This window comes from Ictidomys tridecemlineatus, chromosome 13 (assembly GCF_052094955.1).
Source record: "Ictidomys tridecemlineatus isolate mIctTri1 chromosome 13, mIctTri1.hap1, whole genome shotgun sequence".
In the NCBI taxonomy this organism is placed as follows: domain Eukaryota; kingdom Metazoa; phylum Chordata; class Mammalia; order Rodentia; family Sciuridae; genus Ictidomys; species Ictidomys tridecemlineatus.
Genome location: NC_135489.1, coordinates 93877647 through 94021825, shown reverse-complemented (window position 1 = coordinate 94021825; position 144179 = coordinate 93877647). Strand labels below are relative to the sequence as shown.

The following is a 144179-nucleotide window of genomic DNA, read 5'->3' as shown; positions in this document are numbered from 1 at the left end:
TATGCTTATTACTATGTTCTAAGATATAGAACACATGATTAAAAACTTTTTTTTGTGAACTACATTCAAACTTGAGATTCTGTCTTAGCTTCCTAAAAAGTAGGGGTTACAGGCATGCACTACCATGCTCAGCTCGGCCATGTCTTTTTAGGTATATCATTCAAAGCACAATCTATGAAAGAATAAATCAATAATAATATAGATTTCATTAAAATTAAAAGATTTATGCTCTGTAAAAGACACTGTCAAGAGAACAAAAAGCCACAGACAGAGAACATTTGCAAAAAAAAAAACTCATAAAGGACTGTTAACTAAAATTTTATAAAGAATTATTAAGGCTCAACAATAAGAAAACTAACAATTTGATTAAAAAATGTGCCTGCTACCAAAGAATATATAAGGTGCCAAATAAGCATATGAAAAGATGCAGTATACTATGTTATCAGAAAATGCAATTAAAACCAGATACCATTTCACACCTATCAGAATGGCCCACATCTATAATATTGACAACTCCAAAACTAATGAAGATGTGGGGCAACAGAAATTCTCATTCATTGCTAGTGGGTGTTGAGAGCCACAGCCGAAGGGGCCCCAGCAAACTTCGAGCTGTCAGCAAACTTCCAGCTGCCGGCTGATGATTGGCTCACAGCGGCCCCAGCAACATCTAGCTGATTGGCTCCTCTGTGGTGATGCTCATTGGAGATGCTCATTGAGCTGTTTCCCCGCCCTTTCAGACTGCCAGCTGATGATTGGCTCACAGCGGCCCCAGCAACATCTAGCTGATTGGCTCCTCTGCAGTGATGCTCATTGGGCTGTTTCCCTGCCCTTTCAGACCACGGAGCTGCTCATTGGGGGACTTCTTTGGCTCCGCCCACACGACCCAGCCAATCGGCCTCAAGAGCAAGAGGATTGTGGGAGTGGGAGAGGCTTGTGTTTTTGTGGGAGAGGCTTGTGGGAAGCCGGTGGTGGCAGTTGGGCTCTGAGGGTTTTTTCCTGAGGAGCTGTTTGGTTTGGCCTGTGTGGTTCTAAAAATAAAGTTCGTTTCTTTTGACAAGTGGCTCCTGAATCGTGCCCAGCCAGACTGCGGCATTTGGCATTTGGTGGCTCCCACGGGGAGCAACTGAGGGTAAGTAAACTGCTCGCCCCTGAGGGCAGGGCGAGAGGATGGGTAGCCATTCTAAGATTCCTCTTTTGTTTTGCTTCACTTTTGTTTTAAGTTGCCTGTCCCTGGAGATGAGTGAGAGGGAAGAAAAACTGCTCACATCTGAGGAAAAACTATTTACGTCTGAGGAACAGATAGGGAGAAAGGACAGATGCACATGTCAGGGGGATAGAAAGGCTGATATAATGATTCTGTGTTGTTCCATTTTTATTTCATTCTGTCTCGGTTTTGTTTGGCATCATCTTGTTGGGTTGTATTATAGTAGAAATATGGGATCAGAAATTAGTAAAAAACAAACTGAAAGAGTGTTAAGTAAATTGTTAGAGGAAGGAGGCATCCCAGTAAAATCAAGAGCAGTCAGGGCATATGTTGATACAATACAAAAATGTAGCCCATGGCTTTTTGAGGAGGAGTTGTTAGATATACCACAGTGGGACCATCATGGTGAAGATTTAAAAAGAATAGAAAAGAACAGCCCAGGGACTCTGCCAGTTGGCACATTGCCATTGTGGATGTTCGTATCTGGTTTGCTTAGTCCAAAGCCTTCAGTTCAGACAAAGATAGAGGAACAAAGCTTAGCGCAGAAAAAGCCATCAGTGGGAAAGTTACAAAAGGAGACTGCTACTAACAACTTTCTATTACCAGAGGGCGTAAGTGTCCAACCAACAGCGCCACCTCTACAGGAGTCTGTTACTAACACCTTTCTATCACCAGAGGACATAAATGTCCAACTAACAAGGCCACCTCCATATGCTAGGAGGCTCCCAACCCCCGCAGTTGATAGTTGGGATCCTGAGACAGGATCTCAAGTATTAACATGCCCTGTATTTGAGGTAGGAGGGCAGCAAATTCACCATGCTTTAAATTTCAAAATAGTGAAGCAGCTAAAAGAGGCTGTAACAACCTATGGTCCTCAAGCACCCTTCACTGTAAGCATGGTCGAATCCATTAACAACTTGTACATGACGCCAGCAGATTGGGCTAATATGTGTAAAGCTGTGCTAAATGGAGGTCAATACCTGTTATGGAAGGTTGCCAATGAGGAATTTTGCAAGGAGATGTCTAGGTGAAATGCAGCAGCTGGTTATCCTCAGAGAAATCTAGATATGTTGTTAGGAAAGGGACCTTATGAGGATCAGCAGCAACAAATTGCATATGATTCTGGCGTATATGCACAAATTGCTGTAAAGGCAGTTAGGGCATGGAAGACTTTACAAGGACATGGAGGTTTACAAGGTCAATTATCTATGGTAATACAAGGAGCTAATGAACCTTATGCTGAATTTGTAGATAGGCTTATTCAAACAGCTACCAGAGTTTTTGGGAATACAGAACAAGCAATAAAACAACTGGCTTATGACCAAGCGAATCGTTGGTGCAGAGATATCATTAGACCATGGAAACATGAAGATTTAAACACATATATTAAATTATGTAGAGACATTAATGAACAAGAGCAAGTCGTGGCAGCTGCAGTAAAACAGGCTTTAGATGCCAGAGACATTAATGAACAAGGGCAAATTGTGGCAGTTGCAGTAAAACAGGCTTTAGATGCCAGGCCAAGAACATGCTACAATTGTGAACAAACAGGACATTTTAAAAGGAATTGCCCCATAGGAGGAGGGTTTGACAAAACTAGGTATCAAAGGAGTAGAATACTGGGGATTTGCCCACGACGCCGTAGAGGGAGACATTGGGCTAATGAATGCCGTTCTCAAACCACCATAGAGGGTGCTCCATTATCAAAAAACGAACAAGGACCAAGTGTTTATCCACGATATTGTGGAGAAAGGCATCGGGCTCCATTGCCAAAAAATGGTCAGGGGGGGCCAAAACCACAAATATACGGAGCACTGGAGGAACCCAGCAACCCCATCAGGGTAGTGCCCAGGACACATGTCCATCAGATCCCTCATCAGACAAACCAGAGGGAGCGCAGGATTGGACATCTGCGCCTCTGCCAGATCAGTACTAACTCCAGAGATGGGAGTTCAAATCATTCCCACAGGGGTGAAAGGACCTCTTCCCAAAGGAATAGTAGGCTTATTATTGGGACGCAGCTCTTCTACTCTAAAAGGACTTAGGGTATTTTCACCAGGAGATAGAATAGCACAGTTAGTAATAATACCAAGCCTACATGATAAATTTTCAGTCGTGCTATAGAAAGAGGTTCCAAGGGATTAGGCTCCACAGGTGTAGATTGGGCTATGCTTTCTTTAAATTTATATTCTCGCCTCATGCTAAAACTAAATATTCAAGGACATGAATTTAATGGGCTACTGGATACAGGTGCAGACCTTAGCATCATCTCTCGTCAAGAATGGCCAAAACATTGGCCATTACAACAAGCCACTCAAACGCTTCGAGGCCTAGGAGTGGCGACTAATCCCCATAGGAGTGCAAATGGTATTAGATTGGAAGGATCCTGAAGGATGTGAAGGAACTATACAGCCATATGCTAGTGGGAATACAAAACAGTACCAGTTTGGAAGACAGACTGATGGTTTCTTAGAAAACTAAACATACTCTTTTTTGATACTGGGAATTGAAACCATGGGCACTTAACCGCTGAGCCACATCCCTAGTTCTTTTTATTTTTTTTATTTTGAGACAGAGACTTGCTAAGTTGCTGAGCTGGCTCAGAGCTTACAATCCTCCTGCCTCAGCCTTCTGAGGGGATTGCAGGCATGCAAAACCACTCCTGGCTGAACATACTCTTACCAAATGATTCAGGAGTCATGCTTCTTGGTATTTACCCAAAGAAGCTAAAAACTTACATCTACATAAAAACTTGCACAAAGTCTTTTATAAATTTAAAAAGAAAAGAATAAAGTCTTTTATTGGGCATGGTGGCCAACATGTAATTCCAGTGGCTGGGGAGGCGAGGCGAGGCTGAGGCAGGAGGATCTTGAGTTCAAAGCCAGCCTCAGCAATTTAGCCCTAAGCCTAAGCAATTCAGCAAGACCCCGTCTCTAAATAAAATATTTTTAAAAAGGCTGAGGATGTGGCTCAGTGGTAAGCATCCCTGGTATCCTCCCCACAAAAAAAAAAAAAAAAAAAAGAAAAGAAAAGAATAAAGTCTTAAAAAAATGAAACTAAAATCCATTCAAAAATTATTTCCAATCTTAGTATTTGAACATCATTGTTTATACTCAGGAGAAAGAAACACAAATAAAGGATACTGAGTATCTCAATGGAATATCATCAAAGTTCTCTGAAAAATCTTCCAAAAATAATATAGGTGCTGGGCGTGGTGGTGTATACCTGTAATCCCAGAGTCTCATGAGGCTGAGGCAGAAGGATCATGAGTTCAAAGCCAGCCTTAGCAAAAGTGAGGGGCTAAGCAACTTAGTGAGATCCTGTCTCTAAATAAAATAAAAAATAGGCTAGGGATGTGGCTCAGTGCCCCTGAGTTCAATCCCCAGTACCCGCCCGCCCCCCAAAAAAACACAACAAAATATGGGTTATAGGGATATAGACATTCTTCTTTTAAAAGAAAAAAATACTGACCAAGATAAGAACCATCCAATAAATTTGCAATGTGCATCATAAAAATACAGCAAATTAGCAAAACTAGCAATATCTATATTAAAAAAAGTCTCCGATCCTGGGTATGCCCATTACCCCTTGGTCCCACATTTCTCCCTTCCATACTCCACTGCATTGGACCAACAACAGTAGGAAGCTAGAGACATTTCTGAGACCTCTCTTACCCAATGGCTTTCTCTTAGTCCTTGTCAGTGGGAAACAGAGCTGAGGGAAGTGCTGCTGCTGAACAGTGCATTAACTCCAGGGCTGCCCTCACCTACCAACTGATTCTTCCCTGCCCCCACCTCCACACTCACCCTCCAACCTTGACCTTCCCTGTAACAATTCTACACGGAAATGACCTGAACATGCACCCTCTCTGTGCAAGTGCTGCAACCTAGGAAGCAGAGACAATCACTTAAGTCTAGCAGAACCACAGCCATGCACGAATGGCGCGCATTCATTGAGCTCCACATTAAACACACTAGATCCACTATGATTTTCAGCACTATGGGACCATCTGGTCCCATCTGGTCAACTCACACTATTTAATTCAACTAAAAAATTTCTATATTCACATGTTAATCTGTATTTTAACAGCTTTTCTGTTTCCTATCCCTCATCCCAAAAGGGAAACAATAAATCTTCAATTGGAGAGAAAAATAAAACAAGTCAACAGTAAATAAGTATATACAACATTTTTTAGATGGCTAACTTTCATCATAAAATAAAGTAAGAGTAAAGAAACATGCAATATTCTACTCAAAACTTTTTTTTTGAGGGGGAGGCAGGGTGTACTAGGCATTGAACTCAGGGGCACAAAACCAAAGAGCCACCTCCCCAGCCCTATTGTATTTTATTTAGAGACAGGGTCTCACTGAGTTGCTTAGTGCCTCACTTTTGCTGAGGCTGGCTTTGAACTCATGATCCTTCTGCCTCAGCCTCTTGAGCTGCTGGGATTACAGGCATCCGCAGTCATGCTCAGCCTCTACTCAAACTTTTAATGATAAATTTAAAAACTCAAAGTATACAGTTAATTTAAATACAAAAGAAAATAACTGGCTGGGTGCAGTGGCCCACATCTGTAACCACACATCTTAATCTTCTACTCAAGAAGATTAAGTTCAAGGCCAGTCTAGGCAATCAAGTGACACAAGCCTCAAAATCTCAAAAAAGGATTGAGAGTATAGCTCAGTGGTAGAGCACTTGCCTAGAATGTACACGGCCAAGTGTTCAAACTCAGTGCAATTGGTGGGGGTGGGGGGGTAAAAAAGAAAGAAAGAAAAAGATAAGAACTCTTATTAAAGAATAAAGTAAACCCAATGACAAAAGGTTCAGCAAATAGATAAGATCAAGGGTTTTATTTTTAATATATCCTTTTAAGAAAATCTCAATGGAGGCATCTTATTTAAAACAAAAAAAAAGGATTACAGAAAACATAAAATATAATTTGCTTATCACTTAACAAAAAAGTAACTTAGAAAGTTTTGAGAATTGAACTGTTTTCCAATGCAAAAAAAACTAAGAAATATCTGCACATATATAAACATATGCATACACATTACATACACATGCCCACAGCTGTGTTTCTCTACTTCCAATAATGTAACAGAAGAAATGTGCAAGTAGACCTATAACATCCCTGGAAAACCAAGAATAGTGAGGTACTTCTGGATGATCCAGAGTAGATAGTGAAAAGCTGACACAAAACCTGTGAGCTGAAGCAAAGTAACATTTGAGGGGGGAGAGAAGACCTTTGAAGAAATAAATTTTCCAGAACCTAGGAAGAATCCTCCATCAGGATAGGGGAAAAAAAAAAAAACAGCCACAAATGAATGTATTATTAAAAGATCACAAAATAAGCTCGCTGGTATCCTGTTCTCAGAGCTGCAGACCTTCGTAATGACCCCATGATAAAAATCACAAGTATAGTTCTTTGAAGTGGGATTTCTAAGCAGGACACATGCAGGATTAAAGCGGGTGGGATTAAAAAGGATAGTGATGCAGATTACTTATGACTAGCCAAATTGGCACAATGCCCTATAAACACACTAAAGAAATCACAGGGTACCCACATTTCATCCAGAGCTCCTATAACCAGTCCCTGCATTAAGCTACCAGAAATGTGTTTAGACACATACGTCTGTAAACTGATGGGTAATGCACTTTTGACTCATTGTTTTTTAAAGTGTGAATGTCAATGTGTGAATTTCAGAAGATTTGACCAACATCCATGATTTGTAGCTTCTCATAGGATTCCAGATCATCTAAAATTACCATGTTGTTAATTGGCTGAGTAAAGAGATTGTGGTTGCTGCTGTTCCAACCACAGCACAGCACACTCTTACCCCACCTCATGCATTTATCACCACTTGCCTGGCCCCAGAAGACATTTTATTTCTCAATCCCTAATCTACATTTTTACTTGTAAATATTACAGATACACAAAATTTAGCAAAAAAAAAAATGTAAAGTAAACCATTCAAAATAACAAAAAGGACACACACACAAAAAGGAAAAAATAATCTACCTCACCTCCACCAGCTAATAATGGAAGGAAACAAACAAGCCTTAAAGTAAGTATAAATATTCCCCAAGTGATTTAAGATACTACATGCATTACAAACAACACACTGCACAATTATAGACCTGCACCAAATGAAGCAACACACAAGAAAGTCTTCAAGAATTGATTACAGAAGAAAATTCAGAAAGAACAACAACATCAGAATGGAGATATCTCAGAGTAGATACAACTGAATACTATCTGTATAAAATGTTAACAATATTTTGTGGTATTTAAAAATAATCAGCCATTTAAAAATGTAAAAATCATTCTTATCACAGAAACAGTACGAAAGCAGAGAGTAAGCCAGATATAGACCAAGGACAGTGTGGAAACCTGTGAGACCTAAGAGGAAAGACAATTCTTGTTAATGTTCATCTTCCCATCAGATGAAATGGATGTAGAAGTCAGAGATACAAAAGTATTGAAAAAAATCTATAACAAAATTGGAATGCACACCAAAACATTTCATATCCCAAATTTTAAGACAATGGTAACCACTGGAGGGTCTCCTTGTCTTGTCATGTCAGTACTTCTTGTAACTATATTGTTGAAATCAGCAGAGGTCTTTTTTTAAGCATTTGCTTGTTTGCTGATATGAAAGTATATAACAGTACAGAAACAAATGCCCAGCAAAGCTCACTGCATCTGTTTGGTTAATGATCATTACAGCATCATAGTTGGCTGTGCATGAGAAGGCAAAGATTTAACAAATATTGTTAACATATTATAGATACTTTACTGGGTGGTACTTATTTTAATAATTATCAAGCACACAAACAGGCATGTTTTGGGCACTTTGTTCACAAAACCACTAGTAAATCACCAGGTGAACCTGGGACATCTTGTGATTCCAGAAAGCAAGATGGTCTCCGTGTGACTATAGTTATTAGAGCATTTACTTTATTTCCTTTCCACATGAAGAGCAAATTATCCAATGAAGTGCCTGTGTATTGTGACAAAAACTCCTAGCATACAGTCCTATCCTTTACCAGCCACCCTAACTCAAAAACAAAAACAAAACAAAGCAAAAGAACAACAAAAACAAAACAATGATTAAGCGAAGAAGACAGGAGGGCTGGCTAACAAAGCAAAAAAGAGGATGACAAGACAGACTATGTGTTCATTGAATGATGGAAGGAATGGCACATTATCTTGAGAGTCAGCAAGGAGAGGGAACAAAAATTGAATGTGGCAGAAAAGTGTTTAAAAAGCATTCTTTGGATTTTCAGGCCATCACATGAAAAGGATGAGGGAGTGGGGAAAATTGAACTCCTGAATCTAGCAGGATTTCAAGGTCAGTTTGCAAAATAGAATCTGTAAATCACAAGAAATAAAATTCTTTACTTATAAGAACTAACATTAAGCATGTCTTTATCAAAATAAGTGCCAAATTTAAATATTTATGAAGACACCAAAATTGATCAGATTACTTTATTTAAAATAAATTGAAGTCAGGGGACTCTGAGAGGATGCATGTTTGTACTAGAGGACAGAATGTCAGGCAGCAACAGAAGATGAGAGAAAAGTCAACTTTTAAGTATAAACCACCATTCAACACAACTCCTACTACTAGAAGTTAAGTCCAGTTTTATAAATTTGCTCCAGAGGTTTAGGGGTAAGTCCTTTCTGACGGTGTTTAATAAACAAACTAAACTGTAAGCTAGGTCATGGCTACATAACAAAGGCAACAAATCTCAAGGAGCAAATGACTTTGGACTAAGAAGTAAACTGCTCTACACTGTTTCAAATAGATATTAATCATTGCCAGAAAGTAGGGTTACTCAGACTGTCAAAAATATTAATACATATGCACTTTTCTGGACTGCCAAATTATGCTCTCAACACTTTTATTTTTTTATCTTGATGGAAACAAGAAAGAATGCTGTCCACTTAGCAAAGGAAAAAAATGAACAAACAAAAAGAGCACATGTGAATCAACATTTTAACAGTTATGCCATGGTGGGTGATGGACTCAAGATGCCAAGGACTAGAAATTGGAAAATAGCAAACTCCTGCATTAAAAAAGAAGATAGGGCTGGGGATATAGCTCATCTGGTGAGTGCTTTCTTCACATGCACAAGGCCATGGATTCCATCCCCAGCAATACACACACTAAAATATACAAAAAAGAAAGAAAGAAAGAAAAAAGATAAATGAACTTTTGTGAAGAAATAAACCTTAATTTTGACTCTTTCTTATTAAAGAACCAAATTACCACTTCTCTGTCCAACCAGAAAGGACAAGCGGAGAGGGCATATTTGTTTTCCACAGGAAGGAGTTGCACCAGCACCCCTAATCCAAAAATGAAACAAGATTAACATACTCTGGTATGAAGGGTGGACAGAGTCAGGAAAGTACAGGGCATTTAGCTTTATTTAGCAATACCAAAAATCCCAGAAAGAGAGAAGGAAGGAGCACATCTACTAACTCAGTTACACTTCTTAAATGGAATTAAAGAATCATGCCAGCAACTGTATTCCTCACGCTAAATGTGCATATTACCCTAATTTCTGCAAGCAGCATTTAATTAACTAATTAATTACAATAAGAAGGAATCTAACAATCTAACTGAGGGTCAGAATGGCCAAAGGACACAATAATTGTTTAAAAGATTTTGGGAATTTCTTTTCTTTTGGTACTGGGGATTGAATGCAGGGAAGCTTTACTTCAAAGCTACATCCCTAGTCCTTTTTATTTTGAGACAGGGTCTCACTAAATTGCCAGACTGCATGGCCTCTAACTTGTTCTGCCTCAGTCTCTGAAGTCACAGGGATTACAGGTGTATGCCACCATGCCTGGCAGGTTTTAGAATTTCTGACAGGGTAAAAAATGAACTAAGGTATTTCTTCATTTTAATTTGAATCCCTACCAACAAAGGATGACTACAGAATTACTTTTATAATGAGAATCCTGCTGAGCTAAAAGAACAGACTACAAAAGAAACATTATTTTGAAACTTTTTGTTTGTGTTTTTGTACTAAGGATTGAACTCAGGGCCTTCCAAATGCTAGGCAAATGCTCTACCACTGAGCTATATCCCCAGTCCTGAAACTCTACTTTGTAAACAAGCTGGAGGTGGGGGAACCAAAGTGCTAGGGTCAAAAATCTCAGTTTCTTAAAACAAGTGGCCCAGTCCACTTCAAATCCACTGGGATGGCTGCTGTTGAAAATAAAGCAAGTCCCATAAAATAACAAGTGTCAGCAATCAGAGAAACCAGGGAAACCGGAACCTTTATACACTGTTGGTAGGAATATCAAATGGTACTACAGTCTCCATGGAAAAGAGTTTGGCAGTTCCTCAAAAAATTAAAAATAAATCACTCTATGATACAGCAATTCCATTTCTGGATATGTGCCAAAAAGAATTAAAAGCAAGGACTTTTTTGTATACTCATGAACTTTCAGTTATGAAGAAATAAATCCTAATTCTGATCCTTCCTTATCAAAGGACCAAACATTACCACTTCTCTGTCCAATCAGAAAAGACAGAAGGTAGTGGGCATACCTGTTTTCCACAGGGAAGAGTTGTACCAGCATCCCCAATCCAAAAACAAAACAGAGTTAGCACAGTCTGGTTAGCACAGCAGCATTATTCCCTACATCCAATAGGTAAAAGCAAGCCAAGTGTTTGCCAACCAATTAAAGGATAAACAAAATGTGTATATAGTTATGATAGAATATTATTTAGCCTTAAAGACAAAGGAAATCCTGAGATATACTACAACTTGGATAACCTTGAGAATATTATACTAAGTGAAAGAAGACAGTCACAGAAAGATAAATATGATTCTAGTTATGTGAGGTAGAGTTGTCAAAATTCATAGAAACGACAAGAGAATGATAATTGCTGAGGGCTGCAGAAAAGGGGAAAGGAAGGCTGATGAACAGGTATGAAGTTTCACTTTTTACAAGTTAGAGTTCTAGATGCTGATGACAGTTGTACAACATTATGAATTCTGTACCACTAACTACACCTTTAAATGGTTAAAACAGTTAATTTATGTTTGGTATACTCTAACACAATTTGCTGATGGGTCTATATTCGTACCAAAAATGTGTCATGAGGACACTCACTTGAGGACACAGGTATGTGCCTGCAACCCATATATTTGTCCAAAGAAAATAGTTATTAATCACCACTAAGTTCTAGGCAGCACTAGGCACTAGGGACACAGTGATGAAAGGTTAGATGGGGATCATTTATCTTATAATTACTAATTACTAATTACTATGAATGAAAAGGTAGTGCAGCAAGAAAAAAATAAAAGAAGATAAATAAAAGAGATACAGGGATTTTTTAAAGTCCAGTGCTCCATCCAAGTTATAATTTTAATTAACCAAACTGTATTTTAAATGTGACAGAAGACTTAAAAACTTAAACCATCTGTAGCAAAGTCTTATGTAAAGCTAAATGGCTGAGAGCCATCCAAAAGTTCTCTATTTTCTAAACTTCACCGGGGAGCAAGGGATTAATTATACCAAAAGGGATTCTCTGTTAAGGCAAAATAATCATTGGGATGAGTTAACCACGAATGATTTTAAAAAACAACTGAAACTTGAGGACAATTAAAAAGGCTTTTTATTAAAATTAAGTGTTAAATAATCACTAAGACCAAAATCTTCCCCACAATCTCTTCTTTGGCACCTCTCTTGCCTCTAATCATGTACATCAATAATAGAATCTCAGAAAAGAAAATTTTGGGAACAATAGCAGAATATACATTGGAATCCAAAACAAAAAGTTGATGTAAGAAAAGACTTGGGAAGCCAAGGGCGGTAGCACATGCCTGTAATCCCAGTGGCTCAGGAGGCTGAGGCATAAGGATTGCAAATTCAAAGTCAGCCTGAGCAACTCAGCAAGTCTCTAAATAAAATATAAAAATGGCCTGGGGATATGGGCTCAATGGTTAATTAAGTGCCTCTGGGTTTAATTCCCAGTATCAAAAAAAAAAAAAGCTTGGGAGAGCCTTGAACAGGCTGTGGAAGGAACTTAAGCCAGTTGCTTATGTATTTTTAGATCATCATTATATTAGTTGTTAGGACTGCTATAACAAAATGCCACAGACTGGGTAGCTAAAACGATACACATTATTTGTCACAGTTCTGGAGGTTGGAAGCCCAACATTAAGGTTTCAGCAGGGCTGGTTTCTCCTGAGGCCTCTCTCCTTGACTTTAGATGGCCATTTTTTCTCCATGTCCTTGGATATTCTTTCCTCAGTCCTCAGGCCTACCTGAGTCCAGATTTCCCCTCCTTATAAGGAGGCTATTCAATTTGAATTAGGGCCTGACCTAACAGCCTCATTTTAACTTAATCACCACCTTACAGGCCCTGACTCCAAATATAGTTGCATTCTGGAGTTCTGGGGTATAGACTTAAACATGCTCTTTTGCAGGAGGCGGGGGCGGGGGGGGGGAGGTGGGGGGAAACACAATTCAGCCCACAGTAGTCACTTTTAATGATTCCTCTTCTTGGAAATGGTAGTGTGTAGCTAAGTGGTACAGCACTTGCCTAGCTGTGCCTCCTGGGTTTGACCCCCAGCGCTGTACTCACATGTACACAAATCCTCTTAAGTCTCTTTCTCAATTTTATTCAAAATTCAAAAGTCCCAAAATAAAATATCTGATTTCTGAAGCTTTGGTTAAAGGACCACTCTAGGGCTTGCTAGCTTTGAAAATGTTACAGCATACATGTGTACAGGTATCAGGGAAGGGGAAAGGTGTAGCCAGGTCATCCAAAGAAATATCTGTTGCACTATTTCTTAAATGACCAGCAGCATTACAAGTATACTCAGATATCTTTATTTCTATAAGTCCAAGGTTTCTCTATCCATTGTTATCCCAGTGTTCCATGCACAGCCACAAGCCTACCCTTATCCTCAAATGAAATCAATATGGAGTTGTGCCAAGTCACTGAATGCAGAGGCAATACTATGACACCATTCCTCTGGATTCAGGATCTCCAGATGACATCCTTCTATTAGTCCTGTTGGTCTTAACTGACATTCTGTTACCTGAAAACTAAATGCTAAGTCTGTTTTTAACCAACATGAAATAGCACAAGGGAGGAAATGGATGAAAATTAAACTTCCTTTTTTTTTAATTTTAATTTATTTATTTTTTAGTTATCGGTGGACACAACATCTTTGTTTTATATGTGGTGCTGAGGATCGAACCTGGGCCGCACGCATGCCAGGGGAGCGCGCTACCGCTTGAGCCACATCCCCAGCCCCAAACTTCCTTTTTTAAATTTAAATGGTGAAAAGGTAATAGTTAATTTTCGATAACTTCAATAGGAAATTATTATACACATGTGAAGTCTTTGATCAGTAATTGACTCTGTCGTACTAGATACACTATAGTTTTTCTTCGTACCAATTCATTCCAGGTTTGTTTCCTTGAACTCCAATTGGCACTTAGATGTGTGTAATTCTTTGCTTATTTGAGAACCAACCCTAAATTTCTCAGGGATCTGAGTTCCTGTCGGGAAATTCAACACTGGGTTGGTAGAAATGGCTACAAATAAGATACCAAAACCAGAAAAACAGACATTCTTGTGATTATTACTTCCATTTTTACAAGGTGCTTGTCAATCTCTTATTTACTATGTCCTCAAGTCACAAAGACAACACAAACTTCAACAAAGCTTTGCAATTATTTCCTATAGGATATCTAAGGACCTTACTAAATATATACAGTTCACTTGTATAATAGCACACCTTGGACACTGGTTCAGTGGGAGTGCAGTGCTACCCATGGATATTAAATGAGATGTTTTGTTGCAGGTGGTTTACAGAACACATGGTAGAAACAACCCAACTGAACAAGCAGTCTTTAATCACTACCAAGAGCTACTTCAAACATAAACCCAGATACCCAAACCTAGGGATGCCTGCCTAAGAACCTCTATAGCCTTCATAAACAAGGACCAGTCAGTAATACTTACAGTCAACATTGGCGTTGTTAACAGGCCCCATGCAAAGAATTCAAGGAAGATGACAATAGCAGCATGGTAAACACTTGGTCGGCCAAAGCCTTGGAGCTGAAAAAGAAAGAAAGTTATTATGAAGCATAGTAAAGAGATAAAAGAAACGATCTTAAAATGGCATTAAAAATACAAATTAAATTAGACCACCTTAATTATTTAACATGAAACTTACTTATAGGGGCCAGGAATATAACTCAATGGTAAAGTATATGCTTATTACCATGTGCAAGGCCCTGGGTTCCATCCCCAACACCCCACTCACACCCACCCTTCTTTCTGTGGTATTCTTTATTCCCTCGACTCCCTTAATCACAGTACTAAATTACTAAAGTACTAAAGTACTAAAATTAGAGACTAGTCCCATCAATGTAAATCACTGGCATTTTGGTAGGAAATTAATTGGGTCTTCAAGACCTTACTGTCCCTTACTAATTCTAATTCTGTACTTTTCAGTAACTTAACCTCTCTGCCTGAAGTTTCCTTAGCTACATAATGAGAAAGATGAATATGTGGGTCAGATGCTCAAAAGTCTCAGTGGAAGCACATAATTGGAAGAGAACCAATAAGAATCAGGTTAAATCTGGAAACACACTCCGTATCTAAGGTCAAAATTCAGCTTTCTGTTTCCATTTTGTTATAAAGGTTCTACCTAATCTGATATTTTCTATAGTTTGTGATTCCTGGAGATGAAATCTAAACTTCCCTTTCAATGTAATGTCCTTGACTCTGTGGCAATGCTTGTTGCAAAACCACTGTTCTGCTAGTATGTGGCAGTAACTGGAAGTGATATTCAGAAGACTTAAAAAAAAAAATCACACCCTATTCCCATTCTTATATTTACAAGTCTTCAAAAGGTAGAAGTATATTTATATGGTCAGACAAATCCAGATTGTAGAAGAGTCTGCAAGACAACTGACCTGGTCTCCTTAAAAATGTCAATGTCACTGAATAAAATAAAATAAAGGCAAGAGACTGATCAAAATTAAAGACACTTGAGTCAACAAAACAAAAATGGGTACTTCTTAACTGGATTCTCATGAAATGGGAGAAATATAACTAAGAACTATATATTAGATAATCATGTGGCATTAATCTTATATTTCTGGGTATTCTTGATGTCTGCAACTTACTGTCAAATGGTTTAGGAAAAACTAGTACATATATCCATTCTAAATCAAAGGTCATAAAATTTTAACTGCTGGATTTAGATGAAGGGAATATAAATGTTCATTTTACTATTTATTTTATGAAGTTCTGACTTTTTTCCCCCAAAACAGCCAGTACAACTGCTATCAATATTCAAACCTGCAAATCCCTTGGCTAATAAGTATTTTTAAAAAGAATTAAATTATATGACATTTGTAAAACAACACATTCACAACAGAAACTTAAGTTTAAACAATAGAAAAAGGCACACTTAAGAGCCTAACAACTAAAAAAAAAAAAAGATTAAAAATGCATTTATTAGCACTAGATTTAAAAAGTACCAGTTTTGCTAGTCCTTTACTAGAATGGAAACTGTCACAACTACTCAGCTTTGCCTGTGACAGGCCTGTTTGAGACCCTCTCTGTCCCTCCTTCCTGTGTATAGCTCCTGAATTCAGAAACACTGGCATCAGGCCTAGCTCCTCTCTTGCTGGCTATCTCTCCCCCAATCCAACCCTTAGGTCTCCTGCCTACATTACAGGGTAGCTTTCTAAATGGGACCCTATTCCTTTTTGCTCCTTCACCTCACACCAGAGGGATGGGTCTCAATGTAAATCAGATCCCAATTCCCCTCTGGTGCCCACCGCATCCAACCATGCCCAGCAGGGTCCCACAACTCCTTCTCTCCTTGTTATGCTCTATCATTTTCTAGAGGAAACAAATGTCATAATTTTAATTTATTGTTTATTTCCCCTGGAATATAAATGCCACATAGGAAAGGTTCAATGATCCATTCCAAATAGTCATTCTCCCATTCCCCTATAAAATATTAGTGGCATGAAAGAAGGATCTCTTCAGAGACTAATGTCTTTTTTCTATTCTCTCATTTTAGCACAAGTCTGAATGTAGGAAAAAATCAGAATGAATGGTCTTGTTCCTTCAACAATGAAGTGGTATGAGTAAAGTGGGGAGAGTGAAAACCACACAATATATAAATTTTAAAAATTTAAGAAATATTAATCCAAAAGCAATGAGTAAACTTTGGATTTTTGACTAAAACTGGAAAAAACAAAAGATAATTTTAAGATAGTCATGGAAATGTGAAAACGAACTAGGCATTAGATGATACTAGAGTTACATTCACTGTACTAATGGTATTAAAGTTAGATTTCAAGTCCTTATTTCTCAGAAATAGATGCTAATGTATTTATTTAAGAAATGAGATGATGTCTCAAATCTAGTTTTAAAACAACAGAAACTTAAAAAATGACAAAATAAATCAGAAGTAGGAGTAGCAGATTAAATGAAGAAAGGGCAAAAAGTGATGATTATTGAAGATGAGGGAGAAGTAAGTGAGAGGAACACTGCAATTTTCGCGTAAAAACTTCCATCAGAAAAATTTTTAAGTTGGGAAGATCAACGACAAAGACAAAAACTTACAGAAGATTATGATTCCCAGAATGGACTTATCTTAGGCTTTGTTGTACGATTTTATTTATAATTTCTTTGGCATTCCTTCAGAACTGGCACTTATCTACCACACACTACTGTTTAGAAACCAATTTTCAGTGACTGTTTTAGGCATTTCATCTACATGAAAAAGGAGCAAGTACATTTGTTCCCAAGAAACTGAAGTGTGTACTCCACAATACTTTAATAAATGTCAACGAATCATTACTACTAGAATGCTGGGGAAATTGTGGTGGCATTGTTACCAAATACATCAATTTAAAAAATCTGGATATAAATTGCATATTGGAAAGCAATTTATTAACATCCAAATGTGAACTGTTTAACTCATTACAAAGAATAACTAAGAACTTCTAAGTTTGATCTTTTGTGTAAATAAATTAAGAAAGTAATGATTTTCCATATGAACTACATAATACATAGAACACCGGATTACAAAAAGATGCACACACATATGTGTGCTTTAACATTCTGGCTAGACAGAAGTAGGCAATTCTTAACTCTGTAATCTAATTCTCAATTAAGTAGTTTGTAACTAAAAATTTCCTAGTCATATGGGTGAAAAATATGATTAGAACTTGTATTAGTCAGCTTTTCATCACTGTGACCAAATGCCTGACAAGAACTTCGAAGAAGTTTACCTTTGCTCATGGTTTCAGAGGATTCAGTCCATGGCCTCTTAACCCTGCCATACCCCTTGTTCCCTCCAAATCTTTGTTGACGCTGCACTCAAGTCATCTTTCTGAAAATACAAATATCATCCTATCACTCCTATGGAAGACTGTAAAGAACTAAGCTAAAAATTCTTCCTGTTCCTATCACACCTTGTCACAATCTAACTCTGGGGCTGATTCTATCATAAAGGGTAGTCTAGGATTGGGGGTGCAGCTCAGTGATAGAGTGTGTTTTACATTTCATTCTCTAGCAATAATCCCTAAGCGTGGTCTCTAACACCAAGAGGGAAAAAAAACAAAGTGTAGTCTATTTCTCTTTTTCCCAGTTCTGGGCTGGTTCAACAATTTGCTCTGAACAAAAGAAGTGAAAACATGGCTCCTGAACTTTTAGGCCTTTCGAGTTCCTCAAGCCTAACGTGTGAGGAAATCTCTTCTAACCAAGGAGGCTGAGAGCACCCCAGGCTTTCCCTGTTCAGACCAGCTAGCTTCACAGGCATCACCAACTGCCAGACCCAGGAACAAGGCCATGGTTCACTTGTCAATCCAGTTAAGCCTTGAGATGACTGCAGAAGCCCTAGAAACCACAGCAAGACCAGTGCCCAATCCCCACCTGCGCCCCACCCAAACTGCTACCCCAACAGACCGTTATCAGCGTGGACAGATTCAAGTCACTAAGTTTTATGTGGCAACTAAGTGCTACAAACCCCCTCTGTCCTCATGATAAAGATTAAGACTTCATGAGGCCCCCTTTATAGCTCTCTAATCTTTTCTTTCACTGCACATGTCAATGATAAATCTGAGATGAAAAGAATATATTCTTCTTCATAAAAACACCATTTTATATTGTTTTATAGAGTGGATTGTTACAGACATTTGTGGTCAGAAAGGGCAACAACTACTGTGAAATCATATTTTGAAGGCCAGACTTTAAAAACAAACAGTTCACAGCAACAGTGATGTGAGGGAATAGAGGAAGGTGGGTCATCTGACTTATTATGTAAGCACACAGAACATGCCACAACATGGATGAACTCTGGGCACATTATGTTAAGTAAAATGAGCCAGTCACAAAAAAGACATTATGTGGTTCCACTTTCATGAGCTATTTAAAGAAGTGAAACTCAAAGAAACAGAAAGTAGAAGAGGAGTGGCCAGGGGCTGAGGGAAAGGGAAAATAAGTTGTCATTGTTTGAGGGAGAAATAAGGAACAGGCATAATGGGTTTAAGAGTTTCAATTTTGCAACATTAAGAAACTCTGGAGATTGGTGGCACACCACTAAGAAAATACTTAACACCACTGAACTGTACACTTAAAAAAAAAGGTACACTTTAAGATAAATTTTGTGTTATGTGAATTTTACCACAATTTTAAACACACATTTATGGGATATCCAGTCATGTAAGGAAAAAGTATAAAATTTTTGAAGTATATTCTAATCCAAACCAGTACTGCCACAAGATTCATAATAATTTCTGTATTACTATGGAAACTACATATGAAAAATATATTTCACTATGAACTGTCAATATTTTCAGCATTCACATATTTGCTAACTTTCACCTATATCCTTTGTATCTATCTGGTTAGTAAAGTGCTCTAGTAAAAGAATTCTTAATCAGAAAGCTTTTTAAAAAATATTAATGTGAATAAAGAACATAGTTTTAAAAAAAACAAATCAATGTGGGCTATGATGTAGTTCAGGGTTAGAGCATATACAAGGCACTAGGTTCAATCCCCAGCACCAAAAACAAAACGAACAACAACAAAAATGACCATACCAGAAGATTCTTCTTTTCTTCCTCCCACCTAATAACAATTTTGGAGTACAAACAGGAAAAACAACTTTATTGGTTACCTCTTAAGTTAATCTAACTTTTCTACAAAGTCTAAAATTTTTCTCACCTCGAAAGGCCTAAATAAATGGCATGTCTAGCTAGGCGTGGTGAGGCACACCTGTTAATCCCAGCGGCTCAGAAGACTGAGGCAGGAGGATCAGAGTTCAAAGCCAGCCTTAGCAACAATGAGGCGCTAAGCAACTCTGTGAGACCCTGTCTCTAAATAAAATACAAAATAGGGCTAGGGATGTGGCTCAATGGTTGGGTGCCCCTGAGATCAATCCTTCGTATCCCCTACCCCAGATAAAAAAAAATAAATGGCATGTCTATCACATTGGAAAGATGAAGAACTTGTTAAATATTCAAAATTGACAACTTCTTAAACTAAACCAATGAAAAACCAACTTAAAGCAAACCAAGAGGCCAATAATAATTTCTGTAAATATTCCTATCTCTATCAATGATCTTTGAGAATAAAACTATTCAGCTGCAAGTAATAAACTCATATTTGTTGAGCTCTACTAAATATCAGCTAAGCAAAATCAATGGTGAGCAACAGAAGCGATTCCTGCTCTCATGTCACAGAATGTAAAATTACAAAAGGAAATATACACTCTAAAGGAAAAGACCTAGGCTAGCAACAGTATTAAAAGGACCCTGAGTAATAGCCAGAAAATTTTTCTGTAACAGCAGCTACACATGTAATGCTAGGCCCTAATAAAGCACATGGTATATGCTATCATTTTATCTGATTACAGCCTTCTGAGTTAGAAACTATTAAATAAATTGCTCAACTCAAACAATAAATGATTGACTGAGCTGGCATTCCATCAAGATAGTCACTCACCTTCAGAGTGTGTGTTACTCTTATATTGTACTGCTTTTCTTTTTTTTTTTTTTTTAGTCTTAAAAGTAACCTTTTCTATTCAGACCATTTATGCTTTTTTTCTATTTTTATTGGTTCTTTTTAGTTATACAATAGAATTTATTTTGACATTATAAAAGCATGAAATATAATTTGTTTCAATTCAGTCCCCACTACTTTCCCTTTCCCTCTTCTCCTCCCTTCCCCTGGTCCCTTCCCTCTACTCTACTGATCTTTCTGCTAAGTTGTTTTTTTTCTTTTTTTTTATTAGTGTCTTGTGGATGTACATGATGGTGATTCACTGGGGTATATTTATACATGCACACAGTAATGTAAGGGCAGATTTATTCTACTATCTTTCCCTATCCCATCTCTCCTCCCTTTTCTTTATTCGCCTTTGTCTACACCATTGGTCTTTCTTCTCTTTTCCCCACCCCCCACTTATTTTGGATCAGCTTCTGCATATCAGAAAAAAACATTCAACTCTACTTCTTTTCATATAGAGGTTGATTCTCCACAAATAGAATCAGCACATATGAGTGGTAGACAGCCTGCACTGCAGGAACCTGAATAAGTGGTGACAGGAGTCAAAGGTAACCAGTCCCTCAGACAAAGCAAAATGCATACCTTAACCCACTCACTAGTTCCTCACACTGAGTTTGGCGACTGCATTTGGCCAATAGGGCAGTTTCCACCAATCTATTCATTTACTTTCTCAAATATACCTGAAAAGCTCAGATGAACTAGGGCACCGGGCTTTTCTCAATCAAGTCAACTGCTGTACACAAGGAAAACATAAAGTTGAAAGTTATTCCCATTCATTCCACACATGATCCCCAACTCAAAGATCAAAGTACACAGTAAACACCAGCAAGCTGCAAGTATGAAAGCAAAAGCAAAATGACAGACTCGCTTCTCTTCACATGTAGTGCCTGGATGCTTCTCCTCCCTGCCATATCCTTTCTACTGGTGGCCAAACTGAAGGGCAGACAACATGACCACTTCATTTAGAATGAATCAGCTGCTTTTTATGAGAGGAGAAATTTTTTTTAAAGGAGGAGGAGTGGCAGCGTGTTATTTGTCCAGATACAAATAATATAGTAAAGTAAAAATGCATTTTTTTTCGGAGAAAATACTAAGATGATCACTATGTAATAATATTGTATTTAAAAATAAAGGAAATACTCTTACTATACTACAATCTTTCAGTTCATACTTCTTTAATAGCTATAATTTTTCTCTAAGGCAGTGATAGGTGTCCTAAGAGTCAGGGTGCAGATACAGCTAAGAGACATACAAACAGCACATACACTCTGAATGCTAAAATTAGAAAGCCCATCACTGCAAAAGATAAAGAATAAATACATGTTGAGTATCTCTTATCTGAAATGCTTGGGACTGAAAGCTGTGTTGGTCAGTGTTTCGTTACTGTGACAAAACACCTCAGATTAAAAAAAAAATTATAAAGAGGCAAGGTTCATTTTGGCTCATTTGGGAGGTTTTAAGTTCATGGTCCATTGGTCTATTGTTTTGGGGCCTGCAGCAATGCAGCATATCATTGTGGCGCCTGTAGCAGAGGAGGCCGCTCGCCTTATAGAAATCAGGTAGCAAAGAGAGAGACAGGAAGGGGCCCACGTCACCATATTCCCTTTAAGGGCACGCCCCAAGCCCTAACTACTAAAGGTTCCACCATTTCCCAATAGTGAGGGGCACTCAAGATCTAAACTACTCAAATATATAAATGCTAATGGGATGACATTATTATACAGCCAATTTACACATAAATATATTTATAACACTCATATCAATAGGCATATATTATGGTTTGTATATGAAGTGTCTACCAAAAGCTTGTGTTAATGCAGGAATGTTCAGAGGTGAAATGACTAGATTGTGAGAGAACTGTAGCCCAATCAGTCCACCCTAGTTTGACTGCACTAATTAGGTAGTAACTATAGACAGAGGGGCTATGGCTGGAGGAAGTGGATCGCTACTCTGAAAGAGTTCATCTTCTCTGTTGCATCTTCCCCTTTCTCCCTCTGCTTCCTGGTCACCATAAGGTAAGTAGTTCTCTGCCAAGCCCTTCCACCATGATGTTCTGCCTCACCTTGGGCCCAAAGCAATGGAGTCAGCCTAACCTGGACTAAACTTCTGAAACTGTGAGCCAAAATATGTAAGTTGTTCTTATAGGGTATTTTGGTCACAGAGAAGAAAATTTGACTAAATAGTATATAATTGCTTCATCATTTTTAACAGTAGCTTAATAATATTCCAACACATGAATGTACCACATTATTTCATAAGGTTACTCTGAAGTTACAAATACTATTTCATGCTTATTATGATCAATATATACACATCTTGCACCTATCCCTGTCAAGTCTTGTTCAAATTTTGTTTTAGGATAAGTTCCTTGAAGTAGAACTGCTAGGTCAAAGGCATGAGCTTTTTTGTACGTATATTAAGTGTCAGCTTCCATATAGGTTTAACCACCCCTGGAATATACTACAAAAGAATGGAGATTTAAGAATTGAAGATTTCTCTAAAACAACATTTAAAAATCCTAACACTAAAAAGTCTCTCCTTTTCATACCAAGTATCATCTTATGACTGTATTTCATGACCCATCAATCATAGTATATACTCATATGTCAGGATTTGGTGAATTAAAAACACAAAGCCACTATTTTTCTTTAGGGAACATCATATTACAGGACCAGATCTTACATGAGGTTTTCACACTTTTACAGTATCACAATATCACATTATCTTACTTGCAGAGGAACAGGTACTTTAGTACTCCATGGATCTGTCCACAAAGAACTACTAATGTGTAAATAATCTTAACTGAACTTTTGCTACTTTCAAAATGTAGAAATTAGATGTATAGTAATCGATGATCATGAAGCAAACTATCCTCAGAATTCTACATTTTTCTTCAGATCTCCTGTTGGACTGACCCAAGTTAGCAAGAGACAATGTAGTAGAGTGGAGCTACTCAAGCATGACTGACGATAAGATGATGCCATCTCTGTCACTGCACACAAAGAACAAGAGACAAAGCTCAGGCAACGCAGGAGTTTTTTTTCCTTCCTCCACCGAGGAACAGGAAAAACCAACTTGACTGTATATTCAACTCTGTAACATGAGGAACTGAGCTGTCAAGTAAAAATTAGATTGGAACATAGATATAAGTCCGAGCACCACCATAGTCAGCCTGGCTATTTTTAGCACATAAGTTATCTCCATGCTCTTGTTTATCTCTAGTCAAATACGTAACGTACTGCACCTACTTTTTACAGCTATCATAAGAATGGATGAATTATGGCTAGTAAAAACCATATCAACCTCCCTCAGAACTTTGTAAATATAATAATATTCACAATTTCTGAAAAAAATTCCAAAAATTATATGAAGGAAGTGAGAACCACTCATTTAAGGGCGATTAAATGATAAAAGTAGGAAAACACTCAGGTTTTTTGGTTCTAAGTTACTCTGCTTCAATAGAAAGGTCTAATACTACATAAATAATATAGGTCCTAGAAGAAGAGACGATTTCAAAAGAGAGCAAAAAGAACCTGGAAAGCACACCAATCAGAGTAAAGAGGGAAAGGTCGAAAGAACTTTCCAGAGGATCCCGTGCCTTTGCCAGGAAGTGCCCCTTCCTTTCTACCTTAATGAATGTCACAGTCATGACATTTTTTTCAATAAAATTATGGGCCCATTTAGAAATAAAGAAAGGGCAGAAAATCACCGAGTATGATATGAAGCAGTGACACTGAGGCTGAAATACTAATTTTTATTTTAAAAAAGTAACTTCTTAAGCTAAAGAAAGACAACTTTTTTTTTTTTAAGCAAGTAAAGCTAGAGAGGTTATTTAGGCATTTTCTCGGTAATAAAAGACTGGTTACATGTACATAAAAATATAAAGATACACATCAAAACATTTCAGTTAAAATACAACTGTTAATTTGAAATTTATATAAGTGGATATTAGAAGAAGTCTGAACATTTGAGTTAATCCTCTATCTTAAGTCAGAAAGAATTACAAAATAAACCTTCAATAAGTTAGAAAAACTAAAGATAACAGGAAATGTAAATAAATAAGAGTAAAGCAAAGGCAGAGCTGGTTTATTTGGAAATACTAATAAAAGTTTTATGTACCATGGAGGATGTTAAAAAACAGAGTTCTCCTTCAAAACAAGACAAAGTAAATGAATCCAGATTACCCTCCTGTGGGAGGGAGGGACAAAAGGAGGAAGAGAGGAAAGGAGGGAGGGAGGGAGGTAGAAAATGAGGAAGGAAAGATTTCTGGGTACCAGATGCCAGGTAACAAAGGGCCCAGATATCTGAAGTGAGAAGACAAGTTGTACTTTATCATTACCCAAGTTTACTGCCTTAACAAGAGTTCCCAGGCTCCAGTACCAGAAGGAAGAGCCCAGGCAAAGCTTAGAGGACTCCCCAAGAGATTCAGCTGAAAGGCCAGGGAGATCAAGGCAGGACAGGGTATTAAAGAGGAAGAAAGGAAGGGAAAGAAAAAGAGAGAGGGAGGGAAGTGAAGGGAGAGACAGAAAGAAAAAAATAGAGAGGGAAGAAAGAAAGAAAAAAGGAGAGGGAAGGAGGAAGAGAAGCCGAGAAATCTGCAGAGGTTTCACCCCAAGGAATTCCGAGTTCTGATAAGCACATGTATGTGAGGAAATTACCAAAGGCCAGGGGAAAAATATCTTATGAGTGTCCAGATATGGTCAAATGCCACAATGAGCCTATATATGTTTCTACCACTCAGACTTCAAGGCGTGGAGGTACACACCTATAATTCCAGTGACTCAGGAAGCTGAGGCAGGAGGGTCATAAATTCAGGGCCAGCCTTGACAATTTAGAGAGATTTGTCTCAAAAAATGAAATGGGCTGAGGATATAGCAGAGTAACCCTTGTAAAGCAGAGCATCCTTGGATTCAATATCCAATACTGAAAAACCAAAACCAACCAACCAAACAAACAAATAAACAAAATCCTCATTATTCACAGAGCATTGGATAATCAGGAAGACCCTGTCTGAGTAATGAGTGGGGGATCATTAAACCCTGCAATGAGTATGCTCTGAATGAGCCCAATAAATTAACAGCAATCTAGACAATGCAAAAAATGTAACACAATCACTAAAGATACAAACATTATAGCCATGCACATATATATTATATACAATGAACTAAAAATACAATATGTATTTTTGTAATTTTGGTTCATAACTCCACTCTCAATTTCCTACAAGATTTAAAAAGTGCACAAAAATAATTGTTAATTGATGTTTGGATCTCCAAATGTATAAAGATATAATTTGTGACAATAATGATGTAAGGGGAAGGAGAGAGAAATATAGTAGATTCTATAGATTAGTATTTCTCTCTTTTTGCTGGCGATCAAACTCAGAGCCTTATGTATGCTAGGCAAGCACTCTACCATTGATTCTGTATACTTTTGAAGTTAAATTGGTATCAATCTAAACTATATTGATCTAAATTTAGGATGTAAAATGCAATCTTCATAGTAATCATAAATAAAACATTTTCAATATACACATAAAAGGAAAAGAAAAGGAAAATAAAATATTTCACTACAAAAAATTATCTTTCTTTACCAGTAATAACTTTAAATGTAGATGTATCAGGCTTTCAAATTAAAAGGCAAAATTTGGCAGAAAGGATTAAAAGCAAGCATGATACAAGTAATACTTTCTTTAAGAGACTTGCTTTAGGTTTAAAGACACAAATAGAAAGGGAAAGTATAGAAAATAATATTCCACATAAACAAACCAAAAGAGAGCAGGGTTATTTGCTAATATCAGGTCACAAAACTGTTAAGCCAAGTGAGGTGGCACTTAACTATAATCCCAGTTACCCTGGAGTCTGAGGCAGGGTAGCAAGTATGAGGTCAGCTTGGGCAATTTAGTGATAGTTTGTCTCAAAATAAAAATAAAAATAAAAAAGGCTAGAGATGTAGTGTAGTGGTGGAGTGCTTACCGGGCATGTGAGAGGCCCTGGGTTTGATTCCCAGGACCATGGGGTGGGGTCGTTAGACAAAGTAGATATTTTGCCTGGCATGGTGGCATGTGCCTGTAGTTCCAGCTACTCAGAAGGATTGAGGTGGGAGAATCACCTGAGCCCAGCCTGGGAAACCTAGTGAGATCCCATCTCTAAATAAATAAGTAAAATAAATGTCTAATTTCATTATTGTACATGTTTTCCCAGCATCATTAATTAAAGAGACTACCCTTTCCCATGTATGGTTTCATTTCTGGGCTCTCTATTCTGTCCCATTTGCTATTTTTGATTATAATAGCTTTGCAAGATAATCTGAAACCAGTGCTTCAGTGAGTAAGATAAATAAGTTATACAGATGTACTATAAAGCACATCTACATGCCTACAGCTAGTAATACAGCATTATATACCATCAGCTTTCCATATCTGTGTGTTCTGCATCTGTGGATTTAAACAACTGTAGATTGAAAATATCTCATGAAAAGAATCCAAGTATTTTTTTCTTGTCACTATTTCCTAATTAGTAAACCATAACTATTTCTATAGCATTTACATTGCATTAGGTATTACAAGGAATCTAGAGATGATTTAAAGTAAATGGAAAGATGTATACAGCAAATACAACATCATTTTACATAAGGGACTTATGTATTTGCGAATGGGGACGAGTCCTGGAATCTATCCCCGATGGGATGACTATACTTAAAATTTGCTGGGAGAGTAGAGCTTATCTTAAATAATTTTGCCACAAAATAATAATAATAATAATAATGATGCAGGAAGAAAGCCTGGGAGGTGAGGGATATGTATGTGGTCCTGATAGTAGTTATGGTTTCACAGGTATATACGTAGCTCATACTCACCAAATTGTATATGTTAAATATAAGATTTTTTACAATGAATCAGACCTGAGTAAAGTGGTTTAATTTCGAAAATGCTATTAAGACGGGCTGAGGTTGTGGCTCAGTGGTAGAGCACTTGCCTAGCATGCATGAGGCACTGAGTTCAATTCTTGGCACCACATATAAATAAATAAAAGATCCATCAACAATTTAAAAAATTTTTTAAATACTATTAAGAAATTTAAAACACCACCAAAAAATGATAAAGAGGTGAGTACATCAAGAAAAAAAATTATAAAATACATCAAATGAAAGACCCTGAAATATATGAAGCAAATACTGAAAGAATTAAATGAAGAAACTTTTCTACATCAACTGGAAACAGCCAGGTGAGGTGCTGCTTGCCTGTAACTAGACACTCATTAAGCTGAGGCAGCAGGATCACAGGTTCAAGGTCAGCCTCAGCAATTTAGTGATACCCTAATCTCCAAAAAGAGAGAGAGGAAAGAGGGAACACCCTGGGATGTAGCTTAGTGTAAAGGGCCCCTAGGTTTAATTCCCAGTACCAGAAAGAAAAGAATATCTAGGGCATGTCTGTAAGGAAACAGAACTTGAATAACAATAAGAGCCACCTATATCCAACAATCATACATACAACATTCTACCCAACAAAGAATACAGAAACTCCTGAAATGCACATCATTCTGTAGGGTAGATCATATATCAGGCCACAAAACAGTCTCAATAAATTTTTAAATACTGAAAATCATGCAAAGCATCTTTTCCAATCGCAAAGGAATGAAGCTACAAGTCAAAGATAGAAGAAAAACTGGAAATTTCACAAATATGTAGAATTTAAACAACATACCAAACAAAAAATAGGTCAAAAAGGAAATCACAAGGGAAATTAGAAAATACTTAAAAGTTGGTTGTGATGGCTCTTGCCTATAATTCCAGCTAGTTGAGAATCTGAGGCAGAAGGATCACTTGAACCCAGGGATTCAAAGTTAGCCTTGGCAACACAAATTACATCTCAAAAAAAAAAAAAAAAAAAAAAAGAAAGAGAAAATACTTAGAGACAAATAATAAAAACAACAAAATATGGGATGCAACAAAAGGTAGAACGAAGAGAGACTATTGTAGCTATGAATGCCTTCTTTTAAAAAGCAGAAAGATTTCAAATCAATAACATAACTTTACAACTTAAAGAAGAGAAAAAGCAAAGCAAACCAAAATGAAATCAGTAGATTGAAGGAATAAGAAAAGTTTAAACCATAGATAAATAAGAGAATAGTAAAACAACATCAATGAACCTAAGAAGTGGTTATTTAAAAATATCAACAAAATTTTAGCTAGCTTAACAACAACAAAAAGATACACATACACACAGAGTCAGACATGAAAGTAGGCCAATTACCACCAACAATCACAGAAATATAAAGGATACCAAAATACTATGAACAACAGTATACTGGATAACAATTATAAACTAGATAACCTAGATGACATGGTCAAATTCTTTGAAACACACAATTTACCAAAACCGAATCATTAAAAAATAGTGCATCTGAATAGACTTATAACAGAAGACTGACTCAGTAATCAAAAACCTCTTAACAAAGTCTAGGACCAGATGGCTTCAATGGTGAATTCTACCAAATGTTAGAAGAATCCTTCTCATAAACTTGAGAAAAATAAAAGAGGAATCACTTCCTAACTCATTCTATGAGGTCAGCATTACTACAATTCTAAAGCCAAACAAACAAACAAACAAACAAAAAAACGAAACAATACTACCAGAAAACTACAAGCTAAGTTCCTTACGAATACTGATGTAAAAATCTTAAACAAAATACAAGCAAACCTAATCCAACAGCACATTACAAGGATTATCCACTATTACCAAGTGAGATATAATCCTGGAATGTAAAGATGTTCAACATATTAAAATCATAATGGAGAAAAGGTATCTGATAAAATTCAACATGCTTTGTGATCAAAACACACAAAAAACTAGAGGTAAAAGTCATCTTTTTTTAACATCATAAAAGGCATATATTTAAAAACCCCACAGTTAACATAGGGATCAAAGACATAAAATATTCCTCCTAATATAATGAACAAGACAAGAATGTCTTGCCTTCACCATTCAATATTGTACTGGAAATTCTAACCAGAGCAATTAGACAAGAAAAAAAAAAAGCCATCAAAATTGGAAAGGAAGAAGTAAAACTATCCTTATCTGCAGATGATGTGACCCTACATGTGGAAAATACCAAAGAATCCAGAGAAGTTATTAGAACAATTGAATTCAACAAAGTTGAAGAATACAAGATCAACATACAAAAATCTTTATACTTCTTTCCCAATACAAATTCACTGATTCAGTTCTACTTTCGAAAGATTTATGTGGACTTCATTGAAGATTTTTTTTCATTAAATGTTTTTCTAATTTCTGAAAAAAATCAATTGTTCCCAAGTCTGTGTGTTACTGGATTAGGCAAGAGTTTCTTAAATATAAGACCAAATACCTGATCTGTAAAAGAACAAGTTGACAAATTTCATCACAATCTAAAACTTCTACTCAAGACACCGCTCAGAGAATGAAAATATGAACCACACACTAGAAATAAGGTATTTGCAAAACATCACAAAGGACCTGCATCCCAAATATATACAGAAGTTAAAAAATTCAATTATAAGAAAATCACCCATTCAGGTCGAAAAACAACAGTAACAACAAGCCTTTTCCAGGAAAAAATACAGGCTTAATGATGGCAAATTAAAGATCTAAACAATTCTAAATGTGAAATTGAAATGTTTCTGCCATAATGCATATTCACTCCACAAACTGCTATACATCAACAGCTTATAAATGTTTTGGGTTTTTTGCTTTGATTTATTTACAGAGTTTGGCTGTGCCAATATTCCAGTACTATTTTGTCATTCTGGCTCCTAACAGTGTTAAAGATCAAAAGTTCATCATTACCATTTTTTCCCCTTAATATGTCCCTAGATCCTTTCACTTCTTTACAACCAAAAAAATGTCACCATTTTAGTCATTTTTAAAAATAAAAGCTGCTCCTCCATTTCACCTGTATTCTTATTCTGAAAAAACATTAACCATCACAGGAACTTCCTGGAACAATCTAAGGAAAATCATCTCACGAGACATTAGATGTCACCAGTCTTGTGAGCTTCCACATCAATGCTCTTATATGATATCCAAATACTGGCTTCTTGGAGTCTATGAACACCCTGAAATATTCCACTAAATTTCGTGGATTTTCTTTGCAACAAATTATAATTCTCATCAGACGCCCAAGAATAAATGAACCTGAAAGAACTTTTCCTTTATCTGGCTGTGAAAACTATGCATATTAGAAAATTTACAGTCAATGATAATACAAATAATTCTGATAAAACATTTCAAGGGCCGGGGTTGTGGCTCAGCGGTAAAGCGCCCGCCTAGAGCATGCAGGGTCCCGGGTTCGATCCTCAGCACCACACATGAATAGATACAATAAAGGTATTGTGTCTAGCTACAACTAAAAAACTAATATTTTTTAAAAATCAAAATGCTTGTTAATAATGAACAACAGGGAAGAATAGAGCAGAGAGAAGACAATAAATAGGAGAACTTATTTGATTTGTAGGCCTCCCTTTTCTAGGAAGAAAGATATCATGGAAGAAATACTTGAGTCCTTTATTATTCAGATCATTATATCTCTTTGCCAATATCTTTTTCAGTATCTACATCTCTTTGAGACATAGAAGAAAAGTAGTTGATTCTCTGTATATAGGCAGTATTCCTCATGATTATTAATACCAACAAACTGAAACCATGGTGTACCAGGAATAAAGCTAAAAGTAAATTACAACATATTAAAATAAAATAAAATCATGGGGCTGAGCTGGCCAGGCATGATGGTGCATGCCTATAATCCCAGTGACTTTCTGAGGCAAGAGGGTGGCAAGTTCAAGGACAGTCTTAGCAACTTGGCAAGACCTTGTCTCAAAATAAAAACTAAAAAGGATTGGTGATGTAGCTCAGTGGTAGAACTACTGGATTTAATTCCCAGTACCGCAAAATCAAAACACAAAACTATGGGGGCTGTAGGACAGTGAACCTGGAAGAGATATTAGAAGGAAACTGCAAGCAGGGAGAGAAAAAAAAAAGGCATAATTTGGGGGTGCTGGCCAGAGACATGAACACCTAGGATTAAAGGGATTCACTGCTTTCCCAACTTCCATACACTCAGAAAAGCACTGGTACCTTTCCATGCTTGTCATTTCAGTAACTACAAGAAAACTCAGTATTCATGGCAGTTTATCAATAACAAATGCACTTGCCCTCAGAGACAGCCTAGGTAGGATTATACCTGTGCCCCAAATTAGCAGATTAGCATCAGGATCCAAAGAAGGAGAAATAAATTGAGCATACATTTCTTTGAGTAAACATACCTCAAAAGTTCCTGCTGTAAGCACATAAAATTAGCAACATTAACTTTTTTAGGTTGGGATCTACTTCTTGGCTAGATTAAAAAATGAGAGAGAACTGAGGTTTTTATCTCAGGGGATCGCTTATAGATCACTTTCTGACTACTCAAAATTTATATATGTAAAAACATTAAGAATAACATCTAATATTAAGGGCTTATTAGGAGATGGGTTTCAGCAATCCTCAAAATACTATGAGGTAAATACTATTATTAGGAGAGGTTATGTAATTTGCCCAAAGTTACACAGGTATTAAAGGTGGAAACTGGAATTCCAAGCATGCTTACTTAATCTCCATGTTAATAATGATTCCACCTGGCAGTTTTTAAGCCTGTAAGCCATTGGGAGTCAATGAAAAAAAATTGCAGCAGTAGTGATCACATTTAAATTACTCAACAGTAATGTAAAGGGCAGACTTAGGATGAGATGAGCAAGGGTCTCAAAAGGGAGGTCAAAGTCTAGGAAAGGGACCATGGGAATGCAGAGGAGAGGGTGAAAACCTAAAAAAGCACCTAGTAAAAGTAGCTGCACTTTTTGCTCACTGTACATATGAAAAGAGATAAAGGAAGGTACTTCTCAGATTACTAACTTGGCCACTAATTAGTAATTACTGTCTAACAATTCAAGGAAGACAGAAGGAGCTGGTAGTTTAGTTTTGTTTAGGGGATTGAAAGACAGTTTGGTTTAATCAAAATTAAAACAAGAGAAACCAATTCTACAGAATTGACCTCCCCCTATAAGACAAGCTTTCCATATTTGCAAGATCCTACCTTGGAAACAAGCAATCTCTAATGCTTTTTCAAAAATAAGGAGTCACAGGGACCTTCAACACTACTAAGTCCTCATTATACAGATTAGGCACTGAATGGCTAGGCTAGTATTGGGTCAATACTCTGCCCAGAGTGACATTACTCTAGTAGAACCAGGACTAGAAACCAGCTCTGCTGGCTCCATCCTCCTTACTGCTCTTTCTACTTCACCACCCTCCCAACTCTACTAATGGGAATTCACATCACCAAACATGCACGTATAATCACTGAGCACTTTTTAACTAAAAGCAAAATTAGACATGTAAGCTTAAAAATCTAAAAGTAATAGCATATATTTTTTCATAAAATTCCCATTTTCCTTTAGAAAAACTTTTCCATGGTGTCAAGAGTCTGTTCATTTTAACATTTTCTAATTTTACGTCCTATATAGTCCCTTCCCCCCGCAAAAAAAAAAAAGAAAGAAAGAAAGAAAGAAAAACCTTTTTAAACTTAGGACTGGGAAGAAATGACAGATCCTCTGTGCTTAGAATTCCACCATAAGAAACTAAGACGCCACTGACAAGGCCAAGTCGGCCGAATCCAGGCCAATGAAGTCAAGGCTGTCCAGTGCGACTGCTGTCAACGCCGTCTAAACTTCAAGCACCACGGAGGAAGAACCTGGCCTGAACCTGCTCCTTGCACAGCCTGGGATTTGCAGCTTCCCTTGGGCTGCCTGCTCCTCCGGCGCCCGAAGAAAGCGGAAGGTGCAGGAGGGCGCTGCCCGGCTCCACCGCCAGCTTCTCCGCAGGCTACTTGGGGGCTTGAGCCAAATGTGCGGTTCTACAAGCTCCCTGCACATTATCTAAGTTGGCTTGGGCAGAACCTGCGCCCCGAAAACTGTACTAACTGACGCAGGGATGGAGGTCTCTGAAATACCCCGATTACTTAGGTTCCCTGTTCCGTGCCCGGCTCTTCTGAGACAAAAACCACTCAACAGTCCAAGTTGTGCCAAGCGAGGAGTCACTAGGCAAGCCCCTATTAAGGGTGACTTTAGCTCAGCCAGAAAGAACCGGGGCTGCGCGGCCGGAGCCCCAGCCGCGCACCCGCCCAGCCTCCCGGGCACCGGCCTCAGACCCGCCCGCGCTCACCCAGCTGCTGCTCGGGGCCTGCGCGCCCGCGCGCTTCTCCAGCATGGCTCCCGCCTCGGGCTGCGAAGCCGCCTTCCACTCTGGCTCCCGCGGCGGCCCGGCGTTCATGCTGCGGCCATGCCCGCGCCGGCTCGGGACGTTCCGGGACGACGGCGACGCCGCGGGGGCGGCGGCGGGGCCCGCGCCTTCATGGGCTCCGCGGCCCGCGGCGGCCTGCGGATCGGGCGGCGGCGCCAGCGGCGACGCCGAGTGCTAGGGGGAGAGCCGAGGCTGGAGCCGAGGAGGCAGGAAGAGGCCCGCAGTTTCAGGACCGGCTAGGCTGCTGGCGACCAAATAGACCCCAACTCCCTAGCTGCCGGCGGCGTCAGTGGCAGGTCCGGCAGTGGGGAGGCCGCGCCCCGCCCCGCGCCCGCTTCCCACAGGCCGGCGCCGGCTACAGGCCCCGCCCAGCGATCCACTCCCGCCTGGAGATCGGCAGGCGCCCAGGTTGCCTCCAGCAACGCCCCGCCCATCCCTGGCCCCGCCTCCCTTTGCGCAGGCCTCCTGGATGACCGCACTGCGCAGCGCGCCGGAAGTGCGTCATCTCCGGGGCCCCGGGTGACTTCATTTTTACTTTGGGAGTGTGTCGGCCTGTTGGTGAGGCGCAGGTTGCCTGTGGTTTGTAGTTACCGTTTCCATGGTATTGGTTTGGCGTCAGCCCACCAAATGAAGGATTCTTGATGCCCTTAGCAGTTACAAAGATGGGCCTGTCCTGAGACCGAGAGGGCCTGGATCCAGAATTCTGAACTGAACAAGTGGAATATGCTCTAGCTAACAGAGCTAATATCTCGCTCCTCTCCGATACCAGAGAAAGTGACAGATTACCTGCACCGTCGGTGCGGGGGAAGGACATAGCTTTAGAAACAAACAGGCTCTGGTGTGCACACAACAGTGTGAATATGTAAAATAAGGACAGTAACCTACTGTGGGTAAGGTGACCATGTTCGAAATGCTATTTGTTAGGACTAGGCCTAAAGCACCGCGTGAGATACGCATTCCATTAAATTCGATCTGTCCGCTGTTGGTTTGCATGTTGCAGTGTTGCTGTTGCAAATAGGTGATGCACAAGAGTCCCAAAGATTCTGTGCCTTCCAAGCCTTGAACTTGCACGAATTTGCTGTACAAAGTTACAGCTTGCTTTGCACTCATTGTGCAGTCATTGCTTGCCTAAACACTTTGACGTCCAAAGTCGACCCTTTCTGTGAAAATACTTTTTCTTGAGTTTCGGAAATTCGCATAAGCAGATTGTGGAGACTTTACTGCTATTTGGTCTTGGCAGACCCATTTATAGGTTGCTGTCGTTTTTTCAAAAATTATATCCTTTTTTGAGCCAAAGACCTTTTGCCTATTTCAACCATGTTTTTTTTTTTTTCAACCATGTTTTGATGATTCTGGTTTTGCCTTCCATACCTATGCAGAAATGTCTGATTGCACTTGTTATAAATGCCAGTATGAACCTGCCATTTCTCTGATTATTCTCCAATTACATGCCAGTTTGTAAAAACTCCAGTTAAAATGCTGTGCTAAAAATACAGCACTGTAAATAATATTTAATAATGCTACTCTGAGATCTGGTCCCTTGATGTGGAGAATCATAAAAGTATTATTTTCATGGTTCTGGGAATGAAACCCAGACCTCAAGCATGCTAGACAAGCACTCTACCACTTAGGTACATCACAGTCCTTTGCATGGTTCTTGCTTTTTTCCTCCCTTTTTATAAAATAAATTAATTTTAAGAGGTTGTTACATTATGTTGAAAGTTTATCATAGGAATTAATTATGCACTCACTGAGACCAAAAACATGGATTTTAAATTAAACATAATTTAATTCAATATTCAGGCTCTAGGAAACTAATGAAAGATATGTATATTACCTTGTTTTATCCCAGAGTGTTTTACATCTGTCCGTGGTTTGAATTAATATTAATGAAAAGATGTGCAAGAGGCTGTCTGGTGGGAACTAACTTTGTGTTAAATAACAATTAAAATATTTTACGAACTGAGTCCGTAGCAGAGCACTTGCCTTGCACATGTGAGGCACTGGATTCCATCCTCAACACCACATAAAAATAAACAAATGAAGACATGCTATCCATCTACAACTACAAATTTTTTTTATTAAAATATTTTACTATTTGTTGCCAGGTTTCCTCAAATTTTTCTATTATTCGCCAAGAAGCAAATGTCATAAGCAGTTTTTTTCAAACTTACTTGAACTCAACACTCTTTTTCTTGAAACATTAATATCTTGAAGAATGTGTAGGACATAGTTTGGAAAGTGATAGATATTTATATTTATTCATGAAACTGTAGCATAAAAGACTACAGTTAATAATATGTTGCTTTTTAAAACTAGAAAAAGTTTAGAGCTGGAGTTGTGGCTCATGGTAGAGTGCTTGTGTAACCTGTGTGAGTCACTAGGTTCAAACCTCTGAACCACATATAAATAAATTAAATAAAGGTATTGTGTCCATCTACAACTAAAAATATTTTTAAAGAAGTTTATTAGCAGTGATTAGCTCTAGAATTAAAAATGTTTTTCATATAGATTTTTGAAATTTGATTTTTTTCAATTAATATGTACTAATTCATTTTTATAATTAGAAAAACAAATTTTTCAATTTATAAAAAAAAGTAAGCAAGGCATATTGGCATGTTCCAATAGTGCCAGCAGCTAGGGAGGCTGAGGCAAGTGGATCATTTGAGCTCAGGAGTTTGAAGACAACTTGGGCAACATAACAAGACTGTATCTCAAAAAAAAAAAAGATTAAAAAAATGTAATGAATTATATTTTGGGAGCTGCCACACAGAAGTGAGCACAGACCCTTAGCCTTGATCAATGGTGGTGTGGAGACTGATTTCTGCTGCAAGTGGAAACAGGTGGATCTCACCTCTGCTCAGCAGGGGAATGATGCTCTGAGGTTATTTCTAATTTGTTTCCTACTGTTACACAGTAAATTAGCACAAAATTAGTGGTTTAAATCAACACAAGTGTTTTACACTGGTGTCTGTGCATCTGGAGTCAGGGACATTTTAGTTACAGCCTTTACTAAAGGTCTCACGAAGCTGAAATCAAGGTATCTGCTGACTTCATACTCATGGAGAGTCTACGAGACACTTCCAGACTTCCTCAACTGATAGGGTTTGGGTCTTAAATGTACCCCAAAAACCCATATATTAAAGGCTTGGTCTCCAGCCTGTGGTCCTATTGAGAGGTAATAGAACCTTAAGGGTTGGGGCCTGTTTAAAAGAAGTTAGGTCATTGAGTAGATGGATGCCCTTGAAGGGAATACTAGAATCCTCGCCCTGCTCTCTCTCACTTTGCTTCCCAGATGGCATGAGGTGCACAGACTGCCTTTACCATGTGTTCCTGACACTGTGAAGTACTGTGCCACTGCAGGCCCAAAGCAAACAGGTCAGGTGACTGTGGACTGCAATTTCTGAGACTTAAGGTTCCTTTTAAGTTGATTCTCAGGCATTTTGTTACAGCACAGAAAACGACTAACAAATAAAGTTCTTGCCAGAATTCATTTCCTTGTGGTCCTATGACTAAGGGTCCCATATTTTTACTTCCTGTCACACGGTTACTGCTTCGTGTTCCTAGAGACCACTCTGAGGTCCTTGCCATGTGTTGCAGTTTGCTCCTTCAATAATCTTTCTGACACTTAATCATCTTTAAAGGCTTACCTCATTAGTCAGTCTCATCCCCAATAATCTCCCTTTTAATCAAATCAAAGTTAGCTGATTAGTAACCTGATCATAGAAGTGGTTGACAGTACCATCATATTCACTGGTACTGTCAAACTTGGGAAAGTAGGGGATTATAGAGGGTACACACACACTTTAGACACACACAAATATATAAATAACCCTAGTGTACACACACATACACATAATGATATTTCAATGTTAGCATAGTCATTGTGGTCCCATAGATTGTTATTATTTAGTGAAATTGTAGTCATCCTAGTTCATGTAAGTATACTCTGTGATGTTTGTACAACAATGAAATTTCCTAATGACTCATTTCTCTGAATGTATCCCCATAATTAACTACATGTGACTGTGTATGTGCTTGCGCACATGTGTTATACAGGAATGTGTAAACTTGAGAAAGTTACTTCTTTAATCCTCACTCTCATATATTCTTAATACCAATATATGACTTATTGGGATTGTTTTAATGAGTAATTATATGAAGACTATTATGTAATTATATACACAGATATTAGATATTTCATCTATTTGTGAAGTTACTAAGTAGTGACTTTATGGATGGCTATATATGCAAGAAATTAAAAGTAAACTACATAGTGTGGTTCTGCAGTTAATTTCTATTTCCTTCTGACAAAATGGGTTTATTGCAATCCCTAAAGGGCACTCACCCTTTACTCAGCTTTTCCAAGTGGAATGGCCCTGTTGGGATTCCCTTTCTACATTAACCTATTCATTGTTATCTGTTGATTATCTTTGTTAGTCATCTACTGCCGTGACCCCTCGCCAGCAAGGAGGACACGACACAGGATTCTTCTTTCAGCAGTTTATTCAGGCCTTGAATTATGTGTCTCTGGAAGCTTCTACTACTACTACTACTACTACTACTACTACTACTACTACTGCTACTACTGCTACTGCTGCTGCTACCACTTCTCCTTCACCTGAGCGCCCCAGCCTTGATAAAGCACATCAAGCCCCAATGCACAACTGCCACGTGGACCTTTCTCATAGGGTGTTTTACAGCTACGTGCCAACTCTCCCAAAACAAGGAGTTGTTTATCACAGGCCACGGTGCTTATCAGCGCCATCTTGTAATGGCGACCGGCTCACCACAGTTCCCCCTTTTTGTTTTACTAAGACAATACAGGCGAGAGTAGAGGTCCTATCCCACTGTGCAGAAGTAGCTGCATAGTATGGCTCAGCCCTAAGGAGGCGCCTTCCCCAGATCTGACTCCATATCAGCCGACGCCTTTTTTCGTGGGGCGGGGCATGGACACGTCAAACCCGCATGCAATAGGACATGCTCTCCTTGAGGTCCCGGTCCACTGCGGGATCACTCAAGTGCAGTGCCTTGCCTCGCATCCTGTATCGTGACGATGGTGAACAAAAGGGGGTAGCTGGGACTACCTCTGTAGGACAACCACAAATAAGTTGGCGACACCCTGAGAGAAAGGCACGGGCTTTAAAGCCATAGCTAAAGACCAGTGTGGAAACCCTTCTGCGTGCAATGGCAACAAGACCTGCAGAGTGCAAGGGCTTTCCAGCACTAGAAGAAAGACAAAAGAAGGACATGTCGAACCCAGTGCAATGTTAGAATAACTTGGGGTGCAACGACCATGTCAAAGATTTACTGTTTAAGATGCGCAAGCCAGACTTGAGGTGAGTTGCCATTTTCTAAAGCTGCAAGAGCTTGTATGAGCATTGCCTTGTCCCGAGCATTGCGGGCCTTGAGACGACAGAGAAGCCACAAACAAAGAATCACACCAAAGCAACACATAGTACCAAAAATGCCTACTCCCACCCACTCTTTAAAAAAGGAAAAAGCAGAAGATATCCAATTAGTGAATTGACCCAAAGTCACGGGATCAACACGGGTGTTATTCAAGACAGCTATCTGAGTCAGTTGAGACTGGATCATGTCTTCCGCCGCCATGGACTAATTCCCGGCCAAATAGTCACCGATGATGCGGGAAGCATTCCTGGAATCATTAAATCTGACAGAGGTTATACATAAATGCGCACGTTGGTCAATGCAACCCAAAAGTACCAGGTCAGACAATTTTTTTAGCTGAACTTGAAGTATATCTATTTTTTGGTTAGCAGCCAAAATCCCTGACAAAAGATGTTGGTTAACTTTATTTTGAGATTCGAGTATGGTGGAAGTTTGTTGAATAACATTATTAATAGTGGCAGCAGTTTGTACTTGACTGGCCATGGCTACTCCAGCTATAACTGCTGCAGCAGCAGCAAGGCCTGCATTAGTTAATGGCCCACCTATCTCTCTACAGACTTTCATCCAAGCCTCTATGCCTTTGTTTTTATAAGGAGTAATAGCTGCCTTACATTCTTAGTACACTGTTCAAAGACCAATTGTTTAATCAAGGGCATGGCTCTATCGGGATCGCCAAAAATTTTTCCTGCACATCTACCATCCTAGCAACAAAATCTGAGAAAGGTTCTGTCGGGCCTTGTATAATCTTAGTCAGATTGCCAGACACTTCTCCTCTATTTGGGAGTGACTTCCATGCACGAATGCAAATATTATTGATCTGTTCATATACCTCAGGAGGATACCCCGTTTGTTGGTTAGCAAACCTGCCCTGCCCCAGAAGCATATCTTTGTCCCAGGCAGGACGGCCTGCTGCATGATTCTGGGCAGCTTGTTCTACAGCTCCCTCTAGCATAAATGCCCTCCAATCTAGGTATTTTCCTGGGGATACACAAGCTCGGACTAAGCCAGCCCAATCTGAGGGGGTCATGCAGAATCTAGTCAATCCTTCCACCTGAGTAAGGTGAAAGCAGCGTCTATGCCATAAGTATGGACGGATTCAGCCAAAGTCTTAATTATTTCAAAATCTAAAGGCTCATGGTACCTTCCCCTATTATTGTCCTGAAAAACTGGGTATGCTAGTCCCATGTCTGTATTAACTGTTCTCCACACTTGGGTATGGAAAGTCCTCCCAGAGCTTTGGATTCCTCCCACGTACAGGGGCAGAGCAATGGGTGGATCTATGGGTGGAACATCAGGTATAGAGCCCTCCTCTAGGTTCTCAACTTCCTCCCCAGAACTGGATTTATTACCCTTCTCACAGCAGGCTTTTACATCTGTTGTTTCCCGTTTTTTCTTTTTTATCTTAGTCTTACGTAATTGTTGTAATAACTTGTCCAATTCCTCAGAACTGTCCGAGCTACTTGTGTCCTTGGGAGTTTTTAACTCAGTCAAGTCCGGATAGAGCCTTCTCCTCTGTTTAACTTCAGACTCCCTTGTCTGTTCACCACTCTTACTCCTAATACTTTCTGCTACCTCGCTATGTGACCCCTCCGATTTTTCTTCATGCAATTGCTCAAGAACGGCCTGACCCTCACTCACAGCTTTCTGGCATTTACCACCCATTATACACCCCCTCACTAATTTCCAAAGCGGAATGGTACCGCCCTTTAAAGTTCCTTGTTTGTAAGCGAAATCCAGATCTTTCCCTAATTTGTCCCAACTGGGAATCCTGAGACTCCCTGAAAAAGCAAACCGAGGAGCTACAGAGTCAGTCTCTTCTAAAAACCTCTGTAATGTGCTCCGCTTCACTTTAAGTCCCTTGGAACGCAGTAACCCATTCAAGGCCAGCAAAATTGGGCTTGAGGAAGTAGCACCCATACTGTTCCAAGCAGTATAAAGAAAGTGAAAATACAAAACCCCGCTCTCCTTATTTACAGAGGAGCGTCTTATTTATTATTTTTCCCCGCTCTCTCTTTATCTACAGAGGAGCGTCTTATTTATTATTTTTTTCCCCGCTCTCTCTTTATCTACAGAGGAGCGTCTTATTTATTATTTTTTTTCCCCGCTCTCTCTTTAATTACCGAGGAGCGCCCCGCTTTCATTTGTGGATTCCCACTTTACCTGGGAACTTACCGGTGCACCACCCTGACTGCTGAAAGTTCTAGATCCTGCGTCCGAGGACGTCTTCCCTGTCCGGGCCACCAACTGCCGCGACCCCTCGCCAGCAAGGAGGACACGACACAGGATTCTTCTTTCAGCAGTTTATTCAGGCCTTTAATTATGTGTCTCTGGAAGCTTCTCCTCCTCCTCCTCCTCCTACTACTACTACTGCTACTGCTGCTGCTACCACTTCTCCTTCACCTGAGTGCCCCAGCCTTGATAAAGCACATCAAGCCCCAATGCACAACTGCCACGTGTCCTTCTCATAGGGTGTTTTACAGCTACGTGCCAACTCTCCCAAAACAAGGAGTTGTTTATCACAGGCCACGGTGCTTATCAGCGCCATCTTGTAATGGCGACCACGGTCCGCTGACACAGCTCACCACAATCTACCTCATCACATCAGGGTATCTGAATTTGTATTTCAATTGAACTCTCATTTTCTCTGTTAGCAATTACACAGAGTTCCTAATTGATCTACAAAGACTTCAACTGTATTTCTGTAGTTCTATAGTCATCTTTATTGATGTTCCAGATTTTTTTTTCTTTTTTTTAAAAAAAAATATTTATTTGTTAGTTTTCGGCGGACACAACATCTTTGTTTGTATGTAGTGCTAGGATTGAACCCTGGCCGCACGCATGCCAAGTGAGCGCGCTACCGCTTGAGCCACATCCCCAGCCCCCTAGATTTTCTTTTTCTTTTTCTTTTTTTTTTTTTTGTGCAGGGATTGAAACCAGGGGCTCTCAACCACCAAGCTACATCCCCAGCCCTTTTGTATTTTAATTGTGAGACAGAAGCTTGCGAAGTTGCTTAGGGCCTCACTGAATCAAGTCAGGTTGGGTGGGCAAACATTTTATAAGAAAGGGTAGAATTTGGATGACCCAGGCAAGCAAAGGATTTATTCTACAATGTTGTGAACCCTGTGAAAAGTTAGGAATTTAAAGACTTTTCCTTGCCCTCCTCCATGTTTCACTTGCTGGAAATATATGTAGCTGCTACCTGCTGTCCCTGGCACCCTCACAATAGGAGTGATGCAATCTCTGTGCCCAGAGCAGGGATCGTTGCTTGTGTAGGTCAGCCACTCCTTCTCCTTCTCACCCCATAATCAGTTATCAAATAATATTTAAACCCTTGCTCACCTGCTACCTCTCTTTGTTCACTCCCTCATGCAAGCTATTGACATGCCCCATTTATTCCAGATCATTCTGTGCCTGCTCATCACAATGCCACTGACTTTATTCATGTCTTTATCTTTGGGTTCTCTTCTACCTGGGCATGCATTCTGCACACAAAACTGCTCTTCCTAAACCACAAATCCATCTTATTCTGTCACTCCAGGGATTGAACCCAGAGGCACTTATTCACTGAGCCACATCCCCAGCCCTTTTTAATTTTTTAAATTTAGAAACAGGATCTTACTAAGTTGTTTAGGGCTTTACTAAGTTGCTGAGGCTGATTTTGAACTTGTGAACCTCCTGCCTCAGCCTCCCAAGCTGCTAGGATTACAAAAGTGTGCACCACTACACCTGACTTGCTAAGAATTCTGTTAAGGCTTGTTAGTTTCATGCAGGAGGCTCCAGCTCATTAGTATGACCTGCCTGGCTCAGGATCTGGCCTCTGCCCCCTTCTCAGTCTCTTCTCCTGGCACCATCTACACCATGCCACAATGCTCCTTCCCCTTTGAGACTTGCTGTGACTAGAAGCCTCCTTCCTTTTCCCCTCCAGAATTGGTCCAACTGCTATTAATACATCAAGACTCAGCTGGGGATGTAGCTCGGTGGTAGGGTTCTTGCCAAACACGCATGAGGTTCTGGGTTCAATCCCCAGCACTGTAAAACAAACAAAAAGCACTTAGGTGTCTTTACCAGATCTCAAGTCTCTTCTGCATCACCTCCCTTTCTTTGCACCTTCTGTCCACTTTGTGTATATCTGTCATCACCTAATTGTCTAAATGTTAAAAACATAACTGTTATGCAAAGACCTATTGAATACATATTTTTATCTCATTAACAAAGGAATCAAAAAATGGCTTCAAAGAGTATTTGAAAAGCTTAAGTTTGTTATAATGAATGCAAACAAAATGAAATGGTGAAATAAGATCACTAAATTAACTACTTAATTTTGTGGTGCTGAGAATTGACTACAACCCAACCAAAGATGGCTAAATTTAGAAAAATGATTGCTAGGTTAGATGCAACTCTAGTTAATGTCTTATAGGCATTTAAAATATAGCATTAGGTGTCATATTATTTTTCTATCACAGAAAAGAAAATTAGCCATCTATAAATTAATGACAAAGAAATTTAAACATTCACTTCAAAGCATGTGTATGGTTGAATATTTTAGGGGGAGGTGACTTTTTTTTAAGGATCATTGTATTAGCTTTCTGTCATTCTGCCAGACTACTTGAGATAACTAACTTGTAAGGAGAAAAGTTTTATTTTGGCTTGCAGTTTTAAAGTTTCCATCCAAAATCAGGTGGACAACTGTTTTGTGCCTCTAATGGAGATGAGGGATGGCAATGGGGAATGTGTGACAGAGCAGATCTGCTTACATGAGAAGCCAGGGAGCAAAAGAGGAAGATGAAGGGGCAGGGATCTAAGAGTCCCCTTAGAGGGCATGCCCCCAATGATGTAAGGAGCCCCCACCAGGCCCCACTTACTAATAATGCCTTTAAGACATGGTTCTTTGGGTTAGGCTCAAGATCCTGGCATGGTGGCACATAAAACATGGCATGTTTTGCAGTCAACAGCAAAAAACTAAAAACCACTGCACAGAAAGAAAGTTCTGGACATCTGAACTGTAGCTGAAGCCACAGCCACATTCTGTTTGCTTGTGACTTTGCCGGAAACCATGGTGCCTCCTTTATTCAGAGTTATCCCTCCTTTCTCCCTAGTCAGCTGATCTTTTTCCACTGGTTTGATTTTAACACTCCAAATTTTGGCTCAAAACTCAGCATTCTGTCTGTTCCCATTCCTCACTGCTACTAGTACATGAGTGGGAAGGTCCTAGGATTGATCATCCTGGGTCCCCCACAGAGAGTGGGAAGTGTAGGTCAGTGCAGCCTGGGTCGCATTAGTATAACTTTTAGGTTACCTGGTCTTTTACCTTGTGTACATTTCTTTTTTTGTTGTAGTTATTACAATTATTTTTGTACCAGCAGCCTCTCCTTCTGTGTATAGACATTCATTTTTTAGAATAATAGTTTTTATTGTGAAAATCTATGAAAATGGTTGAACTTAAACAAATCCACTGACCCACTAGCCTACAAGCATCTTAAAGACAATTGTGTGCCTCATTGCAATTGTACACCCAGTGTCAACTCAGAGAGGGAGTATACTTTAACAAGAGCTAACTGCATGCCAGCCATTGCATTGTCAGGAGAAATTGTAGGCATTGACTACATTTTAAATACAGAGAAACAGAAAATAGCTGTGGCTCCAAGACCACACAGCCAGTAAGTGTTGCCAGTACTCAGGCCCATGCAGAATGATCCAGTTACTGACCATGTGTCAATACTGTCTCACAAGCTGGATATGTCAAATTTAATGAGTAATGGACAAAATAGCTTTGTGTTACTGACTTAGACAAAATAGACTTCCAGGGCACTGGGGCCCAGATTACCTAAAATGGGAGAGGGGCATCTTTCCCATCCTAGGAGTGAGAACAACAGTGATAGCTATGAGGCCAAGAGGCAGCACAGCCTTGCACCCTGGGATCAAGAGTGTGGGAGCATCACAGTGAAAGGCACCACCACCAGAAATACCCAAGAGTACTGGTGGATTTACCTTGAGGTCACTGGACATGTCATTGAGACTTGGGCCTGAGAACAGGGTGATATTTTGGGAGGGATTGAGCACTGGCATGAGCAGAGGGGGGGGGTGCACACTGCTCAGAGCTGAGAGTTTGTGGCCTCCTTTTCACGTGGCAGCATTGTCACAGGTGAGGGAATCTTGGGATACTCTGAGTTGGTTGGTTTGTTTTGTGAGGAGGTACCAGGGATTGAACCCGGGGGCACTTTACCTCTGAGCCACATCCCCAGCCCTTTTTTATTTGCAGACAGGATCTCACTGAGTTGCTGAGGCTGGCTTTGAACTTGCCATCCTCCTGTCTTAGCTTCCCAAACTTCTGGGATTACAGGTATGTGCCACCATGCCCGCTGGGATACTCTGGTTTTACTAAAGTTCTTAAGAAAATTTCAGCCAGATGTGGTGTAATCCCAGCAACTGGGAAGGTAGTAGGATTGCAAAATTGAGGCCAGCCTCAGCAACTTAGCAAGACTCTATTTTAAAATAAAAAAGTTAGGGGCTGCAGTTGTGGCTCAATGGTAGATCACTTGCCTAGCATGTATAAGGTACTGGGTTCAATCCTTAGCACCACATAAAAATAAATAAAGATATTGGAAAGAGAGAGGCAGGGTGGGGCAGTGCTCTTGCCTCTCCTCTGCCTTTAAAAAATTAATTAATTAATTAAACAACTCCAGATGTAGCTCAGTGGTAAAGTTTCTCCAGGTTCAATCAACAGTAATACATACACACACACATAAAAGATTTTCAAAGTATTCCATATTTCTCTTAGTACAACTATTTTATTTTTAAAAGCTATACTTATTTTAAATCTTTGTGCTAATATATAGTGCTAAATTAAACCTTATTTCCTCACAGGATACATTGTTTGTAAAGCCATTGCCCTTATATTTGACCCATTGGTATGAAATCAGATTTCAAAACCATTGTAAAGCTCCAGTTCCATTGTTGCCTAATTTCCACACACGGAGCCACTAAAAGCAGTTCCATTTTCATTGAGTTACTTCATCTTTATAGACTCATTTATTAAATAACGTGGTTGGATGAGCTGTTTTCTATTATCCTTTCATAATCTCAAAGATAATGACTGGGATCATGACCCTTCAAATGCTTAACGTGGTTACCTTTGATTTTTGCTTTAAGGATACTTATCAGGGTCTGACTTATTTTATGTTATTGGGTCATTGGGCAAAGGGCAAATCCAAGCTTAGCTTTGTTTCCATAGAAATGCAACATCTCTGCCATGACCTGAGTTAAGACCAATGACCAGTGTGTACCCTGTGTGGAAAGCTGGGGTTTCTTATAATCCAACTTGGGACCCATTGATCATATTGAAACCCATAAACTCAAATAAAAATACAATGTTACAGGGGCTGGGGATGTGGCTCAAGTGGTAGCGCACTTGCCTAGCATGCGGGGGCACTGGGTTCAATTCTCAGCACCACATTAAAAAAATAAAATAAAATACAATGTTACCAAATCAGATAGAGGTTCAGTCCCTCAGTTGATTAATTGGTCATTCAACCAGACAGATGTATTGAAATATTCTAGACGATATCAGATGACCAGAGAATTTATCAGGGATTTTATTGATTTTACAAAAGATAATATGGTTTCATTGACATAGCCTATAAGAAATGTAACAGCCCAAAGATTGTCTCCCACCTCCTCCCACCCTAAGAATTCTCAGTAGTGGATATTCAGAATAAACTTTTCTAAACATGTAGAGGATAACATTCTTTATACAAATACTTTCATAAGTATACTATAGGGCTGGGGATGTGGCTCAAGTGGTAGCACGCTCGCCTGGCATGCGTGCGGCCCGGGGTTCGATCCTCAGCACCACATACAAACAAAGATGTTGTGTCCGCCGAAAACTAAAAAAAAAAATAAATAAATATTAAAATTCTCTCTCTCTCTGTCTCTCTCTTTTAAAAAATAAGTATACTATAAAGTATATTTCAACACCTAGTAATCCACATTAGTGGAGATGCATTTTATAAAATCATGGTGCTATTTGGTGTTGTTATGTGATGGAAAATAAGTTAAACATGCAGACTGTATCTAGTCCAATTTAATTACCTACTCTATGTAAAATCTATTAGTTCAAGGGCTGGCTTTTTTATTGAAATCAGATCAGGTTGATTCAGTAGTACCTCATGGTATTAGTGTAACAGGATGAGGAAGGTGATCCTCAAACCCACCTCTTGCCTCATAACCTCTAATGCCCTGACCTGTTTTCACATGGGACTAAGTTTTATCAGGATGTGTGGGAAGTTCAATATCAAAAATAGGGCAGTCCTGGACATACCAGATGGGTAGTCCCCTCCATTCCTCTTGTTCTTTTTAAATGCATGGAATATTCTCATATTCTTTACATTGGAGCTTTTCTACTTGCTTAGGGCTCTTCCAGGCAATCATAGAAGCCCAAGAAGGAGGGGATTGAGGAATCTGTTATGTCTCTAGGGAATCTACCTCTTGTATTAGAAGTGTCCTCAACTGCATCTCTAGATGGCTAAACTGCTGCTGACAGTGGGGCAGGGCTGGCCTGTCACCTTTGCTTTGGTACTCTGTCCTTTTCCTGTTGATGTGCTCAGCTACTTCCCTCACAGGCTCACCTGTTGTGTCCCTAAGACTCATGCCCATGAATGGTCCTCTACAGGGATTTGCACTTGGCCTGATATTAACTGACAGAATGCCAGCTACAGCAGCTCAAGGTGGGACCTCTGCCAGGTGTGTTGAGGTTTTCAAAGTTCATTCTCAGAGATCAAGAAACACTCAAAGAGCTGGGCACGGTGGCACACGCCTGTAATCCCAGTGGCTCAGGAGGCTAAGTCAAGAGGATCATGAGTTCATAGCCAGCCTCAGCAACTTATCAAAGCCCTAAGCAACTCATCAAGACCCTGTCTCTTAAGAAAATATTAAATATATGTATATATATGGATAAGGATGTGGCTTCCTTTGGTTCAGTTCCTGGTTCCAAAAAAGACAGGAGACCTAGTAATCATTGTTAGTGCTGTGAAAAACCTAGGGACAAAGCACTTTAATAGTAGAGAACTGATGTGTATCAGCACTGTGTGGACTGTCTCATAAACTTTAATTCCTGTATTCCTATAGCAGCCTTGTGTGGTAGATGCCAAGTCAGGAGCATTTTACAGATAGAGAAGCTGAGGCTCAGCTGGGTCACATGACCTGCCCCTATTTCACAGGCAGAAAGAGCAGAGCCTATATTTAAACCTCAGACCAGTCTTGTGTATCTCCAGAACATGCTCTCTTTTCCTCTGAAAATAAATGTAACTTCATTGGGATTTTTTTAACCTAGCACAAAATATAATAAGTAAAATCACCATCACCTGTAATCTATCACCTTGATAACCACAACTGATGCTCTTGGATCATCCTTTGACTTATATCTTAATAAATACACATGTACGTTCATAACTCAGTGTTATATATACACATGCTTTCTTGCCATTTTTCTTTTTATTTTACATTCTTATTTTTCTCATCTTTCCTGCCTTCTCTGTCCTCAGTAAAACCAATGTGAACAATTTGGTTTATTACTTTTTTTTCTCTCCTGGTACTTACTACCTGCAGTGAGCTGGGCATTGTTCTAACCACAAGCTGGATAGAATCCTGCCTACAAGAAGCTTATATTCAGCTGAGAAAAAAATAGGAATATTCTACTGTCATTTATAACTAAAAAGAGCAAATCAAATATTTTTAAAAATAAAGCACAAAAAATGGGAATAAACATTCAAATGAAAAATAAGATCATTGCCAGGTACCATGGTTCATGCTTGTAATCCTTGTGGCTCAGGAGGCTGAGAATGGAGGATCATGAGTTCAAATCCAGCCTCAGCAAAAAGCAAGGCCCTAAACAACTCAGTGAGACCCTGTCTCTAAATACAATATAAAATAGTGCTGAGGATGTGGCTCAGTGGTTGAGTGCCGCTGAATTCAATCCCCAGTACCCCCCACCACCAAAAAAAAAGATCACTCCAGGTACTAGTAAATGTCGTGTAAAAGGTGAGGTAGGGAATTTTGGGGGAGGCTTCACCTGATATTCAAGCTGTCCTTACTAAAAAGCAGACATTTTAGTTAAGGTCTGAATAATGGGGAGGAAGCAGTTGTGGGGAGATAGGAAGGGAGTTTGAGTGTCTAAAACAGAAGGAGCAGCCTGTGCAAGACCCTGAGAGGGAAGAAGTTGGGGTGGCTGAGAGACAAAGCCCACAATGGCCAGCATTATGACTAAGCAGCTCAGGGAAAGACAGGTCCATTAGGAGGGGTTCTGGGAGGCAGCCAGCTTCTCTGTAGGTGGTACAGGCCTTCAAAGGCTCAAGCAGAAACACACTGACTTGAGCTTTGCAGTGATCTCTCCAATTCTAGTGCAGAGAATAGGATGTAGGACTATTTACAGATGGAGTAAATAGTAAATATTTACAGTACAGTGGAGACACAAGGAAACCAGTTGGGAGATTCAGCCAGAGTCCTGTGGGGGTGGCAGTAGCTTGGGGAATGAGCAACTGAATACTGAGAGTATTTTGAAGGAAGACTGGATGTGATGTAAGATCAACTCAGAGCGGGGAGTGAGCCAAGTTCATGGATTGCACCACACAAGGATGCCAGAATGCAGTTCTTCTGATGGTGACAGGTGAGCAGAGGACATGGTCAGAGCAGGACAGGCTCCACCAGGGAGCAAGTGCTAGGTCATCCGAAAGCTGACACAGCCTCATTACACCACAAGAGCAAACTTTGGACCCCAGTCTGTTCTTGTGAGGACTGAAAAAGGAAGACAATTATCCAATGACACGTGTGAGGCACACTTAATTCAAGACCATGGCAATTAGTATGTAGGGCCCACTGTTCAAGTTTCTACTGTGTGGGTAAGAGATTGGGCTTATCTCTGAACACAGAGTAGCTGGTAGGGCATCAGAGGACAGAAAAAGACTTGCGAGGAGCCCTAAGGGGCATGGGGGATTCTGACTAACCTCTCCTAATAGGATTCTTGCTGAAGGCAGGCCACTGTAATAGGTATCACCTGGCGATTGTGGGGGATGAAGAACCTGATCAGATGTGAAGGTGGGATTTCTTGCTAAAATACTTAGCAGTGTTCTTTGCTAAAACTGGATTTTACAAGGAAGTGCACAGCTGGGCCTAGGAGGAAGTTCAGGATCAGGTGGAAGTTTGGTCAAGCAGAGAATCTCTGCCAAGCATCCATGTATCTCAATCTGCAAAGATCATGGCTTGCTCATCTTTCTCCTATGGGTAGGCTTTAACTTATTTCCAATTTTCTGTCTCTTTGCCTTTTAAGGTGTGTGTGTGTGTGTGTGTGTGTGTGTGTGTGTGTGTGTGTGTTTGGGTTTTTTTTTCCCCATGATTAATAAGGTTGCCCATGATCTCAGGTACTCTGATTTTTAGAGTGTCTGTTGTGGTTGATCGTGTCCAAGGGCACAGTCTATGTTACCAATAGTCTCTGTACAATATTTAATATTGAAAATGGAACAGAGGATTTTTAGAATGGGAGATTACACAGAAGCCTACATCACTGGATTGGAGAAGTCGATGGATGGTGGGTGAGAGTTTGGCTTGAGCTTCTCAACATGGTTTCTCAACATGCTCCTATTCATGTGCAAAGTAGGACTAATTCTATGGGGTCCTCCTAGTACCTGGTGTCTATGTGAATATGAGAACAGGTATCATTCCACCCTGATTTTGGCTTTAAGATGTGAAGCTAGTGAGCTGTATTTGGAAGTTAAATCCCATGGCTGGATCTCTTTCAGTATTAAAAGGCAAACTGTTGGGCCAGGAGCTATATAGTTCATGCTTTTATTCCAGTTTACTCTAGAAGCTGAGGTGGGAGGATCACAAGATACAGGCCAGCCTGAACATTCTAGAGAAACTCCATTTCAAAAAAGAAAAACAGGCAAACAAAAGATAAACTTATATCTTGTAGAGTGTCTAAAGAAATACTAGAAACGGACATATGAACTAAAAACTCCTTAAGTCACATTTTTCTTTTTTTTTTTTAGGGGGAAGAGAACACAAGAGATTGAACCGAGGTATTTACCATTGTGTTACACACCTCCAGCCCTTTTGATTTTTTAAAGACAGGGTCTTACGAAGTTGATTAGAACCTTGCTAAATAGCTGAGGCTGGCCTCACACTTGGAATCCTCCTGCTCCCCCCCCTCCCCAGTTGCTGGTATTACAGATACGTACCTCGTGCCTGGCTCTTAGGTCATATTTTGCTGAGTCCGGTTTTATTATGTGTGTTACAAATAGAATGAAGAAATGCAAAGCAAGCCAAAACAAAAGTGAAGTGGATTGTAATGAAGGGATTGTGAACAGTTCCCCCCTTGAATGGAGATGGAGTTGAATCCTCATTCAGTAGATCAGCATTTTTCCCCCAGTGCTTCCTGGTAGACTCATGTGAGGTTTTAATTAGTCTGCAGTTTGGATCAAGTCCTCTATCTTACCTCTGACTTATTCAGTGACTTGGGATCATTTTTCTCATCATGTGCCAGATGGTATTCTCGGCACTAGGAGGGGTGCTATGAAAAAGCCAAGCTCCCACGGCATAGAGCAGTCTCCCAACTATGCTTTGAAGATATCCATGGTCCTAGAAACTAGAGGGTTTCATGTTCCTGAGGTTCCCACATTTGCTTCTAACCAGAAAAAATGACAGTGTCCTTCATTTCCCACCCTTCCGAAGGAACTCCTATTGTGGCTCATACCACAACCCTTGCAACTACTGGGACTTCACCCTTCTCTCACAGTGTGACCATAAGCAAGAATTTTGATCTGGGTTTAGAGACACTTGCCTTTACCGTATGGGAATCCCTCTCTTCTGATGCTATAGAAGGGTGGCTGTTTGGATGGAGAATCAAAATATTTCTCAGGGTTGGCAGGTGCTGCTGCTGCGGGAGTCTACATTCTGTTCTGGGCATCAGCCTTTCCAGAATTTCACTCCACAGGCAGACATATGCTGTGTGCCTGTATTTCCAGGTATGAATCAGATATCCCCCAATTCTCTAGCTTTTAATTTTCACATAACAAGGATCTAGTCTCATCTGAATGGCTACTGGAAGTCTAACCTCTTATCAGGTCTTTAAATGTATGCTTGCTCAACAGGTTGTTCCTGGAGGTTGCCTAACTACACTCCTTTGTGCTCATTTCTCCATCTGTGCTCTTGCTGTGTTTTCTGAAGGTCACCTCTGGCCACCTGATCTTCCAAGGTGATCTGTTTGCAATACTCAGGTCCTCATCTTATTTCCCAAGCCATCTTAGTTCTGAAAATAGAGTATTGACTGCAACAATTAAGAAAATATTATTACATAGGTACTTATGATAAGAACAAAAGGAGATCTTTAGATGAGGATGACCCTTGCTCACCCTGTAGAATCCTCGCCTGCATTTTTTAAAAGAAAAATTGTGAAATTCATATAACATAAATTTAACCATTTTAAAACACACATTTCATGGTGTTTAGTAAATTCACAAGGTTGTGACAACCATTACCTCTATCTGGTTCCAAAACATTCTCATCACCCTGAAGGAGTCTGACATTGTACTGTTAAGCAGTCAGCCCCTGATCCCTCCTCCCGTAGTACCTGGCAACCACCAATCTGTACTCCATTTCCATGAATGTTTCATATAAATGGAACCAGACAATATGTGATCTTTTATGTCTGGCTTCTTTCACTTGGCATAATGTTTTCTGGATCTATCCATACTACAGCATCCATCAACACTTCATTTATTTTTTAAAATTGTGGTAAAATCCAAAACAGAATAAACTATTGCTAAGGGTTTCCATGGCATTAAATATATTCACATTTTTGTACAACCATCACCATCATCCATGTCCAGAACTTTTTAATCTCCCCAAGCTGGAACACTGAATCCATGAAAGACTGTCTTCCTACTCCACATGCCCCTCTTCCCCTGGCAACTATCATTTTTCATGTTTCTATAAATTTGACTATTTAGATACCTCAAATAAGTGAAAAAAAATACAATATTTGTCCTTTTGTGTCCTCAAGGTTCATCCTTGTGTCAATTTTTTCCTTGTATATTTGTTTTCCATGCATCATTTGATGGATATTTGGGTTATTTCTACCTTTTATTTCTTATGAATAGAGCTGCTGTGAATATTTATGTACAAGTTTTTGTTTGAGCCATTTTTTTCAATTCTTTGGGGTGTATACTTAGGAGTAAAATTGGTTGGATCATATGATAACTTATTTCATATTTTGAGAAACCACCAAACTTTTCTATTGTGGCTACCTTATTTTTCATTTTCATAAGCAGTATAGGAGGGTCTGTTTTACCTCTTTCTCATTTGTTATTTTTCCATACAAATTATAGTTATCCCTGTGGCTTGAAGCAATACCTAGTTGTGGGTTTCATCTGCATTTCCCTAATGACCAATGATGTTGAGTATCTTTTCATATGCTTCTTGCCTATTTGTGTATCTTCTCTGGAGGAAGGTCTATTCAAATCCTTTATCCATATTTTAATTGGATGTTTTGTGTTTTTGATTGAGTTTTAAGACTTCTTCATGTATTCTGGAGATTGGGTCTGATTTTGGTGCCCAGACTCTCAAAGGAAGGGTCTCCACAAAGCCTTAAGAAAGTAGAAAAACTTTCCCTTCATTTCATTTCTTCCCAAGGACAAGGGAGATTCTTGGTGTTCTAATCTTTTCCTCTTCTTTCTGGTTGCGTAGACTATATAGAGATTGGCTGGGAAAAGCAGTCTAATATCCAACCATGTTAGCTAGATGGTGAGTCTCCAATTTGGAGAAAAAGCCTGTTTGCTAGGAAATAGACAACTCCACATATAGTTTTAGACCAGATCAAACCGTCCCTTCTAACAGCCTTTATCACTTGGGATACTGGTTAGGTGCACAGAACCAGGGTGTGGGTATCTACCCTACCCTCTGCTTTGCCAACCATCTGAGAGGCAGGAAATGCTTCCTTCCTGATGCAGCTATCAGTTCTAGTCAAAATTTCAGAATTTTGAGGTTACATTTGCAAATTACAAAAGGCCATACTCAAATAAGTTTCTCATAGATTTCAGGAAGTTTCTGAGGAAGTAAAATATTCTGAGTGAAAGGCTGTGAGTAGCTTCCAAATAGAACAGTGCTGCTCACAAAGCATTACCACTCACATAACATTGCTTTCATCCTGTATGGAAGCATCTTTTCAACCAAGGTGGGGCAGTCTTTACAAATAATCCTGTTATTTACTTAAAATAAAAGGAATGGCAATGTTAATTTTTTTGGGGGGGTACCGTGGATTGAACTCAGGGGCCCCCAATCACTGAGCCACTTCCCAGCCCTATTTTGTATTTTATTTAGAGGCAGGGTCTCACTGAGTTGCTTAGAGCCTCACTTTTGTTGAGGCTTTGAACTCCCCATTGTCCTGTCTGTCTCCTGATCCACTGGAATTATAGGCAGGTGCCACTGAGCCTGGCTAAAATTTTGAATAATGAATATGATTACTATTTCCTTTAATCTCTCTCTCTCTCTCTCTCTCTCTCTCTCTCTCTCTCTCTCTCTCTCTCTCCACCCAGGAGTACTTAACCACTGAGCCACATTCCCAACCCTTTTTTATATTTTATTTAGAGACAGGGTCTTGCTAAATTGCTGAGTCTCAATCTTCCTACCTCAGCCTCCTAAACCTCTGGGATCACAGGCATGTTCCATGCGCCACCAACTATACCTACTTTTATAGGATGAAAACAATATTTTCTGGACATGTTTCTAAGACTGGTCATTGCTGCAAAGCATAAATGAAATGACCACTTAACTACAATGTATATGAGTTTGACTTAAATGATGACTGTCTAGCATAATTCCAACAATAAATATTTTAAATGCTTTTATTTCTGTGGAGGATAAAGTGTTTTTCCTGAAACCAACAATAAGAAGAAAAGCATTTCCTCTAGTGTGAAGTTATAACATAGGCTATTAATCTTCAATGTGTGGTCCAAGGAACCCCCAATCCTAATTTTTTAGGAGGGGTCCATGAAGTCAAAAGTTTTCTTAATGCAAAGAATGGCTTACCCAATTCACTCTCATTGTCTCATGAGTATGTAGTAGAGCTTTCCCAGGCTATGTGACATAAGTCAAAACCAGTCAAAAGCAGAAATAGATATGAGAACTCAAAGCCCTCTCTTTAGGCAGATGTTGAAGAGCTTTGCAAAATTTTAAAATACTTTGCAAATTTTTAAAATAAAGCTACTCTTCTCCCTATAATTTTTTCTTTTGGATATATAGTTAATTTTCAAAAAAAACTATGTTATTTATGTTAACATGTGATGGACTTATTGTTATATTATTTTGTGTATTTTAATTTTATTTTGTTAACCCACAGTAAAATTAACTTAAAAAAATATGAATTCATGAGGCCATCACAATTTAGATCAGGGCTCACTCACTTTTCTGTAGGATGTCTAATTGTTCCATCAGTATTTTTAGAAAGACTGTTCTTTCTTCCTTGAATTGCTTTTGCACTTTTGTCAAAACAATCAATTGGTCATTACATAATCCCCATCAGGATGCTACTATTTATTTTAAAAAAACAGAAAATAATGCATGTTGATGAGGAGAGAAACTGGAACAGTATATATTGTTGGTGGGAAGGTAAAATAGTATACCTACTGGTGAAAAGAGTGGTTCCAAAAAATGATTAAAAATGGAATAATCCTATTACCCAACAACTCCGCTTCTGGGAAAATAACCAGAATAATTGAAATCAGGGAACTGAACAGACATACCCATCTTCATGACAGCGTTATTCACAGTAGCCAAATCTGGAAGCAATGCAAGAGTCCATCAGTGGATGAATAGATAAAATGTGGTGCATACATACTGTTCTACCCCAAAAAGGAAATTTTGACACATGATACAACAGGGATGAGCCTTGAGGACACACTAAACTAAAGGAAAATAGCCTGTCAGAAACATAAGTACTGGCCTGGTGTGGTGGTGCATGCCTGAAATCCTTGCAACTCGGGAGGCTGAGACAGGAGGATTGCAAGTTCAACACCAGTCTCAGCAACTTAGCGAGGTCCTAAGCAATTTGATGAGAACCTGTCTCAAGATTAAAAAAAAAAATGAAAAGGGGATGTGGCTCAATGGTAGAGCACCTCTTGGTTCAATCCCCAGTACCAGAAAGAAAAAAAGGAAGGAAGGGAGGGAAGGAGGAAAGGAGGGAAAGAAAGAAAAAGAAACAGTGCTGAATGATTCCACTTACATGAGGCACCTAGAGTAGTCATATTCAGAGACAAAAAGTAGAAAGCTGTTGCTAGGGGTTGGGGAGGGGAAATGGGGAGTTTTGATTACTGGATATAGAGTTTATTTTGCAAGATGAAAAGTTCTAAAGGTTATACAACAATGTGAATATATTTAACAGTTCCATATTGTAAACTTAAAAATAGTTTAAAACATTGAGTTTTATGTTATATGTATTTGACCCATAATTTAAAAGAAATAGATTGGTCTGTGATAGACCCTTGTGTTCCATGGATCTATATATAAGTCTATCTCTTTTCTAATACCAATTCACCTTGATGATTGTAGCTTTATAGAAATCTTAAAATTGAACAGTAGGTATTTTTTTTTATTTAAGGCAGGAGTGAGATGAGATGGATAGCTATAAACAAAACCACTGGTATTGTAAATATATTCTTTTAAAAACACAACAGATCGAGTCTTCTAAGTTTTATGTTGAGGCAGATGGGGCTATGTTATAGAACTAGAAGCAGTTTGGGAAAAAATTTAAGCACATATTATTTTCCAGTGTACTCTGATGTGAATACACAAACATTTTTTGTGGGGGTCTGGGGTGTAGCTCAGTGAAAAAGCACATGTTTAAAAGCACAAGGCCCTGGGTTACTTAGATTGGAAGCAAAAGAACCCGAGATATTAAAGTGACACATTGAAGTATGATTTGAAATTTCTGTACCTCATTTGTTTGGTGCGTCAACTTCCCTACACTTTGTCTTTTGATCTTGACCTTGTTGATACTGATGAAGGGCCCCCTTTGACTGAGTAATTCTGATCCTGATGATCACGATAATGATAGGAATGTTGTAAACATTCTAAACAACTCGTTTCTTTCATCTTAAAAGCACTTGCAAGTAGCTCCCTTTTTCCAGAAACGTCTTCCTTTTTTTCTATAGAGTTTCCCTTAAGATTAGAAAACAAAAAACAAACAATTCTGCATGTAGCTTTATAGACACGGATTCATAGTTCTACCTGATGTCTCCTGAACCAGTGTGTGGTTTGGGCATGTCATCTCTCTCCACCTCTTTTTTTATCCTCATGTAAGTAGAGAATGGAAACAGATGTTTATATTCCTGTCCTTTTCAGGTCATTTGAAATTTTATTAGGAAAAATTGTATAATAAAATTGGTACTGAACAGATCCCGGGAAATGTTTGTACTAAGGAATTTCCTCAAATATAGTTGCCTTTCTCTGGGGAAAAAACAAAAAACAAAAAAAACAAAAACCTCATCATTAAAAGTCTCATGCCCCAGTCATTTGACTTCCTCACTGCGTTGTTGAATATTTTGAAGACCAAAAGCTTCCTAAATCCAAAACAGTGAAAGCATTCACTTGGAAATAAAGTGAAAAGTCACATATGCCTTAAAGGGAGAAAACAGGGTTAACGGATTTTGACCTTAAAGGTTTGAAGATCCTAGGGATAAAAGTAATAAACAATAAGGACTTTAAAAATATTGAGGTCCTTGGCACTTAAAATCAAATATGAAAGCAGTTCTGATGGGCTTTCTTAACATTTGCAGGGCCCGTGACAAGAATGTTAAGGAGGCATTTAGGTTACAAGTCAAGTAAATAAATTGTGCCACAGAACATTCTGTGCTATGTATGGGACATGCCTATAATCCTAGGGACTGAGGCTGAGGAAGAAGGAGGCAAATTTGAGACCAACCTCAGCAATTTAGCAAGGCCTGAAGCAACTTAGTGAGAGCTTGTCTAAAAATAAAATTAAAAATCCTTAGTACCAAAAGAAAAAAATAATTCTATGAATCTTGGCCAATGCACCTTTGTAATATAAGCTTTTAAAATGAGTTTAAAGCTCTATTTCTCCAAAGATAAAAATTGGCAAAATGTCGGAGATCATTGAGTGTGATTATAATTATACATGTCTGGGTGTTCTGATGAGGAGCTGGTGATTTAAGGATGTTTAATAAAATAAATGCACACACATTATGTTAATTTTGGGCCTTCATTTCATCGAATCACTAATCAATTATGTTATAATCCAAATTTGCATTTAACTTATGCTCTACTGACGGTACTTATGCTTCTTACATCTAGCCCTACATACCTATAAATTTAAGAATAGTGTACATCATTCAGTATTGTAAAATGTTTCTCAGATGCCTTGTGCAATTGTGGTGAACACCACTGTCATGTGAAATGATTTGGACTCAGAATTGGAACATGAAAAGAAGCAAGAAAATGAATGCTCAAATATGAATATTTTAATTAGGCCAGAGCCTATTGCATTGAGACTATCCAAGTGTAAGGATTTGGTGGGTGGATTAAATTTGTTCTTTCCTTATTTCCTCTCTCAAGTCCTTCCTTTAGCTGGAAGAATGTCTACTGGGACATGGGCCCCGGGCCTTCCTATGCAGATTCCTCATATTTTGAGAAAATAGGTCAAGAGATGTGGTAACTTCCTCCCTTGGTGAAGTGTTCCAGGTGAGAGTGAATGCTCAGGGCCACAGGTCTTCGGTGCCAGCACTGAGCCTGGGACAGAGCACTGCAGGTGCTTGGGCTATGAAATGAGATGCGTGCTCAGGCTCAGGGCAAGGCCTCTCTTGCCTGGCTCCAAAGGAGATAGCAAGGCAGTTCCTAAAGACAAGAAGCACTTGTGTTCTTTATGCCAAGGAAATTGTGTTCAGCCTGGTCCTATCCCTTTTGGTTGATGTTTTAATTCTTACAGACCTTTTAGCGTTCAGGATAATAAATTATAGCTCCAGAGTATTGAATTGGTGCATTTTTCATGGAGGAATCTAAAATGCATACTGTTAAGTGAAAGAATCCAAACAAAAAAGTTTACATGCTGTCTGATTCTGCATACAATATTCTGAATACAAAATACATTGGGGAAAAGGCAAAATCATGAAGACAATAAAAATATGAGTGACTGCCAGAGGATGGGGAAAGAGAGAAATGAGTAGGTGGGGCATAGAGGGCTTTTGGGGCGGTGGTACCATAATGATAATGCATGTCATTGTATACTTGTCAGAATCCATAATCGGAATAACACAAAGAGTGAATCTTAATGTAACTAAGGATTTTAGTTGAATATGATATGTCAATATTGGTTCATTTATTCTACAAATGTGTTCTCTGGCATGGAATTATGATACTTGAGAAGACTATTTTCCACTCCATTTTGCTGTGACCTAAAACTTCTCTTAAAAAAAATAAAGCCTATTAGATTTTTCAAAATTAAAAACAATCAGTGCATTTTAAAAAATGGAATCTACCTAAGAACAGTAGAGGAATTGGTAATAAGAATAAACCTGCAATCCTGTTCATTAAGGAATAGTGACTGTTGCATGTTAGAAGTGTGGCAATGATCAAGGGACAGGGAGGAGCTTCTGAAGCAAGTCAATACAGTAGAATTGTGATTGTTGTGTTTTTTGGCTTTGGGATGATGTTTCCTATCATTCCTATTCCACAGAGTAGGATAAACCACATATTCAGCCACATGTCTTCAAACTTAAATTGTCCCTGGGGAATAAAATTTATATTTATAATGATCAGTATTGGTCTTGATGTATCCAAAATTTCCATCTGTATTTCCTGATAACAAAGGCTTGCTGAGGAGCTAGTAAACTAGACAGAAGGACAACACCACCTAAAATACTGAGCAGTCATCACTAAAAACGGGAACAAGATGTGCCTACAGAGGTGGTGCAATCAGAATCCAACACTCGGTATGAGGTATCCTAGCTTAGAAGTTGAACCTGAATCTAACAAAACTTTTAGACTTAACCACCAACTGCAGGAAGAACTATGGCCAGACAGTATTTTCAACAGGATGGGGATGAAATTGACCCAACATAGAATTTTAGAAGTTCTATGTCCAAATGTCCTGATTTCTTTATGAGAGGACATGAAGACAAAGGGTATGGGGGAGGGGAGTCTGTGCAGATGAAAGCAGAATTAAAAGGCATTATCCACCCCATGCACTTCATAGAACTAGTTAGAATTCTGATGAGAACAAACCAACCAACGACTGTAAACGGACATTTTTGAGACACTGAGAAAACAGAACATGAACAGATGAATCTTGAGGACATTGTGCTGAGCAAAATAAATCAGTCACAAAAAGACAAACAGTGTGATTCCTCTTATGTGAAGTACTTAGATACCTTGACCTCTGACCCTTCCCCTGAAACTAAGCCTAATTCCTCATCACTGACTCTACCTTGACTCTTAGCCCTCTCTCAGACCTTGGCTGAACCCTTAATCCTGACTCTACTAACCCTCACCCCAAAATCAAATCCAATTCTTAACTCCAATCTGATTCCAAACCCAAACACTAATTTAAACTCTAAAAACCTAATGCACTAGCCCTAACTCTAAAATTCTAATCTGTAACCCTAATCCTAATTCAACCCCAACATGCGATGTAAGTACAGTTTTCTTTGGAGGTATATATTTTAAATTATGTAAAGAAATATGTATATAGTGAAAAGTGGGTGTGCTCCTTATCATCTGTGCTGATATGTATTTGAAACACATGCTGTTTAGAAATGAATGGCAAATGACTACTTTGTTCAGAGATAGATGTGTGAAACACCAGTAGTGTAGGATGTGTGTGGTACTGTGTATGATAAATATTTCATTTAGGTATGCATAGCACTTGAACTACATTGTTTAGTAATATATGTGAGGAATAATGTGATTAGTAGTATTAGGTGCATGTGTAACCAAGGATATACGTGGATTAAATTCTGTGATCAGCAGTAGGTCTAACATAATACTTTGCTTAGTGTGATATATGTTGAAACTGTGTTTAACAGCTAGTGCTTATGAGACTGAGTACAGTAATATGTATGTGAAATTGTGTTTGATAGTATCTGGGCCCTGCACTCTTACACTTATGAAATATGTTGAAACACTGAATTTAACATAAGTAGGTGTGTTTAATAATGAGAAGAGTGATATGTGTGTGGAACATCCTATTTGGCATATGTGGTGCAAATAGTACAATGAGAGTGACATATATTCAAATTCTATCAGAGCCTGCCTTACTGAATATAGTGATAGAGATGCAAAACATCGTGCTTAGAGGCGTGTTCTGCATATGCTTGTACGTATTGAAGCTGGTCAACAGAACTATGTGCCTGGGTTAGTAATGGCTACATACATGTGAAACACTATGCTTAGGAGTGCATTGTACCTGTGGGACTGTTTGCTATCTCCAGGACATTGATTAAACATGTGTTGAAACCTGTGTTTAATACAGATAGATGTGTATGTTACTGGGTATATAGACATATAAGTGAAACATTGCATTAGCCCTGTATATTGAAACTAGTTTTGGTTTAAGTGAAGGTGCATGGTGATGCACCCTATTATCTCAGCTACTCATCAGGCTGGGCAATTTTGCAAGACCCTGTCTCACAATAAAATAAAATGAGCTGGGGTACATGGAGCTCAGTGGTAGAATATGCCTAGCATGCACAAGACCTTGGGTTCAATCCCCAGTAGAAAAACTCGAAACAAAACAAACAAAAAACCGAGATGCACTTGTCACTGGGCACAGAATTTTATGGTTTGTTTGATTTTGAAACAAGATCTCTTTATGTGCACAGGCTGGTCTTGAACTCCTGGGCTCAAGTGCCTCCTGAGTAGCTAGAACTAAAGGTGAATACTACTAGGTATAGGTTAATATGTTAGAAATATCTTGTTTTACAGTATGTGCTGCACATACTACTTTTTCTTTTTTTTTTTTTCAGTGCTGGGGATCAAACTCAGGGCCTCTTGAATGTGAGGTACATGTTCTATCACTGAGCTACATCCACAGCCCTATACAGTACTCTTGAGACACTTGTGTGGTACAAGTGCTTTTGAGAACAGGGATATGTGCATGACATACTATTTTGTTCAGTGGCGTCTGCTGAAACTGTGTGTACTGGCTAAATACTTGCATTACTATATGCTGGTAGCATGTTTGGTAGAGTGTGCTACATGCACTTCTTTGTTTAGTTGTGTATGAGTGAAACATGAGCACTGTGGGATGAAGTTACTTATAGCATTTAGTAACACATGTTGAATCTCTAAGGCAATTAGTTACGTGCATCGATGAAGATAAAGATATATGTGTGAATGTTAGCAGTGTACAATGCATGTAGTAATTTATTTGGTAGTATATGTGGAAACAAACCAAAGTTGGTATGTATGCTGCACAGTATGGGGATATAAGTGTAAAAGACTGGGTTAGCTATGTCTGGTAATGTATGTTGAAACCTTGTGTTACACAGTGATAGGTGTAAACCTTGTGTTACACTTTACTAATCAATGCATGGTCCATTTCTTTCTCTCTGCAGTGATAGATATTAAAATTCTGGTAAGCAGTGCTAGAATCAGAAGTGAATCAGTGACAACTTATGAAACACCATGTTCAGTAGTGTGTGGGACTTACACTACTTTCTCCAAAGATATTTTTTAAAAACTGTTTAACACAGCAAGTTGAATGAATGAGTCAGTGTGCTAGTCACTCTAAAAACACTGTGGGGTGCGTGATTGATTACCTTAGTGATACATGCCCAAACTCTATTTAACAGGCTTACATAGTGAATGAATCAGTAAAGTTTAGCAGTGTTTTGTGACTGAAGTAACTTTTCCAAAGATGCTGAAATTCTATGTAGATTGATGTGTAACTGAATTCATATAGTGACATCAGTGCAAAACACTGTGGTTAGTGCTGTGTGGTCTATGATCTGCTTCCTGTAATAACATATATTAATACAGTATTAAACAAATGTAAGGATGTTCATATGAACTAACCCATTTATTTTTTTCAAAAGAAAAAATTGTTTTATTAACTACCACACTGTTATAATACACTTTAAACATACAATAGGGTAGCCTTTAAATCTGAGGTGGTCTTAAAGATAACAAACAGGGGCTGGGATTGTGGCTCGGTGGTAGAGTGCTTGCCTTGCATGGGCAGGACCGGGGTTCAATCCTCAGCACCACATAAAAAATAAAATAAAGATGTTGTGTCCACCAAAAAAACTAAAAAATAAATATTTAAAAAATTCTCTCTCTCTCTCTCTCTCTCTCTCTCTCTCTCTCTCTCTCTCTCTCTCTCTCTCTCTCTCTCTCTCTCTAATAAATAAATAAATAAATAAATAACAAATGAACAGAATTTCAAATTTTCGAAATAGGTGCTGCAGATATAGGTATACACTTAGGAAAATTGTAGAGCTCTTATAAGACCAGTGATGTAACTTTATTTTGTACATTTTTAATTGAAAATATAAGCAATAATTTAAAATAAAATGCAGTATAATAAAAAGCATACATTTCTCAATTAAATGTATTGGATACATAGATAGTTCAAGGAAAGAAGCAAAAAAAAAATAATTGATATTTAAGTGCTGACTACCTAGAAAAAACCTTATAAAAATCATAAAATCTCTAGTTTTCTATGACTATTATCCACATGGTTGGAGTATAATCCCTATGGAAGTGATGTTGCTATGTTTGCTTATGTTGTCTTTTAAGGCCCTGGCAGACAAGATTTTTAGAAACAAGATTGGATAAAAATCACTGCTAAGACACAATATACCATATTATATTCGTTTTTTTTTTGGTCCCCTAATATTCAAGAAAAGGGATAATTCACTGTTAACATTTTCTTACCACTCAAATGCCTCAACCTATACATTTTAAACTTTTTAAAACATTGGTTATATCGCCCAACTTTGTTATAGAAAGAATTTTAACAATACATTATTTTTGGCAAATGAGATCTTAAACATGGCTCTTCAACAGGATTTAAAAGGTGACTATCCCTGGAGTTCCATGTTAAAATGTAGTTTTCAAAATCTTACAAGAGTAATGCTTAAAATATTGTACATAGTTAATCTAATTAAGATAATTAGCTTCAAAATAACAAATTGATAAGCTTAAGTAAAGTCTACACTATGTAACATTTGCTTGAAAACTTGACTTGTCAGTTATGCATAATAAAAATAATAGTCATCAAGAAAATAACATGGGGCTGGGGATGTGGCTCAAGCGGTAGTGCGCTTGCCTGGCATGCGTGCCGCCCGGTTCGATCCTCAGCACCACATACAAACAAAGATGTTGTGTCTGCTGAAAACTAAAAAATAAATATTAAAAAAATTCTAAAAAAAATTTTTTTAAAAAGAAAATTACAAAAATTTTTATCATAACATGATTTCTTTCACCCACAATATTTTTTATCTTACAATAAATAAATACCAATATGTTCTCATTTTTACACTAAATCACACAGGATTGATGCATTTGGATAGACCTCCATTCACGTTGTTAAATTTAATTTTATCTTTATATAATTTGGTAAAATCTCATTTCTTTTAGATTCCAAACGTATCTACAAAACACTATGCAATTGTACCATTTTTGAAATATTATGGAATATCATACAAAATAAGGCATTTCAGTGTCATGTATAACCAAGTTACAAAATCCAAAAATTTTGCACACCAATAAAAAGATATCTAAGAACTTAGGAACAATTTTCTTCTCACTACTGTATAAAAATAACCACAATGAGAAGTTTTTGTGTGATATTTACTCCACTGTCTCATTTCTAGAAACTGTCACAAGCTGTAAAGGTATTTCAGTGTTGGAAAGGATATCCTGATTACTGGTGGCAGAAGTATTAACAGTTCCTGTCCCTGAAACATCATCTTGTTGAATATTTGTAAGGTATGTGTTGTTCTTCCTGAGTTATCACAGTATCATCTTGTCCAGCTTCCACAGATGCTAGCACTGTACTACTAAAATGAATGATTTTTTTGTTTTGATGTGTTCTGTTTGGCAAGGTGATCATTTCTCATAAAGCACTTTGAACATTCTGGACAAATTTCTTCTTACCTGTATGTGTCCTTCTGTGCCTCTCTAATTCATTACATCAAGTAAATCTTTTGCCACAGAACATCCAATTCCAAATAGAAGGGCACTCTCCAGAATGCCAAAGCAGATGCCCTCTCAGATGTGATGTCTTCCCATAGACTTTGCCACATCCTGGTATATGACAAATGTGTCACTTCTATTTCCCAAGATTGGTACCTCTCCCACCTCCACCTTTACAGTTGGGACAGTTGCAAACTACCCTCTGAAGTCTTTTTTCTTCTTGATGTCGTTGGTCCCCTTCTTCATCTACCACCTGTATTCTTAAGTGTGTTAGATCATGGATACTCAGTGTAGAATCACCACGGAGCTGCCATTCTTCAGGATCAGGATGCACAAATCCATTTAATGACAGTTGTATGACACTCTCTTGGGCTCCCTGAATTACTTTCTCCATTGAGTCATGTTGAAGTGTGATAGAGAGATTTAGATGCATGGATGAATCATTATCATGATAACTGTGTGGAAAACTGTGTTTTGCAGTACAGTGCATGTAGCAATTTCTTTTGTATACAAGAAGTCTGTTTATTAAAGCATGTGTGTCAATCATTCAGTCTAATGATATCTGGGAGAAATAGTCTTCAGTGGGTTGTGGTGGAGTATCTGATTTCTCTAGTGACCTATTTTAAAATTCTGTGTTTAACAGTAAGTGCATGAGTGATTCAGTAAGATAATACCTCTGTAAAAGGCCATGTTTATCAGTGTGCAGTACGTGTAGTGCCTACTTTTTTGACATATGATAAAACGTTGTTTTTACAGATCAAAATGTGCAAGTGGGTGAGTATAGTAACAAATGTGTAGAGCACTGTAGTGACAATATGTAGAGCTCATAGTAATTTCCACAGTGATGTGTTGACAGTGTTAAACTCATAGAGGCATGTGAACAATGCAGCATAGTAAAGTGATGAAACTGTCTTTACCAGCCAAAGGTGCATGATCAACACAGTGTAGTGATACTTACATGAAACTGTAACATACTTACAAGCTCCTGGAACATCAACCTCTGATGGCATATATTAAAATTCTGTGTCAGCTAGAATTATCTGCATACATGAATGACTCCATACAGTGATTGCTCTGAACACCTGTGTTTGGCAGCGTGGAGTGCATTATTACATCCTTGTGATATACTGAAGCACCCAACAGAAGGAGGCTTCAATTCTGTAGCTATTCCTCAAAAAGGACAGAGGGAGACGTTGATTACTCTGACCTAATTTCCCCACCGCCCTTCAGTCTCTGGCTAATGCTCCCTAGGACTGATCCCCACCAGAAGCTAGACACCCAGAGATCATGTGGCTATTGTCCACATAAGCCACTCCCTGGACAGAGTATGGGTGGAAAATACCTATAGGAGTTGCCTGGGACAGCAATAGAGTCCAGAATCTTTTTCTTCACTTTCCTCAGAAGACACAAAGGCTGTTTGCCAAGGTTTGCTGGGATGTGAACATAAGCACAAATTCAGAGACTTATAGATATACCAATTACTTTAGAGTAAATGTCACAGCTCTCAGATAAATGGGATTCTGAGCAGTGTACTCCAGACCAAAATCTGGATATGTCTTTTAATTCCTGGCTGAATAAAAATAAATTTCATTTTCTTCAATAATATCTGAGTCCCCTCACTGTTTACCCAATTCATAGAGGAAGAGACTATTGATCATATAGGACAGGTGGGTGCTGTTGAATATTCTCTTTCCTTAGAAATTACAAATCAGAGGGGCTGGGGATGTGGCTCAAGTGGTAACGCGCTCGCCTGGCATACGTGGGGCGCTGGGTTCGATCCTCAGCACCACATAAAATAAAAGATTGTTGTGTCCACCTAAAACTGAAAAAATAAATATTAAAAAATTCTCTCTCTTCTCTTTTTTTTAAAAAAAGAAATTGCAAATCAGAAACAAAATATCACCTTAAAGGAATTCTAGATATTCTTGTCAGTATAGAGTATTTGAACAAGACAATGGTGCAGATTCCAGTCACATCTCTGCACAATTCTCCTTCTCACAGAGTAGGAATATAGTGTACTGGGGCTCCAACCCAGGGCTTTGCGTATGCTGTGCAAGCAGCCTACCACCAAGCTATATCCCCACCCTTGTTATCTGAAAACTTAATGAGGCAGCAACCCCAATAGAGACTGACTTTCCAGATTCGATTTCATCATCAGGTCAGATAAATACTCCCCCTGATACCTGGAATACTGCTTTTTTTTTCTTTTTTTTTCTTTTCTTTTTTTTTTTTTTGTAGTTGTGCATGGACAGAATGCCTTTATTTGTTTATTTTTATATGGTGCTGAGGACCAAACCCAGTGCCTCACACATGGTAGGCAAGTGCTCTATATACTGAGCTATCGTCCCAGCCCTGTTTTTTTTTTTTAATTCATAATTTCTCTTTGTTCCTTTCCACTCAGATCTACCAGAAAAATCATGATACATTGCCCCAAAAACAGGTCAACTCTTTAGCTGTGAGCCCAAATATAGTGTATAATCATACTGGACACAGAATACAGGACATAGGATTTAGGACAACCCTGCTGCCTTTTCACCGTGTTGGTGATCTTGTGTTGACAAAACTCAATGCTGATAGCTACTGAGCTATGTGTATGACAGAATTGGGAAGCAAAAATTCAGACAATACAGAACCTGCCATCTGAGAGAAATCCATTATGGGACAGAGATCTGAGGAATGTGTGGACAAAATGGAAAAAATACTATTTTTTTGTGTGTCCACTACCACCAAGAGAAAGATGGGACTTATTGATTTTGGAGAGAATATATGCCATATTTGGGTATCTTTCTCTGATGCATTTATGTGGTAACCAAATGTTACCTTCAGTAGGACCCAGGGAAAATGTGGCTTTCCAACCAGCCCAGAACACAGTGTAATCAGCCCTCCCCTTATGACTCAACAGATCCAAATGGTATCTGAGGTATTGTGACAGAGGAGAAGCTAAGTGATAATACAGCAAGCTTGACAGGCCTCCAGTTTAGCAGACCTCTTTTTCTACTTTAGCTAAGCTTCTGCTCATTTTAACTCTATAGGACCCTGCATCCCCATTCATATTGGCTTACCACTTCATTGAAGTATTCCTAAAGGCTACCATGTAATCAGAACTACTTTCCAGAAATTATGTGTTTTCTGACTGATCCATTTGTAAGTGTACCCTTCTTCTCAGGTGGGAGTGATATTTGGGGGGGCTTGGCCCAGGAGGCCATGAAAACACAAACAAGATACACCTGAGGCTGCCCTCTCCTTAGTATGTGTAGCAAGAAGAGATTTCTTCCCTTCTGTACTTATGGTTCATGGTGAGTTGCATGTGAACAACTGATAGAAGATGGAGACGCTCAAACCAGGTCTGTACCAAATGCCAACAGCATCTGGGGGTGAACAGCTGCAGTGTGATAGTCCCTCTGAGGAATATATATATATATATATCTTAAAATACTGGAAAAGAGAAATGTTTCCACTGGGAATATTCCAAAGAGTCACCCCACCTTTTTCATTTTGCCTCTCAAAGAATGTAAATGATTTTTAGGCAATAATTAAATAATTCTTCAGCACTCAATATGGCACTAGGTGTACGTGGATGTTTAAACTTAAATAAATAAACAAATGTAATGCTGAAGATTGAACCCAGGGCCTTCTACATGCTTTACCACGGATTGCATCCGTGTCCCAAAATAAAATTTAAAAATAATTCTTTGGTTACATTAGTTAGTCATGCATTTTATACCTATAGTGTTCAACACATTGCTTCTAAATGTAGAATTTCCAACACAATGAAAGGGAGGCAGTGTTTGATGCTGGAGAGACTAATGGATCTTAAACAACAACACATCATCCATGAATACTTGGCCTTACAGATCTGTGCAATTGTTTTTGGGAAACTCAATATAGCACCAGCTGGGCTGCAGATCTCTCTTGCCCAATTTGAAATCCAGTATGGTGTCATCTCAGACATAGTCAAAACAAACAGATCCAGGGGCCAAGAGATAAAGGTGGAATGCCTCACATGATTCCTAAGGATTGTCCCTCAAGATATTTCCTGCCTACTCCACCCTTCTGGATCCTGCATATTTAGAGGGTTGGAGCAGCTAGATGAGGGGGCTTGCAACAGAATGACAAAGTTTGGTCCCATTAGGTTTAAAATTGACATTGGTGGCCACCAGTGGATCTAAATGGGAAATGAGTTTGCAGCATTGCCTAGGGTGATTGATTTGTTTTCCAAAGAGATGGAATGTATCCTATATGATAAGGACCAGATGGTCTTAGGGTCAGACTTGGGGAGTCTGTAATTTAGGTATTCCTTTTTTCATGGTTGTATTCTCAGTGGTAACTTAATGAAAGATTAACATTCATTTAAATGGAAAGGGTGAACAGGAACTCAATTCCCTCGGAAATATAGGGGTTTTTTTCCCCTGAAATTAGCAAAGAATCACACACATCTAAATGCCACCTGGAGGCAAGGAAACATGGAATGAATTGGTAAAAAGAAAAACTACAATGCATCTAGTGCCACAGAGTCAATTACTGATCAAAGACTTCACATGTGAATAATAATTATCTATTGAAGTCATTGAATATTAACAATAATTACCTTTTCATTTTTTTTTATTTTATTTTATTTATTTTATTTATTTTTTTTATTGGTTGTTCACAACATTACAAAGCTCTTGACATATCATATTTCATACATTAGATTGAAGTGGGTTATGAACTCCCAATTTTACCCCAAATGCAGATTGCAGAATCATGTCGGTTATACATCCACAATTTTACATAATGCCCAATTAGTAATTGTTGTATTCTGCTGCCTTTCCTATCCCGTACTCTCCCTCCTCCCCTCCCCTCCCCTCCCTTCTTCTCTCTCTACCCCATCTACTGTAATTCATTACTCTCCTTGTTTATTTTCCCATTCCCCTCACAACCTCTTAAATGTAATTTTGTATAGCAATGAGGGTCTCCCTTCATTTCCATGCAATTTCCCTTTTCTCTCCCTTTCCCTCCCATCTCATGACTCTGTTAAATGTTAGTCTTTTCTTCCTGCTCTTCCTCCTTGCTCTGTTCATAGTTGCTCTCATTATATCAAAGAAGACATTTGGTATTTGTTTTTTAGGGATTGACTAGCTTCACTAAGCATAATCTGCTCTAGTGCCATCCATTTCCCTGCAAATTCTATGATTTCGGTCCTCGTAAGCAAGCAGGGGTGGCCATCCTCATATAGAATAAAATCGACTTCAAGACTAAGTTAATCAAAAGGGATAAAGAAGGACATTATATACTGTTAAAAGGAACCATTCACCAACAAGACATAACAATTATCAATATTTATGCACCTAATAATGGCGCTGCGACATTCATAAAACAAATTCTCCTCAAGTTCAAGAATCAAATAGACCACAACACAATAATTATGGGTGACTTCAACACACCTCTCTCACCATTGGACATATCCTCCAAACAAAAGTTGAATAAGGAAACTATAGAACTCAATACCACAATCAATAACCTAGACTTAACTGACATATATAGAATATATCAACCATCATCAAATGGATATACTTTTTTCTCAGCAGCACATGGATCCTTCTCAAAAATAGACCATATATTATGCCACAGGGCAACCCTCAGTAAATATAAAGGGGTGGAGATAATAATTACCTTTTCAGCATTTAAAAAAGAAATTTAATTTTCATCTTTCTATTTCCTCCCTTCTGCTATTTTATGTTGGTGAAAACAGACTTAGCATTTAGTCTTCAGGCAACAGAATGTCAGTTAAGACCAACAGGACTGATAGAAGGATGTTATCTGGAGATCCTGAATCAACAACAACAGAGGAAATCCAGGGGTGTGGCCTCATAGTTTTGCCACTGCATTCAGTGACTTGGCACAACTTTCACTTGTGGTTGTGCATGGAACACGGGGATAACAGTAGATAGAGAAACTTTGGATTTATGGGAATAAAGGTGTCTGAGTATGCTTGTGATACTACTGGACATTTAAGAAATAGAGTGCAATAAATATTTCTTTGGATGACCTGGCTACACCTTCCCTCTTCTCTGATACCTGTACACATAACATTTTCAAAGCTAGCAAACCCAGGAGTGGTCCATTGACCAAAGCTTTAGAAACCAGATTCATTATTTTGAGAGTTTTGAATTTTGAATAGAACTGAGAAAGAGACTTAAAGAAGAGGATTTGTGTGTGCGTGTGTGCACAAGCGCAGTGCTAGGGGTCAAACCCGGGGCCTTGCACATAAACTAGGCAAGTGCTGTACCACTTAGTTACACACGACCATCTCCAAGAAGAGGAATCATTAAAAGTGACTACTGTGGGCTGAATTGTGTTTCCCCCCGCAAATGAGCATGTCTAAGTCCTACACCCCAGAACTCCAGAATGCAACTGTATTTGGAGACAGGGCCTGCCAAGTGGTGATTAAGTTACAATGAGGCTGGAGGCTGAAGCTGTGGCTCAGCAGTAGAGTGCTCGCCTAGCACGTGCGAGGCACTGGGTTCGATCCTCAGCACCATATAAGATAAATAAACATTAAAAAAATAACGTGTCAACAAAGAAACAATAATAAAAATTAAGTATTTTTAAAAAAAGTTAAAATGAGGCTGTTAGATCAGGCCATAATTCAAATTGAATGGCCTCCTTATAAGGAGGGGAAATCTGGACTGATAGAGGCTTATGGAGGCCTGAGTACAGAGGAAAGATCATCTGTACTCAGGCCTCTTTCCTCAGGAGAAACCAACCCTGCTGAAACCTTAATGTTGGGCTTCCAGCCTCCAGAACGGTGACAAACAATGTGTGTTGTTTTATCCACCCAGTCTGTGGTATTTTGTTATGCGGTCCTAACCACAAATATAGTAATGATCTAAATATACATAAGCAACTAGTTTAAGTTCCTTGAACACTGCCTGTTCAAATCTCTCCCAAGCCTTTTCTTCCATCCACTTTTTGTTTTGGATTCCAGTGTATATTCCACTGTTGTTCTCCAAACTTTCTTTTCTCTCCTAGATTCTGTTATAACCATAATTAATACTGTAACATTTTGACAACTTTGATATGTTAAGAATGACCTCTCAAAAATGCATGAATTTATACTTCGATTTCTTTAACCTTCCCCCAACATAATAATGTTTTAAATATTTTGCTATTAGGAATATATTTGTGAACATTTTTATTTGTATCTTTAATTCTACCCTCGGTAGTCATTCTTAGCAGTAAATTTACTAGACCAAAAGATATGTTACTGTCAAATTCCATTTAAAAAAAAATTAAATAGCAGATTGTTTTCTCTATAGTCTCAACTTGATACTTTGAAAAACCTATGGCCAAGCAAGTATTTCTATGTGAATTAGTCAAGGGACATGTTAGCAAGGACCCTTGTCATTTATGGAGTACTATTTTAATTGTTTTGTTTTTGTCTGGGGCTGGGGAATCAAACTCAGGACCTCACACATGCTAAGCTAGTGCTCTACTACTGAGTTACATTCACGGCTCTACGGTATGTTATCTTAATATATACAACTATGTTATAACTATAGGCATCTCTTCGATTCAATCATATGAGCTCCTGGAATGCAGATATCAAGGCTTTGCATATGCCTCCAGCTCAGTGAAAATCTTGTTAGAGAGGATAACAACTTTGAAGCTAAACCATCCAAATTATAGTGATAAAATGAATGTAATTGCTGCTGTGGGCAGTTAAGTTGCTCTGACACTGTAGGCTTCCAAGTGAGGGTTTTTGGGAAGTCCTTTACCTACCTAATTACCATTTTCAACAACAGTCATGATTTGCTAATAAATAGGACCCAGGTCTATTGTTATCCTTTTTACCAATTCCTTTATTTATTTATTTATTTTGCAAATTGTTCTTTTAAAGAACATCCATTTAATACCATGGAGTTATAATTTATATAGAATTATATAGAAGAATTTAAAAGAATTAAGAATTAAAACACCACCGAAAAGTGATAGGACCAGGCTGAACACAGAATTTCCTGGCATAACGAGCACAAGTGCTTCTTGTCTTTAGGCACTGCCTTGCTATCTCCTTTGGAGCCAGGCGAAAGGGGTCTTGTCCTGAGCCTGACAGCCCATCCCATTTCAGAGCCCACGCACCTGCAGTGCTCTGTCCCAGGCTCAGTGCTGGCACCGAAGACCTGTGGCCCTGAGCATTCACTCTCACCTGGAACACTGTTCACCAAGGGAGGGGATTACCCATCTCTTGACCTATTTTCTCAAAATACAAGGCACCTGCAAGGAAGGCTCTTCCAGCCTGGAGCTAGGAGGAGGAGCTATGTTCCCACCTCCGCAGTGCTGGGAAGGGGCAGCAGGTGTTGTGGAACAAAGCCTCTTCCTCTTTTCCCATGTGACGAAGAAGATGTGCATCCCTCCATCAACCAGGTGGTCCAGATGGTGTGGGCCCTGGGGAAAGAGGAGGAAGGTGAAAGAGAAGGAGAAGGCCGAGGAAGAGGCTGGGAAGGAGGCCTCAGAAGTGAAGGATCTAGCTACCCTGGCTTTAGGGAACTTGCTGGCCAGCATGTGTCTGCCTCCATCTTGACGTACTGACTGCAGAGGGAATGACCAGAGAGCCAGTGTTTTGAGATGATTCTTAGTGGCAATCTCACATTTTGCTTGGAATAAATCAGAAACTTCCACAATCAGGCATATTTTTAATGTTTGTCATTCCCCCAAGATTTGATCAGTCTGAAGTCCCGAGTTTTGTGTTTAGATTCATGCTGTGGTGTGATACTTGGATCCCCAGCTATTGAGTCCCAGGGTGCGGGTGCCATCAGAAGTTAAAGCTGCATACAGAGACCCCATCTCCAGAGGTAGCCTGGGGCCTAGTAGGACAAGCTGGTGCCTGTTGCTTGTGCCTTGCCACCTCTCTTGCTGCTCTGTTTCTCGGGAGTAGAATGAGAACCACAAGGGTCCCAGTGCTCACACAGAGCTGGGCAGATGTTTCTGTGCATCTTCAGAGCCTGGGATAAGAATGAAACAAACAGCCCTGCTCAGCTCTGAAGAGGAGACTTCAATTCATCTGTGGGCTTTTATTCCTAAACAGTGGTAAACACATCTGTCCATACACATTTTCAGATTCATATTTGTATAGCTACTAAGGCAAGTGTCCACAGTCTCTCAGGGACCCCAGCAAAGCAGCATCTGTCCCTGACAGCATGTCAACGTCTTGGGTGGGTCTCCCATTGTGTGTTTACGAGAGCCAGCTCTTCTTGTTTTACCATTGATTGTCACCAAATTCTTTAACCCATTGACTAGTATAGAATTTTTTCACATAAGAGTCGGCCTAACTTGTAAAATCTAATGTAAGTCATGCCGTGAGAGACGCTAATGAAGGCCCTGAAGTTGTCGTGTTTTGTGTTTAGGTAATTTACTGTATTTTTGCTCCCCTTCACTGAAACAGGGGTACCAGAGCAGATTCACTGTGTTTCCAGTGCCAGGCCTGGGCCAGAGTGGGGCTTTGTGGCCTCAGGCCCTGCACACATGCTGCCGTCTTCCAGCACAGTCGGGGCTCGACAGCACCCACCCCACAATGAGGCCGATTCCCTTAGAACAGGCAGGCTGGAGGCGGTGCTCCTTCCTGGTCCCTGAGGAATGAGGATGTGGTCATGTGGCGGACACTGGAGAATGGCATCCTGAGGGTCTTTCAGAATGGTGGCACCCTTACACACTCAGGGCTTGCCCACCTGGCTCTGGGTGGAGCAGGTTGGCCACCATGGGCTCAGCTTGCAGAGCTCTTTCCTGAGAGGTCAGGAGCCTCTTAGTCCCTGGCAGCATGGTTAGGGGGAAGCGCCCAGAGACTGGGCTGGGGCTTGGTGTCCTGAAGGCTCACCTCCACCTTCCCACTTGGCTGTGTGTCCTATTGGTCTTTTATTTATTTATTTTTAACTGATACATAGTAATTGTATATATTCATGGGGTCCAGCGTGATAATTTGTATACAATGTGTAATGATCAAACAAGGGTAATCAGCACTTACATTCCCTTAAACACTTACCATCTCTTTGTGTTAAGAAGCTTTGAACTCCTCTCTTCTAGTTCTTTATAAGGTATATAATAAGTTGTGTTAAACTGTAGTCACCCTACTGTACCACAGAACCCAAGAACTTATTCCTTCTGTTGAACTGTAATTTGGTACTTGATATCCAACGTCCTCTATCCAATCCCTTCTCCCTCCTCTCCCTAGCATCTGGTGACACTGTTCTACTCTTGTTTTAGTCAGCTTTTTCGACATTGTGACTAAAAGACCCACCAGAACAAATGTAGAGGAGGGAAAGTTTATTTGGGGGTTCACGGTTTTAGAGGTCTCAATCCATAGACATCAGACTCATTCCTTGGGGTTCAAGATGAGGCTGAACAGTACGGAGGAAGAGTGTGGCAGAGGGAATCACCTCACATGATGATCAGGAGGCAGACAGACAATCCACTCTCCATATACAAAATATATACCCCATAGCCATGCTCCAATGAACCACTTCCTCCAGCCACACCCCACCTGCCTCCAGTTACCGCTCAGTTAATCCCTTCAGGGATCAATTCATTGATTAGGTTAAGGTTCTCAAAACCCAATCATTTCTTCTTCCTACCTTCTTACATTGTCTCACATGAGAGCTTTTGGGGAACATCTCACATCCAAACCATAACAACTCTCTCCTTCTGTGCAACCCACCCTTGTAAGGCTGACTTAGCTACCAGTAAGAGTGTCCTTTCAGGGGGGACTCCAAACATAGGAATTTGGAAGACACAGGAATAGAGCATATAGAGTGGCCAAATTCGCCATAAAGAGAAGGAGCACACACAAACGATATCATCTCAATTATTTGAAACTGTTTTTTCTTGGCCATTAAAGAAGAAACTTGACAAAACAGAAATAAGATTAGGCATTCTCAAACAAGAACCTTTATAAAGGAGCACTTATGCTACAGATTGAATCTTGAATGTCCTCCAAAGATCTGTGTGTTAAAGGCTTGGTCCCTGGCCTGTGGTACTATTGGGGTGTATGTGTGTGAAACCTTAGGAGGTGGAGCCTAGTAGAAGTTAGGCCACAGGAAGTTAGGCCATTCCAGGGTGACTTTATGGGGATCTTGGAACCCCAGCCCCTTCCTCCCTCTCTCTTTGCTTCCTGACTGCCAAGAGGTAAACAGGCCCCTTTCACCAATTGCTCCCACTATGATGTACTATGTGACCACAGGCCCAAAGCAATAAGGTCAAGTTACCACAGATGGAAACCTCTGAAACTGTGAGCCAAATAAACCTTTCCTACTTTGAAGTTAATTATCTCAGCTATTTAGTATCAGCACAGAAATCTGACTAACGTATGTTGAGTTCGAAAGGTCTTTTTATTTCAATGATTTAAATAACTTGTTTTAGCTGCTTAATTCATATTGATGAATCTTCTTAATTTAGTATCCTGGTTTTCAGTGATCAAAGTGTACTTACTTTTGAGAACAAGCGGGTGATTGCAAAATGTATCCCTGCTGATGAGGGAAGTCTTTCCCGTGGGCGTGAGCACGTTGGGTCCGTCCACTGTGCCCAGCTCTTGTCCTCATTCTCACTGCCTCTGCTAGCTGCTGTTGCCATCCCCACCTTCGGCTGTTGGTGCAGAGCAGCTAGTTGCTGAGGGAGGCTGCTCTGTGTCCCCTCCACTCTGCACTCTGCTCTGGTGGGTCTGTGGCATCACTTCAGAGAGTAGGCTTGCCCCTCCAGAAGGGCAGGGGCTTAGTGGGTGTTTTAGTTAGCTCTGTCTCTGCTGTGACTGAAAGGCCCTACCAGAACAATCATAGAGGAGGAAAAGTGTATTTGAGGGCTCACGGTTTCAGAGGTCTTAGTCCGTAGAAGGCCAGCTCTATTCCTTGGGCCTCGAGGTGAGGCTGGACATTATGGCTGAAGAGTGTGGCTGAGGGAAGCAGCTCACGTGACGATCAGAAGGCAGAGAGAGTTTCCACTTGCCAGATACAAAATATATACCCCAGGCCAAGCTTCCAGTGACCCACCTCCTCCAACCACACCCCACCTGCCTTCAGCCCCCACTCAGTTAATCCCATCAGGTGATTGATTTAATGATTGGATTAAGGCTTTTGTGACCCAGTGATTTTTTTTTCTCTGAATTTCCTTTCATTGTCTCACACATGAGCTTTTGGGGGATACCTCACACCCAAACCATAACATCGAGGGTAGAAAGTTCTAGTGGATATCTCTTTCAGTTTTAGTGTTGTCCACCATGATCTGATCTAGGCTTTCTCTTCCTCATCACTTTGTTTTTACTACACTGAACCTTATCTTAGGTAAAATTAGAATCCAGATGAAGGTGAAGAAATGGTGGATCTTAAAATAAGAGTTTTGTGATAAGATTTTTCTTTTAAAGACAGCTATTTTAATGATCCAGCCTTTATAACTGCCCAAGTCTTGTGTTCCCAGCCTTCATTGGCTTTTTAGTAGCTGGGATGTCAACTGCTGTTGAAAATGAACCTGGATTTCTCAGCATGGGAATTCAGTATTTCCTCCTCTACTCTATCCAGGTGCCCATCTCTTATATAGGGATTCAGGAAATTGGTTTGTGGCTTCCAATAATTTTGGAATCTCACACTCCAGGCATTTTAAAAATGAAAGGCATACAATTAAAAAAATACTTCCAGCAATGTTTCTCAAAATGGGCCCCAGGACCAGTAGGGTGGCACTGCCTGGGACTGTGGCAGGGGAACAAGTTCTTCATCTTCATGCATCCTTTGGGGTCCCTCCAGCCTGGGCTGGCTGTAAATATTTTTTGTAAACCTACTTTTTCCACACTAAAACATCAAATGAACTTTCCTATAATATGTCAAAGTAACATTTCTGAGCCACTTGACATGTAAGAAGTCAACATGGAAACCATGGAGAGTGGGTGGAATGTCTGCTTTCGTGCCAGCAGTGTGGGCTCAGCAAGCTAACCAGCCAGGCTGCTGCTGTGAGGTCAAATTCCAGAGGAGCCTTGGCTTCCTTGGGGGTTCCTCAAGCATTGGACCACTTTCTGTGGACCCAATCCCTGGTTCTAGGCCTTTGCCTTTGAGGACACATGTGCAAGGTGAGAAGACCTGTGTCCCCTGAAACAGCAATCCTGCAAGGTGGAGCATGCTGGTGGGGACAACCATCCAAGGGACATATTAGCCAGCTTGAAGGGCACCCACTGAGCCACAGCAAGAACAGAGAGAGCATCGAACCAGGATGAAAATTGATGGTGAACGATAAATAAAAACCAGCAACCGTAGTAATTCTAAAGAAAAGAAAGCCCTGTTTGTTGGATGGTAACTGCGCTGGTTTCTTACTTTGAAAATAGGTCATTTGAAAGAGTGAATTGGGTGATTTCCCTGCCTTCTCAACATGCTCTTTGTGGGAGAATTCTAGTCGATGATCCTGGGGAAATGCAGGGATTCACCCAAAGCCCTTGGTAATGGCTGGTTCTTTTATTTCCCTAATCCACATAATGTTGTGAAAAGGATTGTATAGGAAATTTAAGAGCAACTGCTATGGCTTTAGGATGGATTTCTAGAAATGGAATTATGGTGTCAAATGCAATAAAGAACTTACAGGTTTTGATTGTTATTTCCAAATTTTAAGGCAAATGATTAAAACAAGATATTCACAGAATAGGCATATGAAAAAATACTCAGCCTAACTAAATGCAAATTAAAACAGTAATTACAGCCCATAATGCACTCATAAAATTTTAAAAAATGTTTTAAGTTCAATGAAACCTAGTATTGATGAGAACATGAATGGCCTAGAATGACCCTACACATCATAGCCAGGGATCAACAACCCCATGGACATAGGGTGGGGTCCTGCTCCATCGGTACAACTAGACTCTGGTACCAAGACTGTGCTAGATGTGAAACCACTCCACAAGCCAACATGAAGAAAGGAAGATTTCCACTGACAAGGGCTCAAGATGTAGTTAAGCTCAAACCCGAGTCACACTTACCTTTGAATACAAAAGTTTTACTGCTTTTGAGGTGCAGTATTCCAAAGTTAAACAATAAATGCACAAAAACCTTTGTACAAGTGGTTATAGCAGCATTGTTCACAAGAGACTAGAAATTCAAGTGACTCAAATGTTCTCCATTCAGAAAGGTATAAAAATATGTGACATATCTATACAATATAATGTCAGTAGGTCATAAAAAGAAATGAGGTACTGCTTCATGTTCTACAAGGATAAGCCTTGAAAATATGCTATGTGAAAGAAATCAGACCAAAGGCCATATATTTTAAAAATTTTGTTCTTTTTAGATATAGATAACAGTAGAATGTATTTTGACATATTATAAATTTGTTGAGTATAACTTCTCATTCTTGTGGTTGCATATGATGTAGAATTTCACTGGTTATGTATTCATATATTAACATAGGAAAGTTATGTGCAATTCACTCTACTATCTTTCCTATTCCCATCCTCCCTCTCTTCCTTTCATTTTTTTGGTCTAATCCAGTGAACTTCTATTTTTCCCTCCCACCCCTTATTGTGTGTTAGCATCCTCATATCAGAGAGAACATGTGGCCTTTCATTTTTGAGGATTGGCTTAGTTTACGTAGCATTATATCTCCAGTTCCACCCATTTACCAGCAAATGTCATAATTTCATTTTTATTATGGTTGAGTATTATTCCATTGTATATATGTACTACATTTTCTTTATCCATGCATCTGTTGAAGGGCACTTAGGTTGGTTCCATAGCTTAGCTACTATGAGTTGAGCTGTTATAAACATTGATGTGGCTCTGTCACTATAGTATGCTGATTTTAAGTCTTCTGGGTATATGCCGAGGAGTGGGATAACTGGGTCAAATGTTAGTTCCATTCCAAGTTTTCTGAGGAATCTCCATATTTCTTTCCATAGTGGTTGTACTAATTTGTAGTCCCACCAGCAATATATGAGTTTACTTTCCCCCCGACATCCTCACCAATGTTTATCGTTACTTGCTTTCTTGATAATTCCCATTCTGACTGGAGTGAGATGAAATTTCAGTAGAATTTTAATTTGCATTTCTCTAAGTGTTAGTGATATTGAACATTTTTGTCATAAATTTGTTTACTGACTGTATTACTTCTTCTGTGAAGTGCCTATTTAGTTCTTTTTTTTTTAAGAGAGTGAGAGAGGAAAGAGAGAGAGAGAGAATTTTTAATATTTATTTTTTAGTTCTCGGCAGACACAACATCTTTGTTGGTATGTGGTGCTGAGGATCGAACCCGGGTCGCACGCATGCCAGGCGAGCACGCTACCGCTTGAGCCACATCCACAGCCCCCTATTTAGTTCTTTAGCCCATTTATTGATTGGGTTATTTGTATTTATTTGTTTATTTATTTATTTTTCTATTGAGGTTTTTGAATCCTTTATAGATCCTAGAGATTAATGCAAAGATTTTGTCCCATTCTTTAGGCAAAGACCACATATTGTATGAACTCACTTATATGAAACATTGGGAATACTGAGATCCATAGAGAGAGAAAGTGCATTAGCATTTGTTAGGGTTGGTGGGACTGGGAAATGACTGTTCATCTAATAGGTATGGGTTTCCATCTGGGGGTGATGAAATATTTTGGAACTAAGCAGGTAATGGTTGCACAACCTTGTAAATGGCACTGAAATGTACACTTTAAAAGATTGATTTTATGATATGTGAATTCTATCTCAATAGTTATTTAAATATATGCATATATGTGCATATATATGTAGTCATTTAGAACTTTGAAACCACAGATGAATTAAACAGCACAAACAATTGATTAGATACATTTGAGGAAAAAAATAATGTACTAGAAGACAGATAAGGGGGAAATTGTCCGAAACACACTATAGAGAAATAAAATATGACATTTCATGAGAAATGATGATCAGAAAGATCAGTTGTGACATGATGGTAAGAATTATAAAATAACAGCATAAGGACATTATGGAAGAGACAATATTTTTAAAACATGCATTTCTGGTGATTTTCAATTTTTATTTTCAGAAAATAACACCATGTCCTATCTTTACTTGTATAATACTCTGATTTACATAATAATTTTTTTTTCTTATTTAGCAAAGTTTTATTCAAAAACTTCTCAGCACCATCTAGTTGTCAGAAAGAACGGATGTCACCTTTTTCTGCCCAGTTAACCCCCAATTCAGAGGCAAAAGTTAAACCCTTTGCCTAGAGCTCCCCCTAATGATGATTCTTGAGATTATGATAAGATTTTGGTTGTTCTTTCGCCCAACTCCTCCCTAAACCTTTACTTAAATGGTCTCAAGCAGAGCTGTCTGTGCACAATAGTTCAGAACAACAGGAAGGAATCAGGTCAGACCCAATCGACCTCCCATTGCTGGGCCACTGGAGGAACATGAAATTACCTTGAAAAAATTGTACTCAGTGACTTCCAGCTACATAGGACAGCAGTTTGTTAGGCAGCTCTGATTTCAGGTAACCCTCCACTACTCTAGGAACACATGGCAACGAAACATTGCATTCACTGAGCAGAGGAAGGCACGTCAACAATGTAAAAGTCACTTTCGTTTGAGAGAGAGAGAGAATTTTTTAATATTTATTTTTCAGTTATCGGTGGACACAACATCTTTATTCTATTTGTCTGTGGTGCTAAGGATAGAACCCAGCGCGCCATACATGCCAGGCAAGCGTGCTACCGCTTGAGCCACATCCCCAGCCCCTGGAAAAGTCACTTTCTGAAAGGTAAGTGGCAAATCAGGAGAACCTGAGGGAGAACTGATCACAATGGAACATCAGATGCATCCGAGAGGCCCTTTCAGTGAGGACAAGAGGATGCTGCCGTAGGAACGACTGGTGTTCTTGCCAGTGGAGGTTTAATGGAGTGAAGGAGGGGGAAGTCAGACTACTGTAGACTGGGGACGAATGGAGGTAGGAAGTAGAAAGGGTCGGTCTTTTTTTTTTTTAAATTTGCTCTTTTTAGTTATACATGACAATAGAATGCATTTTGACATATCATACATACACGGAGCATAACTTTCCATTTTTTGTGGTTGTACATGATATGGAGTTACACTGGTTATGTATTCATATATGAATATAGGAACTTTATTTCCAATTCATTCTATTGTTTTTCCTATTCCCATCTCCTCTCCCTTCCCTTCATTTCTCTTTGTTTAATCCAATGAACTTCTATTCTTCCTTCAGGCCTCCTTATTGTGTATTAGCACCTGCAAATTAGAGATAACATTTGGCCTTTGTTTTTTTTGGACTGGCTTATTTTACTCAGCATGATAGTGTTCAGTTCCATCCATTTGCTGGCAAATGCCATAATTTCATTCTTATTTTTAAAAAAAATATTTATTTTTTTAGTTGTAGTTGGACACAATACCTTTATTCCATTCATTTATTTTTATGTAGTGCTGAGGATCAAACCCAGGGCCCCATGCATGCTAGGCAAGTGCTCTGCCACTGAGCCACAATCCCAGCCCCTAATTTCATTCTACTTTATGGCTGAGTAATATTTCATTGTGTATATACACCACATTTAGAAGGTGTCAATCTTGACAGCTCTTGCAACACAGTTTGGGAACAAAATGAAGGACTGGGGAATATACATAACCATTTGGAACATGATAGACAAGAGCTCTAAGAGTTACCTACTCTCTATATCTATATTCATGTAAAGAGAGATAACTCATTTTTGCATATAACGAAAACACCCAACTGAGAGGCAAATGATGTAAGAAAGGGAAAGAAGACTCACATGTGGATCACTTGCCATGTGTCAGGAGTTGTATGGACACATTTCATTCTGTCTTCAGAAGTCAGTGTCATGTCTTATTTCTCCTTTAGAAATGAGGAAAGCAAGGTTCCAAGAGCTCAGTGTGCAGTTTGGTATTAACCATAACTATCAAAAGAGCCTGCACACTCAGGGACAAACACCAAGGTCAGCTTTTTCCATGATGGTTTTGCCTAAACTGTGAAGGTCACCTTTTTTTTGTGAGCAAATATTATACAAGATGTGTAGTACAAAAATCTCATAAATACGAAGAAAAATAACCTCAGCAGAAGATGGTAATATACTATTAATAGAATAAAAATGAGGCATAACAGAGCCATGTTCTGGGATCTTAGAAATTAGATGGCCTCGGAATAAAATTCACAAATGGATGAGATGCAAATTTGTCATAAAGTGCAAGAGTCACTTCGAGGCCAGAGACATTAAGCAAAGGACACAGGGATCTGTTTTGCAAACAAAACCTGAGATACTCAAGTGGGAAAGTGTTTCAAGGGAAAATATCACATTACCCACCCCAACCCATCCTGGGGCAGAGGATGCCCTGGCTCAGCAAGTGCACTATCTAGTACTGTGGTAGGTGGAGGGGAAGGAAGCAGTGTCCAGCCATTAAGTATGGAATTTCTCTAAAACTCAATTCTTTGGAAATTGAAGGCACCATCAATCCTGAGGAGCTTGATGAATTTATTTTTAATTGAAAACAAATATAAGGTAGAAGAATCTATCAGAGATATCACACTTAATTTTTGTTTTGTGAAACTTTTGTTTGAATTGATCCAAGGTATATAGATGTGTAATGCATGGTGATTTAAAATATATTTCTTTCCATGTGCTGAGATGGTAAAAAGTCTGAAAAACACAGTTAGTTTTATTCCTTCTACTTGGATACGTGTTCATGAAGTCACCTCACCACACATATCTGCCTACTAGAGAGGAAGATACTGGTCACAGTGAGTCTCATTTCTTTTTTTTTTCTCATTTCTTTGTGTGTGTGTGTGTGTGTGTGTGTGTGTGTGTTTGAAGTTCTCTGTGCATCTTGTGCTGCAACTGCACACTGCTCGGTGGCCCCAGCCTTGACTAAAGCTTCCAGCACAAACACATCTGCACATGCTATTCAAACAGAATTTGGGCAGTGATGTCACCAGGATGAGATGTTGACAGTGAGGTGAATGAGAGTGGAGTGTCGGCTGCCGGAGAGCACAGGGAAAAACCAGGGCCAACTATGTCCAACAAAAGGTGCTGGCTTCCATTCTTACCAGTTCTTTCCAGAACTCTTCCATTTCCTTTACCTCATCTCTCTCTGTCATTTTCATCTTGGAAAACAAACAAGCAAACAAAAAACCCGTCTGCTCTCCTGACTTGTCCATTCACATGGAGTTAGGATGGGGCCACTAGGGATTCAGGAACTAGAGGCTGGGATCAGAAACCCCACAGGGTTTTATTGCTCCATTACTGTCTCTTCTTCACTTTTGGGTTCTTGGACTCTCTCCCATCTGCTTCACTTCCACACTCAGTTCTTCTCCTGACTTCTCTTCTTTTTAGGCTGGTGGATGAAGAGCTGATTAACTAAAGGCAAACAGAGCAGAGGTATTACAAATAGTGTAGAAGGAATGGCAATAAGCAGAATACAGAATTTCCTTGTCTACATCGACAAGTTTGGAGCAGGCACTTTACTAGAAAAGTGTGTCCTCAAGTCTAAGGTGCTTTGACTTTTACTTTGTATATACAAATTGTGTAGGCATTAACTATCCTGTGAGTGACAAAATGTTCTCTCCTGTACCAAACTCTTGTTCTGGCTCCTCCAAGCCCTCTTCTGGTCTAGGACTCAATCTTAGTGGTCTTAGTTGATTTTCTGTTGCTGTAATTGAATCCCTAGACTAATTTATAAAGAACAAAGGTTTATTTAGTTTATGGTTCTGGAGGCTGGGAAGTCAAATAGTCCAGATCCTTGGTTTCTTCTCGTGAGCATGCTCTTAGACACAGCCAGACTGAGGATTTTCCAGAATTTCCACATTTCTCTAGATGGCCTCCATTTTAGTAACACATTCTATCTTTAAGTCATCTCCTTGCTCTCTCATTTCGATGTAAGCAATTAACAGTAGCCATACCACAGCCTGATAGCTTTGCTGCATAGACATGTCTTCCCTCAGATATACTAGTTCATCAAGATAAAAACATTCTGAGTCGGGCATGGTCATCTCAGTGGCTCAGGAGGCTGAGGCAGGAGGATTGCAAGTTTGAGGCCAGTCTCAGCACATTAGTGAGTCCCTTAGCAACTCAGAGAGACCCTGACTCTAAATAAAATATAAAAAGGGCCAGGATATGACTCAGTGGTTAAACGCCCCTTGGTTCAATCCCTGATACCAAAAAAAAAAAAAAAAAGTCCATTTACTTCTGGAAAAACTGAGCTTGATCTCATGAGAATATGGATTTCTCCTGTTGTGGAAAGATTCATGCTAAGTGTGTTGAAACCATGGTGCTAAGCGTTCCATTGGATCCACAAAATGTCAACGTTCCCAAGGAAAGGCAGGGTCAGTCAATCAATCACTTCCAAGAACAGTATAGAGGAACAGTGTCTAGTCTGGAACATGGTTGAAATAAATTCTCTTCTCTGAAGCCACTGAGATAAGATTGTTAATATTTAACAGAGCCCAAGAAAGTCAAATTAGATGGGTCTTATTTTCCACAGTTTTCCATACCACATGGGAGGGAGCATGGAAATGTACTAAGTAGAACAGAAGTGGGTGTTCAGAGGGATGAGTCACAGGAAGGTGTATGGCAGATTCCTAGAAATGAGGAAGGAATGCAGAAATAGATGGAGTGATAGAGAGGTCACTCACTGTACAAAAATCAATTGTATTTCTGTACAGAAGAGGTAAAAAATCAAAAAAAGAGACTAAAGAAACAATCCTAGTTACAACAGAATCAAAAGCAAAATACTTAGGAATAATTTTACCAAAAGAAGTGAAAAAATGAATACTAAAAACTGTAACCCACGGCTAGTTTGGGGAAAACCTGTGTGTCATCCCTGAGTCCCCTCTCCTTGGCAATGAGGACATCATCTTCTTTGACGGAAGAAGGGAACTTTATTCTTTCCCCCTCTGAGCATTACAAGTGGGCTGGGTGGGGTGTATACTCCTCCAAACATATATTTTTTTGGGTAGAAAACTGAGGCCTACTAAGAGGAGTGACTGTTCATATAGGCATTGGTTCTTCCTACCCAAACCCTGCCAATCATCTTGTACTTAAAGGACTCCCAGACACCAACAGATTTTTAAGAGATAAATATGGGATTCAATGTCTAAGAGGGAACCTAAAAATTTCAAAATCTGAAGCAAGTAGGATCTGCAAAGGTTGTCAACTGAAATAACAATCAGTGTGAGATTCTCCAAAGAATAGTGATTTTTTTTCCTGGTGTATAATAGAGTATTGCAATGGGAATACCTGTGCAACACTGAACTATGGGTATATTCAGGAGTTTGAGGCAAAAGGAAAGTGATAAAGGCAAAAAGGGATACATTTTACCTAAATTACTTGGGTCAAAATTTGCTGGTTTGGGGACCTGATGCAGGAGTTGGTGTCAGCTGTTGGTGTAGGTATCTCTGCTTGGCAAGTGTGTCAAGAATATCTGGTCTGAGTTGTTGCCATCTTAAACAATGCTAAAGATAAATTTTTGTTACAGAAATCTGTGTAAATGTGCTAGATGTACAAAGCACTGAGATGTGTATAGAACAAGAAGAAATCTCTTTTGTGCCTTTAGAAAGATCTTGAGAAAGTACTCATCGCAGGCAGGCAGGCATGACTCGGACTCACCTTCTTCATAACTTCTAAACCCTTATTTGTGTGGGTCTGAGAAGAATGATTTCATTTTTGTATCATCAGCTTTTATAACATCAAGCTGACTACTCTGAATCTGCAGAAGAGAGCTGGAGGAATTTGAATAGGGCAAAGCACATGTTAAGAAAAGAGAAAACCAGGCATAGGTCTTGAGCAAGAGTGAAGCTTCTCACATCGCTGTCCCCCAACTGCCAAGCTTCTCCACTTCACCTGCCAAGCTTCTCACATCACCCTGATTCCACCTTCAAGCACATAGCAACCTGGTGACCCTGGTGACTCCAGCCAGACACTTCCCTGTCTGAAGAGCAGTTGGTGGTATTGGAAGCTTTGAGAAATCTCTGTACAGAACTTCTTGCCTAATTTGTGGCAGAAACCAAAGAAGAAAAGGCAAAATTCTCCAAAAAGAACAAATGACTACAGATTCTGAGCAGATAATTATCAGATACCAGAGTGTAAAGGGATTGGCACAAGGATTATGCACTGCACACACTCTATGACCCTGATAGTTAACTTCTTCTACCCAAGAATTTCCAATTCAATAATATAATTCATTGAAAACCCACTCATTAGTTTAGAGTGTGAGAACACTTCTTTAATGAGCTCAGACAGAGCTAACGTTAATTTCTTATTAACCATTTTTTTTTTTTTTTAGTTATAGATGGGCACAATACCTTTATTTATCTTTATGTGGTGCTGAGAACTGAACTCAGTGGGTGCCTAACACGTGCCAGGCAAGGGCTCTATCACTGAGCCCCAATCCCAGTCCCCTTGTTAACGAATTTGAAGTAAAATGTAGACATGACTTTTAAAGCTTTCGAATGCACATGTAAAAGTAGACGTCGATTTAATAATCGCAATACGCTTAAACAAAATAAAAAAAGTTAAAGCCAATTTTTAACATCACGACTTCTCTGCCTAAATTCCAATTTCTCCATGGGTTCCACAACGAACCAGCTTCTCAAACCAGGACTCAATCAGGAAGTTCCTGAGGCCAGTGCAGGTACATCCGGGTCTCCGGGTACCCGGACTCGCCACAGAGAAAACTAACATTCCCTCCTTGCGGGTTCCCCAAGGGCAGGCGCAGTGCCTCGTGGGAAATGTAGTCTCCTCACTGACATGGCCCACCTGGTTGTCCGATTCATTCTGAGCATGCGCGGCCACGCCCACTCCCGCCGTGTTTCCGCTGAAGTTCTCGGGCAGAGTTTCTCCCCACGCTCCACAGCACGCCCGGACTTGCGTTCTTTGTTTTTGAAAGTTGGTGTGAGTGGGTGGAGGTCCCCGAGCTTCGAAGTCCCTGAGGAGCAGGAGGGGTGTCATGTTACTAGGGGAGATCAGAAACGTCCGCGGATCTCAGGGTCCGGCCGTGACGGTGCCAGCCCGGGGCTGCGGAAGGGACGACTGGGTTGTGCTTTCAGGACTTACCTCCTCGGGAGACCCGTCGCCGCCTGAAGGCAGGGGATGTGCCTCCAGAAGGCCGGAGGTTCTGAGGGAGGCGGTGGAGCAGAGGCTCTAGAGCCGGAGGTATGCTACCGTGAAGTCCCACGCCGCGCGCCCTTCGGATCCCGCACTAACCCGGGTGGCGAGAAGCTTCCTAACCGTACTAGGAAAGTGACCCCCAAATTCCCAGAGAAGTTGATCAGTGTGACGCGAGCGCGCTCGGAGGCTTGCCCTGCGGCCCTCGGGTCGGTGGGGTTCCTTGGTGACTCTTCGGAAAGTGAGGTTTCTGGTCCTTCTGATACCGCCAGTGACAGTCCTGCTCCCCCCACGTGTTGGAAGTGTAATATTAGAGAAGCACCGAGGCCAGCGTGTACAGCAGGGTTTATTTAAAAGGGGGCAACAGAATTCTCCTGGGAGGGAGAAGGGGCCGTGGCTGGTGTCCTGGGATCCCCAGAAACGAGATGTTATGCCCTTTTTATAAGTCCTAGGCTTCCTTTGTTCTGCCCTCTTCCCCTTATCTCTCCTTCCTGACAAGTGACTAGGCCCAGGAATGCTGGTGTGGGGGGGTGTCAAGGTGGAAAACCGGTGGGCTGAAGGGGGAAGGGCAGAAGGAGCGGCAAGGACACTTTAATTAACCTTATAGCTCCCTGTAGGGAGGGGCAATTCTTGGGACAGGTTATCTTAGCAACAGATTGGGCTGGGACAGGTTCTTGATAAGGGTGAAGGAAGGGCTCTGAAGGAATTAACATTTCTGTCCCTCTGTGGGCAGTCTCCAACTTCCCAGACTTACTCAAATTGGACTCCTTGATCCCACCTGACTCTATCTATCTTTCCTGCCTGCCTGCCTAATTCCAGTTTCACTGCTTGCCTACCACCTCTAGTTACAGAAGTTGATAGAAATTTATAGAAGACCTAGTTTCCAGGGACAGTGAATTAGACTACCAGGGAGATAAGTGAGACTGGCCCAGCGAGAAATGAAAGATGGAGACCAGGTAGAGATACACATGAAAGTTTATTTGTTAGAGAGCTGACACATAAAGCACCTCTCTCCTTAGAGGTAGAGGCAAAACTGGCTTGGGATCCCGGACTTTTTTTTTATAGGGCAGGCTCAGGGATTAGAGATGGTGTCCTAATGCAGGCCATTAAGGGTGAGGTTGGTATGAGGGAGTAGTGAGCCTATCTCAGAAAGGCCCTTGGGTGGGAAAGTGAAATTTTTCTTAAAATGATGACTGTAAAATGATGGCTGTCACTCAAGATGGCCGTGCAGATGCTAAGCAAGGACCTTACAATGATGGTCTCATTTTCCTTGGAACCAAGCACTTCTTAATGCACCTTGAGGAAGTGGCTCCATGAATAGGAATTCCAATTGGGAAACTACACCTATGGCCAAAATCCTCCCACTAGTGCTTCTACGCAAAGGCAGAAGAGCCAGAAAGGTGACTTTGCATAGCCTAAGTAATTATTGGCCCTACTGTGTAGAATGCCCAGGACTTGGTTGATTGTACCTCATCCAGTAGCTATCAAGGACTTGGTGGGATTGAAAGTTTGAACCATCTTTCAGAGCGGAAAGGTAAGCTGAGCTAAGGGAGGATAGGCAAGGGCCTAGGAAATGGTACTTAATGGAAAATGATTAAAGATGTGGCCTGGGCTGGAGGCATATCTGAAAGCATCTGTCTACAGTGCTTTGTACACACTGCAATTCCTTCAGTATTTTTTCCTCATTGTTTGCTATACATTGAGTTATCTCAAACTTAGTCTATCACTGTAAAGAAAAGGAGACACAGAGAGAGATGCAGAGGCAGAAAATGGCTGCTGGTCCAAGGGGCCACATTTATTTATACCAATAGGTTACATTAGATCATTAGTGCAATAACTACATTATTTTTAGTATATCACTAAGGTTGCTTGTTTTGCAATTATATTCTATAGTTCCAATATGCAATGTTAGAGCTTTATGTAACTATCAAGAAAGTCTGTTTGAAGTTACTGTTAGGCAGGAAGATCCAGGAGCTTGGTGAAATATTGTTATCTAGCAAGCAAGTTCCTTTATTCCCAGGGACTATGTGCTTGAGATCAAAGTCGAGGCTGGTAAGACTCTAGTATAGAGCCTCCTTATGGAGGACAGTACCACAGCAGCTAGGGATTGCACAAGTATTAGTTATCTTACTAGTTCCTGGGAAAAACTGCAGAATATTCCAACTGTGGAAAACAAAACATCTGTTTTCCCCTGGGAGTTTGTTCAGGAGAGGAAATTCACTGTCTTGTACATTTCCACCGCCAGAACCCTTACATATCACCAGATTTGGCATGTAGGGATATGCTGATGCCACTTCTATTCTGATTGTTCTTCCTGATAATTCAGGGATGGTTTTCCAAAGTATTTCTTCTTTATAAGAAAGATAAAAAAAAAGTTGAATTCAGTTGCCTGGGGTCACATGATTTCAAATGTTAGCCAGATTGACTTTTTCTCTTACACTACCCATTTTGCCACAATTAAGTCAAAATAAGTGTTTATTTATTTTGAGATTATTTTTGTGACACTGAAGTCAATATAGAACAAACATTGCTTTATAATACTGTGGCTTAAGCATTCTTATCCTTTTCTTTATCTCCAACATTTTCTGCAGATTATGTGACCTCAAAGGGATAATAACACAAATGTCTCCTACTTAATGTCGATAATCTGTTTTTAGAAATCATACATTTTCCACATACATTGTTTAAAATGTTAAAGTTAGACCTATGACACTTCAAACCAGTTTCTTAAAATGTAAATAAAATATATTGTACACTAAAAGTAACAGACTTTAAGGTAAACAGACTATGACAAAAAAAGTTCACTGATGTATAAACAGTTTTATGATTCATATGATATCTGTTTGAGCCAGCAACCTCAGCTAAGTTCATTGAACTTACATTCATTCTGATTTTTAAAACTTCTACATATGTTTTTTTTTTTTTTAATTTTAATATTTATTTTTCAGTTCTCGGTGGACACAACATCTTTGTTTGTATGTGGTGCTGAGGATCGAACCCGGGCTGCCCGCATGCCAGGAGAACGCGCTACCGCTTGAGCCACATCCCCGGTCCTCTACATATGGTTTTGAAAAAATTTTTGATTATATTTGACATGTAATCTCTCCCAGGTAGTTTTGTTAAAAGCATTGAACTATGGTGACTTTGATATGTCAGTTGGCATTCACTGTGTGAGGAACCAATCCAAAACTTATTGGCTTAAGGGGAAAAAAATTATTAGCTTAAAGTTCTGTTGATCTGCCTCTTTTTTTTTTTTTTTGTATCAGGGATTGAACCCAGGAACATTTAAACCACTGAGCAACATTTCCATCCCTTCTTTAGTTTTAATTTTTAGACAGGGTCTCACCAAGTTGTATAGGGCTTTGGTACGTTACTGTGACTGGGCTCAAACTTGAAATCCTCCTTACTCAGCCTCCTGAGTTGCTGGGATTACAGACATGTGTCACCACGCCTGGTACTGATCTGCATTTTGAGGTGTGCTCATGTGGGCAGTTTCTATGCTTATGTTTCTTGGTTCACAAATGAAACTTTAGTCTAATTTTTGCTGAGGTTGGTGCAGGATGGCTTCATTGCCATTTCTGGTGGTTTGTACTGGCCATTGGCTCTTTTCTGGGTTTCTAACAGCGTAACCACAGGCTTTTTAATGTTAATTCTGTAAGAGGGCAAATGCTGGTGGGCAAGTACTTTTCAAACTAATATTTGTATTGCATTTCTAATACCCACTGGCCAAAACAAGTGAAATGGTAAAGCCCACTTTGTTGTCAGAACATACTGTACAAGGGCTTGGGTACAGTTCTGTCACTGGGAAGCATTACTGGAGCAGTGTACCACAAGACATACACGTTGTGCACATTTTTACCTATATGATTGTGGGTGAAATGTTGGGTTGTTCCATGATGTTAGGTATATATCAGTAAAATGTGTTATAGTGGAAACAGTTATATGGAGTCTTGTGTGGAATCCCCACATTAATAGGGGAATAGTTACTACAGCCCAATTGTATTTCTATAGCATTAATTTGATTTAAATTAAGTTATATTTTTAGGCAACATTAATATAAAATTAGTAGGTAATGCATGTTTTAATTAACCCCCAAATAAGTTCTAAGTCTAATCTCTACCTTAATGTAAATGCATCTTCAATAGGGTCTTAGTTGTCCCTTATTGAGTAAACTATTCTCTCACATAGAGGCTTTTTAATTAATTTATTTTTTTGTCTTTTTCAGCAAATATGTAGAGTGTTTTGAGCAGAATAATAATGTACTGAGCTCCACCAGTCCTCTCCTTAGTCCACTCTACTTGCCTGCTGTTCCAGCCATGCTTCCAGAGTTCTCTCTCTGTGTCCAAAAGCAACGAAAACTGAATAAATCTTTAGTAAGTTGTTTATTTATTTTTCACTTTGTTGTCATTGTATTTGGTGAGCTTTGTGAGACCTACAAATTAAAGTGGAAAAAGAGAAATAAGTAAAACTCAGCTTCAGGAAACTGGACATAAAGTTGGCATGTAGATTATAGGTAGGTTATAAGACCTCAGAGTCACCTAAGTTTAATGCATCTGTCTCTGATCTTTCTGACACCATGGCAAAAAGACGGTCACACTTGTTACATGATTGGAATGGAACATAAGAGGAGGGCATGCTAAATCCTCTTGGGGCATGAAAACTTGCTACCACCAAAGTCTGAAACACTGTCTTGTTGGTTATATAGATGATGTAGTGGAAAACTTTTCACTGACAATTTGGAAATAAACACTTTGTGTTCAGCACTAGATAGATTTACCTAATTGCTAAAGTAATGTGGTTCCAGACAGCTTTTGCACAACCATCCTGGATTCGGGGATTAAACTTGGAATGTGTGGAGGACTGAGTCAACCATAGGCCCTTAAATTTTTCCTAAGTTCATGTGTACAGGTTATACATCAGATCATTCAGTTACATTTTTTGGACTTGAACCCATGGAATGTAGTTGTAGTTCATTTCTTTTTTTTTTTTTTTTTTGGAGGCACTAGTCTGAGCAGTTGCTCCTGTTGGGCACCTGCTCCAGTTCTTTGATTAGGCAGTTGACACATACCTTTGTTTTATTTATTTATTTTTATGTTGAGGATTGCGCAAGTGCTAGGCGAGTGCTCTAGTTCTTCTAAAGCTCACCAGTAACCTAAATTATAGTCATATCTAGTACTATTCTCTGGTCTTTACCTTACTTGAATCTTTGGCTGTTTACAGATGATCTTCTGGAAATTCTTCTCTATTAGTTTCTGTCATGGCTTCAGTGATGGTTCTTCTCTTTTACCTGTATTTCTTTTCTTCTTCATCCATGTGTCTCATCCTGTTCACACGGTTTGTCCCTCTCTGCAGTTCTCCTTGATGATTCAGCTCTTTGTGGTTGGGTGCTCCAACCTGTTTTTAGCTTGGTCTTTTGACTATAGATTTAACTTCCTGTACTTATTTTTTCGTAGCCGTCCAAAAGGCAACTCCAAACCAACAAATCCAAATTGAAAGTCTCATCTTCCTCTGTTTCTTTCGTATGGCATTATTGCCATTTAGTCAGTGACCCAAATTACTGAAAAGGGATTTTTTTTTTCCTGAGCTTTTTCCTTTTTTAGGTCTCATCTCATCTAATCTAATCTTACGTAAAGTGAGTATCCCATGACACTCTTGTTTGATTCTTCTTTTCATTTATTTTTGAGTCTGCACATGGTGGCAGCATAGAGGGAAGAACTTCTGGGACTCACAGTCCCCTAAAGGGTGTGTTTGCTAGGTGCTGAGGTTCAATCACAAGTAGACTTTGATTCTGGCTAGCTATGTGACATCCTTAGCAGTACACAGAGAAAAAGCATTCAGGAATTAGTTGGAATGTTTGAACAAGTCAATAAAAATATTTGTGAAGAATGAAACCAAGAAGCACTGACATTTTTAATGTCTTTTACTTGTATGTTTGTCGTTTAAAAATATATGTCATGTTTTTAAACTCTTTGAAAGATTATAACTAATTCTTCTATTTCAGGTAACTAGTTAAAAATGAGCAGGAAAAGATAGATATTTACATGTTTATGGACTAGAATTTTAAGTTGATTAAGAACAAAGAATGACCACCTTTTCAGTGCTGGCTGAAAGCCCAACAAATCAGATCCTGGTTGCCTACCATCTGCCCTTTCACATACTTGCCACCTATAGAGAGTAGCATGAACATGGTGGACCACTTCTCTGCAGCTGCGTGGTGGGATGCAGGAGGCACCCTGTAGGCACTCGTCTGAGCAGTTGTTCATGTTGGGCACCTGCTCCAGTTCTTTGATTAGGTTATGCTGGTCCCTGGGAATGTTGGATTGCTTCTATATCCTGTCTATGTGAGCAATGCAGTGTGTGCAAATATCTCTTTGAGGTCTTGCAGTCAATTTTGGATATATATACATGGAAATTGGACTGTTGGACCATAGTGAAAAACTATTTTTAATTTTTTGAGGAGCCACTATCCTATTTTTCATAGCTGTTGCAACATTTTGCATTCCTACCATCAGTTTATAAGGATTCTAATTTAGCCAATACTTGATATTTTCTATTGGGTGTAAAGTGATAACTCATTGTGTCTTTCATTTGCATTCCTCTAATGATGAATGATATTTCATATGCTTGTTGGCCATTAGTGTGTCATCATTGGAGAAATGGCTGTGGAAGTCCTTTATCTGTGCTTTAAATAAGTTATTTCGTTTTTTTTTTTTTTAAATTGTGGGATGGAAGCAGTTCTTTAGGTATTTTGCATATCAACTTGTTATGAGATATATGATTTAAAACTATTTTCTTTCATTCTGTAGTTGTCTTTTTACTCCAATTATGATAATGCACAAGAATTTTTTTTGATCTACATTCATTTGTGTATTTTTACTTTTGCTACCTGTGCTTTTTAACATTATATCTATGAAGTCATTGCCAAATCCAATTTTATAAAGCCTTTCTGCTACATTTTCACCTAAGAGTTTTATAGTTTTAGTGTTAAATATAGGTTTTTGGACCATTTTGAGTTAATTTTTGTATGTGGTGTAAGGTGAGGTTCCAGCTTGTCTTTTGTATGTGGATATTCAGTTTTCCTAACACTGGTTGCTGGACTTTTCTGCACTGAGTGGGCTTGGCACCCTTGTGGAAGAATATATTCACCATTGGAGAATATATTTTCTAGACTACATCATGTATTTTGGTTTAAAAATATTGTCACCTCAGTGTATTGAGATAGCCAACTAGATTCAGAAGTTAATAATAAAATAAACATATACTGGGAAACTTGCAAATACCTATTTGCTGTCAATTTTTAATTATATAATTTTAAAAATTCAGGTATGACTGATGTACGAAATTGTCTATATTTAAAGTGTACATTTTGATGAGTTTATGAATAAGCATTACTCACTTATTGTAACTTCCCCAAAATGATACATTAAGGGGCTGGGGATGTGACTCAAGCGGTAGCACACTCGCCTGGAATGCGTGCCGCTCTGGGTTCGATCCTCAGCTCCTCATACAAATAAAGATGTTGTGTCTGCCGAAAACTAAAAAATAAATATTAAAAAAATTCTCTCTCTCTCTCTCTCTTTAAAAATAAAAAAAAATAAAAAATGATACATTAATATATCATCTCCAAGTTTCTACTGTATCCCCTCTTTTTATATGTAAAACACCTTTTAAAATGTAATAATGTTTATTACATTTTATATATAATAAACCTATAGGTAGATTCTATATGTAGTATCCCAGAAGGTAACCTTCTTAGCAGATATTTAAGTATATAACATAATATTCTGAATTGCATATACTGTTCTGTAGATTTAAGACTGATTCATATTTTATGACTGAAACTTAATACCCTTTGACCAACACCTCCCCAATTCCTTTGACCCTCAGCACATGGTAACTGCCATTCTACTTTATGCTTCTGTAAGCTTGAGTATTTTAAATTCTTGATATATATAGTATCCTAGTCTATTCATGTTGCTGTAACAAAAACCTGAGACTTGGTGCTTAATAAAGAACAGAAATTGCACAGTTTTAGAGGCTGGAAAGTCTAAGATCAAGGTGCTGGCATCTGGTATCTGGTTAGGGTCTTGCTGCCTCCCCACATAGTGAAGGACATGGAAAGCAGAAGGGAGTGATTGAAGCCCTTTCTATCAAAGGGCCCTAATCCATTCCAGAGGAAGGAACTCTCATCTGATCACCCCACAGAGGCCCCACCTTCTAATACTGTCCACATGGTGATGTGAAATTTGGGGAACACATACATTTGAGTCATTGCTAGTGGCATTATGCAGTACTTTTTTGTGTCTAGACCTATTTTACTTAGCATAATGTTCCCAGGTACATTTGTGTTGTCACAAGTGGAGGGATTTCCTATTTAAGGCTGAATGATACTCTGTTGCCTGTATGGGCCACATTTTCTTTATCCATTCATTATTATTAAGTGCTTTTATATTATAAGTAGGAAGGTATTTTTTAATATTTGTTTTATTATTAAGTAATAATTATCAAACTCAAGCTTTTAAATGACTGGATTTTCTTTCTTTTTAAAATATTTTTTAGCTGCCAATGGATTTTTTTTTTTTAAACTTTATTTATATGTGGTGCTGAGGATCAAACCCAGGGCCTCACACATGCCAGGCAAGTGCTGTACCATTGAGACACAACCCCACTCCTGGATTTTCTTTTTTAAAAGAGAAAACCTCTTTTATTTTGTTAGAGCAGTTGAATTTCACAGTAGAATTTGAGGAAGGTGAATAGATTTCTTCCATAGTTGTGTCCTTACACATGCACAGCATCCCCCTTTGTCAGCATTCCTCAACAGAGTGGGAAATCAGTTACAATTGATGACCCTGCGTTGACACTTAATAGTTGTCCAAAGGCCATGGTTTACGTTATGGTTCATTCTTGGTGTTGTGCACTTTGTGGGTTTGGAAAAATGTTAATGGTATGTTTCTAGCATTATAGTGCCATAGAGGGTATTCTCACTGCATTAAAAATCTACTGTGCTCCCTCTGTTCATCCCTCCTCATCCCAGCCCTGGAAACTACTAATCTTTTTACCTTCTCCACAACTTTACCTTTTCCAGAATGTTACACAGCTGGAAATATAAAGTAAAAAGCCCTTTTAGACTGTTTTTAAAAATTTCATAATGTGCCTTTTGAGATTTCTGTATGCCTTTCAGGACTTCGTAGCTCATTTCTTTCTAGTGCTTAGTAATATTTAATTGACCACATATGCTACAGTTTTATCTATTCACCTCTTGAAGGATAGCTTAATTACTTCCAGATTTTGACTTTGAATAAAACTACTATAAACATTTGTTTACAGGTTTTTATTCTGGGAGTGTTTTTCACCTCTTTTGTGTAAATACCAATGAGCATGATTGCTGGATCATATGGTAAGAGCATGTTTAGTGTCATAGTAAATCATCAAAATGTCTCCCTTGGTGACTGTCCTGTTTTGCATTCCCACAAGCAGTGCGTGAGTTTCTCTTGTTCCATGTCTTCATTAGCATTTGGTATCAGTGTTCCATATTTTGTTCATTCTACTAGTTATGTAGTGATATCTCATTATTATTTTAATTTGTATTTCCCTGATGTCTTATGATATAGAGCATCTCTTCCTGTGTTTATTGATTGACTGTGTCTTCTCTGTTTGGGTATCTGGTAAGCTCTTTGTGTTCTTATGATAGCTATAGAGTTTTGAGTTCTTTTAATGTTTTACATAACAGCCCTTTTATCAGATTTGTCTTCTGCAAATATTTTCTTCCAGTCTATGACTTATTTTCTCATTCTTTTGACAATGTCTTTTGCAGTAAAGAAGAAATGTTAATGAAGTCCAATTTATCTATCATTTCTTCCCTGAATTTTGATTTTGGCTTTGTATGTACAAAGTCATTACTTTCCCCTCGGTCATCTAGGTTGTTTTTATATGTTCTAGAGTTTTATAATTTTTCATCTTACATTGTAGTTTGTGATCCATTTTGATTTAATTTTTATAATGGGAATGTCTAGATTCACTTTTCTTGTGTATAGATTCCTAGTTGTCCCAACTCCATATATTTTAAAGAATAACTTTGATTCATTCCTTTGTCAAAGACCAGTTGATTATAATTATATGGAACTAATTCTAGGCTCTCTGTTCTGTTCCATTAAAATTGAATCTTTTGGTCAAAGTTTGTAAAAACTGACATTGATAATATTGAGATTTTCTGTTCATGGACATAGAGTACTCACTTAGTTGTGCTTTGATTTTGTTCAGAAAGATTTTGTATGTATAGAGATATTGTGTCATTTTGTTAGATTCATATGGATTTCATTTTGGGGTGCCAATATAAGTAGTACTGTGTTTTCATTTAAAAATTCCACTTGTTCATTGCTGATATTTAGGAAATTGAAAAATGTTTATACATTAACCTTATAGGCTGTAATCTTGTTATAATCACTTATTCCAGTTTTTTTTCTTTAACAGTTTTTTTCTACATAGATGACAGTTGTATTATCTGTAGTCAGTTTTATTTATTCTTTTTCTGCATAACCTTTATTTCGTTTTCTTGTATTACTGTATTAGCTAGTACTTCTATAGTTATGAAAGATGTAATAAGAGGATACATCCTTGCTTTCTTTAGTCTTGCAAGAAAGGTTTGAATTTCTCACCTGTTAGATGTAGGTTTTTGTTGGGTATTTGTTATCAAGTTGAGGAGAGTTTTAATCACAAATGGATGGCAAGTTTTTTCAAGTGATTTTTCTGCATCTGTTGTGTAATCATGTGATTTTTTTTTTTCTTCTTCAGACTATTGATGTGATGAGTTGTATCAGTTGATATTCAAATGCTGAGCCAGCCTTGTGTGCCTGGGATAAATTCCACTTGTTTTGATGTATAATTCTTTTTGTAGATTGTTGGATTCAATTTGCTGATATTCTACTGAGAATTTCTTTGTTTTTTTTTTTTTTTTGGATCTGTGTTCATGAGAGGTAATGGTCTGTAGTTTTCTGTATTTGGGTAGTGCTGGTTTCATAAAATGATCCATAATATTCTATCTGCTCCTTTCCTCTGAAATAGATTGTAGGGAATTGATATAATTTCTTCCTTAATATTTTATTGAATTCACCGGTGAATGTATACACAACAGGTACTATATTTGAAGATTAATAATTATTCTGTTCTTTAATAAATATATATTTATTATTGTGTATTACTTGTGTGAGTTTTTGTAAATTATATCTTTGGAAGAATTGGTTTGGCCTATTCTGAAAATAATATTAGGGACTTTCACAGTTGAAAAGGAGGAACACATTCCAGGTGGTGAGGGGCAAACACAGGTATAGAATAGTCACTAGAGTAACCCATATCTTTGCAGAGATTTAAGATGGTAATGAGGCACAGCTACAGTTCACTTCAGCATGTGATGACAATCAGAAACCAGAGCCTTGCCACCTGTGTGGGTGCACATCTTCATTTTTTGTTTGAGATAGCCTGATACTCTCAGTATTATTTCTCCCTTCTTGTTTGGGTGGAAGTCCCTTTATTCCCTGTTAATCTCTTAAGATTATTCACTGTCATGGCTACAGGTACCATTGAAATCTTGGTACTTCAAATTTTAATGTTCGGCTGATGTCTCTTTCCTGTATTCCAGATTCATATCCAGTTGCCTGGTGGACATCCCACATAAGAAATTTCAGTTATTTCATTTGCGATATCTACAAGTCTAGGTTATTTCTGCCCCCTCACATTCTTCCATTTTTCACATTTCACTTTGGAGCAGCAGTATCTAACTAACTGCCATCATACATGTAGCCTGGAAGTAATAGTTTTCTTTGACCCTCTGTTCAGCAAGTTAATACCACATTCTGTTTCTGCTTATACTTTTCATTGTTTCATTTTCTCATTATGTATATTTACTGCTCTCTGTTCTAATATAGGTGGTAAGCTGTCACCCTTTTTCTTCCTTTATCACTCTTTCTTAAGCTCTTTGCCACTCTCCTTCCAGGGTTGACTATTAAATGCATATCTGTTCATGAAACTTACTTTTTCTTATAGGGCTTCCTTATTTACATTGTGTGGTTAGGGAAGTGGCAGTTCACCCTGTCGTGCCCACAAACAATCCTTTAGCATATAGGAAGGACATTTTGGGACATGTATATGTTTTTAATGTATAAACAATTAAAAGATGGTAGGTACATACAGTCTTTTGTTGTTGGAATTGGATCATAAATTCAGACCAACTCAACAATAAGTTCCTTCAGTATTGCATGAATCTCTTATCATGGCCCAAGATCATTCACCGTGGCAGGGCACTGTGTTTAATTTCATTAATGTGTTGTGCATTGTTTGTGGTATTCACATTCATGAAAACACAGTTCACATGGAAAAGCTGAACATCTTTCGTGTTTTAGTGACACCAACCTCATAATACAAAATAGAATGGTGTTTTCTCCTTTTTTCCCCCCAGTCTATATTGCACTTCTGTTTGTATTAATTCATCTTGCACATCATTCCAGGTCTGCATATATTCTTTGTCTTTATATCAAATCATAAGACTTTTAGAGGAACAGAGTTTTATTCATGCTTATCTCCCTCACAACAAGTATGGGTCTAGATATTTAAAATAAATATTTTTGATAATAAATTTTTACTGTGGATACTTTCACTGTGATCTTTCCTTCATCCATCATATATAGTATAAAGCATTCTCTGTTGTGTGGAAGAAACATGAAAGACATACACACCTATATAGAAGGGAGACAGACACAATCTCTGGAGGACTGATGACTTGAGGAGAAATGTGCTGTTGCAGGGGTTGGTGTCATTTGAGGATGTGTCTGTGGACTTCACCTGGGAGGAGTGGCAGAACCTGGATGATGCTCAGAGGACCCTGTATAGGGATGTGATGTTGGAGACCTACTACAGCCTAGTGTCACTGGGTGAGCAAAACTCCCCAATAACTTCCGGGAGCGATATCCTTCCCTGCGTCCATTTGGCAAATATAAGAACCATTTATAAGGTTTAATGCTGTTTAGGTATGGGATTCTAATTCATGTAGAATGTGCCTTTGTTTTTTTGGTATTGGGGGTTGGATCCAGGGATGCTACCTCTGAGTGCTTGTTATTTTTTATTTTGAGATAGAATCTCACTAACTTGCCTCGGTTGGCTTCCAACTTGTGATCCTCCTGCTTACCTTCTGAGCAGTTGGGATTACAGATTGGTACTCTCACACCTAGTAGTGTGTCATGCCTTATTAATGAAAGGCCTTTTTTGTAGAGAGCCATCGTGAACTACTTGAGGGGTCTTTACTTGGTACTGAGCCATGGAGACTTAGGTTTTATTCCTTGGGAACTATCCCGGCTCTCCCATGTGAATCAGATCACCCAAGGCATGAAATCTCTGTCTTTGCTCTACTGAGTAGACAGCTCTTGTAACTTTTGTGTTGGGCATAACCCGCTGGAAACTGGACAGCCCACCTCCTACCTTATTTGGCAAAGAATAGTCCATGGAAAACCTTTGATGTTCCCCCCAAATAAATAAAGCAAGCAAAGGCTTCATTGCTCTCTTTCTAGTGTGGAAGCTTAATCCCTAAGATTGACTATCCCGCCCCTGCTTTTTAAAAATTACTTTCTGTGTCCTGTGTTTTTTTCACTTCCTTCTCTTTCTTAGCTTTTGTTTCGCAGCTATCCCACTCTACCAAGAGGAACCTTTACTTCCATCGCCTATGCAGGATGTGGGCAAGACCTTTCATTGAATAGTTCCTGAAGCCAAGCTCTTTTTTTTGGGAAGGAGCTAATGTGGCAGTTTGGCAAAATCTTACATTATTTCTCATTAACAGGGCACTGCATTATAAAACCTGAGGTGATCTTTAAGTTGGAGCAAGGAGCAGAGCCATGGATGGTAGGGGAACACCCAAACCAGACCCTCTCAGGTCAGTCAGTGCATATTGAGCACAGGGAGATTGGGAACAGTAAAATTCATCAGATGTTGGGAGTGTTGAGCTTATTCTACCTCTTTTTTGCCGCGTCCCTGTAAGGGTTCTGTATTTGGGATTGGATTGTCTGATGATTTTATGGCTGTGGTGTGCTTGGTGGCTGAGAGTTTCTGTACAAAAGAACAGGATGCTTAGTTGCTGGGAAAGTTTCTGTGCAAAGGTATGGAATGCCTAACTGCTGGGAAAGATTTTGTGCAAAGACACAAGATGCCTAGCTGCTGTAGCAATGCCCTGCACGAGGAGGCTCTGTGCTAGAGTCTTATCAGCCTTGACCTTGATCTCAGGCACATACCTCCTGGGAGTGTGTTTCACTGCTGTGCCTGTACCTGTCCACTCAGCAGTAGCTTTAAACAATGGACTTTCTTGAGATCTACAAAAAGCTTCTAATATTGCACATTGCAACTGTAGTTTGTAACTAAGTAATAACCTGCATAATGTTGCTAACTCTGTAACCTGCCTAATGACACAATGAACAATAATGTACTACTGATGCCAGTGACCTAATGTAACCTACTGACATAAATAAAGCTTGGACAAAGGGCCATTCTGCCCCTATACTTTGTTTCTGTCCTCTTTTGGATTCTTTTTTTTTTTTTTTTTAATTTTAAGATGTCAGTGGACCTTTATTTAATTTATTTTATGTGGTGCTGAGAATTGAACCCAGTGCCTCACACATGCTAGGCAAGTTCTCTTCCACTGAGCTACAACCCCAGCCCTTCTTTTGATTTCTTTACAGCTTTTGATTTCTTTATAGGTCCCAGACCTGAGGAGAGCTGGATCAAAGTTTTTTTTATTATATAGTCTACAGGGAGGGCTCTTATACATAAATCCTTGCCTTTTATTTTGCTGAGTATTTTAAACATTTACCTCTGGTCTATTCTCTGCCTTCCTTTTCTTAAATCTTTTTCTTTGTTTCTCACTTTTTCACATTTTCAGTTGCTGTCTTCCACCATTCCAGTGAAGTGGGTTTAGTCCTCCAGGCATTTTAAAAATATACATCCATTTATTCTTAAGCAGATTTTGAGCAGTGGAAATTTTATAATGTACTTATAACAAACGTGATCAATATATTGTCCCTCTTTTATGAAGTTTACACTCTAATGAGAGAGAAATAAGAAAAATGTGAATTAATTGGATGGGAAATATATAGAATATTTAACCATAGTGAGAAAAGAAAATGGAATGTGATAATTCAGAAAGGATGGTCAGAGAAGGCAGTTTTAGGGAATTATTATGTATTTACTTTGGTATGGCTTCAGTTCAAGTTAACTTTTTCACCACTACTCACATATAATACCTTGGTGAATATAAAATCTATATTTGAGGGTGGACCATCCCTATTGGAGGTGCAAATTTGGACATTAGCATCTTTAAACAAAAAGTTAAAGTCATTCTTGTACAGGAAGTCATCAGAGAGTTGATAAGATAGAAAAGAAGTCTAGCAGTGAGCCTATCATCCAGAAATAAAGAATCATGAATCTGAGAAGGACCCAGAATAGGAGCATAGCAAAAGGTGGGCCTGGATTTCAGAATAGAAACAGGAGATGTTGGGTCTCCAGGCCAAGAAAACGAAGGTTTCATTTTGGAGGGCTCAAATTTCTGAGAGTTGAGTTTGAAGTCCCTATTTTCCCTTGTCTTTATGAACATCCTTCTAGAGCAAAGAAGATGAGAAATGTATGTGAAGCTCCATTTTCTAAGAAAATAGGAAGCAGCTGAAACTTTAGTACATAAAATAAAAGCTTTCAGAAGCAGTGAATTGTGCGACAGAGGTACTTGCATTAGGAATCAGAGGGACAAGTCAGGCTGTGGATCTCAGAAGAAATCAGAAAGGCAGTTTCTAGTGGGCACAGCATGGGTTAGGGAGCAAGTTGCTTTAGACCAGCATGTTATGGAAGCCCAGGGTTATAGGTTAAAGTATCTCATATCTGTTATGGCCTGAAAAGCAAAGTAAGCCAGGTTTAATTAGGAATTTGGAGAAAGCTGTCATCATCTAGCACAGGGAAAAGAGTCAAACTTACTACCCCAGATAGTATATTTTTTATTACATTAAATCCGAAGGAAAATCATGTAGTCATGGACTGCCTAACATTTCGGGCTATTATGGACCATGAATCCATCTAAATAATCTTGGTTCCAAAAGATTATGTTACAGCTCAAAAATTCCTATTATTTAATGACATGGTAAGCATTATAATGTCATAGCTCAGTGCATAACCCACATGTATGTGGTGAAGCTGGTATTGTAAAACTTAGTCCTCTAAGTTGTGTATAGGACATAATTCTTGATAATTTTTAGTCTCTTACTACAATGAAATACCTAAGGCAGCTAACTGATAATAGGTAAAGTTCAGTTGGGCCTAATGGTTCTGGAGATTCTGGTCCAAAATAGTGAGACCTCATCACTTTTGGCCATTGGGAAGGGTGGAAATATTGGGAACATGATGGCAAATTACTTACATTATGAGTCAGGAAACAAGGGTGGGAGAGGATTCGTCATGTTCTTACAATCTACTTCGAGGACACACCTCCAGTGACCTTAGGACCTGCCTCTAGGTCAGGCTTCCTGAAGGTCCACAGCAACTTCCAGTAGTGCCAACTTGGAGACAAAGTCATTAACACATGGGCCTGTGGAGGATGTTTAACATTCAAACTGTAGCAGTAATTATAATAAATTACTATGGTACCGTTTTATATATTTACTATACTATAGTTTTTATTATTTTAAGGCATGCTCTTCTACTTATAAAAATGTTTGTTTTTAGACAGTATGCTGTGTTACCCTAGGAGCAGCCTCAGCTTGTGTTTACTGTGTCTCCACACAGGTCCTGTATTATTTAGATTTCTGTAAGCGCACTCTGTGATGTTTACACAATAACAAAATTGTGTAATGACACATTTTTCCTCAAGTGTTCTTGACATTAAGTGATGCATGACTATACTCATATAGTCACTATTCATTATTGATTAATTACAAATGGTAGGCTGCTAAGGCAGGAAGAAAGAACTTTACTTTTACCTGAGCATTCCATAAGAAATGCTTATATTTATGAATTTGTTTTTGTTTTTCATTTTAGGTGTCCAGAAAGTGGATGACCAAATAGACAATGGCCAAGAAAGTCAAGACAGACGTTTGTGGCAAGTTGTAATCACCAACAGCAATTCATCAACTAAGGAGAGAGTTGAAGTAGGAAAACAATTTAAATTGAGCCCAAGACTAATTTTAAATAATGAGAACTATTTAGAAACAAGGCCTGAGGGGTTTAATGTACATCAAAACAGGCTTCTCTCTAGGGAACCTGATTCAAGTAATGTAATCGGGAAGTCTCTCAAATGTCCTCAGCATCTTGGTCAGAATCAGCAGGAGGAATTTGAACGTTGTGGACAAGTTAAAGCCTTGAACACACAGGTGAATGTATTGAAATATGAGAGGGTTCCTATGAGAAATACCTGTGGAGAGAAGGACTGTGGGAAAGGCTGTGATGGTTCATTTTTTATTGGTGGAGAGACAACTCAGGTGAGGAAGAAAACTTTCTACAAAAAGCCTAAAAGTCAGCAAATACACATAGGAGAGAGACCCTCTGAATGTATTAAAGATAAGGAAACCTTCACTAGCTGTTCAGACCCTATAATACATCAAAGGGCATGTAGAGGGAAAAACCTTTATGCATGTAATCACTGTGAGAAATCTTTCAACCGTAAGTCCAACCTTGTCATCCATCAACGAATTCACACAGGGGAAAGGCCCTATCAATGTAATGAATGTGGGAGAACCTTTTCCCGGAATTGTCACCTGAGGGAGCATCATAAAACTCACACAGGAGATAAACCCTACAAATGTAATGAGTGTGGGAAGACTTTCAATCACAAGGTAGGCCTCACTGTACACCAGAGAACTCACACAGGTGAAAAACCCTATGAGTGTAAAGAATGTGGGAAAACCTTTTGCCAGAAGCCACACCTCTGCAAGCATCAGAGAATTCACACTGGAGAGAGACCCTATGAATGTAAAGAATGTAGGAAATCTTTTAGGGTCAAGTCAAAACTCACTGAACACCAGCGAAATCACACAGGTGAAAATCTCTATAAATGTGAAGAGTGTAGAAAAACTTTCAACAATAGATCAGCCTTCATTGTCCATCAGAGAACTCACACAGGAGAAAGACCCTATGAATGTAATGTATGTGGGAAAACCTTTAGCCAGAAAGGAAATCTTGGTGAACATCAGAGAATTCACACAGGGGAGAAGCCCTATGAGTGTAAAGAATGTGGAAAAGTGTTTTCCCACAGGTCCAACTACAGCAAGCACCAGGTAAGTCATGTAAAGGAAACACCCCAAGAACATATGAGTGTGGCAAAATCTCTTGCCAGGTCACAGCACTCTTAATTTTGTATGTTAGAGACTGGCCAAGTGTTCTCCAAAGTCCATTTTCTTTCCTTCTGGAAACAGCCTGCATTTCTCAGTGCCCCGTTATTGTTGGGGTACCATGTAAATAGCTCTTCAGGTAAATAGGGACACAAGTGTTGAATCTTATTTCCAAGCATGGTGCAATATAAAAGCTGTGCTGTCAGTCCTTCCAGATGTCTCATGCTCTGTGGATCTCGTGTGAAGATGGCCACTAAGCTGTCCTTCAGAACTTTAAATGGGAGAAGGTAACTATGATTTAAGACAAAAAGAAATGACTCACAAGATCAGGGATTATCCCACTTCTGTCCTAGAACCCTTGATTTATACTTTATGAGAGTGAAAAGTAAATACTCTTTTGGGCTATCTCATGTGTGATCTGTTTGCATTACAATAGAAACATCTCATTGTAGCTAAAAATAAATATCTTTAATACATCAGCCCTTCAAAAGCTTCCAATATTTTTGTACAGAAGAGAATTTATAATTATGGGAATTATAACTGTGTTCAGAATGCTTGACCTGCCAATCATAGAGACTAATGCTTCTATGTAAGAGTTTTGGTTCTTTTTTTTATGGTTTTATTTATTTTTAAAATAAATTTACATATATAATTCTACTTCAACATTCAGATTTATATGCATATATTGATACACACACACACATTTTAAAGGTAACCCTCTCCATAAGCCTAGTCCATAACTCAGAATTCAACCTAACACTACCCATATCCATGAGCCTTTTATACAGAAATTATAATCATTACATTGAATATTCATGTATTTTTAATACATACATTCCTGTATGTTTATATACATTCATACATATACATATATCCTATCAGTAAACAAAATACTACACATAAATTTTAATACATATTCATTTATATGTTTATAACATACATCTAAGTCAAATTGTGAGCATCCATCTCAACACAAATCCAGATACATATAAATATTTTAATGTATATCCATATTGAATTTATACATATGGATATAAATGTTTAAACCTTAGCTCTAACCTTAACCCTTTTTCAACTACATGGTCTGTCACTACAACTGTGGATCAACAGAAACCTCTACACATATAGACCAGATCACTTTACATGAATGTACCTATATAGTTGGGGATATAAATTTTTAAATTCACAGAAAAATCCAGATATTTTATATATATATATTTTCATTTCCATTGGCAAGCCCCAAATTTAACATAACCAAAATACCACGTAACTTTAAAATAGCCATAGATAAATGTATATATATTTATAAACTTTCATATAATTTTAATTCTATATTGATATATGCATTCCAGTGGTAACACCGTCAACCTAGTCCCTAACTCGGAACTAAATTTATCCTTGCAGATAACCATTAATCTTCTATACAAAAATTTGAATACTCATATATATATTTACATATATGTTCCTTTATATGTTTATAAACATGTATGTACCCTAATTCTAAACAAAATCCTACCCATAAATTTTCATATATATTCAATTGCATATTCATAAAATATATCTAAATATAAGAGTTCTTGGCTGTACTTGGCTGCATGTTTTTCTGTTCTTTACATGACTAGGCTGTAAACTTTCCAAATTTATATGTTCTGATTTCCTGTTAATATGAAATTCTGCCTGTAAGTCATTTCATTGTTGCACTTTGCTATATGCGGTTAAAAGAATCTATGTAGTTCCTTTAGCGTTTTGCTCAGAACTTCTGTATTATTTCATATTTCGAAACTGATCATAAAGAATAGAAGCTATTCAGTAATGTTTCCTGAGGAGTGTCAAGTGTATTATAATGATGCTTTTTTTTTTTTTTTTTTTTTTTTAGTTAAACATGACTAGTAATATCTTCCAGGTGACATTTGAATATGTGTCTGGGAACATTTTTGATTGTTATAACCACATGTTGGGATTCCTGCTGGCATCTAGTGAGTGGAGGCCAGGAGTGTTATTGAACATCCCACAGTGCACAGAATTGCCCCTTCAAATACGGGGTTATACTTAGGAACATTCTCTATTAACAAAAAATTTCCTTTATGGAACCCAGCATAACTGTGGATAGAGAATATATACACTTAGCATTATATTATCACTTTTTATATTAAACATAGGTGTTGTATTACATAACTTTTTTTCCTATTCTCCGAGTATATGTAAATTTGTATGACTGTTATTACCAAACTGCCCCTTAAGAAAATAATTGTTTTTCCCTAGTTTGCCGTTAATACAAAGCTAGCCACTGGGTTCAATAGAAACCTGACTTATGCATTTCTGCATAATCAGGAACATAATTTTTAACAGCTTCTGACTGATTAATTTGAACAGCTGTGAGTAATAGTAGTAATTTCATCAACTCAGTGGAAAGTAGTCTATGGAAGGAAAATTTCTTTATTCTCCTAGTTTTAGATGGAGCAGCAGCATAGGTATGCATGTGTATCTGGGGAATCTCTTCATGTGTACTTCCAGTGATGTAGTGCTGCGTTTCTTGCTACACAAAGGGCAACATGGTAATCCCTGGTTCTACTTCTATATATGATTCAACACACTGATCTCTGTGAGTTGCTGTTTGTACATATTCAGAAACAGTAAAAACGGAACCTGCCTTGAAGGTCACTGTAGATAAGCATCGTGCTTTGAATATTACCTGTCTCCCTTTATAAACAGCATGTAATCTGTTAGTGTTGTAATCAGTGTAGTGGTAATGGGGATTATCATAATTCATAAAATTATTAATTTTGATATATTATTATAGTTGGTAGTAGGCAATAACGTTTCTTTGTCTACATAAGCCATCTTTAACTTTGAGAAAGTCATGATTTGGTTATGGTACTTATACACAGAGTTATTCAGGGATCATCTTGATTGAGCATTTTAAGATTATTTGAGACTGATCTTAAGTGATCTTTTAGGTTAACCAGTTCTGCCCAGAGGCATGCTGGGACTGTGTGGCATGTCTAGGGAAGTTTTCACAAAGGGGTGAGGGACATGGAAAAGAGAGTCCTGTTGATGGTCACTAATTAATGTTTGTGGAAATGGCCTCTGCTTGCATGCTGAGGCTCTGAGGGGTGGGGCCTAGGAGTGGGAGGACCTTACACAAGGTCCAGTGGGAAGGATGAGTTGAAGGGCCACTGAATAAAAACATAATCCAGAGCTGCTCCGTTTGGGGACATTTATATAAAGTAGTACATTTCTATTGTTCCATGAGAAATTGCCAGTACCTTGCACATCAGGACAATATATTTAGTATGTTATTGTCTGTGGGTGAGGAGCCACTCCAACCACCCATACCATAACCACCAGGGACAGCCTCACTGGTCCTGATTTTGTCTCCTGGTTGTCTATCAAAAGCTAATCAGACCTCAAATACCAGGGTAAAGCAGATTAGGGGAAATAAATGGCCACGTGTTTTCTGTGGAAAATGAAGCTTTACAGCCCAGGCAACTATACTTATTCCTGATAGTGTTGACTTTTAAGGCAAAAGGCATTATTTTGGAGATAGCACTAAATCTATACTGATGAAAGATTTGATCTGTCATGGTGATAAAACAATTTTCAATACCTGTACACCTCAAAACTCAGCCTTAGCATGTAAAGGGAAATATTCAACTTAAGGTAAATGCATGGCCATAGTGGGAGAAGCAATCGCCTCTCTCCATTGTGTTTACAAAGGGAGTGAGTTATAGAAAATAGAGGTAAAAACAAATGAATGCAGATAAAAGTCCATAAATGGACTTAGAAATACCCTAGTTATGCGGGCACAGTTGGAGCCTAATCACAGGGAGGGATCTCAACCTGTATAACCTCCTTCCTGGTCCCCTGTTGGTTGGTCTGCAAATCCAAGAAATGAAGATTAAAGAGGAACAAAGCAAGTGGCTATGGGTGATGTGACCCTTGAGCAGGCTTAAGATTGTGGGGAGGGTCATTACCCAGGTCCTGCATGTCCTTGCTGAGTGTCCACATTAACCTGCTCTGTGTCCTGATGCAGAGCAGTTTTGGTGCCTGGTTATCTGGGCAGCCCAGGAGTCCCAGGCACCACTTTGTGTAGGTGGGGGATTCACTGGTTTGTTGCTTGCTGTAATATGTATTGCTGCTTATGGTGCTGGACCAGGTTCCTTAGTTCTTCTGCTACCTCTTTGCCCACTGTAAGTGTAGCTTCCATTTGGACCCCTAGTGTTACCCTGGGGTTTAGAAAAAGGTCAGACTGAATTTGCTTATGCTGAAGTTTAATGGTGGGCAGTGAGCAGCATAGTCCTTTGCCTATGACTGGGACTTGACTCTCCTGCCAGCACCCGTGATTTTCAAACAGGCTCTCGGATTCCAAGCTGGTTATAGACCTTGCACAGTTCCTGACCCAGACAGTCAAGCAGGCCTGGTGGGTGGCAAGTGGGCATGATAGCCAGGTGGACAAATGCTGGCCAGGCCCTTGGGTTGGTGCAGTTTGCCTGCCCAGCAGGTGCAACATGGCTGTCCCTGAGGCACAGAGGAGTCCACAGAGGGGGCAAGAATGAGTAGGGTGAGTGAGGTCTGGGAGGGAAGCTGAGAGGCAAGAAGGGCACAGAGGTTGGGAAATTGTGGCTCGGCAGGAAGGTCCTTTCACACCTTACAGTCTCCTTCCTTCCAGTCTCATACCAGCAAGGGGGGGGGGAGTTCTGTACCATCAGTTCTCAATTCTTTTCATTTCCCTTTTTTCATTTACTTTGGGTTTAGTTTTCCCTTCTCTATCTAGTTTCTTTTCTATTCTCTTTTGGTACTCTGATTAAACCCAGGGGTGCTTAACCACTGAGCAACATCCCAAGCCTTTATTATTTTTCTAAACTTTGAGACAGGGTCTCACTAAGTTACTTAGGGCCTCACCAAGTTTCTGAGGCTGGCTTTGAATGAGATCCTCCTGCCTCAGCCTCCCAAGTTGGGATTACAGGTGTACACCATTGTTCCAAGCCTTCTATCTAGTTTATTAAGGTGGAAAGAAGCTTATTGATTTTAGATTTTTCTTTTTAAAGTATTCAAAGCTTTAAATTTCTCTTTAAGCCCCTTTACAACTGCATCCCATTAGTTTTGACATGTTGTGTTTGCATTTTCATTCCTCTTGAAATATTTTCTAATTTCCCTTGTAATTTCTTGACCCCAGACTGCTTGGGAGTCAGTGTTTTTAACTTCAGAAATTAAATGAGGAAAAAGAGATGTATAATGAAAAGAGAATCATATGAACTGGATGTACTGGTTGGCCATACTAATAATGGACCATATTACTTACTATCAGTTACAACTATCATTTTAAAATCCACATGGCCAGAGATGTTCTTTGTATGACTTCAACCCTTTTGTATTTATTGAGGTTATTTAAGACTCAGCAAGTGATCTTTTCTATAGCATGTGTTCTATGTGCACCTGAGAAGAATGTGTGTTCTGTTGTTGGATGTTTCATACTGTTATGTCAATCTACTTAATAATGTTCAAATATTCTATGTTCTTGTCAGTTGTTTGCTTAGTTGTTCTGTCCATTACAGAACAATTGTAGAAGGTGGGATACTGACTGCCAGTACTGTTGTTGAAGAGTCAGACTGCTTGTTCCTTATATTAGCTTTTCATCACTATGACAAAATACCCAAGATAATAAGATTATAAAGAGGAAAGTTTCATTTTGGCTCATGGTTTTCATGGTCACTTGTCCCTGCTGTCTTGGGCCTGCTACATCATGGTGGGAACATGTGGCAGAGGAGGCCTCTCGATGTCATGGTGACCAGGAAACAAAGGGAGAATGAAGAAGGGATGGAGGTCCCATTATCCCTTCAATGGCACATTCCCAGTGACCTAACTTCCTTCTAGTAGGCCCCACCTCCTAAAGTTTCGCCACCTCCTGGCAGCACCACAGACGAAACCTTTGATCACATGGGTCCTTGAGAGATATTCAAGATCCAGCACAGTATTCCTTAATTACTATTCTTTTCTTCCCCATTTAATGTTGGGCTTTTTTGTAAGATTTATGTATATAATTATTATATTGTCCAGGTTGATTAATCCTTTTATCTTAAAATGTTCCTCCTCTAATACCTTTTTTTTTTTTTTTTGGCTTTGGTCTATTTTGTCCATTATTGGTATGGCCAGCCAGTATATCCAGCTCTTATGGTTCTGTCTTCATTATACATCTTTTTTTTTCCATTTAAGTTTTAGTCTTTGAATTTAAAGTGTTTCTTCTATGTAGAATGTATATGTCTTGTTTGTTGAGAGCCACAGCCGAAGCGGCCCCAGCGAACTTCCAGCTGATTGGCTCACCGCGGCCCTAGAAACCAGCTGATTGGCTCCTCTGCGGTGATGCTCATTGGGCTGTTTCCCCGCCCTATCGGCTCCGCCCATGTGACCCAGCCAATTGGCCTCAAGAGTGGGAAGAGATTGGGGGAGGTGCTGGCAGGGAGTGCCTGAGGTGGCAGCTGGGCTCTGAGGAAATTCCTGAAGAGCTCTTGTGGTGCAGGAGTGTGTGTTCTAAAAATAAGGTTCATTCCTGCTTGATAAGTGGCTCGTGAATTGTGCCCAGCCAGACTGCGGCATTTGGTGGTCTGGACAGGGAATGCCTGAAGCTTGGGGGTAAGTGAAATTGCTTGCCCCTAAGGAAGAGCGAATGGGTGACCATTTTAAAAAACAATGTGTTCTTGTTTTGATTTATTTTGTTTTTATTTCAAGTTGCCTGTCCCTACAACTTTTTCAGGCAAACTGGGGAAAGTGGTTGGCTCAGGGTTTGAAGTTGTTTGGCCCTTAGGAAGAGAGAAAGATAGATCATGAAAATATATTTCAAGAAAATAGGAAAATTGATACAACGATTTTTTGTTCCGTTTTTGTTTCATTCTGTTTCGGTTTTGTTTTGTGTTATCTTGGGTTGCATTATCTTTATAGTAGATTAGAAATTAGTCAAAAAACCCCCAAAAGAGTGTTAAGTAAATTGTTAGAGGTTCAGACTATGGTAGAAAACTTGTTAGATTAAGCAAAAGAGAAGGTCTCTTGAGCTAGTCAGACAGAGGAAGAAAATTTAAAGGAGGAAGGACTATCAGGGAAAAAGTTACAACAGGAAGCTGCTACTAACACCGTACTATCACCAGAGGGTGTAAGTGTCCAACCAACAGCTCTGCCTCCATATGCTGGCAGGCCCCCAACCCCCGTAGTTGATAGATGGGATCCTGAGACAGGACTTCAAAGATTAGCATGCCCTGTATTTGAGCAGGCAGGAGGGCAGCGAATTCACCATGTTTTAGATTTCAAAACAGTGAAGCAGCTAAAAGAGGCTGTAACAACCTATGGTCCTCAAGCACCCTTCACTGTAAGCATGGTCGAATCCATTACCAATTTGAGCATGACGCCGGCAGATTGGACTAGTATGTGTAAAGCTTTGCTAAATGGAGGACAATACCTGTTATGGAATGTTGCTAATGAGGAATTTTGCACAGAGACGGCTAGGCAAAATGCAGTAGCCGGTTATCCTCAGAGAAATCTAGATATGTTGTTAGGAAAGGGACCTTATGAGGGTCAGCAGCAACAAATTGCATATGATCCTGCCATATACTCACAAATTGCTGTAGATGCGGTTAGGGCATGGAAGACTTTACAAGGACATGGAGGTTTACAAGGTCAATTATCTAAGGTAATACAAGGAGCTAATGAACCTTAGGCTGAATTTGTAGATAGGCTTATTCAAACAGCTACCAGAGTTTTTGGGAATACAGAACAAGCAATGCCATTAATAAAACAACTGGCTTATGAGCAAGCAAATTGTTGGTGCAGAGAGGTCATTAGACCATGGAGACATGAAGGTTTAAACACATATATTAAATTATGTAGAGATATTAATGAACAAGGGCAAGTCTTGGCAGCTGCAGTATAATAGACTTTAGATGCCAGGCCAAAAACATGCTGCAATTGTGAACAAACAGGACATTTTAAAAGGAATTACCCCATAGAAGGAGGGTTTAACAATACTAGGTATCAAAGGGTTAGAATACTGGGTATTTGCCCGTGATGCCATAGAGGAAGACATTGGGCTAATGAGTGCCATTCTCAAACCACCATAGAGGGTACTCCATTATCAAAAAACAGGCAAGGATCAGGTGTTTACCCACAGTATCATGGAGAAAGGCATCAGGCTCCATTGCCAAAAAATGGACAGGGAGCCCAATGCTCCGGGGCCCACAACCACAAATATATGGGGCACTGGAGGAACCCAGCAACACCATCAGGGTAGTGCCCAGGACACATTATCCATCAGATCTCTCATCAGACAAACCAGAGGGAGTGCAGGGTTGCACATCTCCACCTCTGCCAGAACAGTACTAACTCCAGAGATGGGAGTTCAAATCATTCCCACCGGGGTAAAAGGGCCTCTTTCCCAAGGAACAGTAGGCTTATTATTGGGATGCAGTTTTTCTACTCTAAAAGGACTTATGATAAGTCCTGGGGTAATTGATCCCGATTATGAAGGTGAAATAAAAATTATAGCCAGTTATCCAAAGGGTATATCAGTAATTTCACCAGGAGATAGAATAGCACAGTTATTAATAATACCCAGCCTACATGATAAACTTTCCAGTCGTACTGTAGAAAGAGGTTCCAGGGGATTAGGCTCCACAGGTGTAGATTGGGCTATGCTTTCTTTAAATTTAGATTCTCACCCCATGCTAAAACTAAATATTCAAGGACATTAGTTTAATGGGCCACTGGATACAGGTGCAGACCTTAGCATCATCTGTCTTCAAGAATGGCCAAAATGTTGGTCATTACAACAAGCCACTCAAACGCTTCGAGGCTTGGGAGTGGCAACTAATCCCCATAGAAGTGCAATGGTATTAGATTGGAAAGATCCTGAAGGATGTAAGGGAACTATACAACCATATGTATTGGATCATCTTCCTGTAAATTTATGGGGATGAGATGTCCTAGGTCAATTAGGACTAACATTAACAAATAACATCAATTCAAATGTGTCCACTATTATGGCTAGCCAAGGTTTTAGGAAAGGATAAAGATTAGGAGAACAAGAAGAAGGTATAGCAGCACCAATACAAATAGATCAAGGAACAGACAGACATGGATTGGATTTTCAGGAGGGGTCACTGAGACAATAAAAATTACTTGGAAATCAGAAAGACCAGTATGGGTTCCTCAGTGGCCCCTGACTAAAGAAAAGATACAAGAAGCCCATGACCTGGTCAAACAACAATTAGCAGAAGTACATATACAACCTTCTGTATCTCTCCATAATACTCCCATTTTTGTCATTAAAAATAAATCTGGTAAAAGGAGATTGTTGCAAGATTTAAGAGCCATTAATAATGAGATGGTTATTATGGGACCTGCTCAAGCGGAGATTCCCCAATTGTCTGCTTTGCCAAAAACCTTGTATGTTTTAGTTATAGATATTAAAGATTTTTTTTTTCAATTCCAATTCATCCTGAGGATAGTGCACGTTTTGCATTTATTATTCCTGCACTGAATCATGAAGGTCCTGATCAGAGGTATGAATGGAAAGTACTCCCTCAAGGGATGGCTAACAGCCCAACTATGTGTCAAATTTATGTTAACAAAGCAATCCAGCCACTTAGAAATCAAAATCCTGAACTACAAATATTTCACTATATGGATGATATATTATTAGCACACAAAGATAAAAACACATTGCTAGAATGTTATACTTTCAAACTTATTAAAAATTATAATCTAGAGATAGCAATAGATAAAGTACAACTAAATTTTTCAATTAATTATTTAGAAGTTCTAGTATCCTCAACCATGGTCTTTCCACCAAAAATTCAAATATGAGTAAATCAACTCAAATCACTTAATGACTTTCAAAAGTTATTAGGAGACATAAATTGGATAAGGCCTTATCTAGGCATACCAACAGGAGAGTTGGCACCTTTATTTGATATTCTAAAAGGTCCATCAGATCCAAATTCACCCTGCATGTTAACACCTGAAGCAAGAAAGGCATTAAAAATTATTGAGACATATATGGAAAATATGCATTTGGATAGAATTGATATAACTTTGCCTTTATTATTTATTGTACTACCAACAAAAAATATTCCTACAGGAGTATTTTGGCAAGAAGGTCCATTATTGTGGAGACATTTATCTTATTCTCCTAACACTATTCTTACTAGGTATCCTAAGGCTGTAGGACAATTAATACTCAAAGGAATAAAAGCAGCAAAGGGAGTGTTTGGAATTTCTGCCAATAAAATTATTACTCCATATACTATGGGTCAAATTGATGAGTTACCTAGTGAGTTAAATAATTGGGCAATAATCATGTGCAAATCTAATGTTTCATTTGATAACCACTAACCATCTAATCCTTTATTGTCTTTTTGATCATCGCATCCTATAATTTTTCCAAAAATCACAAGAAAAACACCTATCATGGATGCTCCAAATGTATTCACTGATGGATCAAATAACGGTACAGCAGCAGTAGTTACCCCTGATCAGACTTTTACATTTTTAGTACCCAAACAATCAGCTCAAAAGGTAGAGCTTAATGCAGTTTTATAAGCTTTTGTGATGTTTAAAGATTCTGTATTTAATTTATTTTGCGATAGTCAGTATATAGTTAATGCTATAATATCCCTTGAAGATGCCGGTAGGATTTCCCCTTCCTCTACTGTTTTCTTTTTTTTTTCCACTATACAAAGTCTAATCTGGGACAGAAAAGATCCATTCCTTATAGACATATCAGGGCACATACAGGATTGTCTGGAGCCCTTGGTTTGGGCAATAATTTAGCAGATAAAACTACACATGACATACATATTTTCTCTACACTAGAAGAAGCTATAAATTTTCATAAAAGGTTCCATGTCAATGCTAATACTTTACAAAAGCATTTTAAAATAACTAAGGAGAAAGCTAGACAAATAATAAAACAATGTCAAAATTGTGTGACCTTTTTACCACAAGTTAATCTTGGAGTCAATCCTAGAGGACTGATACATAACCATATTTGGCAGATGGACGTCACACACTTGCCAGAATTTGGAAAATTAAAATATTTGCATGTTACAGTTGATACTTCTTCCGGATTTTTGATGGGCTCCCTTCATGCCGGAGACAAAACTAAAGATATTATAGCTCATTGCTTACAAAATTTTGCCACTGTGGGTGTTCCAAAACAGTTAAAAACAGATAATGGCCCAGGTTACACTTCTACCTCTTTTAAACAATTTTGCTCATCCTTTGGCATTACTCATATAACAGGAATCCCATACAATCCACAGGGATAAGGCATAGTTGAAAGAGCTCATCAAACTATTAAAATGTACTTATTAAAGCAAAAAGAGGGTATTGAAAAGGGGTATATATATCCCCCAAAGATAAATTTAAAATAACTCTTTTTACTCTAAACTTTTAAAATTTGGATTCATCAGGGATTCGTGTTGTGGCAAGGCATATGTGTCCAAAAAATGTACATAAGCCCAAGGTACTTTGGAAGGATATTCTAACAGGACAATGGAAAGGTCCTGACCCAGTGATTGTCTGGAGTCGGGGGTCTGTTTGTGTGTTTCCACAGGGAGAACAGCAGCCGATTTGGATTCCAGAGAGATTAACTAAAGCGATTTCTACAGACCAAAAAGAAGATGATTTGGCTCACATCCATAACAGCTGATATCCAGAACTCCAGTTTGGCTATCCTTAATTCTTCGACAGTTGTTCTCCCACACCTGGAGGCTAATGAAACCAGAATTTTTTTTCAATATCTATTTTATTATTGCCCTTTCCCACATCATGAAGTTCTATTTTGTTTTTTGAGCTCATACAGACCTAGGTTAATGTTTTGCTGATCAGTTCTAGTTTTTGACTATGGAGTTTTTAAACATTGCAATGGAGATTTCACCTGTAAAAAGTTACAAGGCCTTTACTATTATGTTATGTGTTGTATGTATTATATTATGTGTGCACACTTGTGTTTTGTGTTGTATGTTTGTATGTGCATATGTCCATATATCTTATATGACAAGCGCTCATGAAAAAATGGATCCAAATATTTTTTTTCTTATTCACATGGTTTAAATGGTTTAATTTAAATTGGGGAAACAGCTGTTGAGGATTGTGTTAATATGGGCCAAAAAAGGAGGTTAACAGATCTGTTTGTTCATGTTCACCTTTCCTTTTCATTATATTTAATAATTCTATTCAGGATAATTTAAATTGTTCAGAAAATTGCTTTCTTTTAATGCCTGCTGGAATGTTACATAATTTTTTCTTTAGCCATTATTGCCAGAATTCCTATCTTCATCCTAGTGGTGGTGAAGACAAAGATAAAACCAAACTACAGCTTCTGCAATAGCTATCACTGAACTGTTTGCAGAATTTCCATCAACTATGTATCACTTGTATGCATTATGAACTATCTGTTGGTGCAGCGACTTGTGGTAGTGCCGGGGTATTTTTGCTGATGGTGTCATTGGTGGTACAATTTTTCCAAAAGGAGCCATCAATTGGCTTGGTGTATTCTCCTCCCTTCCGCTTGTGATGGTTGTTCAGCTAAAATTTGGGGGCCAACAGAGGTGAGGCAAAGAACCTCACCCCCCCACTGGTACAAAGGCCTATCTACAGGTGTGGCTGTATGCTGGACTGGTAGTCAATGAAGGGTAAGTTCCAATTGCATTGGTACCAACCTAAGACAGGAGGCTGACACCTTGAGGTCAGCTCACCCAATGACGGATAAGGACCATTTGTAGTATTGGACAACCTAAGACAGGCACGGTCCCTAAGCCACATGCTTGTTGTTTAATTAAACAGAGAGGGGGAGATGTTGAGAGCCACAGCTTAAGTGGTGCCAGCAAACTTCCAGCTGATTGGCTCACAGTGGCCCCAGCAAACTTCCAGCTGATTGGCTCACCAGGGCCCTAGCAACCAGCTGATAGGCTCCTCTGCGGTGATGCTCATTGGGCTGTTTCCCCGCCCTTTCAGAACACAGAGCTGCTCTTTGGGGGACTCTTTTGGCTCTGCCCACGTGACCCAGCCAATTGGCCTCAAGAGCGGGAAGATATTGGGGGAAGTGCTGGCAGGGAGTGCCTGAGGTGGCAGTTGGGCTCTGAGGGAATTCCTGAAGACCTCCTGTGGTGCGTCGTGTGTGTTCTAAAAATAAAGTTCGTTCTGCTTGATAAGTGGCTCATGAATTGTGCTCAGCCAGACTGCAGCACTTGTTTGTTTTGTTTACTGAGCTATACCCCCAGAACACTCACCCTACCCCTTTTATTTGACCTAGAGATTGAATCCAGGGAAGCCTCATTTTATTATTTTATTTTTGAGACAGGGTCTCACTAAGTTGCTTAGGGTCTTGCTAAGTTGCCGAGGCTGGCCTCAAACTTGCAATCCTTCTGCCTCAGCTTCCTGAGTCACTGGGATCATATGTATGCTACTATGCCTTCCTGGAATGCCGTTTGAACCAGGGGTACAATTGACTAAGTATTTACCATGTACCTGGCCACATTAAGACCCACACCCCTATATAATAGTTGAACTGTCAAAAGTACAAGACAAATAATTTTTAAATATGCAAGATAAAAGCAGTAAATTACACATAAGGGTATTCCCATTAGACTAATAGTAAATTTCTCAATAGAAATCCCTTCAGGCCAAGAGGGAATGAAATTGTGTATTCCATTACTTGGAAGAAAATAACTGTCAACCAAGATTGCTATACTCAGTAAGGCTATCCTTCAGCAATGAAGGAAAAGAAAGCTCTTCTGAGAAGCAAAAACTGAGGGGATTCATGATGACCAGACAGGCCTTGCAAAAGAAGCTTAAGGAAATCCTACACACAGAAATGAAAGAAAGAACTACTATCATGAAAGCATGTGAAAGTACAAATCCCAAGCTGGGCATGGTGTAATCCCAGCAGCTCAGGAGGCTGAGGCAGGGGAATTAAGAGTTTAAAGCCAGCCTCAGCAAAAATGAGGTGTTAAGCAACTCAGTGAGACCCTGTCTCTAAATAAAATACGAAATGGGGCTGGGGGTGTGGCTTAGTGGTCAAGTGTCCCTGAGTTTAATCCCTACACAACCAACTCCTCCCCTAGTATAAATCCCAATGGAAGTGTAGATATACAAAAGAGAAACAGAAAAAAAGCAAATGTCAATATAGTAAACCATAAAGATGAATAATAGAGGAAGAAAAGAGCAAAGGCTATATAAAACAACTAGAAGAAAATCAATGAAATGACAGAAATAAATCCTTACCTACTGATCTTGAATGAAAATGGATTAAGTTCTCCAATTAAATTCTCCAAGATACAGATTGACTGGATTAAAAAAAAAGGACCCAACAATACACTGTCTACAAGAAACTCAGTTCACCAGTAAAACACACACAGGCTGAGAGGATGTAAAATGATATCTCAAACTAATGGAGACCAAAGTGAGCAGGTTATATTTGACAAAAGTAGACTATAAGACAAAAACTGTAAGAAGAGACACGGCAGTAACTGTATAATAGTGATCAAAGTGAATCAGTTCAATGAGAAGGAATAACGATTACAAATTTAAATGCACCTAATGTTGAAGCATAAAACAAATACAGATGTAAAGTTAGAGCCTTCAATACAATAATAGTTAAGGTTTCAATACCCTATTGTTAGCAATGGACTAATTGTCCATTCAAAAAATCAACAAAGAAAGAGTTAATCTCTATTGAAGACTAAATGGACTGAACAGATAATCCCAGAACATTCCAGTTCCCAGTCACAGAATACACATTCTTTTTTATCAATACATGGAATTTCCTCTAAAATAGATGATATCTTGCTGAGGGCCATTACCAAGTAGGAATGACGCATCGAAATTTCCTTGCCAAGCGTACCCCATGCTGCTTAGAGGACATTTGATGGGACATTGCATGCATGCTTTAATAAGGTGACCTTGCTCAAGGACCAAGGCGGATCCGGGTTTAGAGCTGATCAGGTTTGAGGAAGTAACCGGCTCCTTGAGTTTAAGGCGTTGCCAGTTTAAGATAATGGGTTTTAGGGAAGTTGGAGATTGAAGATTATTGCTGGGATTAAGGTGTTCCTGTTGCTTGTTCCCGTTGAGTTCTCGTGAGATTAAAATGGGATTTGGAGATAGCCTCATGGAGTAGGTGAATTGTGCGGGAGACGGCAGAACGTGATTGTCCCTGGACCTGTGTGGAGGCAGTGTGAGAGCTGGAATAAAGAATTGCTGTTTGAACCTACAAAGGTGTGTGGTGGCTCGTGATTCTGGTGCCAAGTCGAGACATTGGCCTTTGGCATTATGGTGGTCCGTACGTGGGATGTCTGAAGCTTGGGGGTAAGTGAATTTGCTCGATCCTGAAGTAGAGCAAAAAAATGGGTGACCATTTCAAAAAACAATGTGTTCTTGTTTTGATTTATTTTGTTTTTATTTCAAGTTGCCTGTTCCTAGAACTTTCTCAGGCAACCTGGGGAAAATGGTTGACTCAAGGTTTGAAGTTGTTCACCACCACGGAAGAGAAATTGTTAGAGGAAGGAGGCACCCCAGTAAGACCAAGAACTGCTAGGACATATGTTGATACTATACAAATATGTAGCCCATGGCTTTTTAAAGAAGGGTTATTAAGTATATCAATAGGACCATCATGGTATCCTGTAGAAGGATTTTTCTTCAACAAGAAAGAGATAGCTAGTTCTGTTTACTATACTTGTCTAAGATCTTGGTTTTTAGAGACATCTGATTAATTTGAAAAGCTACAGTGTTAAAGTATCAACCACTAAATATAAAATCAAGTACTCTTTACTTATTAAGTTCTATAAGGTAATATATTTAAACCTTATGTGTGTTTTCATAAATTGTAAATTGGAAAAAGGTTTAATATTGCTTTGGTCTGTGTCTTTGCTGAAACAAGGTTACCAAGTGTTAAGATTCTATCTTGTGTAATTTATATACAAAGAGTATAAGAAGTTTCAGTTGGGTTTCAATTACAGTATAATAGTACCTTAAAAAACATGAAAGTATTAAAATTACTCCACTTAATTTTAATTAAGTGGAGTAATTTTATAAGGGTTGTTTCAGAATGTGAATTTATAAAAAGCATTAACGGTTAAAAAAGGGATATAAAAAGGTTCAAGATGTGGAAATATATTTTAATATAAAAGGTTAAAGGTTAAATAAATGTTTCTAGATGAGATAATCTCTGTATGGTAAAGTAAAAAGTTGTAAATGCCATTTAAAAAGATTTTGAGGAAATTAGACTTACTTTAAAAGCTTGAGAAAGGAAGAAAGAAGAAAAAAGGTATTTGTACATGGCAGATTGAGACAAAGCTTCTTAATGGAGTAAAAAGGAGCCTTTGGTTGAAGGGCAGCCATGTAAACTAATATTAAAGGGATTTATACAGAATCTAAGCCTCGTTTTAGAGAGTGAAGCTGTAGGTGGTGAAAAAGTACATTTAAAAGTACAGTATAGATGATAATTGGAAGGCTTTGAAAGGTTAAATTGAAGGTGGTCCGAGATACCTTCATGGCAGAAAAAAGATTGCTTTACTTATCAAACTATTAAAATGTACTTATTAAACTAAAAAGAGGGAGATGAGATAATCTTTGTGTGGTAAAGTAAAAAGTTGTAAAATGTCTAAGTACATTGCAAAAGGCTTTAAAAGGTTAAATTGAAGGTGGTTAAGATGCCTTCATGACGGAGAAAAAATATATAACCCATGAAAATGGGAAGATAATAAGATAAAAGATTTAGATAAAGAAGATTAAAAATTTGAAGTGGAAAACTTCAAAAGCAGAAGTATAGGAAGGTAAAAAGAGAGAGAAGATATAGAAAGATAAAAAAGATATAGGAAGATAAAAAAGATGTAGAAAGACAAGAATTTTAAGCCCACAAAATAGGAAACAAAAGAAAACTAGGAGAGAAAAAAGCAACTAAGGGTAAATATAAAAACCTTAGAAGAAAAGTAGAAGATAGAAATAAGATAGAAAATGGTTGAAAATGTCAAGTAAAGGTATTTCAGATAGAAAATGCAAAAGGCTAAGACAACTATGGTTTAAAACCACATCTAAAAATTAAAAGGACTAAAGTAATTCTAAAAAACTAAGGCAGAATTCTTTTGAAAGACTTAAATTTAAAAGGATCTTAAAGGGGTATATATCCCCCAAAGATAAACTTAAAATAACCCTTTTTTACTCTAAACTTTCTAAATTTGGATTCATCAGGACTTAGTGCTGCGGAAAGACATATGTATCCAAAAAATGTACATAAGCCTAAGGTACTTTGGAAAGATATTCTAACAGGACAATGGAAAGCTTCTGACCCAGTTATTGTCTGGAGTCGGGGTTCCGTTTGTGTGTTCCCACAGGGAGAACAGCAGCCGATTTGGATTCCAGAGAGGTTAACCAAAACAATTTCTACAGAAAAAGAAGATGATTTGACTGAAATCCATAACAGCTGAAATCCAGAGCTCCAGCTTGGCTATTCTTACATCTGCGACAGTGATTAACCACGGTGCCTTTTTTTTTCAATATCTATTTTATTATTGCATTTTCCCCACATCGTAAAGTTCCATTTTATTTTTTGAGCTCATACAAACCTAGGTTAATGTTTTCTGATCAGTTTTGTTTTTTTGACTGTGTTTTATTTTTTGACTGTGGAGTTTTTAAACATTGCAATGGAGATTTTACCTAGGTAAAGCTTCAAGGCCGTTATTATTGTCTTATGTGTTGTATGTTATGTATACACTGTTTTGTGTTGCATGTCAGTATGTGTGTATGTCCATATTTTTATATGAGGAGCGCTCACGAAAAAATGGATCCGAATTTTTTTTTATTCACGTGATTTAAGTGGTTTAATCTAAATTAGGTAAACAGCTGTTAATGATTGCTTTCAAAGGTGATTAACAGATCTGTTTGCTTACTATTGTTTTTAAAGGTGGTTAACAGATCTGTTTGTTTACTTTCACTTTTCCTTTTCATTATATTTGATAATTCTGTTCAGGATAATGTCTCTTTAACATCATTGCCAGAATTCCCATCTCCATCCCAGTGCCGGTGAAGACTAAGAAAACCAAACTACAGCTTCTATGATAGCTACCACAGTAAACTGTATAAACTGATGCATCAATGAATATAACTCAACAAGTAATGCTCAATCAAGGATTTGATTTACTTTGGGAGGAAATGGACATATTGATAGACTCTTCCACTTTGAACTGCCTGCAGAACTTGCCTGGACTATATATCAGTTACATGCATTGTGAACTATCATCTGATGCAGCGAATTGTGGTACTGCTGGCATATTTTTGCTGATGGTGTCACCAGTGATGCAATTTCCTTGCCAGCACACCCCATGTTAATTGTGGTAATGCTGGCATCTTTGCTGATGGTGTCACCAGTGACGCAATTTTTCCAAAGGAGCCGTCAATTGGCTTGGTGTCGTGGCATTTCTGTATCTTCCTCCCTTCTACTAGTGATGGTCTAAAATTTGGGGGCCAACAGAGGTGAGGCAAGAACCTCACCCCACCACTGGCACCAAGGTTAAATTTGGGGGCCAACAGAGGTGAGGCAAGAACCTCACCCCCCCACTGGTGCTTAGGCCTATCCACAAGCATGGCTGAATGCTGGACCGGTAGTCAGTGATGGGTTGATCTGATTGCAGTGGATTCAACCTAAGACAGGAAATTGACGTGTAAAGGTCAGTTCTCCCATGACGGGTAAGAACCACATGTTGAATTGGACAACCTACCAGGCACGGTCCTAAGCCACATTGCTTGTTGTTTAATTAATCAGAAGGGGGGAGATGCTGAGGGCCATTACCAAGTAGGAATGACGCATCGAAATTTCCTTGCCAAGCGTACCCCATGCTGCTTAGAGGACATTCGATGGGACATTGCATGCATGCTTTAATAAGGTGACCTTGCTCAAGGACCAAGGCGGATCCGGGTTTAGAGCTGATCAGGTTTGAGGAAGTAACCGGCTCCTTGAGTTTAAGGCGTTGCCAGTTTAAGATAATGGGTTTTAGGGAAGTTAGAGGTTGAAGATTATTGCTGGGATTAGGGTGTTCCTGTTGCTTGTTCCCGTTGAGTTCTCGTGAGATTAAAATGGGATTTGGGGATAGCCTCGTGGAGTAGGTGAATTGTGCGGGAGACGGCAGAACGTGATTGCCCCTGGACCTGTGTGGAGGCAGTGTGAGAGCTGGAATAAAGAATTGCTGTTTGAACCTACAAAGGTGTGTGGTGGCTCGTGATTCTGGTGCCAAGCCGAGACCTTGGCAATATCTTAGGCCAAAAAACCCAAGTCTTAAAGTTATTATCATTTTTTTTGGGTACAAGGATTGAAGCCAGGGGCTATGAACTACAGTCACATCTCTAGCCCTTTTTTATAGTTTATTTAGAGACAGGGTCTTCCTAAGTTTGCTGAGGGCCTTGATAAGTTTCTGAGGCTGTCTTTGAACTCATGATCCTCCCTCCTCAGCCTCTTGAGCTGCTGGGATTATAGGCATGAGCCACCACACATGGCTACAAATTTTTAAAAATTGAAATCATACCATCCCCATGTCTTCTGGTTGCAAATGAATGAAACTAGAAGCTAAACACAAAGAAATTTTAGAAGTTATACAAATGCATAGAGATTGACCAACACATTTGTATGAACTATGGATCATCGAGGAAGTAAGAAGTGTAATTTAAAATATTATCAAACTCAATTAAAATGTAAACCCGACATACCAACACTTGTGGGATATAGCAAAAGCAGTCCTAAGAGCAAAGATAATAACATGTATGCCTAGATTAAAAAGGGAAAAATTTCAAATAAACTATCTAGCAAGGCATCTCAAGAACTTACAAAAGCAAGAATAGATCAAACCTGAAATTAGTAGAAGGAAAGAAATAGCAAAGATCAGAGAAAAAAATGAATAGAGAATAAAAACAGATTCACCATTATTAAGTTGGTTTCTTCCCAGAAATGCAGGAATGATTCAACACACACACAAATCAATAAATGTAGCATATCATAACAGAATGAAGAATAAAAATCACATGATCATCTTAACAGAGAAAAAGCTTTTGATAAAATTCTACATCCTTCCTGATCAAAGTTCTGAACAAATTATATATGGAAGGAACATAAACATTATAAAGGCTACATATGAAAAACCTGTACTGAATAAGGAAGAACTGAAAAAAATTTCCTTTAAGGTCAGGAACATGATAAGGGTGTTTATTCTCACGACTCTTATTCAGTGTAGAACTGGGAATTAAATTTTTTTTATTTGTTCTTTTTAGTTACACATGACAGAATGTATTTTGACATACATACATGGAGTATAACTTTCCATTTTTGTGATTGTACATGATGTGGAGTTATATATGTATTCATATATGAACGTAGGAAAGTAATGTCTGATTCATTATACTGTCTTTCCCATCTTCCTTCCCTTTCCCCGACTCCTCCCTGTCCAATCCAGTGAACCTATACTCCTCCCTCCCCAACACCTACCTATTGCTGGTTAGTATTCACATATCAGAGAACATTCGGCCTTTTAATTTTTGGGGATTGGCTTATTTCACTTAGCATATAGTCTCTAGTTCCAAAAATTTATGACAAACACCACAATTTCTTTATGGCTGAGTAACATTACACACACACACACACACACACATGTATATGTATATTTATCTATATCAGGCTTGCTTTATCCGGTCATCTGTTGAAGGGCACCTATGTTGATTCCATAGCTTAGCTATTGTGAATTGAGCTTCTATAAACATTGATGTGGCTTTGTCACTATATTAGGCTGATTTTAAGTTCTCTGGGTATATGATGAGAAGTGGGATAACTGGGTCAAATGGTGTTTCCATCCCAAGTTCAGAACTAGGAATTTTAACCAGAGCAGTTAGGTAAGAGGAAGAAATAAAAGTCATACCAGTGGGGAGAAATTCAAATTCTCCTTGTTTGCAAATTATATAATGCTATATATAGAAAAACCTGAAGAACACACTAAAAGACTGTTAGAACTGATAAATGAATTCACTAAAGTAGCACATAATCAACATAAAGAAATTGGCAACTTTTTTTATACATTAATAATGAATTCTCGAGAAAGATATCACGAAAGCAATTTTAGTCACAACAGCTACCTCCCTCCAAAAAGCCCTAAGAATAAATTAAGGAAGTGAAAGATCTCTACAATGAAAATTATGAAACATCCATGAAAGAAATTGAAGATACACAAATTGGAAAACCTCCTTTGTTCATTTTAATATTGTTAAAATGTCTTACAATTCAAAGTGATCTACAGATTTCAATGCAATTCATATCAAAATACCAATAGTAATATTAACAGAACTAGGAAAAATTCTAAAATTTATATGGCAGCACAAATGACCCCAGTAGCTAAAGCAGTCTTGAGCAGATATATTCAGATTTATTTATTTAAGATATATTCAGAGCTATACTAACCAAAATAGCATGGTACTGGCATAAAACCAGAGACACAGACCAATCCAACATAACAAAGACCTCCACAGCAAACCCACATCTGCAGCCAACTGAGTCTTGACAAAGGCACCAAAAAATATACTGGAGGAAAGATAGTCTTTTCCCTAAGTTGTGCTGGGAAAATTGGAATTCACATTCAGAAGATTGCAACTTGACCCCTAAACTCTTGATCCTTGCACAAAAACTAGCCCAGAATGGATCAGATCTCTAAATGTAAGACCCCAAACTCTGAAACTACTTACTAGAAGAATATATTGGGGAAACACTTCCAGACATTGGAGCAGGCAACTATTTTCTGGATAGAACTCCAAAAATACAGAAAACCAAAGCAAAAAGTGACAAATGGTATCACATCAAATAGACAAAAAAAGCTTCTTTTATCAAATAAAATAATAATTTAGAAAGTTGCCATAAGAGTAAGTGGAGGGGGCTGGGGATGTGGCTCAAGTGGTAGCACGCTTGCTTAGCATGCATGCGGCCTGGGTTCGATCCTCAGCACCACATACAAACAAAGATGTTGTGTTCGCCAAGAACTAGAAAATAAATATTTAAAAAATTCTTTCTCTTTCTCTCTCTCTCTCTCTCTCTCTCTCTCTCTAAAAAAATACATTAAAAAAAAAGAGTAAGTGGAGGGATTGTGGCTCAGTGGTAGAAAAAACCTACAGACTGGGAGACATATCTGCCAATTATTCATCTGTCAGAGGGCTAATACCTAGAATATATAAGAACTAAAACACCCAAAGATAACCAGTTCAATTAAAAAGTGAGAAATGATCTGAATAGACCCTTCTCAAAAGAAGAAATACTAATGGCCAATAAATATGCGAAAAATATGTAAGAATGCTCAGTATAAATCAAAACTGCAGTGAGGTACAATTTCACCCCAGTTAGAATGGCTATTATAAAAATAAATAAATGGTGACAAGGATGTGGAGGAAAATGAACTCTCAGTTAGTGTTCATGGGGATGTCAATTAGTAGAGCCATTATGGAGAACAGTCTGGAGGTTCCTCAAAAACCTAAAAAATAAAACTACAATATTATCTAGCTATCCCACTTCTGGGTATATATTCAAAGAAAATCAAATCAGCATATCCATGTTTATGTGTCACTATTACTAATGATTATCCTAGGTGCCCATCAACAGATGAGTAGATAAGGAAAAACATGGCAGATATACACAGGAGAGAACCATTCAGTCATAAAGAAGAACAAAATTCTGTCATTTGTAGCAAAATAGAAAGAGCTGGAGGATGTTATGTTGAGTGAAATAAGTCACTCAACATAACATCCTCCATGTTTCAAGACCCATAAATCTTGGCTGTGGGAGGAACAGCACTGTATATTGGATATGGAATCAGACAATACACAGACTTCTGGAGACTCTTGGCTCAGTTCCCCCAAGGGACTGCCACCTAATTGACACTGGTACCGAGCCTACAAAAGGCCCTTCCACCACTCCATCAAATCAGCTTCTTCAGGATGGGGATGGGAACCTAGTGAAATCAGCAGATTCCATCAGTGTGGATCTATTGCCATACTTCTTTTGCTGTGAAGCACGTTCCTTGATCGGAAGCACTGCTGGGTGAAATGTGATTGTGGATATGGTGTTCTGTAGTCCACAGGTGGGAGCTTGTGCAGAAGCATTTCACGCAGAGAAGGCAAACCCACACCCAGAATAAATGTCTATTCCAGGAAGAGCAAAATGCTGCCCCTTCCATAGTGGTAGTGGCCCAGTGTTATCGTTCTGTCGCCAGGTAGCTGACTGATCACCCCAGGAAATGATGCATGCTGAGAACTCAGAGTTGGTCTCTACTGCCAATTGGACGGCAGAGATACAGCCAGGTTTTATCTTTAGAAGTCCATGTTGCTGACCCCATGCATAACCTCAGCCACATAGCCATGCTTTCATGAGCCCGTTGGGTGACAACAGAAGTGTCAAAGGAAAGAGGCTGATCAGTGTCCATAGAACAGGTTGTCTTATCCAGTTGAATGTTAAAATCCTACTCTTCCCTCTTCTGAGTATTCATTTGGCACATAGATGTCTCCTTTTGTTCACTCAAAGGGGCGTACCCACATACAACTTTCACAGATCTCCTTGTTATTATTCTTCCAATAATGTTCTTCCTGAGTCCCTGACCATCATTTTTCTGCACAGGTCAAATAGGTGAGCTAATAGGGGTATGATGAGAATCTCCGGCTTCTTTCAAATCCTTGATGATAGCGCTAAGTCTCTGAAATCCCTACAGGAATGCAGAATTAATTTTGGTTTACTATTTTCCCAGTTAGAAGCACTTTTAGTGATTTCAGCTTAGGCTGTCTCACCATAAAAACCCTGAAGAGGTCAGGGAACTGATGCAGGGATTCTGCATATTGGTCCCAATTACACATTCTGAAACTGGGAAATCACCATAGGGTGGATTTCGGGAATCAACGGAGCCCCCTCAAACCCCATGGATCACTGGACCTCCATAAGCCTTTTCTCTGACTGGTGTGTCACAGTGTTTTGGTTCCCCTGGAATTAGTGCCAGTTCAGAGCTAGTCTTTAGTAGTCCCTAAGAGTTCTGATTAGTTCTTTTTCCCTAGTGCATAATTACCCTGATTAAAGGTACCTACCTTTGGAGAAGCTGTGAGAAAGTTTAACAGTACATTTTTTTTTTTTTACTATTCTGTGGTCCTACCTCAAGAAGACCTAGTCTTCCCTTTATTTGAGGGGTTCTGGGTCCATAAACTGGCTCAAATATGAACATTGATTGAGGGGCTGTGACTATTCAGTTGAAACTTTTATTCACTTGAGTTTTGCTTATGCAGATAAAGCAAGAGTTTAGGAAGCTTCCTGTGTGTTTCACTTCTGGGAACATCATAATCAACTCGCCAGCACCATAGGTCTCCATGGGTCAGACTGTTCTGATTGCTTTGTTGACTCTGTCTCCACTACAGAAAGCATGTGCACTTTGACATTGGGGCTGCCACTTGGCTTCTGACACCCTGGGATCCAGTTACTTCCCTTGCTTAGGTTTCCCAATACAGTCCCTGCAATCTCCACTGTAAGACCTGGCTTACAAAGGAGAATAATCACAGAACCCCCACCACAAATATTTTTCCCAAAGTAGTGGTAAAAGGCATGTTCTCTGTACCCTCCCTGTATGGGTGATTAGGTCTTATATGACAAACTCATTCTTATGCTCCAATCTCCAAAACACTGAATTCTTTTTTTTTTATGATATGTCATGATGATGATGATTATTATTTTTTTCCTTTTTTATTGGTTGTTCACAACATTACAAAGCTCTTGACATATCATATTACATACATTGGATTGAAGTGGGTTATGAACTCCCAATTTTACCCCAAATGCAGATTGCAGAATCACGTCGGTTACACATCCACAATTTTACATAATGCCCTATTAGTAACTGTTGTATTCTGCTACCTTTCCTATCTCCTACTATCCCCCCTCCCCTCCCCTCCCATCTTCTCTCTCTACCCCATCTACTGTAATTCATTTCTCTCCTTGTTTATTTTCCCATTCCCCTCACAACCTCTTATATGTAATTTTATATAGCAATGAGGGTCTCCCTTCATTTCCATGCAATTTCCCTTTTCTCTCCCTTTCCCTCCCATCTCATGTCTCTGTTTAAAGTTAATCTTTGACACTGAATTCTTTCTTCTACATTAAAAGAAAGCAGATCTGACATTTCCATCTTGTTCGTTGTGGGCTACCTTTTGGGCCATGTTTCAGTCAACCAAATGAATAAGCTGTTAGAAGCCCCTTTGACTCCCAAGCTCCATCATTAAATGTAGAATCTCTATTTAGTGAATTGCTATCAATAAATTCAGCCTAATCCAAATTTATGGTTTTTTCTACCATTATCCCATAACCTTAATATCCATTCCTAAACATGTCCTGCAGATATCTGACTGTCCAACTCAGAAAATTCAGGTTCTTCTTGTGGAGTATAGTTCACTCTCTCTTGGGTCACACTTTTTACCTTGCCTTTATTAGGGGCCTCCTGGGGCTTCAATGTAGTTATAATTCTAGAAGCAAAGGATGGCTGGAGAGAGTGGATCCTGAGGAGATTCAGCATTATCTTGATGGTAAATTTCTAAGGGGAGATTATTTGAATTTCCCCAGGCAATACCCTTATCTGGAAGCAGAGTGGCTGCTCCTACTTGGGGTAGGGAGGCCTCTTCTACCAGAAAAGAAAACTAGTCAGAATTTAGGGGCTCAATGTCTCCAACTTCACCAGGGCCTTCCTGCATTTCGTGTCTTCATTCCAACATTCAGAATTCCCTTCCTTCCCAATCAATGTCCTCACTGTACCAGTAAATATCTTATAAAGCTAGGACTTCATCTTATACTGAAATTCAGTCAGCCACAGGGTGAGATTCTGGGTTTCATTTTCAGTAATCTCAGACCTGCAGCTCTAGGAGATAAAGGTCTCCTTTAGTGAACACAGAAGCTTCCGGATCATTTATGTAGCATTTGAGCTGGGAATGTGATTCCCTGAGCTCACTTTCTTCTTTCTCTAACTTGTCCAGGGACATTAAGAAGAACCAGCCAATCTCATTATATTCACTAGTTTCCCAAATACATTTGGAAGTATTATCCCATCATTGCGTGTTTCATCAGTTGATTCGGATTATCCAACAGTGATATTTTGCATATTTTATTCCCGGATCATGCTGTGGACTATTAGTGCTCTCTTCACCACTACAAATAGGACCAATAGAATACTTAATTCTAATGAGATTAGAGGGTCATTCCAGAGACCTCAGAATGAATTCAGAAAATATTTAAAAAATTGGTTCCTCTAGAACCACTCATATTACCAAATCTGCAGTAATCTCAGTACTAATCTGTATTGGTCATGTACCTCCAAATAAATAAACCAACAGGTTAGATACAGAGAGACAGATAGAAGATAGATAGATAAACAGGTAGATTTATTTTAAGAAATTGGTTCATGTGATTATGGAGACTGAATTCCGAGATAGAAAGTTGGTAAGATGGAGACCCAGGATAACCAATGATACAGTTCTAGTCTAAGTCTGAGGGTCTGAGAAGCAGGATGGCTGGTGATCTAAGTTTCAGTTCCAGTCTGAGTTCATAGTCAGGGGAGGACTCAGCTCAAAGACTCAGAGAAAGAAGAAAGTGAGCTCAGGGAATCATATCCCCAGCTCAAATACTACATAAATGATCTGGAATCTTCTGTGAGCACTTAATAAAACCCAACACCCTCACAGACACGCTCTTAAAAATGTGTTTGAGTTTGCTCTTTTCCAGATGTAACCAATTATTATTAGCCATGTTTCTGACCAGATAGCACTGCCAGAATAATATGTTAAAGGAAAATAGTGCACAGCTGTTGGTTATTTACCTTGAATACATTTTGCATCATCTTGATTATATTATGTAGTGCATAACTGAAGAATCAAATTATCAATATTCTTAAAATGGATAACCAAGCATCCATCTGATTTAGGAAACGTTTAGATGATACATGATTAATGACACAAACCCTAAACCCTTCTGTTGTGAAGCTACACAATCTCTCTTTTTTGTTGTTCTTTTTAGATACACATGACAGTGGAGTGTATTTTGACATATCATACATACATGGGGTATAACTTATCCTAACTATACATGTACATGTACATGATATGGAGTTTCCCTGGTTGTGTATTCATATGTGAACATAAGAAAGTTAAGTCACATTCATTCCACTGTCATTTCTATTCCTATCCCCACTCCCTTCCCTTCATTCCTCTTTGTCTAAATCCCTGAACTTCCTTTCCCCGCCTCCTTCCCTTGTTGTGTGTTAGCACCCACACATCCAAAAGAATATTTGACACACTCAATAGTGCTTAACCAAATCAATGGGCACCCATGGCCCAGTCAAGCTCACACATAAAATCAACCTTCTCAATGAACAGGAAACCCCTATGTACCTGGGGGCGTTCATGACGTTGGAGGAGGATGTTGAAGTTCCTTCAGACATAGAATTGGGTTTTGAATCAACTTTGTTTTACTTTCACGAGAAAAGGGAAAAGCATCACCTAACATGTGGTTTAAATAATTTGTTATAATTATGATGAAAATCTGTGTATCTTCTGTGGACAAGTAGAAACAACAGATAAATTAAAAGCACACTGGAAATTCGTAAAAATATCAGCTTTACGTAAACAATCTTCACAATAAACCTGGACACTTTAAAAAAATGTTTAAAAAAGATGTTTTTTGAATAATCCTGAGGACCATAATAAACCATCTTGGTTTTTTCGTTTGTCCAAGTTTCCATTAACTTGGACCCTGTTGGTGAGGAAGTGTGCACTGTCTACATGAAAGTAAAATTTTAGTTTGAATTTAGATGCTTGCTTACAAATGGAAAGTGAATATTTAAGAATGAATTCACGCCAACCAATTCTTTACAATATACAAGACACATGTAACATTGCAGTCTTTTTTTTTTTTTTTTTTTGTATTGGGCATTGAACCTAGGGGTGTTTAACCACTGAGCCACGTCTCCAGTTCTTTTTTTTTTGTTTTATTTTCAGACAAAGTGCTTTAGGTTATGGCTTTTAATATTTCCAGAGTTGATGACATGAAAATGTCCTTCACTCTCACAAATCATGGGAATGAAGGGTCATAACACCAACACTCCATAAAAGGACTTATGCCATTTAAGCCAAGTTTCATACAAGCTGCTTAGGGTCTCAATGAGTTGCTGAGGCTCGCTTTAAACTTGCAATCCTCCTGTCTCAGCCTCCTGAGTAGCTGGCATTACAGGTGTTCACCCCATGCCTGGCTACAGCTCAGTCTTTAGAAAACAACTTGCTTAAATTTTTGTCTATCATATTTGCCAAATAAATGGAAAACTAAAGATAATAAAGTTATTGTTTACAATCTGGTCCTAGTATCAAAACCAGTTTGAAGGGTATTTTCCTGAGAAATAAATAGATAGGCACAGACAATTTTTAACATTTAACTTGAAACTCGAGTATTGTAAGAATCATAGTCTAAAATAGTTTGAAGGCACTGCATTGCCAAAATAGGTATTTGTTTTTAATACTTAGTTGATGTTCACATTTTTCATTATAGTGTTGTGACCTTTAAGAGGAAATGGAAAAAAAAAACCAATACAGTGTGATTTTTGTTTGAGCTCCGCATTAGTGAAAATTCAGTGCATTCCTGAGCTTTCATTATTGTTATGGCTTAGATATGAGGTGTCCCCTAAAAGCTCATGTGTGAGACAATGCAGGAAGGAGGTGAAATGGTTGGGTTGTGAGATCTTGAACATAATCAATGCATTAATCCCGAGAGGGATTAACTGGGTGGTCAGTGCCGGACAGCAGGTGGCAGGTACTGTGTAGCTGGAGGAGGTGGCTCCATGGGAGTGTGACTCTGGGGTTTATATTTTGTCCTGGTGAGCAGAGCGTCCATGTTGTGATGTCCTGAGTTGCTTTCCTCTGCCACACACTTCTGCCATGATGTTCTGCCTCCTCTCAGTACCTGAGCAATGGGGTCAGCCGTCTGTGGACTGAGACCACTGAAACTGTGCCCCAAATAAACGTTTCCTTTTCTGGTTGTTCTTGTTAGGTGTTTTGGTCACAGCAGCGAAAAAGCTGACTAAAACACATATGCATGTCCTTGCAATGCTTTAGGTCATGGCTTTTAATATTTCCAGAGTTGATGACATGAAAATCTCCTTCACTCTTACAAATCATGGGAATGAAGGGTCATAACACCAACACTCCGTAAAAGGACTTATGCCATTTAAGCCAAGTTTCACACAGTGAAATCAAAGTGCAGATTGTTTTTTTTTTAAGCCCAAAGTGGGTATTTTAAGAAATGAAGAAGAGAAACCCTTTCAACAAAGTAAAGGGAATTCTGTCTGGTAATCTCCTGAGGTAAAGCCAATAAGATAATTGGATTTTCCACAATTTGTTTGTGTTTGGGATATGCCCAAGGAAACCTAGCTGGTCACATACATATTTTAAATTTAATAGAATTGTACCCCAATAAAAGGTCAATGATGTAACCTATTGTACTGTGTGAATGATAATAATAAAAAAGTATAATTCACAAAACATTAAAGAACTTTTTCCATTGTGTGACTCTATGGATTTATGAAAATTGCTTTCTTTGATATTAGTCAGGCATGAAAACAGCCTTCTGCTTCCATTTCTTTGAATACACAGGGGAAATTATTGTAATAAAAAGATGAAACTTGTTTTCTGGATTTATGTTCCCATTACTATTAGACCACACAGGGGTTCATATAGTTGAAAACAGAAACTATAATGGAAATATTATTTAACAATCTCACTTTACATTTCTTTAAAGATCATAAGGAAAAGTGTGGTGTGGGTTAAGCGTGTTCTAATGCAGATTGGTGTCCATATTACATATGATGAAGCAGAGGTTTAGGGTACAAGGGATTTGCCCAGGGCTGAGACGTTGGTCAAGACAGGCCAGGACTAGAACCCAGGTCTCTGACCTCCAATGGTGTCATGACACACCATCCAACCCCCTGCTTTTAGGAATGATTGCTATGGTTTTTGAGTTTTGTATGATTAGATTCGCAAATATTTCCTACTCTCTCTGCTAAGGGAGCTAAATAGCATGATTTATTGATTGATTCAAGTAGCATGTATTGAACAGCACCTGGGTGACAGATGCTGTTCTTGCCACAGGGCATTAGTCTAGAAGCCGAGGTCATTCCTGTTATCAGAAATATGCCAAATCTTGTACAAAAACAAATGTCTTCCTTTTAGTTTCCTTCCTTTGTACTTCCAGAACAGATTTAACTAAAAATTCAAGTCTGATGAAAGCAGTTTTCTGTCTGAATCTGCAAACATTGATTCTCAGATTATTGTTTTAGAAATTAGATCTTCCCTTCATGATATATAACTAATTACAAATCACTAATAATTAAAATAAAAACAAATCTGGAATTACCTAATTTTTTTGGAATTTATTAGAGGATGAAATCATACATATAAACACATGTGCAATTGCTGAAACAGTAATTCTTTATATTACGTAAACAAAAGTAAATCTATTGTTTTATAATACCTACCTTAATAAATGATGATAAGCAAATGATAATAACAAGCAAATAAGTAGACTTTATTTTTGACCTTCATTTTAGAAACAGAGAATGTCTTTCTAATTGTACAAGGAAAAAAACCCCACACATATATCGTATGTATGTGTTTACACACACACACACACACACACACACACACACACACACACACATATTCATTTTTATACAATTAAAAAGCTAAGTAATATGGAATATAGTTTACTATATTTAAATAAGATTTAAATATTTTCAACGAATAGTATGAGTTCAATAGATAATATGATTAGAATTTAAGGATCAAATGGATAAATAGAAGTAAGGATGGGTATTTTGTTTTTAATAAAATACATTCAATGTGATTTCTATTCAATTTTTAAATAGACTTAACATTGTAAAATAGAATTAGCCAGCTGACCAATCTATTGCGTCTCTAATTTCTTTTGAGGAAATGAAAGTCAAAGTAATAATAAGTCTTCACATGTTTTAGTCACAAAGTGTAGGGTGTCACATCTTGCCTCCCCATGAGGACTCTGGGGGCTCCCCTCCCTTTACCTGTGACCACCATCACAGCATCTGCCTTCCCTGTCCTGCCATGGTATTGCTGAGCCCGTGCCTGCACCATCTCTGATGAAGCCCGAGACTGTTTTCTTTGCTGGGGAAAAGTGGTAGCCATGTATGTGCTCATTACAGTGTGAGAAAGACAAAGTCCAGTGGTCCATTTTCAGAATACAGCGTTAGCCTGAAATGTAAAATTGGGATGTAAGAAAGACAACCAGAGGAGAAATAAATCAGAAAGGAAAGTTATGCAATAGCACTGAAGCTTATGGATGTAACAGATCCAAAGTCCACACACCTGAACAGCCCTTTGACAAAGTAGCCTAACCAACAGAGAAGAAGTGAGAGCTGCTTACCTGTCAGAACGCATGCACCCAGGAAAGCTTTTCCACCAGAGGAGAACAAAGGGAGGTGGGAACAACTAAAGGTATATTTATTTAAATAACCCAATAGGAGTCAGTAAAACTGGGGCAACATTCAGGAAGACTGTACACCCCATAGTATTCAGCCAACAAGGAGCCAGGAGAAGGACCTTGCACTCCAGGGGATAAAATGCTGGTTGTCCCCAATGTGTGTGAACTTGCTGGCCAGATATTTTTTTGGTAGCACACCCTTCTGCAGAAGTAGAGTTTGTCTTGATGAGCTTCTTCCAAGCATGTGTCTGATTCCTTGTTGTACTCCCATATGTCTAATAAGAGTCGTGTTAGGCGATCATGAACTGTGGCCTGCTGTCTCCTAAACATCTAAGAAGGAAGCAAAGAAGAGGACATTTCATACTGCTTAAGGGAACCAGAGATCAACAAGGCATAAAAATTATAAATATATGTTCTCCAAACAATGGAACATCTACATTCATCAAACAAACTCTTCTAAGTTCAAGAGTCAAATAGGCCACAACACGATAATACTGGGTGACTTTAACACACCACTTTCACCGCTGGATAGATCTTCCAAACAAAAGCTAAACAAAGAAACTTTAGAACTCAATAATGTAGTCAATAATTTAGACTTAACAGACATATATAGAATATTTCATCCATCAAAGAGTGAACACACTTTCTTTTCAGCAGTATATGGATCCTTCTCTAAAATAGATCATATATTATGCCACAAAGCAACTCTCAGCAATAAAAAAAAATAGAAATACTATCCTGCATTCTATCATAATGGAATGAAATTAGAAATTAGAAATCAATGATAAAATAAAAATAGAAGCTACTCCAACACCTAGAGACTAAATAATGCGCTACTGAATGAACAATGGATTGCAGAAGATATCATAGAGGAGATTAAAAAATTCTTAGAGGTAAATGAGAACACAGATGCAACATAATGAAAACTCTGGGAAACAATGAAAGCAGTACTAAGAGTAAAGTCCATTGCATGGAGTTCATTCCTTAAAAGAAGAAAAAGTCAAAAAATAAATGATCTAACATTACATCTCAAAGCCCTAGAAAAAGAAGAGCAAATCAATACCAAAAGTAGTAGAAGACAGGAAATAATTAAAATCAAAGCTGAATCAATGAAATTGAAACAATTGAAAATATTGACAAAACAAAAAGTTGATTCTTTGAAAAAATAAATAAAATTGATAAACCCTTAGCCACACTAACAAACAAAGAGAATGAGAGAGAAAACTTAGTTGAATTACTAAAATGACTATTACTAAAGTCAGTGATAAAAGTCAGTGATAAAAAGGAAATATCACAATGGACACTACAGAAATACAGAAGATAATTGGAAACTATTTGGAAATCCAAACTCTAATAAAATGGAAAATGTTGAAGACACCAACAAATTTCTAGAGTAATATGATTTACCCAGACTGAATCAGGATAATATACATAAGTTAAACAGATCAATTTCAAGCAATGAAATAGAAGATGCCATCAAAAGCCTACCAACCAAGAAAAGCCCAAGACCAACGGATTCACAGCTGAGTTCTACAAGACCCTCAAAGAAGAACTAATATGAATACTCCTCAAATTATTCCATGAAATAGAAAAAAAAGGAAACACTTCCAAACTCATTCTATGAGGCCAATATCACCCTGATTCCCAAACCATACAAAGACACATCAAGGAAAGAAAACTTGAGACCAACATGTCTAATAAACATAGATGCAAAAATTCTCAATAAAATTCTGGCAAAATGAATATGAAAACATATAGAAAGATAGTGCACCACGATCAAGTGGGGTTCATCCCAGGGATGCAAGGTTGGTTCAAAATATGGAAATCAATAAATGTAATTTATCACATCAATGGACTTTAAGATAAGAATAATATGATCATCTCAATAGATGCAGAAAAAGCATTTGACAAAATGCAGCACTTCTTCATGTTCAAAACACTACAAAAACTAGGGATAATAGGAACATATCTCAACATTGTAAAAGCTATTTATGCTAAGTCCAAGACCAACATCATTCTAAATGGAGAAAGATTGAAATCTTTCCCCTCTAAAAACCTGGAACAATACAGGATACCCTCTTTCACCACTTAAATTTAACATAGTCCTCGAAATTTTAGCCAGAACAATTAGACAGACAATGAAATTAAAGGGATACAAATAGGAAAAAAACCCTCAAACTATCACTATTTGCCTACGACATGATTCTGTACTTAAACTTTCCAAAAAATTCCATCAGAAAACTTCTAGAACTAATAAATGAATTCATCAAAGTAGCAGGATAAAAAAAATCAACACTCAGAAATCAAATACATATCTGTACAACAGTGATGAATCCTCTGAAAGAGAAATTAGGAAAAGTTAAATTTGGGAATCACTTTAATGAAAGAGATGAAAGACCTCTACAATGAAAACTACAGAATGTTAAAGAAATTAAAGAAGACCTTAGAAGATAGAAAGATCTCCTCTGTTCTTGGATAGGGAGAATTAATATTGTCTAAGTGATCATACTACCAAAAGCACTATACAGATTAAATGCATTCCAATCAAAATCCCAATGACATTCCTTTTAGAAATAGAAAAAGCAATCGTGAAATGCATTTGGAAAAATAAGAGACCAAGAATAGCCAAAGCAATCCTTAGCAAGAAGAGTGAAGTAGGTAGCATCACAACAGCAGACCTTAAACTATACTACAAAGCTATAGTAACAAAAATGGCATGATATTGGCACCAAAATAGACTTGTAGACCAATGGTACAGAATAGAGGTCACAGAGACAAACCCACATAAATACAGTTATCTCATACTAGACAAAGGCTCCAAAAACATACATTGGATAAAAGATAGCTTCTTCTACAAATGGAAAACTGGAAATCCATATGCAGCAAAATGAAACTAAAACTCTATCTCTCACCATGCACAAAACTCAACTCAAAGTGGATCAAGGACCTAGGAATTAGGACAGAGACCCTGTGCCTAATAGAAGAAAAAGTAGTCCCAAATCTTCATCATGTTGGATTAGACCCCTACTTCCTTAACAAGACTCCTAAAGCACAAGAAATAAAATCAAGAATTAATAAATGGGGTGGATTAAAACTAAAAAGCTTCTTCTCAGTAAAAGAAACAATCGATGAGTCGAAGAGAAAGCCTAGATTGTGGGAGCAAATTTTTGCCACACACGTCAGAGTACTAATCTCAAAAAACTTAACACCAAAAAAACCAAATAACCCAATAAATAAATGGACCAAAGAACTGAACAGACACTTCTCAGAAGAGGATATACAATCAATCAGCAAATAAATAAAAAATGTTCAACATTCCTAGGAATTAGAGAAATGCAAATCAAAACCACTCTAAGATTTCATCTCACTCTAGGCAGAATGGCAGCTATTAAGAATACAAGCAACAATAAGTGTTGGTGAGGAAGTGGGGAAAAAGTCACATTCTTACATTGCTGGTGGGATGGCAAATGGGTGGAACCAATCTGGAAAGCAGTATGGAGATTCCTTAGAAAAATTGGAATGGAACCACCATTTGACCCAGCTATCCCACTCCTTGGTTCATACCCTAAGAACTTAAAACAGCATACTTCAGGGACACAACCACATCAATGTTTACAGCAGCACAATTTGTAATAGCTAAATTGTGGAACCAACCTAGATGTCTTTCAATAGATGAATGAATAAAGAAAATGCAATATATATCTCATATCTATATATCTATATCTATACTATATCTATATATCTCATATATATATTTATATTACTTAGCATTAAAAGAGAATAAAATCATGGCATTTGCAGGTAAATGGATGTAATTGGAGAACATCATGCTAAGTGAAGTAAGCCAATGTCAAAAAACCAAAGGCCAAATATTCTCTCCAATAAGTGGATGCTGATCCATAATGAGGGTTAAGGGGAGCATGGAAGGAATGGAAGAACTTTGTATAGGGCGAGGGAAGGGAGGGGCTGGGAGGGGGAAGGAAAGATGGTGGGATGAGATGAACATCATTTCCCTATGTATATGTATAAAGACACGAATGGTGTGACTCTACTTTGTGTACAACCAGAGAAATAAAAAATTCGGCTCCATTTGTGTACTATGAATTGAAATGCATTCTGCTGCCTTGTATAACAAATTAGAACAAATAAATGAATAAATAAATTTAAGAAGAAGGCACTGCTGACTTTGGGTTCCTATGAATACAGTAAACAGAGTCATGGTATTTTACTATGCACTGTGCATTTGAACTTTTTCATAATCTCAAAGAATAATTAGCAGTCTGGGGAAGGGAGACAGATAATGTACTCTAATGCAGCATATTTACTTTTATTAGAAACCTGAAAGAATCTGTCTTCCTTTGGAGTTTGTCAATTATATTAATGCTTTGATTAGTATTAGAGAAATTTTATGAGCTTTAACATTGATTAAATGCCACAACTAATGGGTTTTTCATAGTCATTAGAATAAACATTAGTATTTATATAGTTATAAATATAGTTTCTAATGAAGAAATTGTTTTGTTAGTTTGTATATGGTCCAAGACAAAATCCTAATTCCTCACAAAGCAGATCACAGGTGTTCCTACACACCATCAATGTGAAGGTGACAATGTCCACTCAGAACATTTATATGGAGCCTGCCTATATGCACACTCTTAAGTCACAACGTCACGTGAAGTTCTATTCTAAACCCCGATTTGTAGCTGGGATACATGGGTTCTAGACATAAAACTGCTGTTCAAGTTCACACCATCAGTAAGACAAGAAGATTCTAAGATCAGGCTCTTCCATACACAATGCCATGCCAGGTGGAATCTAAGGGAGAAAGCAAACCAACAAATCCCACCCCGATTAAAAGAGAAGAGAAGGAAGAAAGGAAGGATGGAAGGGAGAAAGAAAAGAAGAGGGAAAGAAGGAAGGAAGGATGGCTTAAGAGCACGTGGGCCAACCTGAGCATTCATGGAGAAGAACCTAGAAAACCTAAATATCACTTTTCAATAACTGAATAATGCTTTATTTCATGTATTCTGAGAAACATTTGCCTTTTCCCTTCTTTTCTTTGGTTGAAAGTTACTTATAAGCATTTGAGTCAAACACTGAAGCAGTTTTAAGAACACTCTGAGTCACTGGACTCGTGTCTCTTTGTAGAAATGGGCTGGGGCATGTGGCACGGAGAGGGAAGGGCTCACCTCTCCTTTTCTGTGAAAGAGTAAAGGAGGAAAAGTTTGGCTTAAAAGAATAATAAATTTTAGGTATAAAAGTAAAAATTTGGATGGGAAGTCACCCTCCACATATGTAGGATATGTCTAAATACATGCCACTGTCAGGAATAACCAATGATAACAAATAAAAAATTTAAAAATTAAAGGCTGGGGAGAGTTCTGAGGGGCCATCTCTTGTTCCTCTCTGATGAGAGGAAGGAGATTGGGAAGGGAGGCTGGATGGGAAACAGGATGAGATCATGAAGGGCCTTAGAAGCCATGGTAAAGAACACAGGGATTTCCCCCAAACACCAAAGGGCCATTGAAAATATTCAGTCACGCATGTAATTTTGAAGAAAAGGGCCTGTGTCGGGGGAGAGCATTGGAAGGGAAGAAGACCAAAGGTCAAAACACCAACACCGAGGCTCTGTGCTGACATTGGAGAGAGACTGTGGGGCCTGCACTCAGCACCACTGCCCACAGAGAGAAAAGAGCCGATTCAGGGGTGGTCAGGAGAGAGTGTCCATGAGATCTGATGATTGTGAGTACGGAAGAGAGAAAGAAAACACGGACCATTTCTAAGTCAAACAACTGAATGGATGGTGAAGAGAAGCATTGGGGAGGATCAGCGCAGAGGGGAACACAGCATTTTGGTTAGGATATGTGGGATGCGAGGCACCTGTGATAAAGGATGAGATGATGTGAAAATTCCATTAGGAAGCGTGTCAGCCATACTTTGAGATCTATTATTTTTCCCAGCCTAATAAAGGGGAGA

At 38.7% G+C, this 144179-nt stretch overlaps 2 protein-coding genes and 2 long non-coding RNA genes across 11 annotated transcripts in view; 1 reads left to right on the top strand and 3 right to left on the bottom strand.

The window, feature by feature from the left end:
- Positions 1 to 33963, bottom strand: part of Slc71a2 (solute carrier family 71 member 2) — a 65584-nt gene extending 31621 nt beyond the window's left edge. The window contains exons 1-2 of the mRNA XM_078030593.1: positions 33518 to 33963; positions 14206 to 14301 (exon numbers count right to left, since the gene is read on the bottom strand). Of these exons, the coding sequence (XP_077886719.1) occupies positions 14206 to 14301; positions 33518 to 33625 (204 nt within the window). The 5' untranslated portion in view covers positions 33626 to 33963. The remainder of the gene's footprint in view (positions 1 to 14205; positions 14302 to 33517) is intronic.
- A 4120-nt stretch (positions 33964 to 38083) lies between these two features.
- On the bottom strand, positions 38084 to 41561 carry LOC144370011 (uncharacterized). Its single transcript, XR_013429919.1, has 2 exons — positions 41180 to 41561; positions 38084 to 39269 (listed from the first exon to the last, which is right to left on the bottom strand). It is a non-coding gene; the product is annotated as an uncharacterized LOC144370011 (long non-coding RNA).
- A 42082-nt stretch (positions 41562 to 83643) lies between these two features.
- LOC144370012 (uncharacterized) lies at positions 83644 to 88001 on the bottom strand. The gene is made up of 2 exons (XR_013429920.1): positions 87485 to 88001; positions 83644 to 84542 (listed from the first exon to the last, which is right to left on the bottom strand). It is a non-coding gene; the product is annotated as an uncharacterized LOC144370012 (long non-coding RNA).
- LOC101970890 (zinc finger protein 717) lies at positions 87970 to 107106 on the top strand. 8 transcript variants are annotated; one of them, XM_078030589.1, is made up of 7 exons: positions 87970 to 88334; positions 91235 to 91350; positions 92512 to 92659; positions 97614 to 97683; positions 101083 to 101209; positions 102109 to 102201; positions 105339 to 107106. In XM_078030589.1, the coding sequence occupies exons 4-7, from the start codon at positions 97681 to 97683 to the stop codon at positions 106646 to 106648; spliced, it is 1533 nt and encodes a 510-aa protein (XP_077886715.1). In that variant the 5' UTR covers positions 87970 to 88334; positions 91235 to 91350; positions 92512 to 92659; positions 97614 to 97680; the 3' UTR covers positions 106649 to 107106. The 8 variants fall into 8 exon arrangements, with proteins under 8 accessions (XP_077886715.1, XP_077886718.1, XP_021579127.2 ...); XM_078030592.1 differs by lacking the exon at positions 97614 to 97683 and having other exon boundaries at positions 91235 to 91760; positions 105339 to 105448; positions 106834 to 107106; XM_078030588.1 differs by lacking the exon at positions 97614 to 97683 and having other exon boundaries at positions 87982 to 88073; positions 88229 to 88334; positions 91235 to 91760.
- Positions 107107 to 144179: the final 37073 nt, after the last annotated feature.

Excerpts from the sequence above, each read along its gene's own strand:
- LOC101970890 (XM_021723452.3), top strand. The coding sequence starts at position 92,603 with ATGCTTCCAGAGTTCTCTCTCTGTGTCCAAAAGCAACGAAAACTGAAT. Across the intron at positions 92,660-101,082 it reads GAAAACTGAATAAATCTTTA|GGGTTGGTGTCATTTGAGGA; the intron begins GTAAGTTGTTTA and ends GTGCTGTTGCAG. Across the intron at positions 101,210-102,108 it reads CTACAGCCTAGTGTCACTGG|GGCACTGCATTATAAAACCT; the intron begins GTGAGCAAAACT and ends TCTCATTAACAG.